The 142,472-nt window shown below is 51.8% G+C and overlaps 3 protein-coding genes across 3 annotated transcripts; all 3 read right to left on the minus strand.

The window, feature by feature from the left end:
* Nucleotides 1–67,701: 67,701 nt before the first annotated feature.
* On the minus strand, nt 67,702–93,842 carry NDUFA10 (NADH:ubiquinone oxidoreductase subunit A10). The gene is made up of 10 exons (XM_081095359.1): nt 93,392–93,842; nt 91,999–92,167; nt 91,089–91,304; nt 88,411–88,497; nt 85,350–85,471; nt 84,232–84,311; nt 82,483–82,537; nt 80,581–80,666; nt 76,501–76,609; nt 67,702–68,104 (listed from the first exon to the last, which is right to left on the minus strand). The coding sequence occupies exons 1-10, from the start codon at nt 93,470–93,472 to the stop codon at nt 68,036–68,038; spliced, it is 1,074 nt and encodes a 357-aa protein (XP_080951485.1). The 5' UTR covers nt 93,473–93,842; the 3' UTR covers nt 67,702–68,035.
* Nucleotides 93,843–103,967: 10,125 nt separating this feature from the next.
* On the minus strand, nt 103,968–108,751 carry COPS9 (COP9 signalosome subunit 9). Its single transcript, XM_081095360.1, has 3 exons — nt 108,618–108,751; nt 106,829–106,901; nt 103,968–104,221 (listed from the first exon to the last, which is right to left on the minus strand). The coding sequence occupies exons 1-3, from the start codon at nt 108,678–108,680 to the stop codon at nt 104,184–104,186; spliced, it is 174 nt and encodes a 57-aa protein (XP_080951486.1). The 5' UTR covers nt 108,681–108,751; the 3' UTR covers nt 103,968–104,183.
* Nucleotides 108,752–111,082: 2,331 nt separating this feature from the next.
* OTOS (otospiralin) lies at nt 111,083–112,472 on the minus strand. Its single transcript, XM_081096316.1, has 4 exons — nt 112,446–112,472; nt 112,083–112,192; nt 111,950–111,976; nt 111,083–111,287 (listed from the first exon to the last, which is right to left on the minus strand). The coding sequence occupies exons 2-4, from the start codon at nt 112,153–112,155 to the stop codon at nt 111,103–111,105; spliced, it is 285 nt and encodes a 94-aa protein (XP_080952442.1). The 5' UTR covers nt 112,156–112,192; nt 112,446–112,472; the 3' UTR covers nt 111,083–111,102.
* Nucleotides 112,473–142,472: the final 30,000 nt, after the last annotated feature.

Consider the following 142,472-nt stretch of genomic DNA (forward strand, 5'->3'; position numbering starts at 1 on the left):
TTTTTGAGAGCGCCGAATCCTAACCACTAGACCACCAGGGACTGTCGGTGAATACTTTTTGTAAAGTTCATTTTAGGTTTCAAATACATTGTTTTGTAAACGTCACTATTACCCATCAATATCCAGCCCTGGTGCCTGGCCCTGGGGTGCAGAGATGAATGAAACCGGTTCCTGGACACCTGGGAAAGCAGGACACAGCCAGGAAGCCTCTGCAACATCCCCAGGGCAGACAAGGAAGCCTTGGCTGGGGGTGACCCCACCTCCTGGAGGACCTGTGACTGAGTCATCCAGACCAGCTTTGTATCCCAGGGAACCCTCCTGGGTGCCCTCTGCCCTCTATTCTCCGGAGGACAGGGGTACCTACTCCAGCCACCATGAGGCCATTAGCCTTGGGGTGCTGCCACCCACCTGGCCAATCTCCGATCTCCAGAATCCCAGACTAACAGAACCGAGCCCTGGGCCTCCCCTGGACAGAATCCGTCTCTGCTTGTGTGTCCCGAGGTTCACGGGCCCACACGTAGTCTGCTTGGCGCACAGTCTGCACACTGCAGCTGAGACACTTGGGAAGACGGAGCCCATTGTTGAGAGTGATTGGGCTTCACATTGTTTTGCCAACTCCCGAACGAATGGGCAGCTCCCCTCAGAACTTGCTTTTCTCTGTTGTTCTTTAATAAAGCCGCAATCATATACCATGTGAGATAATGGGATGGTTGAATGCAGGCTTGAATTATTTTATTTTATGGAGTCTTAATTAGATTTGTAATGCGGAGCTCCAAAGTACCAAATGTTTGCTTAGATTTAATGAGACCTGTTATGGAGAGTTAGAGAATTGTAATCCTCCCATTAACTCCGCGGTGATGCATGTTGCAAAGCCGAGCATATATCGTTGCAAAAGACGCTCTTGACACAGCGGGGATCCAGCCCTTCTCTCTCCTCATCTGCTGCACTGTTTCCGCGCGGTTTTCTTGGCTTGATTTCCCGGGAAGAACCTTTCACCTTGGAAAGTTTACTCATTAAAGTGTCAGTAGTTATGGTCACACTTGAGCGATAGCTTTGGTGGCACAGCCGGCAGCTCGGGGGGTGCTCAGCTCAAAGTCCATGTCTTCAGATGTCACCAGTGCACAGGGGGCAGTGAGGATGGACGGCAGTGTCTGGTGTAACCCAGACCAATCCATTCTGGTTCAAAGGGTTCTCGTGCCTGTCACTTGAGGCGGTGAGCACACCCCTCTCCCACCAGCTGCTCAGCTCCTGCCTCAGGTCCCCTTGTCACCTCTGCTCCTGGGCTCCAACATGCCTGTGCTGGGGAGGGGGCAGGTCTTGGTTGGGCACCCTGGAAGCAGAGCCCACTGAGAACTATGCATGTAGCTCACCTGGGGGTGCAGGCACATGGCAGGGCATGGGGAGTGATGCGGAGAAAGCATAGTCACCCAAGGGCCATGGGCCCCCATCCTGTGGGGCAAGTCCTGGAAACTGGAATGCACTGGCCAAGTGGTGAGGGGCCCACACCTTGCAGGCCCTTCCACGCAGCCCAACCTGGACCAAGCCAGTGCCAGCAGCCTGCAGGTAGCCCACCTTCCCTAGCTCGGCCTCCAGCACACAGCAGCCCTGGCCTGCAGCTCACTGCAGCCTTGTGAGAGCCAAAGCTAGGCCGGGACACCTGACCCGCAGGAACGGGGACATGACAAACGTATGGAGTTAACCTGCTAAATGCGTGGTAACCCGTGCACCGACCGGTAACGGGAACAATGCCTTATCCACACCACAGAGAGGCCGTGAGCCCACTGTCCGGCAGCCTCCTCCTGTGTCCCCTCCGCTCCAGGGTCAGTCAGTCACCGTCATGACGGGTGAGTCTGGCTCTGACAACATGAGCTCGGGTTCTGGGCACAGGGACACAGGTGGCCCTGCCTCTCTCTGCAGCAGTCTCTGAGCCTCTGTTTCCCCATCTGCATATGTGCACAGACACGCTGCCCCTCTGAGGTGGGATGATCTGGGCTGGAACTCTGCCTGCAGAATAGTAGTGACTCCTGGGGTCTGTCCAGGGCCCACGTGCCTCCGTGCCTCATCCTCCAGCCTCTGAGGAGTGAGGGCTCTGAGCCGGCCCTTTCTTCACTGTAAGAAATAAGCCCGAGACTCCTCAGGGTGGCTCAGAGGGAAGTGGAGGGTGGGGAGGGAGGCAGCTGTTACCAGGGTCAAGGGCAACCAAGGTCAGGATGCTCCTGGTTTTGCTTCACTCCCCTCTCGGGCTGGATGGATCCCTCCTTCCTTGCAGCTGGTGCCAGGAAGTCCAAATGCCAAGGACCACAGATGACAAAAGAATACGGCTCTGTCCTCTCTGAGTTCCCACGTCCTCTTTCCTGGAAACCAAGTGCCCAGCACACTCGGTGGAGGAGCCACGGCCGCCAGATGAAGCAATTACGTTTCTTGAGCAATGGAAGTCACTGAATTGCCTGTAAATGTTAGAGACAAGCTTCTATGAAAGTTTGTACCAGAGCTATAATCAAAATGATTACATGGTATAACAAGAGACAGAGAGGAGAGCAGAAATTGAAGACATTAAACAAAGCAGCGAGCAGCTAACCAGTGAGTGCACACGGCACGGTTCAGAGCCCGTCTCCACAGCGTGGGCCTGGGAAAAATTGCTGGGTGTCTGGTGGGAAAGGCTTGTCGCTAAGACGCACTTTACCCAAAGGAAACAGAAATGTTCTCCGCACCGAGCGGGGGCGGGACGGCAAGTGAGGAGTTGTTTATCTGCCGCTGTGCTGGCCAAGCCGCTCAGATGCTACGGAACATACACAGCACAGGTTGGCGGGTCACAACACGTAGCCTGTGGGCACCAGGGAAGGGGGTGTTGGTGCCCTTACCCTGCTGTCCTTATTAATAGGCGGGGGACCCCAGCCCTCATAGGGACAATGGCTCAGTGCCCAGCCCCCACCCCTCCAGGAAGGATGCTACCCCTGGCGCAGGGGCAAACACAGCCCAGCATGCAGAAGGGTTAGGGGTCCCAGGTTCCAGCTCAGATTCTAACCCCACGCATGGCATCTTGGTCAAGTGGTCGCCTGTTGAGGCCTTGGTGTCTTTGTCTACGAGCTGAGGGGCTGTCTTCATCAGCTTCATTCCTGCCCCTCGGTCCCTGAGCCTGGCAACCAGGGGCACCACCCACACCTCACTATCCTCTTCACGGTTCATCTGAGCGCCATTGTTTGTTTCCAGAACTCTCCACACCTCCCTTGATGGAACGGAAGTGACTTTGGCTCCGATGAAAACCCGTTTTCTCTGCCTGCCAGACTGCAGACCTGATGGTACTGCCTGAGTCACACTGTCAAATGGTCTCATCCTTGTCACCGGATATGTCGTGGTTATTTTAAAGGCCTTTTGTTATTTTAACTGCCTCATGGCAACCCTGTGGGTCAGGGCGAGTAGAGAGAGGAGTGTGAGGAGCAGATGAGGATCATGAGGTTGGTGATATCACAGAACCAGGGGGATAGAGGGAAGAGCAAGGAAGGGAGGTCGCACTGCAGACACAGGGCCGGGCTGGGAGCCGGTGGCACAGCCGTGGGTTTGCATTCACAGTGTGCCTTCAGCTGCCCAGGCACCCTCTGCAAGGAGCCAGCCTCCCTCTCTGGCCGTGGCTCTGGCTCCGTGCCCACTCCTGGAGCCGTCCCCGCAGGCCACTGCAGGCCTTGGCCTGCGAAGCTGAGGCAGACCTTGCGCAGCAGCATCCGGACTCAGGTACGGGTAAGGGGTGCAGGGCAGCCGTGGGAGCCAGCAGGGGTGGAGGCCCAGCTTGAGGCCCATCATGCGGGGAGCTCTGGAGCGTGACAGCACCGAATGTGTCCTTGAGGTCAGGTGCTGGCTCTCTACCCCTCCACCAGGTGGTCCGACTGCGGTGCAGGCTCCTAGACAGGCACCTCCTGGAGCCCACAGCAGCCTCTGAGAAGCTTGCAGGTGAAAAAACACTGGAAGCAAAGCACCCAAAGCTGGGCAGGTGCCCAAACTGACAGGTGGGAAACGGGGCATCATGGGAACAAACGAACAGCATCTGCCACCCAGGATTTCGCTCTGGGCTTTGCCCTCGGTCGCTCTTCCTCCCACATGCTCTTCACCTGCTTTATAAACATTCTTAACCTAACGCTCCCAAAGGCCCTCAGCAGCAATTAAAGAAGGAATCCTAACTGAGAAGTGGGGAAGAATGAGCTGGTCATGGTAAAATGCTCCGGAAGGCACATAATCAAACTGTTTTTATTCCCATCCACACAATAGCTGAATGTCAGCCCATCCCCAGCACAGCCCTGGCAAGTAGATGTCCCTGCATTTGCCAGTCTCGCAAAACTATTCATCTTAAAAACAAAAAACAAACAAACAAGAAAAACTATTCATCTTGCTGACTCTGACATGACCGTGGAGCATGGAGCGTATTTCACGAACAAATTCTGGTGTGACGGTAGCTGGGAGCCTTGTCTGAGAGCCAACCACGAGCCAGAGGAAGCAGGAGCTGAGCACAGCCCTTCTTTGCCAAAAAGCCCTTTACAGGATGGGGCTGGAGATAGACATCCAGACCCGACAGAATTTTGACCTAGAACTTAATGGAGCTTTTCTCAGACTTGCCACTTGCATCACCCTGATGCTCTCCTCTAGACCTCCAGGTATATGGGGTCAAAGCAGCCTTGTTCTGACTCTTCTCTATTGTATGAACCACAATGTAGAAGTCCTGGAGGGCTTCCTGCAGGAGGAGGCATTTGAACTCTGCCATGAAATGTAGCATTAACTGAAGAATGAAGGGAAGTGGGTTCTAGGCCAAGGAAAAGTGCATGGCATGTCACCTGCAGGCTGGAGTGGGACCCTGGGGACACTGCGGACAGCAGGCTCTATTCTGTAGGAAGTAGGAAGTCACGTGGTTTTCACGGAACAGAACAAAGCAATGAGGCCAGTCAGGGAAAGGATGGATTAGGAATGCAACTTCAGCTGTAGGAACAGAATACTGCACCAGGAAACGCTGACAGTCATTATGCTAATGACATCACAGGCTGCAGAACAGCTCCCAAATGTGCCGGGAGAAATTACACACCCAGCCGGGGTCAGGCCCGGGAGAGTCCATTATAGCAGATCCAGACCCTCAATGCAGGGCCTGCCCATGTTTAGGGAGGGCAGTGGCAAGCTCAGAAAGATTTTTAATCTCACATATACCCATCCTTCAAATTCTGCCACCTCAGCGGTATAGCAGTTCCCACAGTAAACAGTTTTGAGGTTAATTACTCCCCAGTGAAGAGTCAATTAGAAAAGGAAGCTCGCTCATCTCCCTGTTCGAAACCAGCAGATTAAAACAAACATTTCAGACCCCAGTCAGTACTAGGTTCGCAGAGTAAAATACTCGTCTATTGTGTTTTTTGGTTAAAAAAAAAAAAGAAAAAAAGAAAAAAAAAGAAATCATTTGGAAAACGAAACGCCACGTGGAGCTGAACTGCAGAATGAGTGGGGCTTTCTGAGCACAGGCAGCCGGCTGGGCCCTCCATCCTATAGCCCGACACGTCCCACTCAGGCCTGTCCCCTGCCCCGCCCCACCTCACTCGCCACATCTGTGGCTTTCTTTCCTTGAGTGACTGGGTGTTCTGCTGCTCCCTTTACCCTCCTGTGTTTTCTCATCGTTCATTCCCTCCACAATCTCTCGGCCAATTTCCTAACCTTGTTGGGTTGTGGACATTCTGCACGAGGCCTGCATGGGCCCGTGTGCGGGAGCTGACGCCCACCTGCTCCTGTGGGGCATCCCGGGACACCCCTGCTGTTGGCTGCACACCCTTGACCCACATCCATGTGCACAGGAAGTCTCTCTAGCTGTGGGATCTTCCTGGACTTTGTTCAGAAGGAAACAGGAAGTCTTTGCATTCGAGGAAAGAGTGAGGCCAGTGGACAATGCAGGCCAACGACACAGAACTCTGTCGGCTACAGGAAGAATTTATAATAACATAGGAAGGTCAAAAGTGAAAGGCTGGAAAAGCCATGCCATGCAAACATTAATAAAGAAAAAAGCAGGGGTGGGTCTATTCATATTAGACAAAAGGCTTTCAATTAAAAAAGGTACTAAAGACAAAGAAATGTTACACAATGACAAAAGGATTCATCCACCAAAATACATAACAATTCTAAAAGTGTGTGACCGAATACAGAGCCTTAAAATACATGAACCAACAACTGATACACTTAACAGAGAAATAGAGACATCCACTTACCATTGGACTCTTCAGCATACCACTTTTAGCTATTGACAGACCTCTCAGAAGCCAGCAAGGATACAGAAAACTCAAACACAATCAACCAATATCTAATTGATATACAGAGGAAACCCTGCAAGTAAAAGCAAAATCTACATTTTTTTTTTCAAGCAACCATGGAACAGTCACCATGATAGATTAATATCCTGGGCCATAAAACAACGTTCAACAAGTTTAAAAGATTTAAATCATTTGTGATATTTTCTCTGACCATAATGGAATCCAGTTAGAAATCAATACAGAAAGACAACAGGGAAATCTTTAAACACTCAGAAATTAAACAAGACACTTCTAAATAATCCATGTGTCAAAGAGGACATTTCAAGCAAATAAAATACACAGAACAAATGAAAATAAAAACACAAACTAAAACATGTGGAATTCAGCTGAAAGAGGATGTTATAAATGCTTACGTTAAAAAAGAGGAAATCTCTCAAATCAATATTCTGAGTTTCTACCTCAGGAAACTAGAAAAAGAAGAGTAAAGTGAACCCAAAGCAACCAGAATAAAGGAAAGAGTAAAGAGAAGAAATCAGTGACATTGCAAATGGGAAATCAATTGAGAAAGTCAATGAAACAAAAGGTTAGTTCTTTGAAAAAAAAAATCAATAAAATTGATAAACCTCTAACAAGACTGATTAAGATAAAAAGAGAAAAGACAACTTACCCATGCCAGGAATGACATCTTAGGAACGCTACCCTGAGCAACACTGTGGACCTGCAGACACTGCAAGGAAGGGAAAGGAAAACTACAAGTAACCTTCTGCTCATAGATTTGACAACTTAGAAAAAATGGGCCAACTTCTCAAAACCCACAAATTACCAAAACTCAAGTAAGATGCAATAGACAGCCTAGTCAATCCTGAAACCATTAAAGGAATTGAATTTGTAATTTAAAAAGCTCACAAGTGTCCTAGCCGGTTCAGCTCCGTGGATAGAGCATTGGCCTGCAGACCGAAGGGTCCCGGGTTCGATTTCCGTCAAGAGCATGTACCTCGGCTACAGGCTCCTCCTCAGCCCAGGCCTTGGTCAGGGCATGTGCAGGAGGCAACCAATCGATATATTTCTCTCGCATCGATATTTCTCTCTGCCTTTCCCTCTCTCTTCCACTCTCTCTGAAAATCAATGGAAAAATATCCTCGGGTGAGGATTAAAAAAAAAAAAAAAAAAAAAAAAGCTCACAAGTGATTGTTGACAAAGATACAAAAGCAGTTGGATGGAAAAAGTCTTTTCAGCAAATGGTTCTGGAGCCGCTGGACATCGCAGGTAAAACCCAACACAAACCAAACAAAACCCACCCCCTAAATCTCAGCCCTTATATAAATACCAACTCAAATTGGATCATGGACTTAGATATAAAATTACAAAATACTTAGAAGAAAACAAGATAAAATCTTGGGGACCTAGAGCTAGGTGAAGAGTTCTTAGATTTGACACGAAAATTAAAAAAAGGGAAAATCTGATATATTGAATATTATCCAAAGTAAAAACTTTTGCTCTGTGAAGAGGATGAAAAGATGAGCTACTGTGTGGGAGAAAATATGAGCAAGCACATATCTGACAACAGACTTGTGTCTGGAGTATATTAAACTCAGAGGTAAAGAAAAGCAAACACTTAAATTAGAACACAGGCAAAGACAACATGTGATCCGATGCTCAGTATCATCAGCCATCAGGGAAATGCAAACTGCAGCACGATACTCAGACGCAGGAATCAGAATGGCTAAAATAAAAGAAATAACCCCAAATGCTGGCAGAGACACAGAGAAACTGGCTCACACATGCATGTTGCCAGGTTGTCCCCACCCCCCGTCAGCAGGGTCGCTGTGCGGAGGGGCTGCCTTCCTGGGTCACTGACCGCCACGCCAGGCTGGGGTTTGTGTGTGTGTTTCCGATGAAGACGATGGGCCCATCCCCAGCCTTGGGGCAGCTCTGGAACCCAGGCCCCCTGCTGCCATCAAAGGGGGTGGGTCTGGGGGTTCGCTGCCAGCACGCCCTGCACAGCTGTCACTTCGCCCTTCACAACTGCAGCCCTCGGGCCCGGAGGAGCCCACACCTTGGGTGCTTTCCAGCCCTCGGTGTCTGCGGAGTGGAAGTCTTCTCACCAGGATGAGGCCCCAGACCAAGTCCTGGGAAGGAGATGGTTTCCTAGGAAAAACCTGGTCGTCAGGGTGTCGGCGAGCACGTTGGAACAGGGATGAGCTGACACAGGCCGTTTGCTTAAGCAATTTCCTTGAACCCTGGAGTTGGGAGGACAAGATGGGACAGTGCTGCTGAGGTTGGGCCTCTCACACGCCCACACGAGGCACCCCACTCACACCCACGCATGCTTTCTCACACTCACGTGCACACATGTGTGCACACAGTCACACACATGCCTCAGACACAGAGAGAATCTTGCTAAGCACGCAGCTCAGAAAAGGCTCATCTCCTCACTAACTGGCAGGTGCAGAGCAGCGCCCTCGGCTCCCCGTCAGTGGCACCCAGGCTTCTTGCTTCGTGGGCCAGGGCTTCTCTGCAGGGACTGAACACTGGAGGAGAGACAGTGCTTGGTGGGGAGGGGCAGTCCCTGACTGTCCAATGGCCACAGACAGGAGGTAGCAAAGTCATGTGCAACACCCAGCACCTTCCCTGTCTGATACCACAGCCGTGGAGCCCTGGGGGCAGCATTTGTCTGTGAGGACAGGGCCACCCTTAACACTTCCCTGGAGACGGTTGTTCCAACCCCAGCCTCTCCTCTGTCCTGGAATGCCAGCTCCCAGACTTGGCACGGGCAACATCCTTTGAAATGCATTTCCTGACATGGATGCCACCTACTAAGGGCCTCTGCCTGAGGAGACCCATCCAGGAAGTGGCCTCTCTCCCCAGTCACCTCTCCAGCAACTCACAGGTGACCCCAAGTTCAAAAGGTCAGCCTGAGCATGGATGCAGCAGGCTCCGTGTCCCAGTGGGAGCACTCAGCAGAGGAGTGGATTTGCCAGGAGGGGAAGAAAGGAGGTCTGGGGACTGTGGGCCTTGCCTGGGGCAGCAACAGGGAGGGGAGCCACCGAGGGGTGACAGAGGGCCGCAGAGGTGGGAAGCTGGCAGCCTGGAAAACTCTCCCTTGTTCAGTCTCTGGGGGGCTGTTGGTGAGGATCATGTGGTCAGGTGGGTGCAGGAAACTCAGGTGTGGCAGACAGTGACCAGACCCCACAAATGCCAGGTGGCAACTCAAGGCCTTTGTCAAAGGAAGAGTGGGATGGGGAGAGACCCTGGGAAGCAACGGTGGGGCCATCATGGGGATGCAGAGCCAGAGCTGTGGCCATGCAGAGGGACCCACAGGGACTGAGCCTGTTACCAGGAAGACGCCACCTCCATCCCCTGCCCGCCCACCATTCTGGGACAAAGAAGACTGCCCATTCTGAAGTCAACAGCTCTTTAAAAACCTCCTTTCTTGGCACTCCCTGAGTGGAAAGGTCTTAGGGGGTCTGGTCACTGTCTGCCACACCAGTTTCCTGCACCGCACACGGCCTCCAGCTGACGGGCGGGGTGAGTCTCCTCATCCCTGTCCCACCAGCCCAGCTGTCTCATCCCCTGCTGGCCCCAGTCAGTGACCCAGCAAGCCCCCTCAGAGCACACTCCCCTCTGGCCCAGGACCCAGCTCTCCTGCCCAGCATGTGTGACCCCAGGACAGATGTGGGTTGAATGCACTTTGTGGGTCAATGTCTCCAGTCTCCCAGGCCCTGCTGGACCCTAAGTCCTGGGCCAGTCCAGTTGGCACACCCATTTTCTGCCTGGCCTCATGGGCACCTCAGGCTGACACTTCTGTGAATCCTGAGGGAAAAAAAAGACATCCCATACCCCACATCAGGAGGGGCAGTCCCTGACTCTTCAATGGCCACTAAGAAGAAGGGCTCCTGTGGTTAATTGGGCTCAAATAAAAAAGCAGAACCTAGCAGCCGTTTCTGCATAGGAGCCTCTCATGCAAACTGGACTTCAAAGAGCAGCCTGCACTGAACTGGCTGCCTCTGTGCTGAACCTCCTACCTGCACTGTCTCTGCTGGCCGAGCCAGCCCTTCTAAAGCCGTTCCTGGAATCCTATTTCAACCAGTAGGACTGAGGCTTTCCCCATCCAATCAGAGTTTCACATCTCCGACCAACCAGAGCAGCTCTATTCTGACCAATCAGAACAGTACCTTTGGACCAATCATACTGCACAAATTTGGAGGCCTCATTTGCATGTGGATGGACCAATCAGGGACCAGGGGCAGGGACTTCTGTCTATATAAACCAGTTCCCCTTGGGCTCTGGTTTCCATGGAAAATTGCAGGTGAGGGAGCAGAGCTGCCTAGTTGACGAGGGGCCTGACCCCAGGGCTGCCTCACAGTAGCACTGCAGCGCAAGTGGTGCCATTTTCAGCCATGCTGTAGCGCTATTGAGTTGGTTGTACTGAATAAAGTTTCCTTCTTCACTGCACCCCAAATTGAGGATTCCTGTTAGGGTTTTAATTAGGGTAGAGGGCCATGGGTTGACACTTCTGATCTAAAGAGCTGGCAGATCTTCCGGTCCAGCACGTCAGAGGCCCTCTGGAACACTGCCTGCTGCAGTCCCAGTTACCACTTTGGGACACGTAGGCATACCCCTGAAGACTCTGCCCTCCAGAGCCTGCTCTGGGACAGGGGTGCCACTTAGCAAGAGCACCGGGCTACTAAGCATGAGATATTCACTCAATTATTTGCCTAGCAAATTAACTTAGCTCATCATGGAAAATGAAATTAATTTTATTTTGTAAGGCGCACGAAAGCCAAAGCAAGCCCACTTTTAAAATGTGTATATTATGTACAGTGACTATTTCTAGCACAATCAACCAATTATTTTTTAAAAATAAAATCTAGTACTGGTAAGATCATATCTATAGCAACAGTTGGGTAGTTATTCTTGTCTAGTTTTGAGCAATGAAAAGTCAAAGCTTGCAAATGGCTCTCAGTGCACTTTTATAATAAAATGTTAAGTACTTCCAAGCTTAACTGTGCCAGCTGTCTCTATCAATGCCTGCAGTCCAGTTCTCACACAGGGACCAGGTCCCCCTGTCCCACAAAGGCTGTACACAACCCTCTTCTTGGGGCTGCCAGAGATTGTGCTCCCTGGGATATTCTCTATCTTTGCTGGAAATGGTACCTGAAGAGGATAAAGCACAAACAGGAACGGGGGCTGCTGCTGAAGAGCTGGGGTGGAGGGCAGGCATATCTCACGGTGAGGACCCCCGGATCTACACACTGCTTCTCTAGGCACTGGCCTCACTCAGGGCCTGCCCCTGTGGAGGAGAGTGAAGAGAGAAGGGGATGCTCACTGCTTGGACCATCTGGAAGAACCTGTTTTGAACTGGTGTCCATCCCAAGAGTTTATAGAGCCCTGAATTTATCCCACCATCCCAGCTAGCCCTGGGATGGCTGCTCTCCTCTCACACACTGAATGGGGCTTCACTAAGCTTCTTGAATCAGTAGATTAAAATAGGACATCAGTTTTGGAAAATCTCAGCCATGATCTCTTCTCTCTGCTTCATCCTCTCCCCAAACCTCCTCTCCTTCTGGGACTCCACACTCCACATATAAGTGGATGAGTCCACTTGACTTGAATTCATACATCTGTTCTTTCTAGTTTTTTCTTTTCTCGGAGCTTTGGTCTTTCAGTCCACCAATCCTGTCTTCTGCTGCACCCTGTCTTGCTGTTAAATTTATTCAATGAGTTTTTAATTTATGATGCTGTATTTCTTATTACAATGTCTATTTGATACTTTTGGTAGATTCCAATCTTTTTTTGAAATCTCCGTCTTTTCAGCCACTCAGAGTATCCCTGCTCTACTGCCTTTGACATATTTACAGTGGTCAAGTCCTTGTGTGCTAGCTCCAGTATGTGGAGCCTGGGATATGTACATCCACTTCTATTGACTACCTTTCCAAACACCAGTCATATTTTCCTGTTTCATATTCATGTAAGTTTTGGATGTCGGCCAGCCATTGTACATACAAAAACAGAAGAGACAAAGTTGATGTTACTGTTTCACTACGAATTCCACCCCCCATTTTTCTTTGGCAGAAAGAGGTAATCATCTAAACCCAATTAGGAGCTGAGCTGGTTCAAGCCTGCGCTGCAGCATTAGAACTGGTCCATCATGTTTTCCACATCTGAAGGATGTTGACTGTACTCGTGTGGGCTCGCCAGAGAAACAGAATCAATATGAATAAAAGAAGATTTAAGATGAGGAATTGACTTCTGTGAGATGTCCCAGCTCAAGCAGTGAAACCAAAAGAAAAGAGGCCAATTCCTCCTCCTGCTGCCTTTTGTTTTATTCAAGCCCTCAAAGTGGGTGGGGAGGACCATCCACTCTACTGAGTACAGTGCAAAGGCTAATCTCACCCAGAAACACCCAAAACAATGTTTAATCGTCGACCTGGGCATCCCCAGATCCAATCATGATGACACATAAAATTAACCATCAGGACGCCTGACACTGGGCGTCCCTGGTATCCTCACTGGGTCCTCGGCCTTTGCAGCCTGGCAACTCCATCTCTGCCCCTGCCCTCAGCCTGGCCCGTGGGAGAAAACAGCGACACATTGGGTCTCCTCTAGATTCTCATCTCTCATGCCAACCCACATAATCTTCAAAATATCCATGAACTGACCCTTTCCCCAGGAAAGCCCCTCTGCCTGGGACTGTCCCCAGCGTTAGCCTCTGCTCTGGCTCAGAAGAGCCCCAGGGAAGAAATGGTTGGTGATAGCAGCTCACTTAGAGGGGATCTTCCTGCTCTAGGATTGCAGTTCGCTGGTTCTTCTTACCTCCACGCTGCCCACAGTCTTTACAACTGTAATTCTTCTCTAGCTGCCAGTGCGGGAGCAACGGTCTGCTGAGTCCTACCCAAAACGACCCTGGAGCTGAAGACCCTCTGGGTGGTTCGGGACAGAGAATTTTCCCTGGGTGAATGGGCAGGGGCACACTCCGGTTTCCCACCGCCAGGATCTGCCCCCTTCCCAATCTAGGCCCACACTCCTCCCTCCACTCCCCACACCAGGAGCCCAAGAACCCAGAGGGTCTGCAGGTTTTAGTTATGTATTTATGTTGATGGATCCACCACTGCCCCTGTGCTCTTTGGTATATCACTGAGATTGAACTTGGTGCAGCAACTAGTAGTAACCTATGCTGGTTACCACCATATCATGGACCAGAATTCCAGCAAAGACCCAGCGGTGCCATATATCGTCTATTTCGCCCTCAGCAAACCACCGCAACTACAAAATACTGGTGATCTAGATCACACAACATTCATAGGAAAAAATATGCAAAAAATCTTGTAAGCTTTACATGTTATAACTATGTAGGCTATTATCAATATTTCTTGCTCATTGCAAAGTAATACCCTTGTAGATTTTATCCATAGTATTACTTCACAAGAGTTGTACAAAAATTTCTATATCCCTTTACCCAGATTCCTCAGTTGTAAACATTTCTCCCATTGGATTTATCATTTGACAGATACTTAGATACATGGATAGATGTATATATACATATTCATAAATATACATTTCTCCCCCAAACTGTTTGAGAGTAAACAGCCAACACTGTGTCCTTTCCCCTAAAATACACAGGTACTTTGTGCATTTTCTAAGAATAGAGGTATGCTTAACAGTAAATTAAACAATAATACAATACTCATAAGTAAGTAACCCAGACTCCATCTTCCTATTTTGCCAGTTATCCCAACCAATATTTCCCTCTGTGGCTACTTTGCCAGGCCCGGGTCCAACCGGAGTCACAGACGCGGTGAACATGCCCCTTCAGGCTCATTTTCCTGGAGCGGTTCCTGTCTTCCCCAGACCTGACAGCCCCAGACACTGCAGGGCACTTATTATGCAGGATGGCCCAGGGTTAGATCCAGGTGACACATCTGGGGCAGGGCCACCCAGAGGTGAGGACGTGGGCGTCTGCACCACACCAGGAGGCTCACGGCCGCTGCTCCGTCACTTGGTGAGCCGGTGCCCCGGCTTCCCATCAAGTCAATTCCCCAATTGGCATTTGTGAGGCCACAGTCTGACTCCGACTGATGTCCCACCAGTCACATCAGCACCTCCCGAGATCCAGTCACAACCTGTGAGCTGTGTGTCTAACTCCATCGTCCTGTCTATGCCTTTTAGTTCAATTTCACTGCAGAGAGGAGCTCCCTCGCCCCCCCCCCCCCATTCATTTATTCCTCTACTTTCATATCAGCATGAACTCGTGGTTCTTGCATTATTCTATGGGTTATAATCTGTTCCTGTTGTTATTGATGATGACACTCAAACTGTCCCATGTTTGGCCATCAAGGGACTGTCTGAGGAGTACCTCCCGGGTGACAGCTGTATGGGGCCACATATGCCCTAGGAATTGGATGGCTGGTAGTGGCTGAGCAATCAGCTGTCCTGATAAAATCCCAGTGGCTCAGATGTACACCAGGAGCCTGGCCTCTGGCTCAACCTGTTTCTGTATGTGTCTCCTCCAGGCTCCGTGGGCCCCCTCCTCCAGCCAGCCTAGAGGACAAGCCAGGTTAGATTAGACATGTGCCTCCCCACTCCCACCCAGTTCGATTTCTCCAAAGACCTGCTGAGCCGCCCGCTCCCTCCTCCACCGTCTCCTGTACCCCTCGGCCAGGCGTGGCCCCGCGCCGAGCAGCCAGGCAACGCCCTACCTGCCCACCCGCATTCCCGGGCGCTGTGAACGAGACAGGCCGTGTGGAAAAACGTTTGGCAGGACATAACAAGAATCATAAAATTGTTTGTTCCATCTGACCTCGTGGTAACGTTTCTGGGAAATCATCCTAAAAGAAAATTCCAAAAATGGACAAAAGCTATGCATGAAGAGGTTTACTGCAGAATTATACAACTCCCAGGGTAAATTGGATGCCTGTCAGTCGGGGAACGGGTAGGTAATTTATGGTACACTGAATGGATTCAATATTCTATTGCCTCTAAAAAATTCTCAAGATAATGAAGTAACAAGAAAATGATGTATTAGGGAGTAGGAAAATGCAGAGTATAAAACCTCATGTACCCCTCGAATAGGTGGTGCCTAATATTGTCCACAATGATGAGAATTAAAAGCTCTCCTTTCCTAAGTAGCTCCTCCTGGAGAGAAACTGTCTTGGTCTGAGTTCTTTGTGCACACGGCCGAGGCTCTGGGGTGGGGGTCCTCACCTAGCACGACCCTGACCTAAGTGAAAGTGTGGGGGTCACACAGATGAGCGTGGCCAAGCGCTGGGGATGTCAGGAGCACCTGCTTCCTCAGACCACACCCAGGCCCAGCACACCTGTATGTAACAGCCAGGAAGGGACTATGGAGACTAAGGAGGCACAAAATGGTCAGGAAACTAACAAAAAACACCCAAGTCATTCCAGTGGGTTAGGGCTTCCAGCCTCCATTGCATCTGCATTAACCTGCATGACCACCCTCCCACTGCGGCCTCTTGTAATTGTTAAAGATTTTAGCCTGGTATTTTCCCAGGCCTTTCATTTTTTTTAATATTATTTTTCTTTAGCAGAAAAAAAATTTGATATCACTTTTCCCCAAAAAATTTGCAGACGAAAAGAATCCGCTTTCCACAATGCAGTGTGACTGCTGGATGCCAGGAAGGTTGGCCTGTGAGTCCGTGGATTCGTGGATCTGTGGATCCGTGGGTCCCAAGGCTGCAGGCTGGACTTGGAGGCCTGGGTCCCAGGCTTTCTAATGATGCCGGTCACTGACGCTCTCTGACCCCTTGGGAATGGGACAATCTGGGGTGACCAGTGTGACAGCCCCTGGACACCTCCCCTGTCCCTGTCCCAGAGAGGAATTCTGTCCTCACTTGCTCAGATGCTCCTGTCAATGCGGGGCCAGCCACTCGGCCTGTAAGGATCGAGACAAACTTCCTTTCTCTTGGGGCTGCCTGCTGGGACAATGGGCCTGGCATCTGTGGCTGTGGGGGTGGCGGTGGGGGCGAGGGACTGAGGAGGGAGGTCTCGATGAGCAGATAGCGCTCTGCCGGAGCAGCGAGCAGAGGCCCACGGGTGTTATCTGAGCTGGCCATCAGCAGCGGATCCAATGCACCTCCAGCTCCTCTGCAAAGGCAGTGACCTGCAATGACCTGCAGCAGGCTGGGCCGGGAGAAGCCTGGAGGAGGGCACACTTGGGAGGATGAAGCTGCCAGAGAAACCTGAGCTGCAGGAACACGGAGCCCGGCCTGAGGCTACTCTAGGTCTGGACCTGGCTCGGGACTCAGGACTCTAGGGCCTCACAGTGACAGGCTGGATGGGCAGAGCAGGTAGGCAGGGGAGGGAGGGCTGGGGCCACGCGTAGCAGAGCCTTAGGGCTGAAGACGCCCCTGCTCCTGTTCACAGGCATTATCAGGTCTCCTGGGCTGGGCTCTCTCTCCTCTGATGAGAGAAGGGGCTCAGAGAGGACAAGTGGCCCTTAAGGTGGCCCAGCCGTGGGCACCCGGCCATGCGGGCACACTGAGTCCTCACCTTCCGCTCCCCAGCACAGGCGTCCTGCCTCTGGCTTGGGACCTGCCCCAGTCACTGCGGTGGCCCCGGCTGGGACCGTCCCTGTGCACCTGCAGCACACCCACCGCGGATCCTTCAGGAGCTGGGGGTCCAGTTCACCCAGTGCCTCGAGGCCCAACCAGGGCCGTGGTCGGCAAACCGTGGCTCGCAGCCACATGCGGCTGTTTGGCCCCTTGAGTGTGGCTCTTCCTAAGCCTTCGGAGTACCCTAATTAAGTTAATAACAATGTACCTACCTATATAGTTTAAGTTTAAAAAATTTGGCTCTCAAAAGACATTTCAATCGTACTGTTGATATTTGGCTCTGTTGACTAATGAGTTTGCCGACCACTGACCCAGGGGAGACCTTCCAGCATCTGACTCCGACTCCTTCTGGGACACGGAGCCAGACCCAGAGCTTGGGAGGCCGAGTTATCACAGGATATCTGCAGCCCAAGCCAGGTTTCTTATCACGTCTGTCGTCTGTCCTGATTCTGGAGGCTCACGTGCTCTGGTGTTCCCTTCATCTCTGGGGAGAGACCCAAGGGGACAACTCCCTTCAGCTGCCCAACTTTCTGCCCTACGACATATCCCACCCATTGCTTTACACCCAGGTAACCATGTCCCTCACCTCCATGAATGCAGAAGGCCCAAGGCCAAGTTCTGGAGAAGGGGCATATGTCCATCCTACCCTGTACAGTCTCTGCCAGGAGGAGGGGCTGCCTCCCAAGCACACAGCTCTGCCTGGAGTGAAGTATGCCATTAGGGAACGTGTCATCACACCAGTGAGCATCTGCCCTGTGCTAAGGACACTCCCCTGTCCCCATCAGGGCAGTTCTATTCTCTCAGGCTATGGGGCCGAGCAAAGAACAGAGACCACAAAATCCGAGGAGAGAACTCCCTTGGCATCCACGGTCCAGGACCTCTGGGAAGAACCAGAACCTCTAGCAAGACCTCAGCTGTGCCTGGGACTTAAGGGGGCCAGTGAGCATCTAACCCAGGTATAGAGTTTTCTTTTGTTTTTGTTAACAGCTTTATTGAGCTACTAGAGGCCCGATGCACAAAATTCATGAGAGAGTAGGCCTTCCTTCCCCCAGCTGCCGGCACCAGCTTCCCTCCGGCACCTGGAACCCGGGCTTCCCTCACAGCCCCGGCTTCATCCAGACGGTTGTCCAGAAGGTCGTCCAGTCTAATTAGCATATTACGCTTTTATTATTATAGATAACACAACAAATTCACCCATTTACCATTCACAATTCAATGGCCTTTATTTTTTTTTCTTGTAGCTTTCTTTTTTTAAAAAAATGTCTTTATTAAGTTATTACATATGTGTCCTTGTCCCCACATTAGCCCCATCCCCCCCACTCATGCCCTCACCCCCCTGTTGTCTGTGTCCATTGGTTAGGCCTATATGCTTGCATATAAGTCCTTTGGTTGATCTCTCCCCCTTACCCCCACCCTCCCCTACCTTTCCTCTGAGGTTTCACGGTCTGATTAATGCTTCTCTGTCTCTGGATCTATTTTTGTTCACCAGTTTATGTTGTTCATTATATTCCATTAATGAGTGACATCATGTGGTATTTATCTTTCTCTGACTGGCTTATTTCACTTAGCATAATGCTCTCCAGTTCCATCCATGCTGTTGCAAATGGTAAGAACTCCTTCTTTTTTTACCGCAGTGTAGTATTCCATTGTGTAGATGTACCACAGTTTTCTAATCCATTCATCTGCTGATGGGCACTTAGGCTGTTTCCAAATCTTAGCTATGGTGAATTGTGCTGCTATGAACATAGGGGTGCATATATCCTTTTTAATTGGTGTTTCTGGTTTCTTGGGATATATTCCTAGAAATGGGATCACTGGGTCAAATGGGAGTTCCATTTTTAGTTTTTTGAGGAAACTCCATACTGTTCTCCACAGTGGCTGCACCAGTCTGCCCTCCCACCAGCAGTGCACGAGGGTTCCCTTTTTCTCCACATCCTCACCAGCACTTGTCGTTTGTTGATTTGTTGATGATAGTCAATGACCTTTAGTACATTTACAGAGTTGTGCAACCATTACTGCCGTCTGTTCAGAACATTCTCACACCTCCGAAGGAAACCCTGCACCCTAGCCATCACCCCAAACTCCCATGGTCTCCCCAAGTCCCAGGCAGACACCAGTCCTCTTTCTGTCTATGGATTTGCCTGTTCTGTACACTTCTCGTAAATGGAATTGTACACCGTGTGGCCTTTGTTATTTTCAATGAACTGTTTTCAAGGTTCATCCACATTATATCAAGAATCAATACTTTACAGCAAGTCCTCAAATAATGTCACTTTGTTCACCGACATCTCATTATAATGCTAATAAGAAAAAAAAACAACAATTCCCGAGGGGCCACTGTCTATGTAGAGGGTACACGGTCTCCCATGTCCACCTAGGTTTCCTCTAGGGTCTCTGGGATCCTTTCACATCACAAGGATGTCACGTGAGGGGAAGTCCTATCTACACTGTCTCCATCTTCAGGGGCGTGGGTGCTCCTGGGGGTCCCACCTTTATGCCTTGAGCTGAAGTGAATGGGTAGGAAAATCATTATCTTACTCATTGTTGTTGTTGTTTTTCATATATTTTTATTGATTTCAGAGAGGAAGAGAGAGGGAGAGATAGAAACAACAATGATGAGAGAGAATCATCGACCGACTGCCTCTTGCATGCCCCCCACTAGGGATAGAGCTCATAATCCAGGCAAGTGCCCTAACAGGGAATCAACTGTGACCTCTGATTCATAGGTCAACGCTCAACCATTGAGCCACATCGGCTGGGCTATCTTCCTTATTAAACTTTCTCAAATGTACGTGTAGCTCACATTGATTTCAATGTTTAACATTAGAAGTGTTTGGGGCCTTTATTTAGAAGTTTAATGATGTATTTTTGACCAGAAATATGTCGTAGGAACTTAACTCTGTTTCTATCAATTAACCTCTAGTACAATTGGCTTTGAATACTTTGTTTCACTCACTGTCACAGTGTTTAGGAGCCTATTGACCACATTAAGTGCGGACCTGCTGTAGTCCTTCCTATGGGTGAACAATACCCACGTGGACAGACCACTCTGTTCATCAGCAGCCACGGAGGGACGCTGGGCCGTTCCATCTTTTGGCGATTGCAGATTGTGCTGCTCTGACCATCCGTGTACAGGTGTCTGCGTGGACACATTTTCTGTCCCTCTGGGCACATATCCGGGAGCGGAATTGCTGGGTCACGTGGTGGGTTTGTGGTTGACCTTGAGGAACCGCCGCATGTTTTCCACAGCAGCTGCCCCCCTTGTCACCCCCACCAGCAGCATGAGGCGGCAGGTTCTCCACATCCTCCCCAGCTGCTGATGTCCAGCGGTCCCCTGCCTGTGCAGTGGCCTCTCGCCGTGATTGGCATTTTCCCGAGGGCCTCTCTACATGTGCTCCTTGCCATCTGCATGCCTCCCGCGGTGGTGCCACAGGAACTTCCTGTCTGGCATGTCGACGCATCCCTGTTTACTTTTCCCTTGGCAGTCCTTCCTTCTGGGAATTGTGTTCCCTGCCTGTTGGGAAACAGCCCGCCCTTCTCTCTGCCCTTCCCTCATATGTGGTGCCAGAGGGCGCCCTCCCTCCTCACCCACTTCCACAGCTGTGGGACTGGCCAAGGAGTGACCATCCAGGAAGTTGGCCAGAAGTGAGCCAGAAGCATGGAGCCTCGAGGTGGCTGTCAGGGCTGCAGGGCAGCGGGGCCATGAGGCCAATAGCCGCACAGCGAGAAGCAGCTGTGAGCGAGAGCGGAGGGCAGCGCCTGGCCCAGGGGAACCCTTCCGGAACCCGCAGACCCATGCGACTTTGAGTGGGTTTGCCACATATGTGACAGAAGAGTCAGAAAGACACAAACCCCATCCTGTCCTTCGGCGTCTGGCCAGTGACATTGTAGGACCGGCACCCGTCCGAGGTCCGGCATCGTCCCTTTGTCATGTGGAGCCACCTACTTTGGCATCACCCACGTGGGCCACTCGGGCGGCGTGTGACCAGCCCGCCGTGGAGCGGGCATCGCAGGCAGCTCGGCCTGGGCTTGTCCCAGTGGCTGCCATTCCCAGGCCCCTGGTAAGCGCAGCAGCGGGTGCTCATAAAGCGCAGTGCCACCGAAAGGAGACAAGCGCGTGGGGTTCCACGTCAGTGCGTGAGCAACTTCTCAGTGGAAATTCACACACGGACCCCCAGGGGCCCCAGGGGAGCTGTCGTTCTCTGCGAACCCACTATGCACCAGGCCTGGAGCTGGCACCTCCCCTCTGCTGCAGACGGGGAAACCAAGGCCTGGATGCCCTCCAGAGTAGGGTGGCGGCCTCCCAGCGTCCTGAGGCAGGTCCTGGGGGCCGCTCCCTCGGGGGCAGGCAAGGGCTGTCTCCAGGCCCTCGGGCTCACCCTGCCTTGCTGACTGGACACATGATACCCACGGAAGGAGGAAATAGGTCAGAAAGCCCCTTCACACGTGGTATGACTTTATGTGAATTTAATAGAAATCAACTCTTCCATGGAATTTAGGGGTTTGGCAAAGGTCTAAAATTGGCTCTTAAGAGCTTGTGGCTTGGCCAACCCATATGCACTGGGAGGTTCCCTCAACTCCTAAACCCAGAAGGAAAGATGGTATCAACATTGCTGGGTGACTCCGTTACAATTTCAGTCTTTGCAAACCAAGGAAGACAGTGGGTTTGAGCTCCCCCTTGGCACCCTGCACAGGACAATGTGGAGACGGCCCTAGACCATGTTTGTCAAGTAGAAGGAAGCTTGGTTCTCAGGTAGAGCTGGGCCTTCAGGTGCAGGCTGGGTGGTGCTGACGGGGTGTGGGGAGGACCGCTGGGCTGTGGAGGGCAGGTCCTGAGTCACCGTCCCCTCTCCCCGGCCCTCCCCAGCCCCAGCTCACATGATCTTGTCCAGGCTAAGCCTTGAGTGTTGGGTGACAGTGTTGTCATACTCCACCAGGTGCAGCCACAGGCCCAGGGCCCTACCCAAGAGATGGGGCACCTTCAGTATCGTGAGCCCTGGCTCAGCTCAAGCTTCCAGCCACTGAGTGAAGTCCTGGGCCACTGGGTGATCTAGAATATTCCTTCAGTCCTGCTCACCGCTGCTTTCCTGTGGCCCTGATGGCTCTCCCTGGAGACAATGTGAAATCCACTGATGTGTCGCCGTCTTAAAAAACAGACCAAATTTTTTATTTGAGATAATCACAGATTCCCATGCAGTTGTAAGAAACAGTCCCCTTCACCCATGTTCCCCAAAGGTAGCATCGGCAGGAAATGAGCACAGAATCATGGCCACGAAATTGATGGCAATACAACGCACCCCCCTGATTCAGCTGTCATCAGTTTCACGTGCCCTCACCTGTGTGCGTGCTTAGTCCTGTACCATTTAATCACATGTGTAGGCTCCCAAATCCACCGCCGCAGTGACTACAGCTGCACACAGGAGCCCTCTGCTGCCTTTTGTAGCCAGCCACCCCTCCGCTCCCTGACCCTGTCAGAGGCAGGGGACAGGTGCTAGAGTGGTTGGTCAGCATGTCCCTCTTTTTCTGTTAACCTCCGTCCAGCAGGTCCCGGGCTGAGCGTCAAATGGAAAGGCTGCCGTGTGGGCCGGAGGGAACAAGGCTCACCAAGGACAGGGCTCCCGTCCTGAGACGCGGTGCCCCCGGGCGGGTCCCACCGGCCTGGCCTGAGACTGAGGGGCTGGATGTGTTCCCAGGGGACTCTGCTGATTCTGCTCTTTGTTCACCTTTCCCCACTGGCTTCCCTCAAGCTTGCCCAGCAAATAGCAAGGCTGCCCCCTCCTCGCCTTAGAGCCCCATGGAGGACGCCCCAGCCGCTGCCAGGCTGTCCCTTCGGCCCCGTCTCCTGGGTCAGCCCCACAACGGAGCTCACCTGGGCCTGTTTGCCTCTCGTCTATGTTTTGAACATGACAGTGTTCCGCTGGAAGCCCTGGCTGCCGGCCCCTCGTGGGAGGCAGCTGGAATCCCTCAGGCAGGCCCTGAGATAGATAACCCACCGCAGGACTTGCGGCGCCGGCTGTTGGGCAACGCTCCTCCATCCCCACTGGCTTCCTCCCTGGCACCCCCAGCACCCACACAGCCCTGCGGCCTCCTCGCTTCTTACGTGGGATTTCAAAGTGTGCCACTCACCTCGCCTGCCGGGAAGCCGTGCTCTTGTCTGTCCTCACTCGTGCCCATGCCAGCTCGTTCCATCATGGTGCCGGAATGGCTTGTCCTCTCCTGGGCCACTGCCATCCACAACAGCCAGTTGGCAAGAGGAGTGGCACTGTTTCATGATGTTCCCGCTGCAGACCAAGGCTGAGGTGGGGACGCCCGTGGGGGCGGGGCATGGTGGGGGAGGTGCGGGGGGCACGCTGGTGGGAGGTGTGGGGCTCCATCCCTGGCCCAGGCACACACAGCACCTCCTGGTTCTCCAGAAGTTGTCCTTCAGTGATAGGACCACGGTGTGTCCCGTGGGACCTGGGGCGAGGGGGCAAAGAGCATGCCATACAGGAGAGGGTGGCCTTGGGGTCTGGGGCTGGAGCCAAGGAGGAAGGAGGCTGGAGTCACGGGGTGGAGTCGGGGTTAGCATTGGGTCAGGAAGAGGTGGCAACCAGGGCAGGAGGGGCGGGTGCAGGTGGCTGAGTGCGGAAGAGCGAGAAGGGGAGAGCCTGCCCTTCAGCTGCTGGCAGGCCGGGTCTCAGGTCCTGGAGAGGCTTCTGCTGGGTGTAGGAGGCGACAGGAGAGGGGCAGCCAGTCTCCCAGAGCTGCGGTCCCTCGCCCACTGCGGGTGTCTCAGTGGGCACTGCGTGCCCGGGTCATCTCTGTGGGCAGCCAGGGGCCCCACATGGGGTCCCCTCCGTAAGCTCCTGCTCCCTCCCTCCTTGTGGGACTGTGAGCCACCTCTTTGGCTTGTGACCACCTTGCTCTAGTCCAGTGGTTCTCAACCTTGGCTGCACATTAGAATCACCTGGGAATATTTTTAAAATCCTGATTTCTGGGCTTCATCCTCCAGAAATTCTGTTTCTTTGTTATGGGGCGGGGCCACAACATTAGTAACAAAGAAACAGAATTTCCGGAGGATGAGGCCCAGAAATCAGGATATAAAAAAGATTCCCAGGTGATTCTAATGTGCAGCCAAGGTTGAGAACCACTGCTCTAGTCTCTGCATATGTGGTCACATTGCCTCCTCCTCCTCCTCCTCCGACCCCGCCTCCCTCCGGCAGGACCCTTGTGATGGCCCTGGGTCCAGCATGCCCTCCCTGTCGCAAGCCCATCAGCAAGGCCCCTTCTGCACAGGTTCCAGGGGCCATGATTCAGCCGGCCACCCCACCTCCACCCCAGGGCCTGGCAGTGCCCTGGAGCCAGCACTTCGCGGGCGGCTGGGTAAGGCCTTGAGTGGAGACTGCCATGGAGGTTAACTTACTGGCCTTGTGATTTGTGACTTACAGTATTGGACTTGGAGTCACGGAGCATGACTGGAATCCCATGGAGTCCTCATCCTGTGGCAGGGGAGGGGACAGAGAGGGACAAGGGAGCGGGTCTCCGGGTGAGCGGGCCATGGGCTCGACCGTTCAGTCTGGGCCTTGTACCCGCTGTTTGTCCCTCCAGTGACGGCCCAGTCCTTGGATGCACACACCAGTCTGTTTTCATTCACCATTGCCCCCCAGGCCTGGCACATGCAGGATGCTAGATAAATATTTGTACAAGAAGCACATTGCCTTCTCTCTAGAAATCAGAGCTGAAACTAACATGAAATTAGATTTCTGCAAAACTGCCAGAAATTATTGCTCAACTCTCCTTGTAAATATCTGATACCCTGAGGCCAGTACATTAAAAACAAGAAAAATCATGGAAGTCCGTTCTTGACCTTGTAACCCTTGCCTTATCAGGAGAATGCCACAAGAGTACTCTCCAAAGCACAGTCTAGCTCTTGAGGGCGTCGTGTAAGTGGATTTGATTAGTAAAAACATACCGAACACTAATAGATGTGCTGGGCGAAGAGTGTCTCCCAAAAGGTGTGCACCCCTGGGCCTCATAGCAGGACCTCGTCGGGAATAGGGGTCGTTGCAGATGTAACTGAGGTCAAGATCTGAGAGGAGGTCATGCTGGTTATCGGGTGGGTCCTGGGTCCAGTGACTGGTGTCCTCATGAGACGCAGGAGAGACTCGAGCCACTCAGAGCCGCCACCTGAAGACAGAGGCTGAGACTGGCCTGAAGCAGCCACAAGCCAAGAAACGTCTGGAGCCACAGGACGCCGGGAGAGCCGTGCAGGACTCTCCTTGAGCCTCGGAGGGAGCATGGCTCTGCCTTGATTTCAGACTTCCAGCCTCTGCTGTTTTAAGCCACCCTGTTTGCGGTCATTTGTTACAGCAGCTGCAGGAAACGCATACAGTCGGTGAAGACTAAGATTGTGCAAGGGGCATGGCCTCCGTGTGAATGCACAGAAGTGCTGCTCTCTCTGTGCCCGTGACGTAAGAGGCAGAAAGCCTCACCTGAGCCTCAGAGGGCAGGTTTGCTAAGACTGGGCGTTGGCAGTGGTGGCTGCACTCAGACGTTCTGACCTGGCAACTCATAAATCCTCACAGACATGAGGACAGGGAGTGACTTGTGACAGTGATGACCCCTTTGCTTCCAGCTGAACACCGGACAAGGTCCCAGTGAAATGTTCACATCACCCGTTCCCTGCGATTGACCTGTTCATCTTACCTGCTTTCTAAAGTTTGAAAGTATCAAACCTATTCAAGCAAGAGAACAAGTAATTAAAATAAACGTGAGTCCCAATGCTGAGTTGACAGTGGGGAAAGGGAGGGATGGGGAAGAGAAAGAGTGAAAGGGACAGTTGTGGAGGGGGAGCGGGGACGGAGGCTGGGAGAGGTGGTGGCATCCAGGACAGCTGGGAGCAATAGGAGGGAAGAGAGAGTGGCCCCGGGAGAGAAGGGACATGGAAGGGAGGCAGCGGAAGGGAAGAGGGGCTGCAGGGAGAGGGGTGCTTCCAGGCGAGCTGGATGCTGGAGGAAGGGGCAGCAGAAAGAAGGAGCTGGTGGTTAAAAGCAGAGGCCAGTAGGAGGACGGGGCCAAAGGAGAGGAGCTGAGAGGAGCCAGCACTGCCCACCCGGCCAGCCCTTCTCAGACCCGGCCCACCTACCTGCCTGAGGCCCCCATCCCCACCTACCTGGGAGCAGCACCCCATCCCTCCCTCCTGACCACCCAGGCCCCGGCTCCAGTTTCCCTCCCCCCGTCACTGCTCTCTATCTTTAGGTCCTGCTTGCTTCCAGGAAGCACACACATATTTGATCAGGGAGTAACCACTTTTAACTTTTTAAAAAATAAATCTTTTATTTTAGAATACTTTCAGCTTTACTGAGAATTTGCAAAGATAGTACAGATTCCCATACACCTAGTTTCCTCACAGTTCACACCGGCGGTGTGTGCACTTACCACCGTCAGCGAGCGGATGGTGGCGCTGTGAGAACAAAAGTCCGTCCGATTTCCTCAGTTTCCCCCTCAGGATCCCACCCACGATCCCCTTATATTTACTCAGCATGTGTCTTTAGGCTCCTCTTGGCTGTGAGTTCCTCAGACTTCCCTTATTTTTGGTAACCATGACAATTTTAGGGAGGACTGGCCAGAATTTTGTAGAAAGGCTCGATGTTTTTCTCCCAGTCAGGCTGGACCGTGTGTTCTGGTAGAAAAGAGTGCAGAGGTGAAGGGCCCTTCTGGTCATACCACAGCCGGCACCTCCTGTCAGCACGGCACCTCTCGCGGGTGGTGGCCTGTGGCCGGCTGCAGCAGCACGCTCAGGCTCCCGCTAGGAAGTGCTCTTTCTCCCACTTCACACTGTGCATGCTCAGCCCACAGCTTGTACTTCCTGCCCCGGAGCCAGAATCCGTCATTTCTCCAAGGAGCCGTGTTCTCCTTGCTGCCGGTGGTGGTAGAAAGCGAGATCGGGGTGCTGGTGTGCTCACTGCTCCTGCCATGTCACAGCTTCTGGGCCTCCCCAGCAGACAGAGCCAGGGAGCAGGGCGTCTGCTCCGTCATCACCGTCACTGTGGGGCGTCGGTGCTCATGGGAAGAGTCCCATTCACCCCAGTGTCACGGCACAATATAACACCCGCAGAGCCCCAGGCATGTCTTGGGGGTGACGGTCATAGGCTTATTGACACAAGCCTCGGGAACAAAGCCATTAAATGGTCGACTGCACACTCTGTCAGCCCAGAGAACTGAGTCACGGACTCTAAAAATATGCTGAGTGATCAATAATTAAGAAAGTGCTACATATTGTGTCCTGCCCCCCACCCCCTTCGTGGACTGGCCATATGTGTGTGCATGTGCGTGTGTGTGCATATGTCTGGGATGGCACCATTGGACCATTTCCTGTGCTAACCTGTCCGGACACTCTCCATGTCTTACACCCTTTCCGTGAGTGTGGTTGGCTTCACTCTGATGCACAGACTCTGATCAGCATGTTCCTATAACGGTCTCTTTGTAGGATGTCTGCACTCTTCCCAGTGTCCGCAGTGGTGCTGGCCTATTTGGCGACTGCCCCCTACACCCGGGGACCATGCGGGACTAAAGTTGCATCTGCCCCTTGGGTTCTTTTCTCAGCACATACTCCTAAAAATAGGAATCCCCGGGCCCAGAGCATGTTTTGTTTCACCCGATCGCTGCTGTGACGCGGTGCTGGCTGACATGTCGACACTGGGTTTTCACGCAGCATGGCCCCCACTCCCGTCATCCTGGCAAGCGGGAGGACTGTCCTCCAGTCACTCTGCCAATAGAATTGGGTTTTTAAAAAGGTATTATCCAATTCTTTTTGTTCTACTGTTTATTTATTTGGATTCTGGTGAATTACCATTGTTTTGCGTGTATTGCCATTTATTCACATCCTTTGCTCTTTTTCTATTGGGAACCTTTTTTTTTTTATTGCTTTATAAAAGGTAATCAACATATCCAAAGTAGTATAGAAAAATACGGAATTACCTGGGCTGAGTGGTCAAACGTATTAAAGGGGAAATGGGGTTTTTGAAACCCGGCAGGAAAGTCGCAGAGGGAACACAGCAGGCTGCTCCCCCCTGAACCAACCCCTGTTCATTTCCAAGTCTGACAGGAAGAAAATGAAATAAGGACAAATTAAACAGAAACCAAGCATCGTGGCAGCATTGACATCTGTCTCAGATGCAGCCGAGTTCAACGGTGACGAAACCCAGGTTGCTCATGCCCCTGTGGTGAGGGTCATGGTCAGAACCCTCCTGGAATCACTAAGCTGGGAAAGAGCCGCTGTGCTGTGCCCGTCTGCTCCGTCCTCTGCGTGCCCTTCCTGAGGGTCACGGAGCATCAACCCAGGGATCCTCCCACTCAGACTTTTCAACTGGCTTTCTAGCCTAGGAGACAGGCCCAGAAGCTGACAGGTGCCCTCGGAACCGGCCTCAAGGCCCCAGGGCCAAGCCCCAAGCCCCTGCGTGCTGGCTTTATAAGTGTTTAGTATTAAGTGCAGGGAGAATCTGGAGTACAGAGAACACGCTTGCTCACGTCTACAGTGCACCCCTGTTGGACCACCAGGAAGAGCATGGAGTCCACTGGCCATCCCTCTCTCCAGCAGTGACTGAGCCTGGGGCTGTTCTACACGCCCCCGAGATGGAGTGTGTGTGTGTGTGTGTGTGTGTGTGCGCGCGCACGCATATATTGTGTACATGTGTGTACTGTGTGCATGCATGTACAGATAAACATATGTACTATGTGTGTTGTGCAAGTATATGTGTTCGTGTGCACATGTGCATGTGTGGGCATGCACAAGTAATTGAGAAAACACTAGGAAAGTGGAGGGGATCTCACAGAGTAGAAATGTTCTCCCTAACTCGACCATATAAACATCAAAACCAGGAGACTACGCTCCAAGGGCCACTGGCCAGAGGAGACTCCCATCCATGCCTGCACCAGTCATGTTGACATGGGGATCTGGACTGGGTGGTCCGGGACCCTCGGTGCCCCTGCCCTCGTTACTACCCGCCCTAAAGGTTGGGCTTGATGCACAGGTTTCAGTGAGGGGCAAACAGCGGCCTCAGATATAAAACCGTCCTGGGTGGATGCCACCACAGGAAACTCAGAGGAGGAGGCTCCCAGAACCTCAAGGGCCCGAAAACACAGCTCCGGGTTTAGATCTGGCAAACCTCAGAGTTACCCCAAAGACCCAGAGCTGGGTTTCTTTAAAGCGTCATGGTTTCCTAAGCAGGTTGACATTCGCCAGCTGGGCACTCATTGTTGTCCTTGCCTGGAAATGTCAGGACCAGTTCTCTGGCCCAGCCCAGAGGAGGCTCGCCCAGGCCCGTGGCACCTGCGGAGCTGACCCCAGCCCGACGGGACGGACGCTGCACTTCCCGCAGACGTGTCCAGATCGAGTCCCACAGCCCCTTCCCTCTGGTAACTCTGTTTTCGTGGATCGTGTGTGACTTCCAGATGACTTTCATAATTGCTTTAAAAGGAGCACGTCTTGCCCCCGGCTATCCCCAGGCTGCACTGGAGTTATTCTCTCCGAAGCCACGGGTGTGTTTTGAATCAAGCTGCTGGCTTGGCTGCCAAGAAATGGGTTCAGAGAGGAGTATTGCTTTTTCTGGAGGCCGCGAAGGCAGGGCTGCTTCTCCTGGCACGGTAGGACTCGGCCCCGCGGGGACATACCGCAGTAGAGATGGCCACTTATGGACTGGACCTCGTTGGGCCCAGGTCCCGCTTCTGGACCCACTTTTCTTTAAGGGAGGGAGGAGACACAGGCATGGCCTGCGTCCCGATGGCCAAGTCCTCCATGCTGGACCCTGGGCTTGCCTGTGGGAAGTTCAACACACACCCCAGTGTCCTGCCTGAGCCAAAGGAGGGAATGGTGGCTAGTGGTCAGGGTCCAGTAGGGAGGGAGGGCTCTGGAGCCAGACCGCCTGAAACTCCTGCCTACCCCCTCCCACTCCCACTAGGCACTCCTGGACTGTCTGAACCTCCGTCTCTTCTTCTGGAGGGCCTCGAGGCAGAGGTCACCCCCAGGGGCAGGTGCCAGTGTCCCGTGGGTCGCAAGCTCCCCATATTAACCAATAATAATATTGATGATAACTGCAGTAACTGACGATTCAATGTGACTTGAGGTGGTGGAAACATTTTTTAAAAAATATATTTTATTGATTTTTTACAGAGAGGAAGGGAGAGGGATAGAGAGTCAGAAACATCGATGAGAGAGAAACATGGATCAGCTGCCTCCTGCACATCCCCCACTGGGGATGTGCCCGCAACCAAGGTACATGCCCTTGACCGGAATTGAACCTGGGACTCTTCAGTCCACAGGCCGACGCTCTAGCCATTGAGCCAAACTGGTCAGGGCGCGGTGGAAACATTTTTGCATCCATCACTTCTGATCATCACCACAGGTGCTGGAAGGAGTGGTGGTGGCGGGGGGGGGGGGGGGGGCGGGTCTGCTCCCCCAAGGAAACTGGGCTGGGCCAGGTTGGTGGCCCGAGGCCACAGGTGAGAGAGAGTGGGGATTCTTACAGGGTCTCCACCAGCCCATCTGGACTCAGCTTGCTGGCTTCAGGCTGCCTGCATGCATGAGCCTGAGGTGAGGTCCCAGGTGGGCTGTCTAAGGGGTGTGGGCCCAGGACACCAAGGGTTGGTGAGATGTGGCAGCATGACCAGGGTAGGGCGCCAAACAACATCATAAGCAAGACACATGGGGGCCAAGAAGGGGCTGTATCCTCGGGAATGATGGCTTTTCTCAATGACATTATGTTTTGCTTTTCACATAAATTAGCAGTGTTGATGGCAAGGGTGTTGAGCAAGATGAGATGGTTTGTGAGGTCACCGGCAGCACACAGCAGGGCCAGGATACAACCGCGATCTTTCCAGCCCTCGAGCACAATTCCAAGACTTTAACATGCTCTCAATTAAAGGACACACCCCTGAGGATTTTTCAGAAAATAAAGATGCCCAAACAGAAACATTACTGCATGAATTATGCACACTGGTTTTAGGGCACATTCAAATATTTGAAAACGGGAAGAAAGGAGACTGTGTCTTCGAAGCAGGACAATGGAATATGCCTGCCATCCCGACGTCTTCAGGGAACACGTTCCCTCTCCGGTCCTGACTCCGCCCGGGACAGTCGGGAACATGGGTTCTCAACTTGGGCAGTCACACTGATCAGAGGTGCTTCGGTGGGAGTGTGAAGAGCTGGAAGAAAGGCCATGAACTTGGAAAGCCAAGGAGTTGGGTGGTGACTCTGCTTGGAGCAGTCCTGGGCCTTCTTGCGCCTCCTCTGTAAACAGGACAAAAGAGTGCACTTTATATAGAGTGTCCTGAACCTGAAGTATCCAGCACAGGCCTGGCGCAGAGCAGTCCGGGGTAGACGCGCTCAATGTGGGTTAGGAAAAACAAGCAAAAACAAGACCGGCGCTGTGGAATCTCTCCTCAGGGGAGGCTGGGTGGAGGCAGGTCTGTAAAGTGGAAAGATTAACGAGGAGCCTTCAACCTGCGGCCACCAGCTCTCGCCCCACCCGGCCCCGCCCACAGCCCCACCCACAGGCCGGGCAGGCAGACTCTGCACAGCCTGGCCCCGCATCTCCTTTCCAACCTCGTTATAAGCACTTTAAAGTGGTTCCAGCGTTGGATTCCAGCTGGGAAATCAGGCTAACCCGATACCAGGCCTCCCCGACGCCAGCGTGTTCTAGACGGGAAAATGCACCGGCCCGTCAAGGTTTTCCATTCAGATTGGACCCCTGCCCTGGTCTCAGTCCCAATCCAGATCTGGGAGAGAACCTGACCCAGAGGACTGACTGCCAAGCAGACCCCAGGCCTGGCCGCCCACGACTGTACACGGGGAGGTTCCTCCGCGTGGAAGGGCCATCCAACCCCACAACAGCGCTGCCCTGGAGCTGCCCTGGGTTGGACTCCAGGAGCTCCGAGCATCCCAGGGCCGCGCAGGGACTCTGGCCTGGCCCAGCCTGGGAGAGAATTGTGTTTGGGGGGTGGGAGGGGACAGCCTGCAGGAGGCCTCCATCTGCCTGAGGGAAGTGAGGGAGGTGTTGACCTAGGCTTGTGGACTGAAGTCTCCTATGAGGCCTTCCCCTTTACGTGGAGACCAGGAAAAAGCAGACAATGGTGGGAACACTCCAGGAAAATCATTCATTCCAGTTCTTGCTACATGAGTTCTTCAGAGACGATTGCTCTCCAGCTAAATGCTATGTGCAGGGCCTGCACAGCCCCAGCGCCCAGGTCCGAGTCAGCCCGAAGATGCCCTGACAGAGAGAAAGGGCGCCAGGTCACCCCTTAGGGTGACCCCTGGGGATTGTCCTTGGCCAGGGAACCTTCCTTTCCTGAGGCCGTGTCCCCAGGAGCTGTCCTTGGTCAATGACTGACTGAGGCACAGCCCCTGGAGCCACACACTTCAATTGGGGACAACCCTGAAGAGCTATTCTAGCTACAGAGCTAAGGGTGGGGGGAGGGTGGGGAGGAGGGTTGGAACTCTTTTGCCACCACCCTGCAGCCCCCAAGTCTGAACAACCTCATCTTATTTATTTTTACATTAATTTCCAAAAAGGTAGAGTAATATTCTGAAGTGCCCATCATAAGCTGTAAGTTACTGTCACTTCAAGGAAAATGCTGCCATTCCATCAGCATTAGAGAGAGGTTTTAGAGCAGGGGTCTGCTCTCGCGGACAGGAATACCTGTGCCCAAGGACAGGGCTTTGCGGCCCAGCTGGGGGCCCAGTGAAGATGAGTGGGGCTGGGACCTGGGACGAGGCATCTCAGAGGGGTTTGAGGCTGAGACCTGCCTTCAGGGCCGGTTGCCCACCACACAGGGGCACGTCCTGATCACCCTGTTCTTTGCATCCTTTAGGAACACCCTGCCCAGAAACTGCTCTTGGGGGACAGTTTGGTGGAAGGGGACTGAAAGGGCTTAGGATGTGGCTTGTCACCCTGGTCCAGACCCTGGTCCCAGGACTCAGAAACTGCAGTGACGGCCCGGGGGTGCTGCTGCCAGACTCCCAGCAGGGCCGCTCCCTGGCCTCCCACGCCTTCAAGGCATGTCTCTGTTGCTTCTCTGAGCTGCCCCATCCGGCAAGGCCTCCTTGTCTCTCTGCTGCTGTGAGGCACCCCAGCGACTGTCCTGGGCTGGTCCCACGGTGGGTGTGGTCCAGCCTGGTACCCAGTGACAACTCGCACCTGGCAGCTTCCTGCCCTCCTGGCTTTGCTCTCCAACACTGGGGCTGCCAGCCGCTCTGACAGACCCGGCCATAAGGGCAGCCAAGGGGCCCTGAGGGGAGACTGTGCTCCTGCCTGTCCTTCAGTTCGGCTGAGCGGCACCCAGCACCTCCTTTTGGCCAGTTTAAACCAGAGAAAGGCTGCCCGCGCCTGGTTCCAGCTCTCCCAAGGCGACAGGAGGCTTGTAGCCCTGGGATCCGCAGCCCAGGCCTGGCTCCGCAGGGAATCCCCTCCCCGGGAGCCAGGTGGGCATTGCAGGTGTTTGCCTGGAGGAACTTGGATCAAAGGAGCCATTGAGAGGTGCGGCTAATTGGTGCCTCCCACACACCAGAGGAGTTTTCTGTTTCGGAAGCTCTGCAGGAGGTCATGGCATTGTCCTGGTTGGAGTGTGCCGTTGGCTTGGCTGCTGGTGGAATTCGGGAAACCACCGCAGAGGCTGGCCATTGTTTCTCAGCAGTTCCTGGGAAAGGCGGGGTCTATGCATTCCTGCCCTCCTGCTCAGGGCGTGGGCACCCTGCACCGTTTCCCCAGCAGAGGCTGAGGCAGATGGAGACCAGGGGAGACGTGAGGAGGCCCTGAGTTCATGGCATGTCCACAGGCCGTGGGGCAGTGACAGCCGGTTCAACCCCCAAGGGGGACTGCAGGACGCCTCCTAAGGGAAAAGATCTCACCCTGAAATGTCTCAAGCCCCAAATCAGATTGATTGGGGATTGTTGGGCAGCGGGCACCAGTGGGGCAATGTGCAGGTGGGGGCTACATTGTCTGTGCAGAGCCACCCATGCTGCCTCAGAATAAAACTGAGTGAGGATGGGCACCAGCGGGTGCACGGAGGTCATACGTTAGACTTATGGCCGCCCCACCAGCAGGGCCCTCTCAGGATCCGGGGCCTCTCCTGACACCAGTCACAAGGGTATTAGCCTCAGGGCTTTCCTGGATGGTTCATGGACATTGTCTGCATCCTGCAGAGAATCCCTGCTGAGTCCTGGCTATGGGCTCACCGGCCTGGGTCCTGGATAGTGTCAGCTACCTGAGTCCCGGATGGGGCCACCTGGCTTATGATTCATGGAGGACACAGCACAAAGCCTACACACAGCTGGTGAATGGCTCCCCTTCCCATCACACAGGTACAGTGTGAGTTCCCCCAAGCCATTCCTGCTTCATTTGATAAATAAAATATACCTTCAAGGACATAGTGCCACTGAAACAGGACGTGCCTCTCCCCCATTGCAGCTGGTAGTTTGTGAAATGCAGTCAGCTGGAATGGGAGGGTCCAGGAGGCCCTGCAGGTGCCACCCTGCCCCAGCGGAGCCCTGTGGGCAGCTGTTCCCAGAGGGTGGGCACCAAGGCCCCATGGTCACTCAGCATCATGTTGGACTTTGTTTCCTGGCTGCCCCATTAATGCCAGCACTGCCTCATGGAGACAGTCACCTCCTGACTGGTGGGAACAGATGGTTTGTTTAGAACTAACCACCTCTGCCAAGGCCAGCGTGGATCATCTCCAGAGAGAATGCAAAAGCTTGACCCCAGGGCAGCCTCAGCAAGGCCAGGTGGGAAAGGCAGAGCATCCCTGGACTGGTGGCCGAGCATGGCTTGCTGGGCATCACAAGGCAAGGAGGCAGAGAGCCCTGGGTGCTCAGTTTGGGTGAGTAGTGTGGGTCAGGATGCCCCACCTGGAGAACAGGACTGCATCTGGGCACCTCAGCGACCCTTCCCACTCTGATCTGAGGACCCCTGGCACCAGGGTCACTCTGGACTCTTATTTGGAGGTGGAAGAAGAGCAGGAGTGTGCCTGAAGGTGCAGCTGGGCAGTGGGAGCCCTCTCCCATTTGCTCTCCTTGGACTTGCACATGTGTGCCCTGAGGGTCAAGGTGAACCCCCAGCTGGTATGCAGATTCCAGAGCTAAGGGTGAAGACAGTCCAGGTGTGATGGTCAGTAGGCCTTGATCTCCATCCATGGTTTGCCTCTGGGTTCCCACTGGGCAGTGGAAGCAATGAGGCCACCGCCATTCACAGAGGCCTCTGGGAGAGCCTTGTCTCGGCTGTACCTGAGGCCTGCGCCATGCTCCTGGCTGCCTGGGGAGGCCACATCCAGGCAATAATGTCTGTGGATAGTTTAAGGTCCTGAGGTGGTCTTCTGGGAGACCAAGTGGTCTTTGCAGGAGACCTCTGATGAGGAAGGCTCTGGTGGCCTCTGACTTGGGGCAAGCATGGGAAGGCCTCTGGGCTCTCCTGGTTGTGGTGAGGCCATCTCTCCTTGGCCACAATACCTTTGGATTAATGTGTCCCTTATGCTAGGGCTTTAGATGGATGGATAGATGGATGGGTAGATGGATGGATGAATGGATATGTGGGGGATGGATCGATAAATGGGAGGATTGGTGGGCAAGTATATGGATGTATGGATGGATGGATGGATGGATGGGTAGAAGAATAAATGAATAGAAGAGTGGAGGCAAGGATGGGAGCCAGATATGCTTGAGTTTTTATGATTATGCTCTTTTGTCAATAATTTTTAAAAATGTATTGTTATTGTTGAAAGTATTACAAATGTCCCCCTTTTTCCCCATTTACCCCTTCTAACCTGCACTCGCTCCCCAGCCCAGGCATTCCCCACACTATTGTCTGTGTCCATGGGTTATGCATGTATGCATATAAGTTCTTCAGTTAATCTCTTGCACCCCCCACCCCCTCAATGATTTTTTGAGAAGTATTAGGAATCGAAGCACCTGTGAACATCCCCAGCTGCCATCATCAGAAAGTGGACCTTTCCCAGCTGTAGTCAGAGAGAGACATAACAATAGGTGAATGGACACAATGATGATAGACTTTAAGATTGAGAAAAAGGGCCACAAGCCAAGGAGTGTAGGAAGCTTCTGGAAGCTGGAAAAGACAAGGCAATGAAGTCACCCCTGGAGCCTCCAGAAGGAACTCAGCCCTCCCCATCTCTGAGTCAGTGGGTGGCTCCTGGAGAGGCTGCATGAGGCTCTGCCTGATGGTCTTCCTTTGTGGGGAGCACTAGGCTCGGGGGTAAGGCTGTGATGAACTCACAACCTTCATTGTGCGTTGTCAGCGTGTGGTGGGCAGGGTGCTGCTGTCTGTGGAGAGGCACCAGCAGAGGCCCCAGGTGTAGGATTGATCTGCCCAGGCACGAGGGGGATGGAGCTATGCCATCCCATCCTGCAGACAATGCTCACTTATGGTGCCCAGAGCAGGGACCCAGGACTGTGACCCTGCTCCCCAGCCTGGGCTCCTGGCCCTGCAGTAGCAGGGCTTCTGCCCTCACAGTCTCCATTCAGAGCTACCGGAGGCCTGGCCCTCAGCCCCAGACTCTCAGGGCCTCGAGGACAGTGCTCCTCACGCACGTTCCCTAGGGCTCAGGGGAAACCAGCATTTTCATCCTGGCCACGATGATCGCATCCTCAGTACTTTCCAAAGCAAAGTGTGCCCCTGTCCACAGGGCAACACAGAATGGAGCAGCCGCTATATTTAACAAAAAGCCACATCCTGTTGCCATGACAACCACATTCTAAAATTAGAGCCACCACATACCCTGAGATAATGCCAGGGAGAGAGTGGCTCCAATGGCCTTCATCCATTCTGGGGACGGAGCTGGGGTTCCCCCGGCTGCAGATATCATCACAGGCCGGGCCGTACCATGGCATCGTTCCCTCTGTCCGTAGGCGGCATCCGGCCCTACTGGGGACAGTCCCCTGGGCTGGCCCTGTGACTGCCCTTGGGGCTCCCTCACAGGGAGAATGACAAAGAGCCTGTGCTCTGGACGCCTGAACAGAAGTGCCTGCCACGGGGGCCCGTGTTTTAGGCGATCCACCCAGGAGCATCAACACGTGTGACCACTGTGCCCTCCTAAAGTCCTGGGGAAATCTGGTGGAATTATCAACAACAACGATAAATAATAATAATAACACAACCCTGGAGCTCACAGTGATGAAACATGTGGGTGTCCCGGCACCTGCGCGGAGCCACTGCGTCCTCACAGCCCCGAGCAGGTGGTATCAAGGCCTCACTTCTCCCGGGGCAGCTCTCCCAGCCACACACAGGTCCCTCCACGGGAAGATCCTGGGGAGAAAGGCGTAAATCCTGCCTCCCTAAAACCACGAAGAGCAAAGCGAGGCCACAGCACCGGCCGTTCAAAGAGCGTTTAGCAGCCTCCATCCAAGAAAATGTGCAACCCGGGGGCATTGAAAGCACACGCGGAGAAGAAATGTGATGGAAGCTTTCCTAAATTTGACAACACTGAAGTTTCTCTTGACATCACCAATAGCGATTGCAAAGTAAAATGTAAGCTTTCTAAACTTTTGACAATAAAAAAATGTCGGTCACCCCCGCCAGAGGAGATTGCCCCACAGAAGGTGACATCACGCACCTGCACAGAGAGGCCGTCAGGAAGCTCGCGGACGGGCAATTACTAGTATTAATGACCAATGATGCAACTCTCAGGCTTTCATGTTACTCAAGGTACCTGTCTGCTTTTCAAGTACTGTTATTAGATGCAATTTTTTTTCTCGTTTCAAATAAACATTCACTTTTATACCTACACTTAGCAATTTCTCTCTCTTGTTTATATGGCTCCCAAGGGTGTCAGTCTTCAGGTCCCCGCTCCTGGCGCAGCCCCCACCTTCCCGCACTGGCTCCGAGATCAAGGGCAGGGCAATATCAGATTCATCTGCTCGCCCGCCTATGACCCAGAGTGACGCAAGTTCTCAAAGGTTTTGTTCAGGAAGCCCTGCAGGGCACAGAGACAGGCCCAGCTCCAGCCACGCTTGGCAGTGACCTCAGTGAGCATTGTAGTCAGCTCAGCAACAGGCATATGTTGTGGTGGAAAGGGAGAATGTACCTTGTTCTCAGAGGCACTGACTGCTTCCTCGGGCAGGCCGTGCTCTGCGGTGGCCAAGTCCCGGCCTGCACACTGGACCCACCACCCTGCCTTCTTCTCTCCGTGTCCACCCAGGCCCCCTCGCTGAGGCAGGCGCTCCCAAAAGGTTCCCATCTGTCCCCACAGTCTCATCTGCTGGGGCAGCCAGTTCAGTCAAAAAGAGAGACAGACGCTATAGGTGACATTTTCTTGGCACTCTCTAGAGACGGGAATTTGGACTCACAGAAATGCTGTGTGCAAGGGGAGGAGCTCCGCACTCACTCGGGGTCAGAGCTGGGGGCTGAGAGGGTGCGCGTGCCACAGCCAGGGTTTGGGGAGGTAGCTGGCCCAGTCCCCCTCCAATCATCCCAGACGCGCACACCCACATTTTCACATTGGCTTGGTTTCAAATGTGGCCAAAAGAAAAACATATCAGATACTGTCTGTGGGGAGAGGGAGGTTTGAAAAGAATCAGAATCAATTATTTTAGCCTCACGCCTTTGTCCGTGAATATCCATGTTGCACGTGCGTGGTAGATGTACGATGTTCCCACCTCGCTCACATGCCGGGGATGTGACGCCTTTGCCCTTCACTCTGTGTGAGTCTTGCTCAAGCCCCAGTCGCCAGGCTGCAGTCTCATCCACCATTGTGATTAGATCGGTCTGGGAGGTAGCTGTTTGGTCTCTGAGTCTTCATCGCCCCTCCGCCCTCTCTAGATGGCACCTGAGCCTACGGCACTGGGGAGAGGGCCTCAGGAGACACTGTGGCGTGGATGAAGTCTGGAGCTTTGTGGGCCTCTGATGGGGCCCCTGGTTGGGATGTCCTGAGTGACCTCCCACCGCCCCCCGCACCCCTCCCCACCCCCCGGGCATTTCCCAGCATTTCTGCAGGAGCTCTCTCCCTCCCACTGGTTCTGGCCTGGTTCCCTTTGTGCCGGTGAGGACGGTGAGGACGGGTGATGGAGCTCCGGAGAGCCAGGTACACATGCCCAGGGCTCCCTGACCGCTCAGCTGCTCCGTCAACAGTGAACACTCAGTAATTACCCCAAATTACAAATCCCAACATACAGATGCACTCTGACGTGTTATCTCAACACACATTAGTTGTGGGCCTTACATCTAGGGCCCACCCCTAATAAAGGATGATTTCATCTCAAGATGTTCCACTAATTCCATCTACAAAAATCCTATTCTCAAATAAGGTCACATTCTGAGGTTCACCTCATCACAGGAGCCTGTGACCCTAAGAAGATCAGAGGTCGCCTCATGGGGCAGGCGATGAGAGCTCCGTGCTCTCCACCCTCCAGGTGTATTCGCTCCAGGAGGTGAGGGGACGAGTGTGTAACCCCGTGGAACTGGGGAGACAGGCTGCAATGCCGTCATTGGGTGTGGATGATGCTGGCTGACGTGGGGAGCCTGGGGCCCTGGGCAGCAGGGCTTTAGGTGCCCCAACAGAACTGGAGCACAGGCAACCTGGGGCCCGTTTGGGCTGTGACTTGGACCAACACTGCAGAACCGGGCAGGACTGCACTGGACGCCCTCCCCTTCCAGAGAAGGAGGAAAGTGTGGGCAGATGAACAGAGGGCACCCCTGGTCATAGACCAGGGGTGGGCAAACTTTTTGACTCGAGGGCCACAATGGGTTCTTAAACTGGACTGGAGGGCCGGAACAAAAGCATGGATGGAGTGTTTGTGTGAACTAATATAAATTCAAAGTAAACATCATTACATAAAAGGGTACGGTCTTTTTTTTTTTTTAGTTTTATTCATTTCAAACGGGCCAGATCCTGCCCTCGGGTCGTAGTTTGCCCACGGCTGTCCTAGACCCTGTTGCTCAGCCCTCCTGGCCTCAGTTTCTCAGTGTGGATGATGGTGTTCTCGGCTCCATGGCATCTGAACGCTCCTGTCCTCCTGGTGGCCCAGGAAAAACCATCAGTTTCCTCTGTGAGCAGAAGGTGGAGCCTGCCCTTGGGAGAAGCGGGGTCAGCGTTGCTCTGAAATGGTGTCACCCTGTGAGAGAGGAGAGCACCTCAGATAGCAGCTGGCCAGGGCAGCCGGGCCAAAGGCACCGGCTGGCCGGCTCCCCACAGGGCCTCCGGGCCAGCAGCAGGTGGAACAGATCCGCTTGTCTCTGAACTCAAAAGCACAAGCCCCATCTTGAACTAGGTACCCTGTCATTAACCCAGAAAGTCCGATTCCCAAGTCAGCAGTCATGTACTTCCCCTGGGGCCTCCACGGGGACACAGGGAGCCTGGTTACCGCCTCATAAAGAGCACCCGCCACAATTACCCTCTGATTGCCCATTAAAAGGCTGTGGGGAGGACTCTACATGCGGAGACTGGACTTTCCTCATGGAAACCATCCGCCTTGTTCATTCATCCGAGCTGCTCCGAGGCTGTAACGGCGGGCATGACGGTGACACTGTCGCTCTGTGGTCCTTCCCTCCTGACCACCCCGGCCCTGCCTCCCGCAAGAATCCTGTGGGATGGGGCTGTGCAACCGCAGCGGAGACGGGGCTCCACGCCACCCTGGGCTCCTGCACCGTTCGCCGGGCGTGCAGGCACCCCTCCGGGCCTGTTTCCTGAATTTTCAGGGAGGACACGGAGGCGAGGTGATACACTTAAAAGCCTTCTGTGGCCGCTGGCTCATGGTAGCTTCTGAACAAACACTTCCTGGATGAAGGAGTGAGGGAAGAAATGCTGCTGGTGCATTGAGCTAGCCTGGACCGTGCTCAGGGCGTTCCAGCGTTTCTGTAGATTTTGTAAATGGAGTAAGTTCAGAACCTTCCAGGGGCCCGACGTCTGTTACCTGGATAGTCAGTGGCCTGGCAAGGAGGCTCCTGCTTGGCTCCATAAACCAGAGCGTGATGGGCTGTAAACAAGGCATGTGGGGCGCGGTGCCACAGAGGGGCCACACCAGCCAGCAGGAGGCAAGGCCCAGGCCAAGGTGACAGGTGGTGGGGGGGGGGGGTGACAGCTGAGTGGGAATAAGGAAGAAGAGATCGTTGTGACAATGACTGACTCCCTTCACTCAGCACACACTTCAGAGAAGCTACCTGTGCCCCAAACGACTCCACATGCTGGACTAGATTGGTGCGGAGACCTGTGTGCGCTAATTCTCACCGTGACCCCGCCAGATAGGGACAGAGACCTACAGGCACAGCGACCACTGTCCTCCTAGCTACAAGGACTCTGAGGCTGGGAGGGGTCCTGTCTGTGGGAACCGGGAGGGAGTCTGGCAGGACAAGGATGCCTGCCCCACCTCCTCGGGGTCAGGCGGACGGGGCACTCCCCTAAGCATGCTGAGTGACCTATGGATACAGACAGAAAACCATGGGAGCCCGTTGTTCTGCTAACATTGGAAGGACATAATCGAGGAGTCGTCTTTTCAAGAAACAAACCTCAGATAACCTCCTACCTGCTGGGATTCCAGCAGCACCCTACTACAGAAATAGTCTATGAATATTACATAACACCTCAATCTCTCTCTGCGAAAAAAAGCCAGGCATGTGAAGAGCAGAGTTCTCAGAGACAGCAGCGAGGGGCGCCCCTCATGGTCAGCCACTTCATTCAAAGGACGAGGACCCAAGCAGGGTGCCGCGCAGCCGGGGAACGTCGCCTAATTAAAACCTCTGTTATAAACGGCACCATTAACACCACACGGCCACCGGCTGCAGGGTGTTTCCAACAGGGACACAATCTCAGGCCCAAGAAGCTCCTCTGAACTCACCTGAGCTCATAAACCCAGCAGGACTGCACTCCTGCCCCAGACAATTTGGAAGCTCTGAGAACACAGTCACACAGAGGCCGTGGATCAGGACTTGGCCTTGGCTCTTAGGTCGCCAGGGAATCAATTTGAGGGTGAGGTTCCTGGGATGCCGGGCCTCCAGCCCCCTGACATGCAGGGGGAGGACCATGCTCTGTGGCGGGTGCCCTAGTCCCCAGGACAAAGCCATCTCACTCTGCCTTGTCCATGTGGTTCCTCGGGAGGAGTCAACCCCCACAGGGACAGGTCAGACCCCACCTTACAGAGAGGGGGCAGCTGGATTGAACTGAGCGGGGGTGGGAATTGCCTTTGTCATCAGGTTCTCCACCAGATAAGTGACAGCGAGCCAGGCCTCACACGGGCAAACTCCTTTCCCTCTGGTGCTGCCTGCCCCCAGGAGGGAGTCCTGCCTCTCACTGTCCCTCCTGGTCTGAGGTGAGTCTGGGGCAGGAAACAGGGGTGCTCTGCTCAGCTCAGCCTCCCCTTCTCCCGAAGGAGCCCAGCCCTCCGCTGGGTCCACACCCCTGTCCCCGTGGGCCCTGGGCTGGGCTCCTCCGGGGGAGACGGTGAGCCTGAGACATAAAGCTGACCCAGGAGGTCACAGTTGGACTCTGGGTCAGGGCACATGCCAGGGCTTTGGGCTCCATCCCCAGTAGGGGGCGTGCAGGAGGCGGTCAGTCAATGATTCTCTCTCATCATTGAGGTTTCTGTCTCTCCATCTCCCTTCCTCTCTGAAATCAATAAAAATATATTTTTTAAAAAAGAAGAAGAAGAAAAGTGGGATGGAGCCGTGGGAAACGCCTCAGCGACCCAGTGGGATGGAAGGAGCTCAGAAAGGTGTGGGGCCAGGCTATCCCTGAGGCTGGCCGTCCACGCCAGGCCCAAGCCCAGCGCCCACGCCTCCTGGAGGCACTGCTGGCCTCTCTGAGCAAGGCCACATCTCGTGGCTGCCCGGCAGGCGCTGCGGCGGGTCCCGGGATGATAGTGGTGATAATGGCAGTAAGGATTCGTGAGGCTGTGAAAGCCAGAACGCAGGAGCAGATGGAGAGGCCCCTGATCCCAGGACCCGCGGCTCCAGGCGCTCTTTTCAAATCCCCCCGGGTGTGATAAATGTCTGGACTTCCTCAAAGGCACAGCCAAGGGAAGGAATGCTCAGCGACCACACCCAGCTCTGGCCTTATCTCTGAAAATGTATTCCTTGTTTCTGTAGAAACGAAACATGCCCAAGTGAACAAAATCAAACACTCCAGAGAATGAAGACAGCCAGACTCCTCCCAGCTCAGCCGCCAGGCAGAACCCCTCCGAGAGGATCAGAACCCAGAGAAGGAAGCGCCCCTCCCCCTTGGGAGACAAGTGAGCTAAGGAGGGGACACACATGGGGCGGGGGGAGGGGGAGGGGAGGACCCCAAACACACCTGGGGGAGACGATATTCGAGGTGAGAGGAAACCTATTCTCGTCCATAAAATGCAAGTTTAGGATTTTACATAAACTGGGTCACGATCGATCGCCATGTTGCTCTGAAATCATTGTGTTGTTGTTGTTAACAGTATATTATAGAAAGAGCGCAGTGTCAACGCAGAGCCACACACCACGGCTTTTCACGCTTTTCACTGTCCCATGACATTCCAACCCACTCACCAAAGCTCCCACGGCCAGACCCATTTGGGCCACTGACAGCATTTGTTTTTCTCTCTCTACTTTTGTTTTATAAGTAACATCCTAAGGGCATGTTTGTACATTCCTATTCTCACCTATGTGATTACCTCCTTCACAGCAATGACCAAGACTAGACACCTTCCACTGATCCCTATGTCCTCCTGTCTCCTGAGGATTCTAATCGCAGACACTTGCTAACCACGCAAGGACACGCTCCATCCCTTTGCCCCCCGCAGCGATTGCTAGTCTCACTGCTACATCCACATATAGCTCCCATTCTTCCTCTTCTCTGCATCTGTGTTGCCTGTGCACATCCTTTGCCACTTCTCTTCCTGGGACAACTGGTCTCCTAGCTGATCCATAAAAGCCCAGACACCTCAGGGTCTGCCAGACGGGTGTGTGAAAAGTCGGTCCCCAATTCTGACTGTTTTTGGTTCTCTCAGAGATGCGCTTCTCCCACGGCTGTTCCCATTCTCCTGTGGGCACAGGTATCCATACTTCCCCTTATGATCCTGGACTGGATCTACAGAAGAAGACCTTTTCAGCATCACTCCATCTAAAGCATTTGTATTTGGGGTTTGACTGTTTAATTCTTTGATGGGTGGATGGATGTACCTTTAAAGGCATAGGATTCAGACCTCTTTCTCCATGTGCCAAGCCACTTGGCCCAAAAGATTTTATTGAGAAATAAAATAAACCCCTCTCACTGGGTGTGGGAACCATGCCAGAGTATGCTGGATAGTCCCGGCCAATTTGAGCACAGAGCCTTGTTGAGAATACACCAGATGTCCAAGGCCACTCTGAGCATGGGAATCTTAATCAAAGTCCAGGACTATGTGCAGGTGCAATGGCACAGCAAGCAGAGTTTCAGATGGAACTTGCTCTCACAATTAGCGCTGTGAGCAGGATTTAGCAGTGAGTGACCCCACAATTGGCATAGGCATCAGGCAGGATTCAGGAGTATGTGCCTCCTCCCTGACTTGGTTTGAAAATCCACCTTTTGGTGGAGTGTGCAACTGTCCACTAACCGGCACCACGCACACGCAACTCCAATGACAGGAGCTGTGGTCACAGCTTCAGTCCTAACAGGGCTGCTCCTCGGACAAGGCTCTGTTTTAGGATTTTTCTTATTATTTGAGGCTTATGGGTTTTCTTTTTTCATTTTTGGGGGAAGGAATCTGAATTTTATAATGTGCTGATGCGCATTTTCCTTACTTGGTCATTAGGAAAATAAATAAATGGAAGTAGATGATGGGCAGCAGTGTCACCTGAAGGCTGCCTCCCTCCATGCAGCCACCCTGCACCCGGGTCCATGGACACTGGACACACTCTGAGGGCCCGCTCTGTTCTGCACCCATAAATGGAGACTTCACCGCTTACACCGTGACTTTTGTTTGTCCTTCTGGTATAAGGCATCTCCCTTCCGGTCAATCTCCTCTCCTCTCCCCACCAAGACGCACCCCACGTCCTTGAGCACCGGCCTGTGTCCCAGCCCTGGGCCCACATTTCTGCATCTCGGGTCAGTGTGGGGTCTCCTAGGGGTGCTGGCCCTCCCTCGGGTCTAGGAGGCCTCGGTGGCTGCTCAGCAGTGGTGTGGTGGAGGTGATTAAGGGGGATGCGTTTGGTCCCTCCTCCCAACGAGACGATGGCGCCTGCCACCTCTCCCCACTCCCGTGTGTCCTCAAGTAGCGTCAGTGTGGAGCTTTACTTCAGGGAGGCAGGGCGGCGTTTGCCTCCTCGCCCCACAGTCCAGGCAGCATCCCTCTCGGAGGTTCACCACCAAACGGAGCTCAGGCCTCATCGTCAGAGTTCTTGTGGCCACCCCCTCCCGAGGCCACAGCCCAGGTGCCCCATCACCCCACCCCAGCGTCTCATCCGGTGCCTTGTCTTGGGGCCCCTCTGGGGGACAGGGGGCCTGCGCTGGTCCCGGGGGTGGGAGGCTCCAACCCTGGTCCCCCAGCGGAAGAGACGCTGGCACGGGCAGGTCCCCCACTCCAGCGCAAGGCTGCAGTCCGGTGGTCTCCTCCCTCTGGAGCGCACTATCTGTACATGTTTACAGAGGCTCCTCCCCTGAGACACTTCCGTCCTGTTTGTTGAGGAGGCTCCGGCCCTTTTAAGAGCTTGAAGGATTCTGAAGTCCAAGTTAATCCCCATGAATGAGCCTGTGAAGCTTAAGCCCTCGCAGCAGAAAGAGAACATTTGGCAAACCAGTGTTAAAATTCTCAAAACAAACTTATTAGTGAACGCAGCCCGTCGCCATGACAACCAAACAGCACAAAAACAAGCCATCGGCACAGATTTATTATGTGGAAGGGTGAGCTAATACCATTGCAGAGGTGTATTATTTTCCACTTTCAGTTACAATAAAGAAAACTAATTTAAAATCCAGCATGAGAGTACGCGTGGCACAACCCCCCCCCCCTCGTGCCCCCCCTACACACACACAGAAGCAAAGCCCCCGCACGAGCAGGCACACGTGTCTCAGTGCACACGGCACCCGGACCCACCTCCCGTGGACACAGGCTCACGCGGGCTCCGGCTCACATGCAGCAGCCACAGCATGCGGTCAGCCCCACGGCAACAGCCATCTCGGTGCGTGTCGGGCACAGGTGTGTGTCGGGCACAGGTGTGCCCCCGGCAGTCGGCTGCCCCCTGACAAAAGTGACAGAAGGTATCAGTTGTGAGTCAAGTCCCAGACTAGGGTCACCATCTCAGTCTCGGGCCTTGTGTGAAACCCGTCCTCAACGAGGCCTGTCCCCCAGTTTACACTAGAAAAATGACGGATGTGGTCCAGCTAACAGTGTCGTCCAGCAGCCGCTACCCTGGACTTGGGAGAGGTGGTTGCTGCACTGGGGTCCTCCCCCGGCCTGCCCTCAGATTGCTTGAAAGGGGGCAGCAATAGAATTTGGGGAACCAGCTAATAATGTAAGAAATATGAATCATGCTCTGCTAACCATGACAGTTTTATTCTGACTAAAGAAGGCACTTCTACCCTGGCTGGAGCTGGAGACGCAGCCCTTCCTCCCGCTTTGGAGCTGCCTGTCATCATGGAAAGATGAACAATGGCGCTGCAGAAACCAGACTCGCCAGCCCTTTGAAGGTCCCCAACCCTTTTGCAGACCCCCAGCCTACTTGTACCTGTTCACTGCCCACCTGGCACTCCCTTTGGCTATTTCCCCTGTAACCCCAGCCCTTGCATGTCACTAAGCCCTTTGAAGACCCCTAGCCCTTCTGCATGTCTGTAAACTGCCCTTTGCCTACTTTTCCTTTGTGCTTGTGCTATATAAGCAACTGGCTTATGGTGGGTGCAGAGCAGATTTCTGTGGCTGACCTGCTGCTCTCCCATGCTGCGGCAGTCCTAGAAGGAACGCTCATAGGATCCAACCCTGTCTCTGCTTATTTGGCTCGAGTAGTGACAGGCAGCACAGACCCATTGTTGGTCCGGTTACATGCTGACCCTTTTTTTCAGGAATAGGAACCCCACCTCCCCCACCCCTGCAGAGCAGGTGCGACCGATTTCCTGGTGCCGGGCTAAAAGCAGGGGCCTTCTCTCTCCGGCCACCACCTGGCCTCCCTCACCCCCCTGACGGAGCCCTCTCCCGTGGTGCCATTCACTCGCTTTGCTCTTCCCCCCACACTCGGCTGGGGTGTCCCCTCTGACATTTCTCGTCCCGATGAGGCCCTGGCTGGCTGCTCACTGCACCTTTGCTCAGCCTCTGTCCTTGTGTTGAAACGACCATTTCTTTGTTTTCTCGATGACTTACACATTGAGCGTAGGAACTCTGGGCTTTAGCTCTGTCTCCATTGAGGGGCGAACGGGCCCGGACCTGTGGATAGATCATCAAACCAGGAAGAGGGGACATCGCGATGCCTCCCGGGCCACCCGGAGCCGGAGAAGTGCGGACAAAGCGTGTGTTACTCTAACCCACGGGGAGGCTGTGGCTGCCGGCAGATGTCCCGAAGAGCAAGGAGGGGTTTCAGGGACATGCGTGTAGGTTTCATTGTGACTCTGAGAGGAGTGAGGGTCAGGAGAGGGGTCTGCCTGTCCCAGGCCAGGCCGGCCGCACCCCTCGGGTTTGGATGGAGTCAGAGCGGACGTGGGCTGCTTCATGGCCTCCACCCTCTTTAATTTCAGGCCTGGGCTGTGAGGGTGTAAAACACACGCGGCCGCACACGTTCAGGAGGAGGAACACGTGTGTCGGCACCGTTACAAGCCTGGGTCTGACGGAGGACCAGGAAACGTGCATAATTACAGCAGACATGGTCGGGGCTTGGGCTGGCTTCTGCGTGAACTGTTTTAAGAGCAACAACTCATTCAACCCAGCTCAGGGGCGAGGCTACCATCACCCCAGCATAGGGCCCAGTGAAGGGCATCCTTGTCACAGGGCTGGTGAGTGGTGGCCTTTGACACGGAGCCCGAGCTCTGGCCTAGAAGGGTGGACATTGGACCAAAGTAGACGCCACAGATCTGCCCGCCTCTGGCTCTGCCTGAGCCTCATCCCAGGCACAGAGGCGGCGATTGAGCTTCACTCCCCCAAAAAGAAGATAAGCACAGGGTGAGATGTGGATGCAGGTAAGGCTCACGGTGAGATGACAGGACGGCTCCTGTCTGCCGAACCCTGTGAGGAGCCAAGGCAGGTGCTGACAGCGAGGGAGAAGCATTAGGTGCCTGAGCAGAGAGGGAAAGCCTTCCGCCCCTGCTGAGGGAGGGACCTGCCAGGAGCCTGCAGCCTGGGCCACAGCTGGGAGCGCAGCCTGCTCGGAGGCCCCAGGGCTGGCATTTGCATTGTCCTGCAGCCTGAGATGCAGGGAAGCGGGGAGTGGGGTAGGTCCTCCACTGGGCATCTGCCTTGCACCTGTATAACCCTGGGCATAAGCAGCCGAGGGGGCGGGGGGATAGGGAGGGTGCATCGGTGGACAGAGGGACGCTGTGTGTCACAAGCTGGATAAACCAACAGCGAAGCCGGAGGGAATGAGAGACCTCAAGAAGTGGATGGACGAGACCATGTAAGCTATCCCTTTGTCCCCAAGCTTTCTTTTTCATCGCTTTTCTTGTAGGAGCAACCCCCAGCTACTCAAGGGCCACCGCCCCAGGTGGCTCCAAGGGACCAAAGGATGGCTTTGACCTCGCTGCATTTATCTGGAGGCATTTTGACTCACAGTAAACACTGTTCTGTCAGAGTGGTTGCTTCTTCCATGGTTCATAGTAATTACCAGGTGTACCAGTTAATAATGCGGATTTTTTTTTCAATAAATGGAGTTATACGTATGTTGATATATATGCGATTTGATATGTACGCTATTTTGTTGTATTGACAGCAAGCTTCAAAACTTCATATGTCAAATTTTCTGAAGGTGTTAACATCATAGATATTTTTACGCTTAAAAATGTTGAATTTCATACAAAAAAAAAGAGAGCATTTGAGGGAAGTTTTAAATCAGAGGTTCTCAGCCTGTGGGTCACAACCCCTTTGGGGGTCGAACGACCCTTTCACAGGGGTTGCCTAAGACCATCGGAAAACACATATATAATTACATATTGTTTTTGTGATTAATCACTATGCTTTAATTATGTTCAATTTGTAATAATGAAATTGGGGGTCACCACAACATGAGGAACTGTATTAAAGGGTCACGGAATTAGGAAGGTTGAGGACCACTGTTTTAATTCATTACCTTATTTTGAAGAAAAGCGCTGCTGAAAATTATCATATATTTCAGAAAGCTTATGGTGAACATGCTCCATCTCAAGATGCTTGTGAACGCTGGTTTAAACGCTTTAAAAGTGATGATTTCGATGTGAAAGACAAAGAACATCCAGGTCAATTGAAAAAGTTTGAAGACCAACAATTACAAGCATTATTGGATAAAGATGTGTGTCAAACTCAAAAACAACTTGCAGAAAGATTAAACGTTGCTCAGCAAACAATTTCCGATTATTTACAAACAATGGGAAAGATTTTAAAGGAAGGAAAATGGGTGCCACATCAACTGAATGAAAGACAAACGAAAACCGAAAAGTCATCAGTATAATGTGGCTTCAATGGCACGAAAGAAAGTCTTTTTTGCATCGAATTGTGACTGACGATGAAAAGTGGATTTATTTTGAGAATCCCAAACGCACAAAAGCATGGGTTGATCCAGGTCAACCATCAACATCAACTGCAAGGCCAAATCGCTTTGGAAAGAAGACAATGAATGCTCTGCATTTGGTGGAATCAGGAAGGTGCAGTGTAGTACGAGCTTCCAAAACCAGGTGAAACCGTTAATCTGACCACTAACAACAATGAATAATCAATTTGAACCACACTTTAATCGTAAAACAACCAGAATGGTCCAGAAGACACTGCAAAGTAATTTTGCTTCATGATAACGCACCATCACACACTTCAAAACCAGTTAAAGACACGTTAAAATATTTTGCCTGGGAAGTATGAACCCACCCACCGTATTCACCAGACCTTGCTCCTTCCGATTACCACTTGTTCCGATCGATGGCACACGCACTTTCTGAGCAGCACTTCAAGACGTACGAAGAAGTGGAAAACTGCGTCTCTGATTGGTTTGCCTCAAAACAAGAAAAGTTCTATTGGGACAGTATCCACAAATTACCTGAAAGATGGGGGCAATGTGTAGCTAGCGATGGACATTACTTTGAATAAAGCAATTTTGATGTTTCTTGAAATTATCGTATTTTCTTTGATTACAAAATCCTCGGTATTAACCGGTACACCTGGTATACACTTATGAAAGATGGAATTAGCCATGAAATGGAGAGGCCAAGCGCAATTCTCTAGCAGCCATCGCTCACCATTGTCCAGGACTAGCTAAAAAATGAGAATGATTGAAATACAGATTGTTGATTTGTATTCGACATTAATACGACCAAGATAAATAACACCAAATAAAACCAACACAAATTGAAGCTGCACACAGTAAAAGTTGTTACAGATGAAAAATGGAATGAAAAGTCACTGTTAACATTGAAAACTATGAACCTGAACCAGGAAAAGGGAGAGTTAGTGGAAATAATCAACAGAAAATGAAACTGGGAGTATCTTAAAATACAGGTCAACTTTGTTAACATTCAGATTGGCAGAAGAATTTAAAATTCTTACCAAAATTTACATCTGTGCAAATTTTCCAAGAAATGCGGCTGTGTAGAATAACCAGAAAAGAAGGCTCATTAGTGTAGAAGATAGAGTTGTTGACATTAGGCACGGATGAAAAACTAAAGCCAGAAATCCTACAAAAATGGATGAGTCAAATTGTCACTGAAAATAAAAATGGAAACACTTTGGTTGATTGTACGTGTAGAAAATTGATCCAAGAACTAAACTGGCTTAGAGGGATTAGCGTCAGAAATGCTTCCTTGACAAACGTCAACAGCTGTTGGCATAAGTCTGATTAATACGATGGTTCATGTGCTTGGAGTCAAACACTCTCTCAGGGTAAAACCAACTGCTGGGTCAAAAAGGTGGACCCAAACCGCCCAGCTCCAGAGGGGCCTTTAGGGATGGGGATGGGCCAGCGACCTGTCCTGTGCTCATATGAGTCAGGCACAGCCTCTCCGAGCTCTTCCATGAGATTCACTGAAAGTCCTCTTTCTTTCTTCCAGATCACAGGCCATAAGAATCCAGGCCTGCGGCACCTTGACAGTGGCTGGAGACACCTATTTGAAAAACAAAGTCAATTCAAATTGAGAAAGAGAGTGAAAGAAGTGGGGAGAGAAGGGGAAATATAGAAAGATCTGATGGCCTCCCAGGCTCCTGACTCCTGCTGTGCCTCAAACCATCAGTTCCTGGATTTGCCTGCTGGGTGAGCCAGTCATTTAAGTTGGGTTCTATTACTTGTAACCCAAAGAGCCTGAATAGTGTAAGAGTTGACCTCTCAACCAGGTGATAGAACAGGTCTCAGCGGTCACAGAGAAAGCGAGCTGAGAGGTTGGAGGCTGTGGTTCAGACCATAGAACTGGTGCAGCTCTGGAAAATACCAGGTTAGTGCTCAGGGTCACGGCCATGTGTGTGGTTGAATAACCATAAAGGTCAGTATGCTTGAGGAAGTTGAGGGATCTGGAGCTAAATGGTGGGTATGTGGCCCATTGAGACTGGAGACACCTAGAATGTATCTGTGCTGAGAGATGAGGAGCCAGCTTCTACTGGTAAAGCTCCCGGGACAGTGGGGGAGGGAGCTGGTCTGGAGGGCCGCAGAGGACAGCGAGGGAGGGTGAAGGGTGGCAAACTTGGATGTCCTGAGCCACAAAACAAGGAAGGCCACTTCGTGAGGACTGAGGTCACAGATTTATAAAGTTCACATTCGCCTACTCAGTTTTTGTGGGTGGAGTAGTGGTCCCACCTCCCCAAATTCATGCTGTGAAGCCCTAATCCCAGAACTAGAATGGGGCCTTATTGGGAAATAGGGTCTTCGAAGCTGTGATTGGTTAAGACGAGGTCATCTTGGACTAGGGTGGGTCTCTAATCCTATGTGACTGATGTCCTTAGAAAAGGGGAGATTGGGGCACAGGCACACAGGGAGGGCTCCCCGTGCAGGTAAAGCAGAGACCCACCGGCAAGGAGTGAGGGTCTGTCAGCAAACCAGCAGCTGGGGAGAGGCCTGGGCAGACTCTCCCACGGCCTCAAGGAAACGCCCCACTGACACCCTGATCTGGACTCGCGGCCTCCAGATGGTGAGAAGGCAACCTGCTGGGGTGGAGGCACCCAGGTCGCGGCATTTTGTTATGGCACTTGGAAAACTCAGCACTTAGAACCCGAAATTTCAGGCCAAGGCATTTTCCCAGGAGAGATGAGTGCGAATGTCCGTATTAACCTCAGACCTTCAACGAATGAGTGGATGAACAAACACAGTACATTCCACAAGGGACTACGACTCAGCAATGAAAAGGAACAGATCCTGGTACACGTGACATGGAAGAATCTGAGCAAGTCTTATGCTGAGCAAGCGGGCCGGCCACAAAGAGGAGGCTGCTACAGGGTTCCGATTCCACAAAGGTCTGCACAGCAAAACTGGGCCCTCGAGACAGCGGCCTGGCCAGCGTGCTTGTGCATGAGGGATGGCAAAGGGGCAGATAGCACTGCGACCTGGTTCTCAGTTCCCATGGCCTCTCCCTGCCCCACAGCGACCACTCAGCACCCACCCTGATTCGGGTTCCTTGGGTGGCCTGGGATGGGGGAGGCCGATTCAGGGAATGAAGCAGGGACAGGTTGGGGAGAAGTTGGGGGGCGGGATATTCGGGGGGATGAATGAGCCCTGGCCTCGGTAGTCAGGACACAGATGGGTGATCTCCGCATCCACTGGCCACATCCCTTCTGTCATGTGCCACCTTGGGAGACCCTATCACTGTCCCATCCTAGTGAAGTCCTCAAAACCATGGGACCATGTGCCCCAGTCCATACCTCCACTGGGCACACCCCCATTTACAGGATCAAACCCAAATCCCACCCACCCTTTGGTCGGTAACACCCAGCCTGTCTCATGCCTCCTCCTTGGGGCCTCACCATCTAGCCCCTTGGCCCTCACAGTCGTGAAGGCTGCCTCGCAGGCTCCGGCAGAGCAGAGAGGGCTCCAGCTCCAGGCTCTGTGGCATTGGACAGACTGCTTCCGGCTCTGAAATGATGTCTTCATGGGTGAGGCAGAGAGCTGGGGACTCAGCAAGGTCACGTCCACTCCCCCACAGCCCTGCCCCTATCCGACTGTGGTCCTGCAAGCAGGGACAGTCCCCCCTGTCTCGTCCTTGGGCCTGGAGGAGCTGGCGAGGTTTGCTGCCTGTGGCCAAGCTGCAGGATCTGGGCAGGGGCAGGGCCCAGCCTGGGAACCCAGGAATTCATTCAGCTCTCTCCTTTCCTCACAGGAAATCAACATCCCAGCCTGGCACAGCCCCGGGGGCTCTCCAGTGGCTCTAAGCTCTGTGCCCTCCATGTGGACTCTCCAGGAGGCTGGGTTCTTTGTCCTCATCCCCGCCTGCCCAGGAGAGGCAGGCCAGCTCAGAAACTGGGCCCTCGCGGACAGCCCACGCTCAAGGACACCTGTGCATTTTGTTTTGAACCTGAGCATACTTCATTTCTGGCAGGGTTGTCTAGATAATGCATCACGCAAGACAATTCTCATTTTCACTTAATGGGAAATGAAGCCTCTAGATCACCGGCCATAAAATGGGGCTGATGTGCTGTGAGGTGAAGGGAGATGGGGAGGCTGCGTTACTTTGCTTTTCTGCACCGGCAGGCTGCTGGCGACCTTCCTTTTCATGCAGGACAAACCCAACAATGGGAAATGTGTTCTTTTAGAAAAAAGTGGTGCATGGAGCGAACAGTGTTTACTGAGAGCCTGAGACTGAACTGCGGACGCTGTCACCCGGTCTCCCGGAGCCACAGCCTATGTGGTTGCTGCTCAGGCCTTCAGCTGGTTCGACAGTAATTTTAATCTCTCCTCGGGCACACCGCAGCTGCGCCAGTCTCAGGGAACACAGCTGTTGCTGCAGCACGGCCTGTTCTGGGGACAACTCCTGGCCCTGCCAGACCTGCTCACAGCAACTCCGGGAGCGGCTCCAGGGTGAGGAGCAGGTCCATCCACAGTCAGCAGTGCCACAAGGACACCAGGGCAGGATGGCACCAGAGGGGCCTTCGTTGGGGTGAGGTGAAGTTGACAACACCCTGGGAACAGACATGGAGGTCTTGGCAGATGGGGGACAAAACTTCTGGCTTTCTGCCACCTACTGGTTATGGGACCATGTCTGCGGCAGAGACAGGCTGTGATAACCTAGCCCCAGGCCTGGGACGCACTGTCCCAGGAAAGCTTAGTTCTTGCTCCAGGTTTGGGCAGGGAGGGGTCTAGCTTGGAGGGTCTGCCCTCTGGAGCAGGCAGCTTCCAAGAGCACCCTGGGGACTCCATCTCAGGAAGGGAGGAAGGCTATGGGAGCTTCCAGAGCCAGCTGTGCAGGGAACCCAAACTGCTCCCCGACTTTCCAATGGCCAGAACTCATGGCACAGCAGTCCCTAATAGCACCAGACACAGTATAGTACCTAACAGCAGAGGATGCTGGGAATTGTAATCCCTAATAGCACAGGATGCTGGGGAGTGTAGTCCAGTTGTGAGTTGGGGCTGCAGGGCTGCCACTGTGACTCCCCAGAGCTGAGCACCTGGGATGGAGCAGGGAGGAGGTTCGGAGGCTCTGCCAGAGGCAGGAACTGAGGACACTAATTCTAAAGAAGGAACTCAGGTGCATGGGCATCTTCAAGTATTTGAACATCTGAAACAACTTGACTGTGAGAGGGTATGTGGCAAACAGCTGTAAGCAACAACAGTCAACCGCCAAGTCTCACAGAGGAAGCAGTACCTCCTTGTGTGGACAGAAGCCAAGGGTCACAAAGAACCCTGGGCCAGAACTGCAGAGCAGGAGCCGCTGTTGCTGCTCCCTGTACAAGAGGGGCTGCAGGCCTCTGATGGCCTGAGAGCCAGGGCCGTGCCCACTGTGTCTCTGCTCAGGCCAGCCCTTAGCATCTGCTTCTTAGTTCCTCCCCGGAACCAACAATGTAACTGGGGAGGGGAGATTACTGAAGGCCACCTACCTCCCTGCAGAATGGACAAGAAATATTACAGAGCAGTATTTGCAAGCCACTGTGAGCTTTAAAAGAAGTGCCACATATTATTGGCAAATATTTCCCCACGATGTTCATGGGTATGAATTGGGAAGGCAGGTGGTGAAGGGTCTGAGTGAGCGGCGGCACCTGAGGCTGCCAGGTGGGCTGACTTGGTTGAGAGCAGGCTGAGGGGCAAGACCTGTTGTAGCACCCTAACAAGAAAGGAGCCCAAAACTGTTGGCAAAGGCTTCTACTTGGGTGAGAATCGGCTGACACTGGAATTTGATTTGAAAGTTGGGGGTGGGGGGGTGGGAAGGGGCAGGTGTGCTCAGACCATAGGTTCAGACTAACAAGATGCCCCTTGAGCTCATCAGCCTGGTATTCACTACACAGCAGAGGTGGCCAATGATGAAAGGAACCCTAGAAGCAAGACCCATGGGAACCCACCCGGTTCCCACAGGAGCCCAGCCTTAGGGGTCTGAGCTCCCTGAGCAGCACCCCCACCCTAACCCTGGACCTACATCCCTGTAGGCTGCAATGCTGGTCCCTATCATGTGGGGCTGACTGAAGGGTCAAATATGATGGTGGGGGCAAAGCTTGCAGGATGAGTATTGAATATATTGCTAACTTGGGGTCACCTTCAGCTCCAGTTGTGCAGGCCATCCTAAATTTCACTGCAGAAGAGCTAATGGGCTGATTCCTTGTGTAAGTTGATCTTTAACACCAACTCAAAAATTCCCTAATCCTACAGAAAATCACAGAAGCTCTGTCCAAAGACCAACCCTTCTCCCCCAGCAAGTCCTGGAGCCTGCCTGCAAATAGATCCTAGAAGCAGACAGGCCATGACACACACACCCTCGGCAGCAGGTCACGATGGGCATGGACCACAGGCCACCTGGCAGGGCCCCTGGACAGCAGCACACCTGTCAGAGGGCGGGTGGCACTGCTGAGGCCGCAGGATGAGCCCTGGCGTTCGGGAGCAGCTGTGTGTGTATGGGGGGAGCAGGGGGTGGGGGAAGCTCCCTCTGCCAGCAGCCAGGCGCCCCCTGCGTCAACCAGCCAGGCTTGCCAGGCAGAAGTGCTGGCCTAGTTGTTTTGAGGTTGTTTATCTCTCGGCTCAGAGCACATTCCTGAGTGTGTTTAAATCCTAGATTCCAAAGGGCGACCAGGACTGTTTATCCAAAGCTGGGTCTCCTTAAACCATTGTTCTACGTCGCCCTGTTTTCCAAGCCATTTCCTATTTTCCTGCTGATACCATGAAAATATAATTTTTTTTCCAAAGGCTGTGAGCACCCGTAATGGCAGACAGCTGGCCTGAAGCTGGGGAAGGCCATTAGAGGATCAATGGTCCACAGGAAGCGGGCGATTAGGCTCCTCAGACGGGCGGCTCTGCTGATAACACGGACCCCTCCCTGCCGCACATCCTCCCCACTGACATGGTCCTCAAGGGGCCACTGACCCAGGAAAGGAAGGTGGGGGAGGGTCAGACCCTGGCCAGAACTGGTTCCCCGGGAGACCTCTCCTGGCCAGCCCCTGCAGAGCGACCCCCAGGACTCCTGTGCTGGAGAGGGAGGGCTCCTCACTGGGCCGGGCACACGGTCCCCTGGCCACAGAGCTACATGCAGACAGCAGATGCTGACATGCAGCCTGTGGTGGGTGACGGATGAGGCTGGTTGGCACAGGGGCACAGGCTACGTGTCAGTGCCGTTAACATCCTAGTGAGAACATTAACAGGCATGAAGCTCTTTCACATACAAATTCACCCTCATCCCATGAGGGAGGCTCCCTACCACAACTTGAGAAAGTGAACACAAAAATAATTGCTAAAACTCACACCTGGGTCACTAATTTAATCAACAAACACCTACGATAGGCCAGGTGCTGAGATTCAGAGCTGAGCAAAGTCAGGCCTGGTTTAGGGCTCAGAGAGGAAGGCAGGAGGTCTCACCACATGCAGGCTGACAGCAGTGAACAGTAAGAACCAGAAAGGCTTGGGACAGCCCACATGGAGTGAGGGGCCACCTGAGCATAGAAACAGCATGTCCCAGGCTCTCCCATGAGCATATGGGCCCTGGCTGACCACTGAGCTTCTCACTCAGCCAGTCTAGAAAGGGGCCCAGGAATCTGTTTTTTAAGGGAAACGCCAGGGAATTTTCATCAGCAGGGAGATTTGGGAAATGTTGGGGCTGTAGTTCCCGACACCCCAGAGATCAGCTGTTTCCCCAGAGAACCATTAAGTGGGTGCTCCTGGGCATGAGGCTTCTGAAAGCCCCAGGTTCCAGGGTGCACACAGCTGAGGGTGTGGCCAGTCTGGATGGGCAGAGAAGGTGTCCCCAGGAAGTGATCCATTGGCTCTGAGGCCAGTGATCACCACAAGCAACCTTTCTGACACATGTGCCTTCAGATCCTCAAACCAGCCTCCCTCCGTCCTCTGTGACCCACACACAGCCGGACCTCACGGCCCTATCTGACAGATTGGCAACTGGGGATAAGAAGGGGGAGCTCTGGCCAGCATGTGGCAACAAGGGGCCTGGAGGGGTTGGCCCTCGACTCCTGTGCTCTCACAGCTCTTAGGAAAACCCTTTGCTTTTCTAAAAATTGTTTGCAATGTACACTTCCACTCAGATCTGAGCATCACTGTTGGGCCGGTGTGGCTCAGTGGTTGAACATCAACCAATGAACCAGGAGGTCACAGTTCGATTCCTGGTCAGGGCACATGCCCGGGTTGTGCCTTGATCCCCAGTGACAGGCATGTAGGAGACAGACAATTAATGATTTTCTCTCATCATTGATGTTTCTATCCCTCTCTCCCTCTCCTTCCTCTCTGAAATAAAAAAATATATATATTTTATAAAAAAACATTCAACAATAAAGATAAAAAAAACACATAAAAATCAAATCTGAGCATTGCTGTTAAGTTGCATGAGGAATCTTTTCCTGCTGTGCGTGTGGGGTTGCAGCTAGACTTGCGTTGACTTGATGAGTTAATGGTGTGAGCGCCCGTTTGCCAGAATGTCATTCTCAATGTCCTCAGGTCCTCACTTCTGTTAGCCACGTCCTGTGACGTTCCCCATAAAGCTATTCTTAGGCCTGTTTCTTCGTACAGGTTTATGCAGGGATTCTGAATGCAGCCTGTTTTTCTGTTATCATCTTTAACTGGTTTCTGCCAGTGCACAGAATGCTGTGGGTTTTGCGTGGACACTTCCTGTTGTCTGTGCTGGTGAACTCTGCTTCTACATTTGTCAAACCATTAGCTCAAACACTACTGAAAATAAAACCTTACTGAGAATCCTAATAAAACTGAGAAAAGCATTAGTAGGTGTTTCATGCCACTTGACGATTCACTGTTTTGCTGAAGAGCAGGCCATTCCTGGTGGGTGGGGCTCCCTCCAGCTGGGTGGGGGTCAGTGTGCTGGGCCAGTCCCCACCCCAGTTCTCACTGGTCAGCACCTAGCAGAGACCAGGAACATTTTATCAGAGAGTCTCTTCCTCTTTTTTCTTTTTCTGTTCTCACAGTCCATGTGGTCTCCTCGCTGATTTCACCTGGGCTTCTGGTCTACCTCGTATGTCACACGCAGATTCATGGCTGCCAGTCTAGGGTGATCTCCCCCTTGCAGATGAGAGGTGCCTTTGCACATGCCTCCCTTCCAGTTCAGATCATTGTACCCTCACCCACGACTGTCCCTGTTCCCAATGCTCTGGGTGGCAAAGGGACCTTCCAGATCTTTACCACCTAAACCACCACAAAGCCAATCAGATTGGACCGAAGCGGGATTGGTGGAGTGGCATCTCCTGCTGCGTGAGACTCACAGCTGGCCTTTCTTGCCTCAAAAAAAAGAATCGGCAAAGGGACCAAGATAGCCTGCTTTTCTCCCCTGTCAGGGATTGAGTGTACTGCCAATCAGCCTCTGCCATTGTTAGGTCACTGTCTCATGAGGCCATTTCTCCTGCCCTGCTGACAGCCTGGGCGTGGCCTCACCCCAGGGATAGAGCGCCAGTGCCGGCAACTTGCTGGGAGGCCTTACTTCAGATCCACCAGCTCCAGGGCTCAGATTCCACAGCCTCTAAAGCCCAGGGTCAGAGGAAGAGACCAGCTCTGGGCCAGGGGCTCCATGGCCTTGGCAGGTGAGCTCCAGCCTTGGGAGGGTGTGTGGGCAGGTGGGCAGAGGCGAGCAGGACGCCAGCTGCAGGAGATCTGCACTGGGGGGTGGGCTGCCAGGGTCACGCAGCCAGGTTGTCCTGTGGGGCACCCAGAAGCAGCGCTTCCATCCAGAGGGCACAGTCCTGGGCTTGCTCCGGAGTGGATGAAGGCCTCACCTCCAGGGGCCACCACCTCAGAGGGACATGACCTCCAGGGGATATCACCTCCAAGGCCTCCCTGGGTGGTGCCACAGGCACAGACCACATTCTGCATTTTGACAAAATGAGTCTTTGTCTTCAGTCATCAGTGACTTTCTTTTGCCCCCACAGTTTTCTTAAAGTGGGCCCTGACTTGGGACAGAACTGTGCTGCTGCTCTCAGCCCTGAGTCTGATTCTTCTCTCTCCTCATAGGAAGCTCCGTGCTCTCTGTGGCAGTAGTATGTGTTCAGAGCTGGGTGGTGAGGAGATGAACGGCCTCTGTGGCCTCCCCCTTCAGCCACCCCACCCTCTCCAGATGCTCTCACCTCCTCCCCCCGCCAGCATCTCTGTGTCACTCTTCTTGCTGTCAGCTGCTCGTTTCCCATTTGTTTCCTCTGCCTCACGTGTCCTTCCTTCCTCTGACCCAGCTGACAAGGAGAACAGCCCCCTTCAACATCAGCAGCTAGAGTGGAGATGGTGCCTCTGTCTGCCTCTCGCTGAGTCCTGATCGTGGAGACATCTGGACGCAGCTGGAGAAGACAATGATGGATGCCCTTGTCAGGCTGATGGGGACACGAATGAGGGGGGATGTGGTGGATCCAGTCCTCCCATCTCCTCCTCACACCTGGGCTCATGCACACTGACATGGAGTCGTGCACCTCTGACTGACTCGAGAGGAATGTCAGGATGAATTGTGGGAGGGAGGGTGTGTCTGCAGCCGTCCTGCATCCAGGTGAACCTGCTGGGGACCAGTAATGAAGACATTCAATAAACCCAAGATCCCTACAGGGACTCAAATTCCGGGACTGCAAATCACCTGAGCCCCCTTTGTACTCCCTACCCATATTCCCTTCCCCTGATTTCTTTGTTCTCCCTTCTTATAAAAATCCCAGTGTGCACTGGGAGGGGGAGATGGGTTTTTGAAGACAAGAAAAGTCTCCCACCTCCCCAGTTGCCGGCAGTTGGAATAAACTTCTTTTCTTCACCTTAGCCCAGTGGTTCTCAACCTGTGGGTCGCGACCCCTTTGGGGGTCGAATGACCCTTTCACAGGGGTCACCTAAGACCATCGGAAAACACATATATAATTACATATTGTTTACAGTAGCAAAATTACAGTTATGAAGTAGCAACAAAAATAATTTTATGGTTAGAGGTCACCACAACACGAGGAACTGTGTTAAAGGGTCGCGGCATTAGGAAGGTTGAGAACCACTGCCTTAGCCCCTGTCTTGTGAGTTTGGCTTTCAGGCATTCCAGACCTGGTGACAGGTTATTTTCCTGGTTTCACTCTCAGGAGCTTGGGTCCTTTCTCTGGGTGGCCCAGCCCATCAAGGACCCAAAAGTCTTCCTGGGGGAGGGGAGAGGAAATGGTCACTGGTCACTCCAGTGGATTATGTGAATGCAACTATTACTACTAAACTGTGATACCCATCCCTCCCCTGCTCCTGGTCACACACCCTCAGGTTATTGCTTAGATGTCTTCCCTCTGCCCCTGTCCCACAGGCAGAGGCAGCTCCCAGGAAGAGGACTGTCCTTCTCCAGACTGTAGACACCAGGAAAACACTGCCTAGGACTCCTGCCCACCGAAGGCACCCTCACCCACACCTCCCCTCTGAGCTACAGGTGAGTCTACACTGAGCTGTCCACACAGCCTGAGGCAGAAGTGGGTTGCCTCCGAGTTGCCCCACCATCCAGTGAGCTTCTGAAGGGCCAGGTCCATAGCAAGACGCTTCTCTATGGAATAATTCTGATTTTTCTCTTAGTTTTATTGCCATGGGGTGATTAATCAATGGCCCGAATGGAAACCACTCGGTTGATAATTCTTAGACAATGTTCTGCAACTGCAGCACATTTAGACAACTCTGATGTTAGTTGCTTAGGTTCGATCCTATCTGTAAGTAGTGTAATCACAGTATCTTGGCTATTGCTAACAAATTCACTGAAGTAACCCAGAAACACAGCCAGAGTTCGGTCTTCTAAAGTAACTTTGACATTTTTCTTTTGGTTGTATTGCTATTGTGTAAGTGACTTCACAATATCTCACAGGGAGGCTTACTAAGATTACAACTTTTAGGGTAGTGTTCCATAAAATGTGGATTATATAAGTGTAACCATTACTACTAAATTGCCACTTATTATTAGATTTCCAGACAGTGCAAGTGGAATATCTTTGTCATTGTGGTCTAAAGAGTGGCTCCTGCTGATCCGGAAACACCAATTTTTGTCTTTTGTATGAGGTAACCAAGCCTTGTCCCGCCTGTGGTCTCACTGTGTGGCTGAGTGATGATACCCCCCTGGGGCCTTGTCCCGCCTGTGGTCCCACTGTGTGGCTGAGTGATGACTCCATCGCACACACATGACTATGATTCCATGGCTGAGGTTCCCCAGTGGAGCTCGTGTGGAAGGGGACTCCCAGGTGCAGTCCTTCCCCAGCCCTGGACCAAGAGTCTGAACGACACCCCTGTCCTGTCATCAGGGCCGCGTTTTTTATCACGTTTCTCCTGCAGTCTCTCATTTTTCAGTCTCTAGACCCAGCAGAGCAAACACCCAGGGGCTTGAGATTGTATCTCTGTTTGTTTTGGTTGATTGAACACTTTCCTTCCTTGTTTAACATTTTTCAGATTTCTGGGGACTGTTCTCCAGCACTGATGTTACCTGGGCCCTGGCCAACAGAAACACACCGTCTGCCTGTGGCTGGGGTGCCATGAGGAAGCCAAGGGCCAAAACTTCTGTTAAATTTAGCTTCTCATAGGCAGATGTATCTCCATTATTCACAACCAAGGAGTCTGACTCCCTAAACTAGCCCCTGCATGAGTAAGAGCATCCACCCCAGAGCAAACTTCCTGGAGCGGATGCCAACACTCTCCCTAAACACCAGCAGCCGCAGCAAACCAGCAAGGCCAAAGGGAGAGGCCGTGTGCTCCTGGTTCTCCCTGAAGCCTGGGGCCGGGGGGCGGCAGCACACAGATTCCCATGACCCAAGACAGTGACTGTGTCCAGCTTTAGGAAAGTGGAGGTCCTGCCCCATGTCCCACCCAACACCTGGCCTTGGAGGTCACACTCCATGGGAGGGGACATGTGAGCGTTCACCCCAACACGAGTTGCCCCGTTACCCCAAGAAAGCTGACGCCTCCCTTGAGCCTGGCTAACCTGGGCAGTGGGGCACACAAGGGTCGAGGTACCATGGAGTGTGTGCTGACGCCGTCGTTGACCAAAGCACGGGGACTGTGGAACACGCTTCGGACGGCAGGTACACACGGCTACAGGATGCCGGATTTCCTTATAAGACATGAAACACTCTGAAGTTGACTGTTCTGATGGTTGCATTTTCCCGTGACTATATGTACAGCATCAAATGCATTTTAACTCACAACGGGCTTATCGGGATGTAGCCCAACATGAGTAAAGGAACCCCTGTATTTCAGAAACAGGAGGCCCTTTGTATTTTCATATACTTCTATGTTTTCAAACAAATCAAAGAGCATATGAACTCCATGAACCATAAGAGCAAAGAAGAGAAGACAAATAAGACACAAAATAGAGGCTGGAAGAGACAAGAAAACAAGAACGGCAGCCAGCTCCGCTCAGGAACTGCCCAGTGATCTCATGGTGAACCCTCCCATCTGCTGGCCCTCCCTGCAGCCCCAGGCCGTCCTCTCCTGAAGGCACAGATGCCTCCCTGATGGGGACACACATGCCCACTCCTGGGGACAGCGAAAGGCTACGGTGGTCCCCTGGGTGCTTCCTCTCTGGCGAGATGGGAGAGCTGGCGTGATGGCCAGGAGGCTGGCGCTTGAGTTTAAATGCGCCCTGCTGTCCCCATCCCTAGGGAGCTGCGACAGTGGGAGTCTTGTTTCCAAACACATTCTCCGCCCCGTGACCTCATCCAGGAGCCTGGCTGAAATATCTATTATCTGTGATCCCCAAATTCTACCCGCAGCCCAGACCTCACCTGCTCCAGGTGCACCCATCCAACCACTGCGTCTCCTCTTCAGATCGGTCTACCGCAGGGATATTCCGACCCTTCTGAACAACCTCGCTCTAGTCTCGGGAAATGGCACTGCCATTCCTGGTCACTCAGGTCCCCCCTCAGAATCAGTGTGACTGCTTTTTGTCCTCACGCCCCACATGAGTGGGTTCTGCCAGGCACACCCCCAGAATGCTGTGTTCCCACCCATCCCCCGCCACCTCCTGGACCGAAGCCACTGCATCCCTTCCCTGGACATCAGGGCCACTGACCATCCACCCAAGTCCACACTGTCCAGTTGCTTGGTGAGCTTTAAAGATGAAGTCAAACCCTGCTGCTAATCTGCTCAAATCTCTGTGCCCACCCCCTGCTCTTCATAAAGGTAGAGCCAGTGTTGCATGTGGTTGATAAAATGAATGCCCCGAAGCTCTGCGCGAGAGGGAGACACAGTGAGGACAGGGGCCCTGCGTGCAGCTGCACAGAGGCCCCAGCACAGGTCCCTGCCTTGGAGGCAGGAGATGATGCCATACAATGACTGCGTCCCCTATGCTGGAGGCATGGGAGATGGAGGGGCGGGGGGGGGGGGGGGGGGCGGCGGCAGACACGACTTCAAATAAGTGAGAATGTGAGAAGGAAGGAACGTGGTGCAGGGGTGGGACCCTGAGGGTGGACTTGCTTGCAAATATTAGGGCGCCTGAGTGAGAACACAAAAGTGAGTGAGAGGCACTCCTCCCGGGAGCCCTCTTTAGCAATGCGTGTTTTCTGTTCTCACAGTGACCGAACCGGCAGTGAACTTCCGTCAGTTACGCAGGCATCTCACACTGGGCACCTGGGACTTGATGATACACAGGGACGTACAGGCTCCTCAGTCCTGGACCTGCACCACTTCTTGCCCTCCACCTGCATGTTCTTCCTGCACCTTCTTAGCTCACGCCGTCTTCCGGGACATTCCCAAGGCATCTCCCTAGCCCCCCGCCCGCATCTGTCCTGACTGCGCCTTTGCTGTGGAGACATAGCCAGGTCGTACGCAGCAGGATGGTTTTCCGGAGAAAAGGAATTCTGCCTTAAGACTGGCATCAAGTCCTGCTCGAAGTCTCCACCCACGGACTTCAGACCTGCCAGCCTCACAACCCTGTAAGCCAATTCCTTAGGAACCTAAAACTCTCTCCTATTGGTTCTGTTTCTCTGGGGAATTCCAGATTGATTAGACAGGTACAGCCTGAGCAGCTGCACAGGCTCTGTACCGGGTTCCGGGAGCACAGCAGAGACAGTCCAAACCCTGCCCCAGTGCCACGGAGGAGAAAGTGGGAGGGGACGTGGCTGGGGATAGGGAATACTGCAGCCCCCTCCAAGGTGCCTGTGTAGAGGGAGGGATGGGTGGGCAGGGCCCACCAGCTTGAGCAGCTCCACAAAGCGCAGGGCTCCTGGGTGTGGGCTAAACAGACCAGACACCTCGCTCTGTTCCACTACGCAGGACCTTGGGCATGCCACCCTGGGGGGCAGATGGGGGCAGGTGGGGACTGCAGGCCAGGGCGGATTCTGCATCAGGGGATCACCTCACGAGCTCTGCCAGGCTGTTCATAAGCCCAACTCCCAGGCTGGTCTGGGCCCTTTGGTAATATCTCGTCCCCGAGTGCGTGTTGCACCCACTTTGTGGACAGCCCCTCTGAGGTCAGGGCTGGGGGACAATGTCAGCCCCACAGGTGTGGAGTGCCCACACAGATGTCACATTTGCAACAGAAACAGAGATGAGGTGCAATTACCTGCCGAAGACCAGCAATTACGCTTTGCACCTTCAGTCTGGGTGCATTGGCAGGTGGGTCTAAGTGCCCTATGGGGGCCTGCTCCCTGAGCCTGGCTATTTGCTACCTCCCACAGTAATTCCATGTTCTGTACGGACGGCTCCTCGCATAAGGACCAGATGCTTACGCAGGGACAAGGAGATCAAGTTCCATGAAGCGCTTATCGCCAGTGTCCAGCAGCTGCTTAGCTGGGCCTGGACCTGGTGGTCTCGCTGGGGCTTGAGCCCAGACACCACAGTCCTGCCCAGTCCATCCGCACAGGTCTGGATCCTGCTGCTCCTGTCAGCGGCAGGACGCAGAGGGTCACACGGGGTCTGTCTTCCCCACACCTGGAGGCAGCAGCACTGTCACCCACGAGAGTTCTCAGGTGGCCTTGTACCCACGGCCGTTAGTGTGATGGCACACCATGATTAGGGACCTCAGTCAGAGCTGTCTGAACCCCTCCTTTTCCATCTGCAATACAGCGGTACTGCCAATCAGGGCAGTTGGGGCATAAAAGTTGAAACACCAGAGCGCAGGTAGTTCAGGAACCTTCACAAGGCCCTACCAGCTACAGAACTTCAAGGGGCAGCCAGCCAGTTCATGTTGCTGTCACAGGGCCATTTCTGTGGGATGCACAGCATGGGGAGCTGTACCCTCACCCCCAAAACAGGGGCAGGAGGTCTTGGACCCCAGTGAAGGCACGCAGGATGCAGGAAGAGGGAGCAGGTGTCATGTGAGGGTCTGGGTTGGTTCCATCTTACAGAATCCAACACTTAAGATTCGTGAAAACCACATAACCAGAGCTTTCTGGACAACTGCTCTTTGACCACACACCTTGTCCGCAGGAGGCTAACAGCCAGCAGCAGGTGAGGCTGGGCAAGCCACTGGTTGCCCACCTAGGTGACCCTGCTTTGCTGACGTGGACATAACTAACTGTCCATAATTCCCTCTAAGAAGCTGAGTGTTCTTACACTTCTGGTTACAAAATCTGATGGAACAGAAAGACACTTTAGAAAAAATGAGTGCTTTCTCCTTAATACAAAATTCTCGTGACTGTGAACAAGTGGCTGGAAGACATAAAACTACATGTTACAACAAGCTCAGTTCCTGACCCTCAAAGCACTGAATATTCCAACATGAGATATTCAAAAAGGCAGGTTGCCCTGGCCAGTGTGGCTGTTGGTTGAGCATCATCCCGTACACCGAAAGGTTGCCAGTTTGATTCCCCGTCAGGGCACATGCCCAGATTGTGGATTCAGTCCTCGGTCAGAGTATGTGCCAGAGGCAGCCAATTGATGTTTCACTCTCTCTCCCTCTCCCTTCCTACGAAAATAAAAAAAAACCAACATTTTTTAAAATGAAGTTTTATTTCAACCCTGGGTTTCTTTTAAGGGTTGTAAGCATTCCTGGGAACTAAGTCACGTCCTGCTCTGAACCAAAAAGGTGGGGCCGCCGCCTCAGCTCTCAGGGCTTCTGTTTGGAGACTTGGACACTATTTGCTTTCTCTGCCCAGTGCTCTCAGAAAACACCATGAAATGAAAGAGACGTGCTCCCTCAGCACAAATGACAAACTGCCCACACCACCAGGGGCGGTGCACCAGGTACAGTTAGAAGGTGGTTCCTGGACCAGGATCTGCACTGTGTCTGACAAGCTGACGCACAGCAGACCCTCACATACTGTGAGGAGCTCTCGGTGCGCAGCACGGAGCCTGCTCACCACACAGGACATGAGAGCAGCCCAGATAATTGGATGCTTTTCTCCTTCCTTCCTCCTCCTTAATGGCTCTGGGAGGCATTCAGACCAAGACACTCCCTTGGCTGGCCCGGAGCCTAGCTGCTCTCTCAATCACTGAAGCTGCTTGTTCTTAGTAAAATGCAAAACTTCGGCCACTTAGATCTGAACTCCAACTAACACTGCTGGGAAACTTTATTTCCAATTCTTAAAACCCAGAGAGAGAAAGGGATGGGGGGACGCAGGCACGCTCCATGGTGGGAACCTTCCTCGTGATGTGTGCAACACGGAACCGAGGGCCACGTGGCCACTGAGCATCTGAACTGTGGCCAGTGTGAACTGAGGAACTGAATTAGCTGCATTTAATTCTAATTCATTAAATGTAATGGTCACACGTGGCTAGGAGCCACATTCAACACAGTGGGACTCGATAGAAAAACTCACTGGATAGAATTCACAATGTATAGCTTAACCCCTGAACTAAAATGCCAAACTCTACAATGAGCTGCGAGGCATGTCACCTAGTTTCCTGTTTTAGAGGTGGAGGAGGAAATGGGATTTTCTCCCTCTCCTCTCTTCCACTGACAAAGGACTCTCAGAGAACGAAGAGCATGTTATTTTGCTTTTGTTTTATCCTACCGACACTGTGAGCTCGGATCTTCCTTCAGAGGAAGGACTTATGAGCCCAGGGGTGATGCTCATCACACAAGACTCCCAAACATCTGCTCTATAGTCTATGCTAATTCCTTCCATTTTTTGGTATTCCCTCTTTACTTTTTTTACTTTTCTCTAATTGTTAGAATAAACAGAGTAAATGGTTAAATCTCAGTATGTTTCTGAATTAAAGCAAACCACATCACAGTAAGCGGCGAGTAGAATGGCAAATGAGCGTAGGCACATGCGCGACATGCCCGTGTGCAAGCAGAGTCTAATGGAGACAGTGCCACAGAAGCAGTTTATTTCTCGAGTCTGAAGAAGCCACATACCAGCCTGCACAACACGGACACAGGTGGGAGAAGAAACCCTTCTAGTGGAGCCTGGCCCCCAGCGGACTCCCTTTGCCCCGTGGTCATTACGAATCGCTGCCACATAAAGCCGCAGGCTCCGATGGTCCTGTCCACCCCGACTACACTGCAGGGACGACTGCCATTGCCTCCACGGTGCGATGTTCAGACTGTTTACTTCCGCCCAAATTTTAAAGCTACGAGGAGGCCACAAGAGTGCAGACTGGAAGCTTCTTCTTCACTGCCAATACAGCTCTGGCAGAGGGTGGTCCGTCACTTCAGCCAGATCCACTTGTCGCCCACGTCCGCATTATACCCGGGGCAGTACTTGCGGCCCGGCAGCTGTGGGAGGAAGCAGGCAAGGTCACCATGGGTTTACAAGCAGGTCGGTCCCCCAGCCCACTGCCCTGTGTTCTCCACGCCCTGCTGTGAGTGACGAGCTCCACAGGCACCGGGCACAGCATAGCTCTGCCTGAAAGAGCTTCCGTCCTGGCAGGGGGCCTATAAATGCAAACCAACCCAGTGTCCCATCCTGTCAGGAGAGTGACGAGGCCATGGAGGGGACAGCTGGGTGAGAACTGGACGGGGGGTGACCCAGCAGACAACAGGGCGACAGCATGTTCCTTCTTAATGCTCTGCCCAGCGCCATGTGAAAACCCACTGATGAAGTCCCAGCTGAGTGGTCACTGTCCAGCAGGAAGCACAGGAGGAGCACCGGCTACAATTAACACAAGGCCGTAGTCAGTGCGGGTGGGTGAAGGAGCCAACAAAGGAGGAGCCACGGTGGGAGCCGTTAGCTGCCCAGGACCCAGAGCTGCCACTGCAGGAGGGCAGGAGTGGCTATCACGGCAGCAATGATGTTGGAGGACAGATGGCTCAATGCCCGTTCCTCCTAGTGGCAGTTGGGGAGCAGGGGCCCTGTGACACAGTCCACAGAGTCTGGCCTCCCAGGACACAGGCAGGTGGGCCTGGAACAGCAGCTACCAGGCATTCCCATGGGCAAAAGAGCAGGCATGAGAGCACAGTGACCATGGCTGTGACGGTGGCCAGCTAGGCAGGGCCCGCTCTTTGTGCAGGGAAGGCTCGTACTGGGTGCTGGGGCTACAGAAGGGGCAGGAAGACATCAGGGAGCCGCATTTCAGCTCTCTGATTCCAACAAGTACTTTGGCTACCACAGGTGGTCACTGGGCCAGAAGGGCTGCTCCCTGTGGGTCCATGTTACTGACACCTGCATCTGGCTTCCATGGGCCTCAAGGGTTCAGGAAGTCCTGGAGACACAGAGGGGCAGGAACAGTGTGGGAGGAAGGTCAGGTGGTTCCCCAGTGACATAAATAAATAGATGGCGCAGCAGGGAGAAGAGAAAGCAGGTCCTCACAGCAGAATGCTAACTAACGATGCAGGACTCACAGAATCAGGAAAAGTGTAATTTGGCAACCATTCTATTCATAATTTAGCCAAGAAAATCAATAAATGGTAGAATGAACGCTTGAGGAGGAAATGGACATTGACAGTTTCAAAGTATGCCCCTCAAACATTTACTAATTACAAAGAGTGAAGACACAATCTTAGTCAAGGGACCAAAGTCAATACAACCCATGACAGGACAGACAGGAACCAGGTGCCACCTGACAAGATGCAAGCAGTTCTGTGACAGGCCCACAGAAACAAAACGCAGCCTCAATCTGATCATGGGAAGCAGCGAGTGAACAGTCAGGTGGAGGGACACTAAAAAATACCTGTCCTGTGATCTTCAAAAGTGTCAAGGTCTTAAATGTCACGGAAAGCTTGAGGAACTATCAGATTCAAAGAGACTACAGAGACAAGACAATCAGATGCAATCCATTATCCAGGGTGGGCCCTTTTGTTCTAGAGAACATTACTGGGTGACTGATCACCCTGGAACTAGGTCTGGGATTAGCAGCAGCAACATATGAACACCAATCCCCTAACTGCAGAAGGTCCTTGACCTTAAGAGTCACACATCATGGCAGGGGATACCTGGCCCACCCAAGAGGACCTGACCCTGGGACCTGAGAGCCGGCTTTCCCAAGGAGTGCCCAGGAGATGCTGTGCAGGAACCACACCTGAGACCTGGGTGCCCAGAAGGTGCTGTGCAGGAGCCACACCTGAGACCTGGGTGCCCAGGAGGTGCTGTACAGGAGCCACACCTGAGACCTGGGTGCCCAGGAGATGCTGTGCAGGAGCCACACCTGAGACCTGGGTGCCCAGAAGATGCTGTGCAGGAGCCACACCTGAGACCTGGGTGCCCAGGAGATGCTGTGCAGGAGCCACACCTGAGACCTGGGTGCCCAGGAGATGCTGTACAGGAGCCACACCTGAGACCTGAGTGCCCAGGAGATACTGTACAGGAGCCACATCTGAGACCTGGGTGCCCAGGAGGTGGCTGTACAGGAGCCACACCTGAGAAAAGTATTTGAAGCTAATTGGCACCATTTGATCACAAAGGTTCAGAGAAGTTATTTTCCTATTCTTGTTATTTTTGTAAATTTGAAACATTCTAAAATAAAACATCAATAGAATGAAGACATGAAGACCACTGAAAACATAGTGTGAGACTGTCAGCAGGCACCCTCTGGCCAAGGACCGATCCTAAGGGCAAGCCTGAGCCCAGGGAGGGAAGAGCACCAGCCGCATCAAACAGGGGCTACGTCTCCAGGCTTCAAACATACGGAGAATTCGATGTGACAAAACAGCACAAGTGACAAGAGCTGGGTAAATGGAGTACAAGTCTCCTGAGATCCCACCACTGTTATGGAATGAGGGAACTACTAACTAGTGCTAGACTTTAATAAATCAAGGATGACTATTCTAATCACTAGGTTAGCCACTAAAAACCATTTAAAAAGAACGTTAATTAGTAAACAAATAGAGGGGGAAATAGGATTTAAAATTTTCATCCAAAAGAAGACAGGGAAAAAAATACATAAAACATGTAAGAACAATATAAAATATACAGTAAGGTAAGCTATTTATTTATTTTTTAAAAATATTTTTTTTATTGATTTAGAGAGGAAGGGAGAGGGAGATAGAAACATCAATGATAAGAGAGAATCATTGATCGGCTGCCTCCTGCACATCCCCTACTGGGGATCGAGCCTGCAACCCAGGCATGTGCCCTTGACCAGAATCGAACCTGGGACCCTTCAGTCTGCAGGCTGACATCTATCCACTGAGCCAAACCGGCCAGGGCTAAGGTAAGCTATTTAAACATAAATGTATCTGTAATTGCATTAAATGTGAACAGATAAATATTCCCAACTTTCAGACTGAACAGAACTAAAAACACAACTGTTTTCAGGTTACAAGGTGCCCACTGGACATATGAAGATACAAAAAGGTTGAAATTCAAAGATGCAGAAAAACAACTCTACCATGCAAATACTAAGCAAAAGACTACAGATGCTGCCTAAGCACTGAATGAAGTCACCTTTAAGGTAAGAACCAAAGATAGTGAGAAAAAGTTCAGAACCTATAAAACGGTAACTCCACTGAGAATTTATAGCAATTTAAATCTGTCTTCCTCTAATGACACAGCCTCTAAATCTACACAGAGCAGAATTGGACAGACGGAGAAGGGCACATCCACACAGAGGCAGATCTCCACATCTCTGACCACAAGCTGACGGGAGAGAAAAGACCAGTGAGAATGAGGACAGTGTGGAGAATGTGGCGAACAGAATTCACCCGGATGAGACCAACTGAACTGCACACAGTGTGGGAAGGAGACCCTCTCCCTGAGGACCAGGGAACGTTACCAAAATCAACCAAATGCAGAACCGAAGGTCAGCCTCAATCACACTGCAAGGGCTGAAATTGTAACAAGTGTGCTCTGACTAGAGTGGAATTAAGCCAGAAAATCAGTAACAGAAAAATAATTAGAAAGATCCCCACTGCTTTTAAGTTATCCAGAATAATTCAAATTAGCATACTGGTCAAAAAGGAAATGAGGTTATAATGAGAAAATACTTTAAACTGAATGATTATGCAACGATGACATTATGAAATCTAACTAAGCTAAGTTTGGAGGACAATGTGTCCAGCTTCAAATGCATATATCGAACAGTAAGACAAGCCAGAAATCAACGACCCACCTTTTGCCTTAAGAAGTTAGAAAAGGATTTTCCCCCTAAAACCTTCCTGGAAACCCCAGCCCAGTCTTCAAATTTCTGTACTACACTAACTGTTTCCAACCCTCTCCTGGAAAGCCTCCCTCCCCACCCCCCCCCAAAAAAGAAAAAAAAAGTTAGAAAAGTAGTAAATGAAAGAGGAAAAAGAGCAGTGATCAGTGAATTGGATGTACAGCAGATAACACCAAGCAAGAAGCTGGCTCCCTGGGCAACAGGCTCCCTCCAAGGGGGAGGGAGTGCAGGGCAGTGGCTATTCGCAGGTGTGACCAAGTTAAAAACATAAAAAAAGACAACTTCATGCCAAGAAATCAGAAAATTTAAACAAAATGGGGGCAAATGCCTCAAAAAATATAACTTGAACATTATTCTGTCTATTAAAGAAAATAAATTAATAACTTAAAATATTCCAACAGAGCCCACTAGTGAATCTTTGCAAACACGGCAGGAAGAAGCAACTCCCATCTTACACAACTTTCCAGAGAAAAAAAGTGACAGCTTAGTGTCTGATGCCAGCAGGATAATGATAGTAAATCTGACAAGGATACTGTGAGAAAGGAAAATTACCATCCAGCCTCTCAGGAACATAGATGCAAAACCCTACATTAAATGTGTGCATTAGATCCAGCTATACACAAAGAGGGAGATGTGCCCACAGGTGGGATCTACCCAGGATTCAAGGTGTGGCCTTACATGGAAAATCAGTCACTATAACTGACCATATTTACAGAAAGAGGAGAAAGATCATCCAGGGCAGTCAAGGGGTGGTAAACTCAGTACCAGACCTGAAGAAAGTCTTTGGAAAGTAGTATTAAGATGGAACTGCCTCGCCGAAACCAGTTTGGCTCAGTGGATAGAGCGTCGGCCTGCGGACTGAGGGGTCCCAGGTTCAATTCCGGTCAGGGGCATGTACCTGGGTTGCGGGCATATCCCCAGTGGGGGGATGTGCGGGAGGCAGCTGATCGATGTTTCTCTCTCATCGATGTTTCTAGCTCTCTGTCTCTCTCCCTTCCTCTCTGTAGAAAATCAATAAAATATATTTAAAAAAAAAAAAAAGATGGAACTGCCTCACCTGAGAAAGAGTATCTAAAACTAACTTACAGCAAACATGACACTGATTGGTGGGCCATGAGATCAGAAACAGGACAGGACGGCACTGTGACAACCTCCACTCAGTATGAACTAGACATCTATCCAGGGTAGTCAGGCAAGAAAAGTAAAAGGGGGGGATAAGATTAGAGAGATAAAACTGTTATTTGCTGGCTTGTATTTTTTTTTTGCTTTTTATATCATGGGACTTTTGAATGTTCATGTTCCATACAGAGTTAGCATTTGAAACATCCTGTGTTTGCCACAGTTGTCAGATGATGGCTCGGCTGCTGGTTCACTGGAACTTTCCTGACTATGAGCAGCGCCGTTACAACTATGTGCAGGGTCACCTAGAAATGTCACACATAAAGGGCATCATCTATATAATCGGCTCTTGTTCAGCTCTTCAGTCTGTTGCATCTCCTGGGAGCAGACCCACACGATTACCACGCCAGATGGAGTCTCCCCTGCTCTGGATACCAGGCCTACTTTCCCAGGGGTAATCAGGCTCACTCTTTCTTGCTAAACAGAGAGAAATAAATACAATCTATACTTTATAAATAGGCACATATTAACAGAAGAAATGAAAACTCCTACAGGCATGAGCTGTTCCCAGTTATAATCAATGAAATACACACACTGAAACATAAGCTCCGTGAAGACATGACTAATCTGGTTCGCTGGGTCTCCTCAACTTCTCGACCTTAGGCTTTCCACTCCCTCTGTGCTTACTGAGATCACCGGCACCGTGACTTCAAATGTCAACCACATGCTGACGACTTCTAAATTCAGTTACAACCCTCACTTACTGCCAGACTCCAAACCCAATAGACCTGTTACTCAATATCTCCTCATGGGGATACTAAGTGTCTTGAACGTGCCATGTCCAACAGTGAATTCTTGATTTTTCCCTAAAGCCTGTAGCTCTGTGCTGTCCAGTATCAGCCAATTCCCACCCCAGAGTTCCAGTTTCTGAGCCCTAATGCAGCAGTCAGCTCACTTCTCTCTCCCACTTTCCAACACCAAATCTCAACAGATCCTGGAGGTTCTACCCACAATATGACTTTTCCAAAGTTGTATGATGATGCTGCCCTCTGACATGTACTCTGCAAACTGCCTTCTGGTGCTCCCCCTGCTTTGCCCACACCTTTGGCCAATCTGCTTCAGGTTAGAGGCAGAATATTCCCAAGACATAGTGTGTCACACACGTCCTCCTTCTTGCCATGTCCTACCCAGGTAAGCCATCTCTTCCTTACTGCCTGTCCCCTCCCTCCCTCTGCTCCAGCACAGTCCTCCTTCCTGTGTCTTGATTGTGCAGGAAAAGCCTTCCCTCACATCTGGGGCTCCCCTCTCAGTGCCCCAGCCACTCCCGCCTCCTGCATCTCTGCCCACACTCCTTCTTGTGAGGCCTTCCTGGACCACAACCAAGATCTTTAAGTTTAGCTCCCCTCGCAGGGGTTCTGTCCTAACCTCTGCTGGGAATTTAATTTTTGCCCACAGCACTGGTCACCACTGTTCAACCAATTCTGTTTTACTTTTTGTTTTGTTTCCTTCCACTGTGATGTAAGCTCTGTAAGGGCCAAGATCCTGCCCATCTTAGGCACTGCTGCCCCGTGTCTAGGACAGTCTGACACTAGCACACACTCACTAAGCATGCAGTGGAACAAGTAACTGAGCTAATGAACAAATGGCACCAATGCGTGACAGAACAAGACGGAGAGCCTGGCGCCACAGAGCCTGACATGAGGAGAGTGTGGCTGCTGACATCAACCAAGGCTACCTCCCCACTGGGGCCAAGGCTCCATACCCGTGTGCCACTGCCTTTTTATTTTATTTTAAAAGGACACTTCACACCAGTAATACAAGTAGAAAGCCAGTACCCTCATCATGAACAATAGAGCATGAAAAAAACGTATAAAAATGAAGCCAAGTTATTACTTCCACATACATATCAATGACTACAAAATTCCTGAGCTTGCCTTGTTTCTTTGTACAAAAGTGAGGCTATCAGAAGTGAGCCAGATGCTAAAGATGTAATCAGAATAACTTTTTTAATTTAAAGGGCAAAACTTTCTCACTAGTAATTTATGTATGTTTTTAAATCCTCTCTCCACCCAGCACATTAAGTCCCCAGGCCCCACTGGTCTGGACTAACAGACAGCACTGAGCGACCATGGATGCCTCCGGGCTGTGATGACAGCAGACTCTGCAGGAGCCAGATGAGCACGTTACAGGATCTGAACTCGGTCCTAGTCCGGGAAGGGCTGTGTGGTCAGCTGCCTCTGCATATTATGAAGAGGGGCTATAGGGTCAGGCTGGGCACAGAGGACGCCAGGCAGGAAGCTGCGGGACAAACTGAAGTAAGATCATAGAGGCTGCACAGAGGCATAGCTGTGACGCCAGAAGAAAATGAAGCCATTTGTAAGATGGACTCCACAGGGCCTGGTGAGCCATTAAATGCAGAGTGAGCGGAACATCACCAAGCAGGTTTCCTGGCCTTTGCAAGTGGCAGAGGTGGCACAGCTAAGCCTTGCCACAACCAAACTGTGGACCTGCACAGTTCCACTAAAACAGACGCAGACTGCAAGTACTCACACCCAGAGGCCAGCATGAAACATACCCACTGAGGTAACTCAGAGTTTCCTAAAATTTCTACACTGAATAAAATCACTTTCAAAACAACTAGAACTTACTTAAAAGAAAATGCCAAGGACCTCAAGTAAGAAAGGAAGCAGTGAGACATATTGCGACACCCAATCACTTCAAGCATTTTGCAAGCCTCAAATCTGAGAATTACAGTTGTGCGAAAGTATTTAACTTTCAATTTACCCAAATGCTGCCTGCTTAGCTTGTCTAATTTAAATACAATCATTTCACATGTTTGGCATTAATAACCCCAACCACAGCTGATGGAGAAATGGCTCATGTTCCGACTATTCCACTGGCACCAGCATTCCAGAGAAGACTCTCTCTCCAGTCACCCACTGGGTTCCAAACCAGAACCGATGCATGTTCTCCAAGTTCATGGAATCTTGCCTGAAATGACTCCACAAACCATTGTGAAAATAATTCACTAAAAAGGTATGGAAATCAGATAAGACCAATAAAGCAGGTGACCCTCCTGACCTCTGCCCCCATTGCTGTCCAACTGGGCCACCCCTCCACTATTTATGAGCCATGAAGAGCAGAAGTTAAAGCTGATAATAATGACATGGAGATAAAGCTAAGGAACCCAGAACATTTTTACACCAAGATAACATGCTGATGAGGAATGTCGCTGGCACACACGCTGCCCAGAACATCTTCCTCTTCATGGCCTGGCCGTCTGAGGGCCATGTCAGCTTTAAGACCAGGATAAAGGGAGAAAAGGAGAATCATTTCAACTAAACAAAAGCTCTTTCACTGAAAAGAAATAATGACCAGAACCATTTTTCAGAGAAGCAATGTTGTCCCCAGTTGTTTGAGACCCACAGCAGGTCAGCTCTCTGGCTTCAAAGGTCTCACCTCTGAGAATTCACGGAAGACTCGGTCACTCTGGTGCGCTCCAATCGTGACTTCTGGGAGATAGATTGGAATGGTTGTGTAATTCAGCACCTTCAACTTATCCTGAACCCTAGGAAATAAGACAAACATGGGTCACGCTAAACCACCAACATAAATAATGAAATAAGCTGTAAGGCTGGTTTTTAAACACTTCTATATTAAAACATTAATACATTCAAATAAATGCCATTCATTCCCAAGCAGTCATCTTGAAGCACAACTTTCACCTCAAAGACCATCTGCTCTTTGTGTCGCTGCTATTGGAATGACTTTCACAGCCTGAGTGGAGTCTTTCAAAAGCCTCAGTGCCCGGATGACTACCTTTGGGAATGGATACAAAATGGAAACATAAAAAAAGAGCCACAGTGTGCTTTATTTATTTTTTTAAAAATATTTTTCTTTATTGATTTCAGAGAGGAAGGGAGAGGGAGAGAGAGAGATAGAAACATCAATGATGAGAGAGAATCATTGATTGGCTGCCACCTGCACACCCCCTACTGGGGAGCAAGCCCACAACCCAGGCATGTGCCGTTGGCCAGAATCGAATCTGGGACCCTTCAGTCCACAGTGTGCTTTAAATATAGGCATAGCAGGAATAAAAAGGAACAACAAACACCATATATTTCAATGTCATGTACATAATGTCCTCATTAAAAACTTGCAAAATGAATGAGTCTTGAGGAAAGAGACTTGAGTCAGGTGGGTCTGGCAGCATCGTGCCTGCCACTCCCCCAAAGGCCGACACCATCTGCAGGGTCTGCAGGATCAGGGCTCTGGGACTCAGGGCGTGGGGAATGGGGTGAGTTTCCACACAGGATGGGCTGTTGTGCCAGTGCTTATAACAGGTCTAGCTCTCTGCCTTTCTTGGCACCGATAAATACAAATCATAGGGTCCTCTCCTTGTTTCTCCATTTTGTTTTGCTGGATGCTAAAATATTTATACTTCTGTAATTTGCTTAAATTAAATTTAGTCTGAATATAAACACTATACTTGAAGATGAAAAGCATTTTTGGGGCTTTTAGAAAGAAACATTAAAATAAAGTCTCCTTTCTTAAGGGCTCAAAACAAAGAAAATAATTATTTTAAATGGCCACTTTCCCATTAAGGAGTTATAATGGCAGATGTTTCTGCTTGTAATGGCCCAAATGGAAGTTTTTTAAATGTCTCTGGCTCTCAGCCACTTGGTGAGAGCAAGTCCAGACCTACCAGGCAAACCCAAGCCTGTTCCCACACCACAGGCAGGCCCCACTGCATTCGAAATAGCCCGATCTGAATCCAGGGCTCAGTGATCCTCTGTCCCTCTCCCACAGAGGGACACAGAGCACCAGAACTCATGGTAGGTGCGTGGACAGCAGGTAAAGGCATACCCAGGCGTCACAGTTAAGAGTCACATCACTGACTGAATAATCCCCCAACCAGACATCACTCCAGAAATTCTGCCAGGATAACTGACTGCTTGCCTAGGATCCTGATGTGGACTTCACCTACCATGCACGTGGCTGTAGTGCACACAACTCAGACCAGAATTTTTCTCTTCTAACAGTAATTGGTTTTAGAATATATTTCATAAGCATGTATCAATAATGCATAAATACACATCTTTTTATTTTTAACACAAATAGAATTATTTCATTCTTATTATACAAGGACAATTTTTAAAGTGATCTCACAATAAACATTTTCAAGTAAAAATGAAGTTCGTATGTTTAAATGTTAACAAATATCAAGGTACATAAGGTCTGGTTTTCTCTACAGCTTGAAAATCCTAAAAAAATTGTGGAAAATTTGAAAGGCCTTACTGGCGTGGCCTGAGAACTTGAGAGGAATACACAGAGCAACAGCGCCATCTATGTTTGACTTGGCAGAACTATATTTTCACATAACCTCCCCAGAAGGATGGATCTGGACAAACATGCTTCAAACTGTTTTTGAAGATTACAAAATTATCTGTGACTGTTCAGACTTCTTTAAACTGGCTATACTGCTCCTCCAGTGCCTCACTATGAGCCTGAATTGTGACCTCAGAAGAGCCTGTGTACCTATCACCAGTAAAGCCACATCTTTATCTCTAATCATCTAGGCAGATTGAAGATAAAGAATGAGGACAACAGGAAGCCATAATTTTATGACCCAGGAAGCAAAAGCAATGAAACAAAACATTCTGTTCACAGAGCACTCAATCTGATTAAGGAGAACTCAAACTGGCTGAGAGTAATATAGGCTCTTAACATCATGACCCAAAGTACATTTAAATGAGATTAAATGTACTCAAGTTTGGTTTATAATATGAGGTGCTAGACCACATATTTTAAAACAAAATGTGAGGCAGGAAAAGACAAAACAACAACAACAGTAAATTATGTTTTGTGACTTAACTGTTCCCCAATTAACAGAATGTCTATAGTTCCTCCTAAAACATGTCCAAAGCATCTTTTTAGTCTTTCCTGAAGTGTAAAGGTCTGTGTGAAGCACTACATTTCTGATTCCACACTCACAACTCAGTTCTACAGCACTGGGCATGCACATCAGAAAGATGATCTCCAGGAGCCACGGAACACAGGACTCAAAGAGGGAGGGCTTTGGGAGAGCAGCGGGAAGGCAGAGGCCGGGCTGCTAACCAGTTAGCACAGGAGTGAAGCCGACAGCGCGGGCACCAGTCAGGTATGGATCACAGCTATGAGATCAGAGCGCTCTCAAGGTTGAAAACCAGTTACCATTCAGCATCAGCACACACAAACATAATTACACACTGACACACGTAACTGAGACGGTACAACATTGCTCTTAACTAGTAATTTGGTCAAGTTCTGGATAAATAAGTATAACTAGCAAATGGCATGTTTACAGTAACTATCTCAGAAAATTGATCATAATTTTCACTTGAGTCCCCCAAATTAAGAAGTAGTACTGGAAAACAAACACCATTACGACTATACACTGTTATGAAATATCTTTGGGGAAAGGGCAGAGGAGCACAAACTGGGAGAAGGATAGGACAAGAGCGTTTGCAATAAATGAATTGAAACAATTGAATGTTATAATTGTGAGCTTTGCAGAAATTATAGGATCTTTCTCTATGCTCTGATAACCACACAACTAAATAACTACTAAAATTATGATTATAAGACAGGAATTTTGGACACAGTCTAGAATGATTCCAGGTTGTGTTCAGAAAATGACACTGTATTACCAATGGAAGGACTCAAAAAGTGATTGCACATGGCCCAGTCTCCATAGAATGTCAGGAGAGTCACCTCCTATTTGATATTTCACATATTTTGCCCAACAGAAGCTGATATTAACAAGAATCATATATAAATCCATATACAATAATAGCCTAGAAAAGTTCAGGGGAGGTTTCCAGGAAAAACAAAGGTGACTATAGTCTTATCAGATCACTCAGATTCCTCGATCTGCCTTCTTTTCAGTGTCCCTCACCCTCCTTACCAGGTTAAACCGCTCACTCCTTCACTCTCCTCTGCTCCAGCCACTGGCTGGGCTGCTGGGCACACTCTCCCACCAAGCTCCTGCCCAGGCCCTGTCCGTGACCTGGCCTCCGTGTCCCATGCTCACCCCCAAATACCACAGGCCCACTCCCTGCGTCACTCAGGCCTCTTCAGAAAACAGGCCTTTCTCGCACCACCCCCAACAGCATTTTCAGTCACTTGCTGTCCCGTTACCCAGGGTTGCCTTCCTTCAGCCTTTAGCACCGACACAGTTCTACTGATGTGGGTACTCTATCTCCCCAACAAAACATACATTTGATTTCATGAGGTTTTACTTGATACTAAATCCTTAACATCTGAAACAGTGCCTGGCACGTGGTGAACGTAAAGTGGCTGCTGAATTAATAACACAATCAATTCAATATAAGACCACCATTTAGAAAGAAAGAGGAAATCTGCCTCAGTACAGGTTGGCCTGTTAACACCGAACTTGAAATATAATTCCTTCACAAATCCGTGTCTGCAGCAGGCAACATATCCAACTGAAACACCAGCCCTCCCCGTTCCAGCCGTTCTCAATGTTCCCATACTCACAGCATCCGCAGATGGTAGAAGAAAGTGTCACTCTTGTCGAGCCACGGCCCCTTGTCAAACTTGAGGTATTCGATGTCCTCCACCACCTGGACAGTGGGAATTCCAATTTTAATGGAAAGTCTCATTTTAAATGACACGACATTTTAATACACCATAAACTACAAATATCTGGCAGGAAGAATCACACTATAAAAGTGAAAAAGGAAGTCCAAACAGATGGCCTTTAGTGAAGCGGGGGACGGAGTGATGACTCCTCAATGTGGGCGTCTTGCCCAGCTAACACAGGAGACATTACCTGACAGTCTGGGAGAAAAGGGGCAGGTAAGAGTCAGACTGGGGAGGAGACCTGAGTTTGTGACAGACCCTCATTTCCTCCCAAGCAACTTCATTCCAGGAACAACAGAATAATAAGAAAGTAAATGCGTTTCTTTGGGAAGTTCCATGACCCATGTTCTCAGCCCAAAGCCTGCGGCCAGGACAGCCTGGCCTCCCAGAGCACCTTTAGGATGCACTCTCTCCTGAAACACACCCAACTGGGAGAAGTCATCTAAGTTTCAAGAATTTGGATGTATTCAATAAGAACTCAAATAATGAGTCTTAGAGCTAAAATGCATCACTCTTCTCAAACACATGCCATCTATTCTCTCAAAGATTTCACAATAACCTAAAACAAGTCAGCACTACAAACACAGAAGGCTGAGAAGGAATGAAATGTGGCGAATCAGTGGAAGAGCAAAATAAATCAAACCTAAAAGGAACTCTGAAGCCGGCCCAGAGCCAGCTGAACGCAGGCCTCCCATAGGAGAGCCCTGCTCTCTCTCCTCCAAGCCAGGAGGCAGCTCAGGGTGTTTCATAGGGAAGCAGGCAGCTCTGTGATCTTCTGCTATGTCACCACCTGCAGCTCAACCCCAGATCACAAAATGTTTTTTTTTCTAAAATTCTTATTTTTTTAAGTAATTTATGCTTTTTTTTCTTTATGTTCTTATTGATTTTTTTAGAGAGAAAGGAAGGGAGAGGGTTAGAGAGACAGAAACATTAATAATGAGAAACATCATCAATCGGCTGCCTCCTGCACACCCCTACCAGGGATCAAGCCCACAACCTAGGCATGTGCCCTGACCAGAAATTGAACTGGTGACTTCTTGGTTCCTGAGCCACACTGGCTGGGCTGTGCTTAATATATAAGATGTGAGATAGTACTTTTCTTTTTTAGCAAATGAATGGTCAACTGCCTCAATACCTTTCAAGAAATAAGCTGTTTTCCTCTACTTCCTTATTAGCCTTTAAAATACTGTCTTTACCAAATCAAGTCTCACACATGTGCAGGTGCACACACATACACACAAGCACACACACACGTGAGCACGCACATGCACCTGTTTCTGGACTCTGTACTGTTCCCTTCATCTATTCATTTATTCTAGTATTACTACCACAGTGCTTTCATTGCCATAATTTTGTAATATGCTTTTGTATTTGGGAGGGCAAATGTTCTTATATTACTTTTTTTCAAAAATTTTGGCTATTACTCATTAATTATACTGAGATTCACTTGAATTTTTACAAAATGCACCTACTAATTTGGGGGAAGCTGGTATCTTGACATACTAAATCTTTCTTGTTAACTAAGTCAAGTTTCAGTGTTACCTTCTATATCATACATTCTGAAACAGGTAACTCGCGGTTCTTTGTATCCACCACTACCATCCTTTTAAGATCACAGAAGCAGAATTATTTGTAAGAAAATAATGTGCAGAGAGTGTGATGGGTGTGGAACTTCCCTTTGATTGTAAAACACAGCTGTTTCCCAGACCATTGGGAACTGAGCTCATAATCTGATTCGCAAGAAGCTTATACATGAATTGGATTTAATAATCACAAACTTTTCCGTCATTTTCTTACCTTTTCTGCATCTTGAGCTTCCTTTACACTATACTGTAAAACTTCACATTTTTCACTGTAGATAAAGAGGAAAGCCAGTGTAAATTTTCCAAGCTGTACAAATGAGCACTTAACCTTGAAGTTGCCACTACAAACAGGCACAGGTCACATTCTTGAACTGGGCGCTGGGCTGGGCCTGCACTGGCCACCATGGCCTGACTAGGTCAGGAGGACAAGTTACAAGCAAGAATGTGCCCATGACGGACAGTGACAACAGCAGGTCTGCTCCTGCCTTCCCTGCTGCTTCCATCCCACACGCGTGAGAAACCAGAGCCACCTGTGTCTACAGAAGGCAGGGCACACAAGGCACCTGCACTGCTATGCAGACTGTCTCCAGAGGCTGCACTCATTTAAAAAAAAAATACAAAGGAGGCCAGGGCCTCAGTGAGACTCGTGCACTGACAGCAGCCCAGTGGTCATGGTGGACACACACAGATTACCTGAGCTGCTAGAATCTAGAATTTCAGAGGCAAATGAACCATCAAAATAAGCTCTTTCAATCAAACTATGCAACAGGACAGCAACTCCCTTCCCTTTGTCTTGGCACTGAAAAACCATGGTTGGATCCCAGAGAAAAGGGGACAACAGAGTGCCATTTACTCTGCCACTTCCTCTTGACACGGCCATTAGAGACCTGCTCACCCAGCAGGAGATGACTGAAAGCTGCAGGCTGGTAAGACTATACCTTACCAGTGAAGGAGGCTGCCTGCTTCCATCTCCAGACCAACTAGACGGAAACCCTAGGCCACACCTGGCCAGAGGCCAGCAAGGCCACCCATTAGAGCCCACTCCTGAAGGGGACAGCAGAATGCCGAAGATGGACTATGCTTCCCACAGATTGTCCACAGAGCAGACACAGGGACATTTTCTCATTTAGGTGACCCTACACCAGCGCACCGTCCTATTCATGGGATGTAACCTATAGAATAAATACCTTAAGAATTCACAAGCTGAAATCCACATGAGACCCACTACTATGGTGCCAAACATCACCACCTCTGCAGACCATGGTCAACAGGCTGCTGTTTCATTCACAGTTTTACTTCTGTGGTGTAAGAACTAGCTGTAGGCATACGTGTGTGTTTGTGTGATCTAACTTTTCCAGATGAACACCACACTATACCAGATTTTACAATGTTGCTCATGCTCCCTCCTGTCCACACTTGCCTCCTGCATGCATTTCTCACTCCTGACCCTGTTGTTTGAACAGACAGTCTGCACATGGATGAAGTTGATTCCACCCAGCAGCTCGTGGTATATGGATTTACAGGAGCCACTTAACCCAAACACTGATTAGATTCCATTTAAGTATCCACAGACACAGCTTATCTTCACGCCTGTACCAGTTCCCTGAGCACCACCAAGCAACCCTTCTAGGTCAGTGTGAATGTGTAGTTGCCACCTAAAGTAAAAATATGTGAGTTTTCTCATGCTGAAACCCATGATGAAATAGAGCTTCAGTTTACTTAAAGCATAAAAAAAATTTAAAACTATAAGACAAGAAATGTTTTGACAAAATAAGCAAACCAAAAAACAAACCAACCAACCAAAAACCCTGCCAACTCACACAGAAAAGTATGCTGTCATTCCTGCTTAACAGCAGATTAAACACTCAGACAACATCCCTGAACACACAGAGAGCTCCCCGGGCGGCGGGGCATCAGGACCTGTGTGTGAAAGACTGCTCTCATAGTCATGCCCTTGGCTCACCTCATTTCAGGAAGGAAGGTCTTCTTATAGGCGTTCTCGATATCCTGAAGATAGGCAGAGGTGATCTTCATCTCATGTGGCTAAACAAACAGAAGTACAGGTGTGAAGGCTCAGCCTTCTCTGCTTTTACCTGTGCGTGTATGAACTGTGGACACAATCAGTGGACAGTGTTTTCTTAGAACTCGTGATGGGCGCTGCAGGGACTCTGGGTGATAGGAAGCGGCCTTGGGACGACTTAGGATTACTCTCATCTTCATCTCAGTGTCAAAAAGAAGGTCCTGCCCTGGCTGGTTTGGCTCAGTGGATAGAGCGTCGGCCTGCAGACTGAAGGGTCCTGAGTTCAGTTCCAGTCAAAGGCACAGGCACACGCCCGGGTTGTGGGCTCGATCCCCAGTAGGAGGTGTGCAGGAGGCAGCCAATCAATGATTCTCTCTCATCATCTCCCTCTCCCTCTCTGAAATCAATAAAAATACATTTTTTTAAAAAAATGTCCTTCTTCCCCAGGAAAATGTTCCCTGTGGGAGTGACATTTCCAAACAGGAAGCAGTCCCAGGGCGAGTGGTCCTTATCAGTTACCCTTGTCCCCATTATGCTGCAGAGCCAGCGCCTCTAACCCAGTCCCAACCAAGGCCACAGAGTGTAAACGGATATGTGTGAGATGACCGTTCTACTCTTCAGTAAGCAGGAAAAGAGTTAAACAGACAGTAGTGGGATTCAGAGATCAGTTTTGATTCATAGGAAAATAAGAGGCATGAAATCCCCATTAGAGAGCAAAAGGAACATGGCCAAGGGAAGTCCTGTTAGCACACCTGTCTTACAGAATGGTTTAGAACAGTGGTCGCCAACCTTTCGGACCTCATGGACCACCGGTTGGCGATGGCTGGTTTAGAAGACGCAGGCAAAGGGGACAAGAGTGGGCTGGCACTAGGGACTGGAGGGCGCTGGTGGAGAGCAGCAACTGGCCAGGGGCCTTCAGTCCTTGTAAAAGTGCCTGCTCTCTCGGGGCCACGTGTGCCCCACCTTGTGAGCCTCAGCAGTCATTTCTGCCTCCTGCAGATGTCCCTGTGAGAGGCAAGGAGGGTGCAGAAGAGACAGGCCTCAATGAAAAGCTGACTTACATCTCCCTTCTTCTGAATCTGAGCTTGGACCTCTGGAACGGGCATGTCGATGTAGATCACCACGTGAGGAGGTAGGTACTCGCAGATGGTCACTTTCTTCACCTCATTGTAGTGGTCCACACCTGGCACACACAAGAGAGGCGCCATCTGTCATCTAATAGTCCAACGTAGGTGTTTCTAAAACATACCCTTATTCAAATACAAGGACAAAGGCATATGCACTTCTCGGAGCCAGTCGGCTGTCAGTGCAGCTGCACACCAGCCGTGGGATGGCTCTGCAGGTGCCAGTGGCCCTAGCACAGCAACCCTGCAGTTCCACAGTCCTAGAGTACCAGGCCCAGAGAGATCATGCTGGGATGCAAACCCTGACTTTAACAGCCTTAGGATTTTTAAATGCATCTTGGACACACTTAATACATTGTGGACAGATCACAAGAATGCTCGCTTCATATTACACAGTGTTTTACAAAGCATCATATTTTAAAAAAATATTAGCTTGTAAGAACATGTAATAAATAACTTCAAAATGCAAGGGGTATTTAATTTTAAAGCGTGCCTTTAACATTTATGTAAAACGTTTTTTGTACTAGTTCAATAGAAACTTACCTGGCCATTGGGTAAAGCTAGCACTAAAACTACTTACTTCCTAGACACCAGGAATGGGTCATATACATCTCTTATATGTGTATTTATTTCTTCATCATAACAGATCTTCTCTAAGGAGTAAAAGACACCACCCTTGCCCACACAGGAACACTATCAAGAAAGCATGGTCTGCACATTGTTACAAGGTGGAAACTTCCAGAAGTGACAAACTTTGTGATCACACTAAGATGCATGGAAAGAAAACTATCTTGCTCTAAAGCAAACACTCAGGTGACCACTCCTGGCAGCTCTGGTTTTCAAGGCAATTCAGGACAGGCCGCTGGTCCAAGGCAGCTGGGAAACGCGAGAGGCCAGTGAGGAGGTAGAATCATAGAGTGAATGGCCAAGGCTCACCGTGGATGCTGCTCCCCTGACCATAATCACCTAAAATCTGTCCATGCAGAGAACACGCGGCCTTGAGTTTGCTTCCCATCCATTCACCCTGGAACCAGGCCCATCACTCCCACATCAGGTTGGAGCTCCCTTCAGCTGCTTCCTCTATATTCCTGTTCCTGCTCCCATTTCTTAGGCAATCTCACCTCCTTGTACGCCACCCACATGCAAGTGGTCTCTTTCCCCCAACCCAGCACTGCAATGACTCTTGCTGTGGCACCGATGACTGTCCCCACTACCCTACGACTGTCCACCACTACCCTACTGGTCCTGTGTGTATTTCTGACCATTCAGGCGCAATTCTGCACTGGCCTTCCTTCCTGGAACCTGGAAGCCCCCCAGGATTCCAGTCTCAGGCCTCACCTCTCACTCTGTGGGCTCTGCAGTGCTGACCCCCCCACACTCATCTCCAGCCCAGACCACTGCTCGGGACTTTAGCTCAGACACGCAGCTGCCTTAAGGACATCACCACAGCTCTCTCACAAGAATCTGACTCGGCATGCCCAGCTGCTGCCCTTGAGGGTCCTCCTCCCTTGGTGACCCCGTCAGTCCAGGTAGGTCCACTTTTACTCTCCCACAGAGCTGACCCCAAGCTTGCCATGTGCACCTGCTCTGTCTCAGATCCACCCACCTCAGCAGGCTGCCCCACTGCCCCGTGTGGCCCTCACCCTATGATGCACTCGTCCTCCTCCAATTTCCTCTCACCAGACATCCCTCCAGATACATGAACTCAAATCGCACCACATCCCTCACATGCCTACAACACTACAGGGGCTCCTCAGTCCTTTCAGGAAAAGTCCTAGCGACCAAGCTGAGGGGCAGCCCCTCCGCGCGCACCGTCCTCACTCACCCTGCTGCACGGTGCATGGCTCGCCAGGGTTCACTCTCTAAGGCCACCACACACCATGTCCCAGCTGGTTAGACGTCCTGTATGCTTCCACAGCACCCCAACAATGCCAAGGACCCACACGCATTTTACTGCAACTAGCCACCTGTGCTGCTTTAACACTGCCTCCCCACTGCAGGACAGGGGAGCCTCTGATACATCTTCTTCTCCCTGGCACCTGAGACAGAGCCTGCACACAGCCTGCCCTCCAGAAGGCTGCTGGCCGACTCTGCCACTCAGTATGTCCAGCAGGGGTTGGTACCGTGGTCAGAGGCCAGGGCTCTGGCTGCTCCTTGTACAGGCATGCAGTGGACATCCTCAACAGCAGGGCAGACAGGCACACAGGAGCAGACAGCCTGGCCTCACTCATCACTGGCGTGCCTCCGCCCTCCCCCATTCACTAACCAACAATGCTTACTCTGCCCTCCAGAGATGAGCCACCCCCACCTCCCCTCCAGCAGGCAGAGCACACAGGAAAAGGTCCATGGGCAGACTGACATGGCCCTTCCCCAGCCCCACCCCTCCCTGCCCCCCCCCCGCCCAGCACACTCCTGGGTACAATAACCTGGCCTGGCAGGGCAGGCTTCTATCACCTCTTGCGGTCAGATGACCTTTACCCAGGTCTTTATTCCTGTCCACATGCCACTTGTCAGACTCTGACCAATGCCCCACAAAGAGCTACTGTCCCTAAAAGCCTCAGTGCAGCACCCTGTTGGAGAGAAAGGGTGATGATAATACCAGCTGTCACCAGGTATAGGCATGAGAGATGAAAGACACCTAATTACAAAATACACTAGAAAGTGCAGTTCAGGGAAATTAAATCTATTGACCAAAGAAAAATAGCTTAGGTAGCAGCTAGGCAGAGCAGAGAGCCGGGGGGGGGGGGGGGGGGAGGGGGGGTTCTTGGGGAAGGCCGTGTAGGAGTTGTGGGTTCAGCTGTGTTCAGCTCACGGCCCAGGACACCAGGACACCACTCCGCTTTCACAGCAGATGTAGCCCTAGGGGAGAGAGGGTGGAGGAGCCATTTGTTTCCTGTGGAGTTACTAAATAATGGCAGACGTTCCCAGAATGCACACCAGCTAAAGGTGGTGTATCACAGCCCTGACGACCCAGGAGCTGGCTCGAGAAGGGACTCACACTGCCTCCGGATGTAGCCCTGCTTGTACATCGCATCCAGGAACACAAAGTCGCTGTAGATGGAGCGCTCCAACACGACACCCTGCCCTGTTTCAAGGAGGGAAACAGACACCAAAAATCAGACATGATGACTACAGCACTGGAAACGTGTAATTTCATTTTAGAAAGGGGGGAAAAGTTATTTACAAGTCCAAATATTTTCAAAAGAACATAGATACACTTCTAAGTGGGAATTGATTTTCAAACAATATTTTTTTGGTTTGGGCAAGAGACCATACTGCTTCATTGTGTCAGCTGCAACAAAAGCATCTGATTACTAGAAAGTGTTTCCGCTTTAAACCACAGATTTCCCCACCCACCATGCCCATCACAATCCTGCACCTGCCCCAACCTTGGTGAGACCAGGCTCCTCCTCAGGTCCCCTCTGGCCAACACCCCACTCACAGCTAACTGCCAGCTTTCTCCCAAAGGCATTCCTATCTAACTACTTAGCACCACTCCTGCAGCGACCCTCCCAGTGCAAGCCTCCTCACCTCTGACCGGGCCAGGCTCCAGCTCAGTTCCCGCCCACCTGCCCCCCAGCCTCAGGCTGCTCTCACTCACCCACAGAGGCATTTCCAAACTGCAGCCAGATCCTGTCACCCCTCCACTCAAACTCTCAATAGCTTCCTCTCCTTCGGGGGAAAAACCAACAACTGACCATCTCGCCCAGGCTATTTCTCTGGCCTCCTGCCCCTCAACTCCCAGCCTCGTTCACTGCGCTCCCATGTGATGGCCTCCTGAATGTCACTCAGCACACAGCGGCTCTCCATGCTCAGAGTGCTGGTCCCCAGGGGCTCCCGGCCCATTTCCCTGCACTCAGTCCTGCAGTGCTGGGCAAAGGCCTCCCCTGACCTTCCCATCTGGAAGAGCAGCCTCCAGCCCTGCTCCAAACCCCTTCCTCCCTGCACCCACCACTCAGTACGACATGGCATCAATTTTTGCCTTTTACTCCGTGTCTCACCTACTAAAATGTAAGCCCCAGGGGTGGGGACTGACTTCCTGTGGTAGCCCCTAGTTCCTAGAACACAGCTGGCACTCACTAAATATTTAATGAATACATTAGTATAGCACAAAAGGAAACAAGTTTTCATTTAAAAGGTTTCTTTTTAAGAAATGGGGAGTCCTGAGGCAGGACTGAAGTATGCTTCAGGAAGAACCTGGCGTGAATGGAGTGTCACTAATGCCTGCAGGCTGCACGTGGCTCCTGTGGCTGGTCCTGGCACAGAGCATCAAGGCCACATTGTTTAATCAGGAGCAGAGCTGACCAAAATTAGGGCTTATGTTCATAGAAGAAAAAGTATCACTAATAACATGTTAGAAAAGTAAGATAATAACTAGGCCCTCTGAAACCAATTAAAGAGCATTATCCTGCATCTCGTTGTGCAATCTATGTATGTGGGACCTGCCAGAACATAGACAGGGTCTCTCAAATGCAGGCTTCTGAACCAGCATCATCTGTGACCTGTGTTCACGCTCAGACCCCATGAAGCAGAACCTCTAGGTCAGCGGTTCTCAACCTGTGGGTCGCGACCCCTTTGGCGGTCGAACGACGCTTTCACAGGGGTCGTCTAAGACCATCCTGCATATCAGATATTTACATTACGATTCAGAACAGTAGTAACATTACAGTTATGAAGTACCAACGAAAATAATTTTATGGTTGGGTCACAACATGAGAAACTGTATTTAGAGGGCCAGAAGGTTGAGAACCACTGCTCTAGGTGGCAGCTGGGCTCTTCGTAAATAAGCTCACCAGATAACTGATAGTCGATTGTTGTGGCAACCATGTACTAGTACAGTGGCTGGTACAAACCACCCATCTCCCACATAGCATTTGTTTCTGTGCGAGAACGCAGGACTGCTTGGGCTTGTGACTGTGGCCGTGTACCAGTGCTGCATCCGTCTTCTGAGTCTCAGGGTGTTCTGGGGACCAAGTCTCACCCATGTGCAAGTTACCAGGAGGATGTAGCAGCCCGGCCTGAATTCCAACCTTATTCTGCATTCCCAACAACTGTGGTCTTGCCCCATTTGTCCCGAGTCCCTCCATCTCCTGTGTCCTTATCCCTGGTACTTGCCCCCAATACTCTGGGCCTTGCCTACCCCAGTACATAGCCCTTGTCCACTTCATACCTGCTTCATGTAACTTCCAGGGGCACCCCCCCTTGCTGTGTATGCCATCTCCTCCACCACTGCCATCATCCAGATGGTTAACTTCCACCCTCTGGAGTGATGGTGAATTCCAGCCCATCTCTGAGCTTCAGTGACAAACCTATTTTGTTGCAACCCTACCTCTGTCTGGCACATGGCCCCATTCCCACGACTGTGACTCCACTTCCTCCCAGTCATTTGGAGGTCCTTTTTTCCCCTCCTTTGTTTTGACAAATGTGCCAGACAAATTCCATATAATCCATAAATCTCACTCCAATACACAAAAGTTAAATAATATGAAGTGAATTTATTCTAAAACGACGATCACATGGGTCTTGGGAAATTTATGATCTTATGGAAAGAGAGAAGTTGCTTCATCAGATGCCCTTAAGGAAAAACTCACTAGTGGCAATCTAAAGTGGCTGAGTTCCAGAACAGGGTTCAAGTGCAGAACACGCTCACCAGCTACCTGGCCATGGATACTGCACCTGTGCTCAGCAAGTGTTCCAAGGCGTCTGCATACTGCAGGAGACGACTGGCATACAGCCAGGACTGCAGACGGTAACTGTTGCCGTCGTTACTTTTGGGGTCATCGTAGAACTTCTCCAAACTGCAGTTGCCACTATACTGTACGTCCAGGGGCTTTCCATCCCCCGTGGTGCTGTCCACATAGTGTATTCCTGCTTCAGGAAAGTGCTTCAAGCCTGAGGAGAGACGGACCACATGAAAAGAGAGGTGGGTGCTTCACGCCCTATCAGCAAGCAGCATGCACTAACAGGAACCCCCATCTGAACGCCAGCACTGAGGTCACTGGTGAGGACCTGGGGACAGTAACCTGCACACCAAAGACACAGGTGTGCTCAAGGGAGCACTAAAGACACTGAAGACATGCCTGAAACAGGCGTGAGAGAAGCATGTCGGCTCAGAGGTTTCACTGCAACAAGCCTCCCTGCACCCCCACCCCATGTGAACTCAACCCACAACTATGGGAGTCCCGTGTGCAAGCAAGCAGGTGCTCGTTAAGGATCACAGGAAGGTATGGGAGTAGGAAAGGGGGCTGGCACCTGGCTTTGCTCTAAAGAGCTGCGTGCAGTCAGCTTCATACTGAGTTACCCGTCTGTGATGACTGCCTTTATATGCCCCATTTCAGAGGCTATTATAAAGCTCAAGTAAGACAGCTCGTGTCAAAGTGCACCATTCCCATCAAACTGAGAATGGCAAGGATTTTTTAATTTTCCAAATATGAAAGTTAAAAACAGCTTTTTTATAAATATTTTTAAATGCAAAATACCTACCTTAGCCCAATTCTACCTAGCCAATATTAAAGTAAAATCAACCTCAGAGAAGCAACCATACATCGGAGAAAATATTGTCATTCTGCATGGCACAGATTCATACCTAGTTTCTCTGCTATTGCTTTTGCAAGCTTGCTTTTTCCAGAACATATATTGCCATCGACGGTTATCACTTTGCTGAATTTTGTCAGTTTTTTTGATGTTTTGTCGCCAAATATGAATGCCAAAGGGCCAAACTGTCTCTGGCCCTGTACACTCGTATGGATTCCTCCCTGAAAAACACAACAACACATGTGGGCATGCTGGCTGCTGCAGGCACGAGCAGCTATTAGGTAAAAGGCCAAGAAGGCCATTGGTTATAAAAATGCCAATATCTACAACTTTACTACCTATTTATTTAATTACAGGTCTCCCCGTCCCACCCCCAAGGTAAATTCTTAAGGACAGGGAATTATGTTTAATAAAAATTGGATAGATGAAAGTAAGGCAGAGTGTAGGGAGAGTAGGGGAGAGGGGGGGAGAAAAGTAGGAAGGACATAAAGAACATTTCTCCAGTCTAGTTGTCCCGATTGCCTCACTGTCTTCAAACAGCTCCACTAGGTGTCCTGATAATTCCTGAAAGATAACAGGCCTAAAACTGAGACGTGGCATCCACACCCTGCACCCAACTCGGATCCCTCAGAAAGCTCTCTTTGCCACTACCAACCAAGGGGAACAGCGCAGGTATGGAGTCATCTTTCACATGCTCCTCCTTCCTCCAACTCCACAATCACTCACAAAATCCTACGGATCCTGCGTCACCTTCCTATCCCACGGATCCACAGATGTCCTCACCTCTCTCACCCACAATGCAAACACCTGCCTCATCTCCTGTCTTCAATACCCCCAATCTATTTTTTGCACTAAAACCATAGCAATCCCTCCAACGCGCGCGGGCACACACGCACACAGAGAAATACAATCGAAGGGCAAAGTGACTAGCAAGCCACAGCCACCCAGCGATGTATTCCCAAGTTTCCAGCCACAGTTGTGCTTCTCCGGACCCTCCGCGTGCAATGCCAGCCGTCCCTGTTGGCGACCACGGGGGTCCCCTCGTCCTCCCAAATCCAGCCCAAACGCCTTCTGCTCCGCGTCAGGCCCCGCCCGGGCTGGGTGTCAGAGCCGCTACGCGACACAGTGCAGCGGGGAGTGCGCGCCGGGCTCCTTCGCGCTCACAGCACCTGCTGTGCGTCCGCGCACCGCACACCGGCCCGGGGTACGGGGCCTGCAGACCGGCCTCCCACACCAGGGCAGCGGGCGGCCGGCTCGCCTCGGGCCCCTGGGATAAAGAGGCCGGGGAAGTTCGCGGCCCCTGAGGTCTGTCCGCGAATCGGCACCGGGGGCAGAGGCGTCGCCCCGAGACAGAGACACTGAGAGCCGCCGCCCAGAGGCCCGGGGACAGGGGAAGGGGTGGCACCGGGAGGGCAGGCCGGACCCCCCGCCCGCCGCCGCCTCACCGAGCGCTGGGCCACCGCCGCGAGGCCCCGCGCGGACGCGGACGCGGACACGGGAGCCAGTCTCAACAGGGTCAAGGCCATAGCTCCGTCGTCAGCACCAGCTCAAGGACCAGAGGGGACGCGGTCGCGCGGGGTCTTCTTTCGGGGCCGGCGCGCCGCCGTGACGTCACGACAAGGTGCCCTCGCGCTGCCTGTTGGGAACATCACGCAGGGCGCAGGCGCGGAGAGCGTTCCCGGGGGATGGGGCAGTCGCCTGCCCCTCGCGACCGGATACCCTTAGTCTCTGCCTCGTCCCGCTCTCGCAGGCCCCTCCGAGCCGGCGTCCGCGTCTCCTCTTTGAAAATGTCTGCAGCTCGGAGACCACCGAGGCTGGGCAGGCGGCCGGGCCTGGCCGGGGCGGGAGCCAGGGCGCCTGAGCCGCCGGAGCCAGGGGCGGTGGGCGGGCCTTCCCGCCCAGTCACGTGCGGTGCTATCGATGGATGTTTCTCTGATGTGAGAATTCCTGCTTGTCTCAAACAGGGTTACAGCCCGGTAAATGTCAAAAATGCACTTAGTACCCCCAACCCCCTGAACATTATAGCTTCGCCTAAATCACCTTAAAGGTGCTCAGAACACAGAGCACAGTCCAGTGTTCGTTGTTGACCCTCCCGATCGCATGGCTGGCGAAGCTGCCTCTGCCCGCATCACGACACTGGGCCGTCTATCACCAGCTGGGGAAAGACCCACACTCCAAGTACGGCTTCTGCTGGATGCGCAGCGCTTCCGCACTTGGCCGGTCAGGGCCCGGGTACAGATTCCCAGTTCCCAATGCCAGAGGAGTCGCCGTGGTATTGGAACTGTTCAGTATCTTGGTGGTGATGGACTTAGGCGTCCTAAATGAATAGAGCAGCGGTTCTAACCTGTGGGTCATGACCCCTTTGGCGGTCGAATGACCCTTTCACAGGGGTCGCCTAAGACCATCTGCATATCAGATATTTACATTACAATTCATAACAGTAGCAACATCACAGTTATGAAGTAGCAACGAAAATAATTTTATGGTTGGTTCACAACATGAGGAACTGTATTTAAAGGGCCAGAAGGTTGAGAACCACTGGAATAGAGGGATCTATGCCTTGTCCTCAGAATTGTAAAGACAACAAAGAAGGTCTATAGATTCAGCACAATCTCAATAAATATCCAGCTAATTTTTTCTTTTGTTTAAATGGACAAGCTGATTCTAAAATGCATACTCCCATGTTTACTTAGGAAGTGCTAAAATAACCAAGCCTGATGGTGAAGAAAAAGAACAATGACAGAGGACTTACTTCCAGATACCAAGATATATGAAAAGCTATAGTAATTGCGACAGCATAGCATTGTTGCAGAAATAGACAGAGAGACAAATGGACAGAATAAGAAGTCCAAAAGAGATGAGGATGGATGGATGGGTAGGCATTTGGTTATGAAGAGTGACATTTCAGAGAGATTTCCGTAGGGCCATGCCCCATCTCGGCATCCCTTTAAGAGTTCAGTTTTCTATTGCCCACCTCTCTGGTCACAGAGCCGGGTTATCGGCCACTGCCCAAGAGTGAGTGAACACTCCCACACAGGACACCCACTGTTGTTTAATTCTTCCATCACGGCAAGGAAACCAGCATGCAATTCAGCCCCACTGAGCTAGCTGGTTTCTACCTTCTTCAATCAGGGTTCTCCATCAGTTGGTCATAGGGTAGCTACACTTGCTGTCCTTCCACTTCAAACCCTCATCTCGTTGGTCAATCAAGAGCTGATCATAGGACACTGCCCGTGCAGAACCTGGCAGCCCCTCAAGTGGTTCTGAAGTCAGGCGGAGAGAACCTCCTCACATGCCTCCTGGGCACTGCTCTCCTTATCATAGTGTCTCTAACATCACCCAAGACATGATGGTTATTTTGAGTTTCAAGATTTCTTTCTGTCCTCAGTCCTAGGGACACTTTCAGTCAATGCCTAATAGCAAGCTAGTAATTGTCTCTCATATAGTGATCAGTGATCACCCTATCCCTGCACCTGGAAATGTTTTGGTCCAAAATCCCAGTGGTTGCCACTGGGTGGCACTCATGGGCTTTATTTAGCTCTGAGCAAGTCTGCAGGAGTGTGAGTTGCTGGTTCCTCCAGATCACATCCGTTGGGGATCATCAGGGACAAGGGCATCCATAGAGATATTTGGACAACCTACTGTTCAGGCCACCACTCGAATTTGGCCTTCTCTTGGGGAGGGGTAGGTGCTGGCAACATTCCCAGATGTGAAACATGCAACCTCCAAAATCAAGACAACCCAGCCACACACTGTTTCTTCCTTATTCCAGGGAGAGGCGATGGATGAAGTTATTTTCCGTTGCCTGTGGGATGTTGAGGGTGGCTTCTGCTTGTGTTATTTCTAAGAATTTCGGCCAGTGGGAGGGCCCTTGGATCTTTGCTGGTTTATCAAGCAGACTCTGTTAGTCACCTGTATCAGCATTAACTTAAGTCAGTCCCACCTGCTCTTCAATTTCTGATATTGTCATATCAACGTAGTGTTTTATTACACTCAGACCCTGCATCAAGTCCAAATCCCTTCTAACCAACTTACGACAGTAAGCTGGTGAGTTCTGAGAGCTATGTGGCTGTTGGATAAATGTGAATTGGGATCCTCCCCACATGCAGGCAAGCTGCGGCTGGCTCCTTCCTGAGACTGAGCAAAAGCATTTGCGAAAGCCGCCCGTGATACAAGTCCCCTTTAGCGTGCTGTAAGTTTTGCACTATTGAAGCCACAGTGATAACTGCTGATGCTAACAGGAGAACTGCTGATCCAAATCTGGAGTCTGCCGTCAGTCTCCACAAGCCTCTGCCTTTCCCACAGGCCACATGGCACTGTTACACAGAGAATCTGATTCCACGCATTCCAGCTTCTAACATGTTGCTTATTAAAGTGCTAATCTCCTTTTGTCCACTAGGTAGGTGTTCTATGCTGTTTCACATTAACAACCTGTGCAGGCTCAGGCAAGTCTATGTACTCCCGTGTAGTATGTCAAATTAATACTGACGAAAGGGTGAACATCCATGCCTGCTGTTTTATAATACTAGGTAAGGGACGTGCTCCCTGGTCAGACATAATATCTGTCTCAACAATACATCCATGCAGAGGAGATGCAGCCACTCAATGAAGTGCATTCAAACATTCCAGTTCTTATAACTTCCACCTTAATCCCAGCCTTCCAGTCCAGCTCCGTGTCTCTCCATCCAACTGTATCTCCCATTTTGACGTTACCAATGGGATATGGAACCACAGCATTGGGCTTTCACATCAAGAAGCACCAGAAAAGATTTTTCTCCACCCGCTGGCCATTATCCCACACATGCATATGCCTTCGGTTGAGCTAGAAGACGCTGGCCCTTTGCAGGCCTCATCCTGAAGACTGAAAAATACTGAAAAGAGAAACACTAAGTAATATAACACATTGTTAAAAGAAAATAACAAAGGCCTACAATTAAATGGAAAGATATACCATGTTCATGGATTAAATTTTTCAATGTTGTCAAGAGGCTAATTCTCTCCAAATTTATTTATAAATTTCAAACATTCACAATCAAAATCCCAGCAGGCTTTAGAAATTTAAAATCTTACTCTAAGATTTTAATAGAAAGAAAAGGTCCTAGGAGAGTCAAAATCATTTTTGAAAAAGAAACTAAATTTGAAGGGTATCTACTACCTAATTCAAGAACTACTGTAAATTCACAGTCATCAAGTTACCATGAGATTGGCATATAGATATATAGTATATACTACAAACAGAATAAACTATATATAAACAGAATGTACTATAACCTAGAAATTGTCCATGCATAAATGGTAAATTAATCTTTGAGAAAAGTGTCAAGGTGGAGAAAGGGTAGTCTTTTTGACAAATAATCCTGGAACAATGGAAGTTTTAAAAAATTAATTTAGAGTAAATACGTGTGTTTGGGGGCTTTTAATATCTTACCAAATACCATGTTTACTGTAGATTTTTCTTAATTGGAATGTTCCTTCTGATACAACTTTATGGAGTTATAATTTATTTATAAATGTAAAGTTCTATGAGCTTTGTCAAATGAATATAGTTGGGCAGTATGACCACAACAAAGATCAAACATTCGATCATCCATTCAGATTCCTTATTGGCCATCTGTGTTTCACCAAACCCAAAGATCCTGCTGCAGATGAAAGCAATGCCGTCTCGATTGTGAGCTAGAACTTCTGTATTACGTGGGAAAGGCAGATTCCGCTCTAAGTGGGATACCTGGAAGCTCCTCGGAGAAGTCACTTCTGGTGGAGATACCCTTGTGGTGGCTTGGTCATTTGTTGGACGTGTTGTGGGCTCAGGCTGATCTCTCCCTCCAGATGGTCTTTGTCTATACAGCGGAGAAAGCTGCCAACACCGTCCATACTTCACATCTCCCAGTTCACCTCTTCCAGGGGCTGTGAGTTGCTCTTCTGGTCAGCTTTCAAAAACTGGGGGGAGACCTTTAATTGTCCCTCCTTCTGTGGGGTGCCTTCTCCCAACTAGACAAGGATGGCCATGATTCTGACTGAGCAAGAGGATGGCAGCATCCACATTTTGGGTTGGTTTTTTTTTTTAGAAGGTATAGTTAACCATAACCAGTTTGTTTTATTTTTTAAATCCTCACCTGAGGGTATTTTTTAAATTGATTTTTCAGGAAGAGACAGAGAGAAAATATTGATCAGTTGCCTTCCGCACACTCTCTGACCAGGGATCAAACCCCCCCTTTTGGTGTACAGGTTGACACTCCAACCAACTGAGCCACCTGGCCAGGGCCAGATGGAGAGGTTTCTTACTACAAAAGAGAGAACACTTGGGTTTGGAGTGATGGAAATGCCCTGTGTCTTCCATGTGCCGGAAGTTAGATGGATGCCAACATTTGCCAAAACACTGCCTGACACTTAAAATGGGTGCATTTTACTGCATGTAAACTGCATCTCAATAAAGTTAGTGACAAGGAAGTAACCTCTTTTTAAATACGTATATATTTATTGATTTCAGAGAGCCAGGGAGAGGAAGAGAGAAATAAAAACAGAAATATAAAGATGAAAGATAATCATTATCTGTCTCCTGCATGTCCCGCCCTCCCTCCCTCCTACCCTCTCCCCCCCTCCCCCCAGGGTATGTGTCCTTACCAGGAGTCAAACTGTGATCTTCTGGTTCATAGGTCAATGCTCAACTACTGAGCCATGCCAATTGGGCAGGAAATAACCTCTTGAAAATTGTTGTTTTCTGCCTTGTGAACAGAGCAGGAGTAGTATCTTTTCTCTTTTAGGTTCTGACTATGGACACCTAGAGCAGGGTGAAATTATAAACCTACTAGAGGCCCAGTGCACGAAATTCAAGCACGGGTAGGGTCCCTAGGCCTGGCCGGTGATCAGGGACGATCTGTGGGGCAACAGGTGGGGGGATCAAAGGGCCCCCGCTGGCACCCACCTTGGCAGGCCTGGTGCTGCCCGTTCGCTGGCCCTGTCCTCCATCGCCGCCGCCAATTGCCTCCCTCTGCGGGGCGACCGGCAGGGCAATCGGAGGGCCCCCACTGGCACCCACCTTGGCTGGCCTGGGGCCTGCAGGCTGGGGGCAGTTCCTGAGTTGAGTGTCTGCCCCTGGTGGTCAGTGCACATCATAGCGACTGGTTGTTCCACCAGTCGTTCTGCAGTTTGGTAGATTTGCATATTAGGCTTTTATTATATTTGTTTTATTTTTCCTAAAATCCCCAACTTTCTCCATGAAATCAATAAAAATAGATTTAATTAATTAACCCCTAGAATGCCAGGGAGCGCGATCGCGCTTCTCCTGTCTTTCGCCAAAAGTGCCGGGAGCGCTATCAAAGCTTCAAAATGGCGTCCAGTTCTAAATCTGCTTTTATTAGTGATGCTGATATTGCTAAATATGTCAATGTAGTAAAGGTTTCCTTAAATTTTTGAATATGTAACTTCATTTACTTGCGATTCATAGTTTTTTTCCTAAACTGCTGTAAAATCAGCAAAAATGCCTTGGCAATTTTAGCATAGTTCCTAGGATATTGGTTGGCACTCAAAGGGTTAATTAAGACAATAAGTCTTTTTGTTATGGAATCATGTTCCCCCCAAATTGATATGTTGAAACCCCAACCCCCAATGGGACTGTGTTTCAGAGAAGGGGCCTTTAAGAGGGAATTACAGCTAAATGATGTCATTCAGGTAGGCTCCTCATCCAAGGGGGCTGGTGTCCTTATTAAAAGAAGAGACACCAGGAGCCCACCTGCACAGAGAAAAGGCTATGAGAGGACACAGGACAAAGGTGGCCATCCGTAAGCCAAGGAGAAAGGTCTTACCAGAATCCAACCCTGCCCCGACCTTGAACTTGGACTTTCAGCCCCCAGAACATTGAAGAGATAAATTTCCATTGTTTAGGCCACACTGTCTGTGGTACTTCATGATGGCAGCCAGAGCTGACTGATACGCTTTTCTTTTAAAAAAAATTATTGATGTACAATGTGCACATATGCAAATGCTCAGAACTCAAGCATTTGGTTTGATGAGTGTTGACAGTTAAATACAACCATGTAATCCCCCCACATTTCCAGTGTTTCCTCCCCTGCCACCTCCATTAACTCAAGGCAGCCACTCCCTGACCTGCATCCCCAGGGTGAACTTTGTCTGCACTGGGATGTCATACAAGCGGGAGAGGACCTGGACTCATCTGGCTACTGCCCTCAGTACACAGGGCAAGATGCACCCATGGGTACTGTCCTCCTCAGTCTGTGGCTGGACGACTCCTCCACAGCTTTTTTTTTATTATTATTATTTAATCCTCACCCAAGGATACTTTTCCATGGATCTTTAGAGAGAGTGGAAGGGAGGAAGAAAGGAGAGGGGAGAGGGAGAGAAACATCTATTCAAGAGAGACACATGGACTAGTTGCCTCCCACAAGCACCCTACTGTGCCGGGGATTGAGTCTGCAACTGAAGTACATGCCCTTGATCCAGAATTGAACTCTCGACCCTTCAGTCCATGGGCCGACGATCTAACTACTGAGCTAAACTGGCCAGGGCTCCATGACACTTTTTGCTGACCAGAAATTTTTATTTTCTTGAGCTAAGTGTAACCTTCATTTGTGTAGATAGAAAACAGAGGCAGGGAAGTTATGTAACTTCCTTCAGGTCTCACGTCTTGGAGGGTGGAACCATGGCCTGGGCCTGAGTGTCCTGCTCTGCCCGGTCCTCGGTGAGGTCGTTGGTTCATCTGCAACCTGAGTGCACTATCCACCCACCCCCTCCCCTGGAACGTGCTGAGGACACAGTGCTGGACTCAAAGTTGGCCTTCAGTGAGCGGATCTTTGGGGATTATTACAATCGTCAGCAAGATGTTAAGGAAAAAATACAGCTCACTCTCTAAATGTTGTTATCATGGCAGGCTCAGTGGTTCTCCTGTTTCAGCAAAAGTTCCAGCAGGTTATTTCAACACTGACTTAATTGCACTGGGCACAGTTGGGGATGGAGTGAGCTTTCCAAGTGACAGGATAAATTAAGTCTCAGCAAAATAATGTTTAAAGTTGATTCAAAAGGAAAAAGAGAACAAACAAACAAAACAAAACCAACTCCACCGTCCAAGGACAGTGGTGGGAACAAATCACCCTGGGTCCGCACGCAGATCCCTTCCTGTAGGGCGCTTCCATCTATCGACTCACAAAGGACTCTCAAATTGTGCAAATTCATCTCTAGTGCCACAGCGCAGGTGAATTCTAGCTGCACAGAAATCACTGCCCTGCAGGGCTGATTCCAGCTGAAGAGAGGCACCATCTCTGGAAGAGCCCAGCTCATCTTCTTCAGGGAAACCGGATCTTCAATCTGTGGGTCTGCCAGACCCTGGCTAACAATCTCTCCAAGCTTGGGGACTCGGCTGTGCAACCAGTCCCTGCTTTGGAGCTCTGTGAGTTAGTGGCCCTTGACCTTGGAAGATAGGCCTTCCTTCTCTGCTTCAGCTGCAAACTTGGGCAGACCCAGAAGACAGGAAGAAAGGCCATCCCTCCACCCCAGCACCCCTCACCACTGCTGGGGACCCCCTCACCCACTCTCACGGCCACCCCACTGGCCACCTGCCCTTGCTCCTGAACATTGCACACAGTTGGGCTTCTCTCCTAATTCTCCCTCTCCTCCTCCTGCCATCTGGAGCTCACCTCCAAGGGCATCCTCTGGGTGGGGCCCGTCCTTGCCCCCTGCTCACAACTCTCACACTGCGATTGCACAGGCTATTCATTGCACAGGCTATCCTGCCCATGGGACTATGAGCCCGAACTTTTGTGAAACCACACACGTGATCACATACACACATGTATCATCACGGTCTGTGGGCTAAGGTGGGATCTAGGAGAAGGCGAGTGGAATGGTACATACATGTGCACATGCCATATGTAAGGATTGGGCAAAGTAGGTCTACAGTTGTTCACGTGGCAATAAATAATAACATAAGAATAAACTCTGTTTTTTGTACTCACAAGTGTAAACCTAGCCCCCACCCTGTAGTTACTGGCCTTTGGGATTGGTTCTCTGTAAACTGTCTTTTCAGTGTCCTGTGCCCATTCATTTCTCACATGTCACTTGGTTCATGCCATTCTAAGTTCTTCACATCGGTAACTATGAACACCCCAGCCCTTTGTCTGTGAGCCAGGTGTCCTGTGTTCCTTCCAAGTCTGCCATTCGTCTCCTGGCACTATGATCTCCGGGGACAGGGAATGCAGCTTTTCACCAAGGATCAGGAAGCACATCAAGGACCCGTCAGGCTCCCTGTCCCCTGGGTGGTGGCAGGCGTCACGTGTGTGTGCGGCAGCCCCAGCAGAAGGGTATGTTTGCACAATGCTGTGATCCCAGGTAGACTCTAGGAGGTCAAGTGGGGCTGATGTGAGAATGATGAGCGCTCAGAGTCTGGGATAGGAAACACAGGGCCTTGATCACTCCTTCCTGCTGTAGACCAGAGACCCGGGAACTAGAAGGGACCTCCCAGACCAAGAGCTTCACTTACCAATGAGGAAACTGAGGCCCAAGCAGGAAGGGAGTTGATCCCCAGGACCCCACAGGGACAAATGGGGGGCCACTGAAAGGTCTGAGCTGTATCCACAGTGCAGTGTAAGACCCTCAGACTCTTGTATATTTCCCAACGATGACCGTAGAGCAGCAATTTTCAACCAGTGTGCCGCAAAAATTTTTACAACATGCAATACCTGACTGTTTAGTCAGGGCACTGACCTCTTTTACTTTCCAAGTTAAAAAAAAAAAAAAAAAGACAACAGCGAACACAATCAATAGCCATCCAGTGTGAATGAATCAAAACTATACCTATTTTTTTTGTCAGATCAGCAAAGAACATTTTTGATGTGCAACAGAGTTTGTCATTAGTTTATGTGCCATGAGATGAAAAAGGTTGAAAATTGCTGCCATAGGGTAATCATTGGTCACTAAAGAATTTACCCAAATACCTACTTGCTCTCCTACCGAATCTCCTAGGCCTGTTTTGGAAGCCCAGTTAGGAAACTGTAAAACTGCTCATGAAGTAACCTCAAGAACATGGCTGAGAATCGCCGCGCTCTGAAACCAGGCTGCACACTAGCCTGAGGTCTGAACGGTGAGACCCAACGCAGAGGAGCAGTCTCCATTGCGACCCAGGGCAAAGTGAGCTTCAGGTGAAGGGTTTTCAGACACAACAGTCCGCACTTCTCCAGGGACACTGGACAACTATTCTCGGGGCTTGGGGCTGCTACGCCCTCTCGGGACAGGTGCACTGTCACAGTGACAGACTGAAGCCCACTCGGCACTCACAACTGAGGCCGAGGTGACGCTTCCCTGTGCAAAACCTCCCCTGGTCTCCAGTGAGCATGACTCTCATCAAGAGGCCATCAGGGCGATGCCGTCAGCAAGTTCTCACAGAAGAGGTTGGCGTATCTGGCTCACCTACTAAGTGGCTCTGCTTAACTCTGGGGACTACGAAGTCCTGTGGCAGGGGCATTTCCTAGCCAAGAAATGTCTTTACTTTGAGATTGATTTGAAATAGTAATCTTAATTTTTACAGTCATTATGAATTGCTGAGCTGGACCAATAAGAAACTTTAAAAAACCTAATCCCCTTAGATGTTACATTCTCCTTAGTAATGGACCAATGCACACATTTCTCATGTAGAAGGTGTTTCCTTATGTCACTAGCTAGTTGTCCTGATTTTTCGGACCTCAGTTTTGGGGACAGCAGCTGCTCTAATGTGAAGGTGGGAAAACACGAAGTCCAGCGCCGGTGGGGGACTGTGCAGCAGGGAGGGGATCAGAGCCTGTCCCCACAGTGCAACTAGGACCCCTGCATGCCCTAAATTGCTGACGGGTCTCACACCAACTCCCTCTTCATGAACCATCCAAATTACTCAGCACTGCACACGGAAGCAGTGCACTGATTTCTGTGCCACCACCGCATTCTTCTCAGCACGCTAACACACACGTGCACGCATATGCACAAAGGGAGCTTTAGGGATTGCAACATTCACTCAGAAATGCAAGAATGAAAATCACCATGTAGTGATGACATCGCTTTTTTAATTGAAGTGAGGACAACGGTCACATTCAGAGATGGAATCACCTCACTCAGATGGGTGAAACAGTCCTTTCTCAGTTAACCATCTCCTCATTTCAGGTGTTCCCACCCATTCTGCAGAACCATGGGACTGTCCTGAGGGCTCCACCACACGCTCACGCAGCAAAGGCTTGACCACATGCAGCATGAGACAGCACCTCACTGGATGTCATCATCATCAAAGAGATCTTCAAAATCTACATAAATAAACAGAACCACGCATCAGTTGGGCACACAAGGTAAACGACTGAGAGATGACTTCACAATGAATTATGTGGTCATTCAAAACACAGAAAACACTGGACAATCTAATTATATGAAGGCCTTCTCCTAGGACAGACTTGATTCTACCCACCAGGCTCAGATGGGCAGCCCAAGGGCAGTGCTGTCTAGAATGCAACCTGTCGTGTTTCTACTCAGATGACAAGCTGAAGAAATGCATCAGGGCGTGTTCCCGACCACATGGTGACCATCTCCCAGCCATGACTGAGCACCAGGACATGTCAGCACCCATTTGTGAGCACCTTGGCCAAGGCCCCACCCTGGTGACATGGAGGTAAGGCCAGGCAGCTGAAGGGCACAAGCCCCTCACCACTCTCCATGAGAAGGAAAATGGGGTAGGGGGAGGTGGTGGAAGGACTGAGCCATGTGAGAATGACTCTCTTTAAAGGAGTCAGACCGACAGACAAGCTCGAGAAACAGAGTCTAAGCCCCGTTCCTACAGGCAGAAAAGCCACCCTTGCACAGCACTCTACTCACTGCGATGGGTGGACAGTCACGATCATTTTCCCCTTTCATTTACTTTTATATATATTTTCTTCTAAATTCCCTAACACGGACATGTATCCTTTTGCAACGGGAAAATTTTGTACAAAGCCCATTCATGTGGCCTATGCACTGAGAAGATGCAGTGGTGACGAGCTAGAGAGGGTGGGCGGGGGTGCCAGGAGACAGCAGCCCCACTCGCATCCCCTCACCCTGCGTTCATGCCTCTCCAGCCACACTGACAGTCAGTCCCACCAACGCCTGCATCCTCTCACTGCCTGGCCTGGCGAGCGATCCTGTAGCTGTGAGCACTCACATCCTCAACCCTACCTAATCCTCACAGCCTCTGAACCTCTGCTCAGGTGTCAGCTCCTAGAAACAATGCTGCCCACCTTTGTCAGGGCTCTTGCCATGGAACTGTCCCTACCTGCGCCCTGTCTGGTGCTGCTGTTTTGTGAAGCAGTCAGTGAAGAGGATGAGCCTCGGCCATGGTTAGAGCTGCCCGTGGGACACAGGCCATCGGAACCTCAGTCAATGAGCAGAAAGGACTCAGGAGCCCCATCTAAAGCCCGCATGGCCCTCTTACAGTGATGGCTTCTGAACACGGATGCTCACAAGCTGACAGGCAGTGTGCACCTGTGAACAGTCGGTGGGCCTCTGACGTGGCACAAGCTCTTCTGTGTCCTCTGGCCTGACTCAAGGAGGTAAGGGCCCTAAACTGCTGTTGATAAATGCTCGCTGGGCCCCTCTCACAGATGCTTTCTTGTCGGAGCTATGTCTGGAAATCACATGAACACTGGAACATCATTGTGTTTAAAGCTATGGGCTGGTGGAGGGTGAGTCCGGCGTTGAAGGAGATCATCAGAATGTGTGGTGTTAGGAGTGAGAGGTCACACTTCTGCGGGGCCAGGGTAAGGGGCCTCCGAAGCTGTGCTATGTGAGCTGGCATTTTTGCACAGGCTGCTCAGGAAAGGCCTCGCCCCTTTCACAATTTGTTTCCCACACCCCCTTGCTTAGAGAATTGAGACAAATGCTATTCTGTTCTCAAGGCTTGGCTCAAGTGTCACTTCCCCCAGTTCTGACAGGAGTTGGTGGCAGCCGGGACGTTGCTTCAGGGGAACAGACAGGCTCCCTGGGAAGTCTGTACCTACCTAGGCAGACTAGTTCTCCTTTTAGGCAACGACTGGCTGAAATGGAGCCAAAAAAATCGCCTGGACTCAGGCTTTGGAGGGTCTTTGATACGCTGAAAACCAATGTGACGGACAAGATAACATCGCAGCTGCCACTAACGAGTGACAAAAGTTCTTTGTAGTGGCAGGCTCCTTGGGATAAAGGATGACAAAGGGAGAAACCACCACTCAACCCCCCTAAGGAAACTATCTGTTTCTACTGACGACTTGAACCCTCAGTAAGAGTTAACATAATCTAGGACAAGGTCTTAGGAACACTCTGTGAGACCATGAAAAACAGCTCCTCTAACGTGCATGAAGATCTCATATAAAGTCTTCACTGTGTTTTGTTAAAACTGTACACATGCTCGTGTACTTGGCAACGAAGGTCTAAATACCAATGCCTCTGTTCTTGGGGGTGGGGTGGGTGAGGTTGGAGAGTGGCTGCTTCTCTGTGAAGGCAGCGCAGGGATGGGACCAGTGGCAGACAGAAAGGCGAGAAAACCAGCCATCCAGAGACAGTGCGATGAGGAAGCCAGACAGGTCCTCGTGCTTTGCAACTCAGGTCACTGTCCAAACCCAGCTGCCGTCGCGTGTCCAAAAGCGTGTCTACGGCTCAAACTCAATGCCTGGAATGTAAGACTGGGAGCAATTTTATGCTATTTTTTTTCTTCTTCTGAGAAACAGGGCTGGCTGCCAGTGGTAACAGCCACACTTATTTTAAATAAACTGTGCTGTGTTATGAGAATGGCACAGGATCTGGGTTTTACTGTTCCATGATCTAAATCACTTGTGTCACCAAGTCGCTCCACTGCACAGCTTGCAGAAGAAATGTCCTGATTAAAACTGGCACCCAGCCCTGCACCTTACCATTAAAGAAGTCCGAGTGAACTGCCTTTTCATTGGCTGCCAAGTCCATCAGAAGCCCGGTGCTGCCTCCGGCCTGCAGAAAGGAGAGGTCAGGTGTGCCAGCAGCATTTCCAGAGAGAACAGCCTCACAGGGCCCGCGCCACTCCACACAGGGGGAAGGTGAGGGACAGAGAAGTGCCCAGGTCCGAGTCCAAATTTCGTTCCAGGTGAAGGAGTGGATGTGGACGGAGGTGTGAATGTTTTTGGTCTTCTGGGGTCCTACATTCCTAAAGCCCTCCTTGCCCTTCAGAGAGCCCTGCCATTGTCCTGAGCACCACTTCTCCCGAAACCTCCGGCAGGGATTCTGAAATCCTACTGGGCGTTGCCACAGAGGCCACAAACCCACAACACTGAGTGTGAGCCCTGCTCCGCTCTGGACTGCTCCCTGCTCCTTCGGAGAACGAAACCATTTCCCCGGGAACCGACCTGCTGACCGGGGTTCAGAGCCTCTCGCGCCAGAACTCTGTGGTAGCAGTAAAACCAAGCCACAACCAGAGCTGGGCAACCTGATGAGCGCAGGATCAGCATCTCCTTCAGCATCCAGGGTGAGGGCTGGAGAGAGCTCCGAGGCAGCATTCTGTACCTTGGCCCCCAGTCCCTGCTGCGCCTGGATTCCCAACATTCCCAGGGCTTCTGCTGCACCTTTCCTGGCTCCCAGTAGGCAAGCATCTCATGTGTCCCCGCACCCTGCTCTCAGTAGCAGGGAGACATTTCCAGGGTTCTCCACCTCCTCCCTTCCCCATCACCACAGCCTTGTGAACTCTCCTCCTAATGTGCTGTGTGGGGCTTGTCCCTACCTCCATCTATAGGTATGACCTTCATTCAGACCCCCTTCAAGCCTCCTGTTCCCTAAACTCTGGGGATGGGAGCCTATCAATACCCCCGGTGGTTCCAGGCTGCCCAGGGCGGTGACTTGAACACAGGCCTGAGCAGCCCACGCTGGTGGAAGTGCCTTGAGTGGGTGCAGGGAACCCTCCCCATGACGGCCAGGCACCTTCCCCAGCTCCCTTCGCGCCCAGCTCTCTCCGGCACCCGAAGATGCTAAACTACACTTGGACCTTGCGGGACCCCTCCAGCGAGGCCTCCTTTCTGAACCCTCCTCCACTTGGCCGTCGCCAGCACGGGCCAGGGTTTGGCTGCGGTCGGCTCTCCTAAGCCTTCACTGGGCCGCCCAGAGGGCAGAGGGCGCTGCGGTCGGGGCACCTCCAACTTCCCACCACACCGGTCTCTGCAACCGGCGCTCTACCACCACGACCTGCGGGCGCGCGTTCCCCTGCACTTTCAGAACGCGAGGCTCTGACCTCGGGCGGCGGGCCGGGCCTGGGAGCTGCGCCGGGCAGGAGACTGGATTCCCGCCATGGGGTGACGCGCGCGCAAGGCCGCTTCGCACCCCCGGATACTAGTAATCGCAGGAGAGGCTCACGCAGCAGACCGTCCCATCAAAGTGCAGAGTCACTGAACGCCAAACGGCCCGCCCCCAGCTCCCGTGCGCTACCGGCCTCGCTCCGGTCTCCCGTCCCGCAGCGAGACGCTACCGTCCTCCGTTACCCCGACGCCCCTCGCGTGCCCCGCGGCCCCGGACGTGCGGCCTCCGTAGTCACACAGGGCGATCCGACATCTGGCCGCAGGCACCGGCGGTCCTCGGCATGGAGGGCACTGTCGGGTCCGGGGACGCCGGCCCCCACACACGCACGGCCCTCGCCTCTCACTGGACCGTCGCCTTCTCTCGCCCCGCAGCCACCCGCCTCACCTCATCCAGGTCCACGTAGGGCCCGGCGCCCTCGGGGAACATCTCGTCCACCGCCGGCTTCATCTCCCCCAAGGCGTTCCGGGTGTCCCTGGCCCACTTCCGGCCATCTGCCCGCCTCTTCCGGTACGCATCCTGCCGCGGCACGTCTAGACGCCGATGGATCGCCGACTCTATGGTATTCCCCTTCCCTTCCCTCCTCTTTACCTGGTGTTTCTAGACGTCGGAGGACCCCCGACTCTATGTTTCCCTATGGACCCACAGGACTGGCCCCGAGTCCCCGCTGAAGTGGTGGGCTTTCCCGCCTGCCTGTCAGGGCACAAGGGGAGCTGCTCAGTGGCGTCCAGGTGGCCCACGGCCACAGACAGGTCAGCCCAAAGGGTCTGGCACAGAGAGTGCCCAAGAAATACTCATTAAAGAATGTGGATGGTCAATAGAGTCAAAAGGCAGCCCAGAATGGGAGAAAAGATTTGCCAATCATATACCTGATATTAGAATTAATATCCAGATGTACAGAGGACTGAAACTCAACAACAACAACAAATAACTCCCTTCGACAATGGGTAAAGGACCTGAATAGACCTTTCTCCGAAGAAGGTACAAGAATGGCCAAAAGCCCATGAAAAGATGCTCAACAGCTCTGATCACCAGGAATGCAAATCAAACCACAGTGATACCTCCTCAGCCATCAGGATGGCTGCTATCAAAACCCCAGAAAATAACAGAGTCAGGAGGATGTGGGGAAACTGGAGCCCTGAGCACTGTTGGTGGGAACCTACATGGCGCAGCAGTGGTGGAAAACAGTATGGCGGTTCTCCTCCGAAATGAAACACAGAGTTACCATGAGATCCAGCAATTCCACTTCTGAGTATAGACTCAAAAGTAATGAAAGCAGAGTTCTGAGATAATTTGCACACCCATATTCACAGCAGCATCAGTCACAATAGCTTAAAATAGAAGCAGCTCAGGTAACCATCGCCATGGATTGTGGTCCCCATGGCCATCAGGTACCAGGGATGATGGCAGTGGCTAATGCTTTTTGTGTGTGTTGAGGGGTGAAGGGGGCTGAGGACATGGACCAGGAGTTGGATCTGACTGAAAGGGGAAACCGAGAGAGGGTTGCATAGAAGCGAACTGAACCTGTTATGTGAACTAGGGTGAGGGGGAGTCACAGCCAAATCTGAGTCCTAAACACCAGAATGAGGTATCCCAGGGGGCTGTGAGGTAGGCAGTCTGCTATTTATTGGCTGGGGTGGGGTGGGGGGAGGTAGGGATCTGCTGAGGGTGACCTGGGGATAGAGGTTCTTCCTCTGGGAAAAGAAGGAAGGTCTGCTAGGCTTTTCACGACCCATAAATGCAGCCCAGCTGTGTGTTCCTGGGCACCTGGGATGCTGCTGACACCCCAGAGGGGACATAGTTCTGGCCAGGGAGCCATGGAGTCTGCCTAGAAAGGCACCCGGCCTTTAGGGCAGCCTATGGAGAGGCAGCTGGGGACTCCATTCCGTAATGCTTGTCCTAACTGGGGATACAAGAATTTGAGTGGAACGTAAATGTTCACACACATACACACACACACACACACACACACACACACACGCACGAATTGACAGGCAAGTCATTGTTATGGAGATACTCCTGTCAGGGTGTCTTTTTTCTGATATGTTTGGTTGAGGCCCAGTTGTCCCCAGTAGGAATTTAAGACCAATTCTCATGTCCAGCTATTGTAGGAATCAGGACTTTAAAAAAATTCACAGAAACCAAATTCAAACTAGCTCAAGGGAGGAAAAGAGAGACAAAGAATGTATTAGCTTTGCCCAACAGGATCAGCTCGGCCAACAGAGTCTTCCTCTTGAGAATTTAACCTGGGCCATGGGGAGAGAAGTCACAGGTGAAGGTGAGAGGGCAGGAAGCCTCGTGGAGGTATGGAGTCAGTGGGGTGGCCACAGGAGGCACCAGGCCTGCACTCTGGGCCCCAATGCCACCTCCCCCTTTCCAGGTCCCTCACCGCATATGCCTGGGTCCTGGGAGAGTCCCCTCCCACCCCCGCCCTTTGTGGCTGTGAGAACCAGCACAGTAATCTCCTTGCTTCTTGAGATAACTTGTGTGAGGCTCCGAGCAGCAGCTGCAGCAGTGATCTTAAAGGACCACCTGCCACGCCTCTCGGAGCATGAAATCACGTTCCATCACCCATCCCACCCAAACGTAACACATAGCACACACGTTTCACAAAGCCCTACGTTTCTGATCAGGTGTAACAATTTCTGTAGTTAGATGCTGGTCCAAATACTAGTATCTACAGTTCAATAGATAGTCCTTTCTATTATTTTATTTCAATGGAAAAGCTAGTTGCAGCTTGTTGGTTTCTGATGGGGTGAGAAGGCAAACAGGTCCTGAGTGCAGCTGTGTCTTGAAAAAAAGCCACAGCATGTGTTGTGCATTTTAAGTCAGGAGTTTATTGATGAGGCCAGGGCGCCAGGCTGGGGACCCCTCAGTCCTCCTGATAGGGGACGTGGAAGCCCAGGGTGGTTCCCAGGGGGAAGTGAGCAAAGAAGGTGCGGGCCATGTCCTCGATCTGGGGGTAGGCCCCCATTGTCTGGAAGAACTGCACGTAGTTCCAGAAGTCAGAGGTGGAGAAGGGCCAGTAGGGCATGGCCGGCAGCTCGGCATACGGGTCTGAAAGACACATGACAGCCTGGCTCAGGGGCTGTGCCACTGGTCCTGCCCAGGTTGCCCCCCCAGTGGGGACTCAGGCAGGTGGGGGTGCCCAGCAGGGCCAGTGCAGTGAAGGGACCCTCCCAGTTGAGAGCACAGCCTGGGTCATCCCAGGGCCTCCTGGAAGCTCCCTGGAGCCTGGTCATCCAAGGAGCAGTGGGGGATGAGCTAGTCCTGCCCTGACTCCTGGTGAGGGCGACAGAGGAGGGTAGGGGAAAGGGGGAAATCTAGCCCCTGTCCTGGACATACTGAACAGGGAGGGGTCGCTGTGGTGGGATCGTGGGGGACTCCTGGTGGGATATCAAAGGAGACCACTCCCCACCTCCCCACCCCCACCCCCAGAGTCTGTATGCTACTGTACTGAGGGTGAAATGTGCATCCTCCGGGGCTTGGAGGGTTGAACACCATGCAGAGTCTGGCTCCCTCCTGCCTGGTGTGTCCCCAGAGGCCTGGAGGGCACAGTCTGGGGAAGGGGCTCCAGTCCCTCTGGGGACAGGGCTTTACCTCCAGCTGACTCAGGGCTCCCCTCCATCTTCTCGGAATAAGAAGCAGTGCCCACCCAACCCTTCTTCTGCCCCCGCCCCCACCAACAGGAGAAAAGAAACTGGAGGCAGATGCAATACCTCCCTCATCCTGTACAGGCTTGGCCCCTGCAAAGAAAGAGGAGAGCGGTCAGCCAGGAGAGCCTCAGAGCAGGGTCCTTGTCGAGCACCAGCTGCCCTGAGGGGCACGAAGAGGAACAAAGCAGCCACTCACCCACCAGAGGCACCAGCAAGAGGCAGAGGGCCACCCCGGGCAGCAGGCAGGTCTTCATCTTCCCCAGGCACATCCCCCTGCGACTGACCGACCGACTGGGTCAGGTCCACCTGCAGCAGGAGGAACCAGAAAGGTGGGGCCACCCACCCCCGGGGGCCCCAGCTCTTCCCGCCACCCCCAAAGTGGCAGCTCCTGGAAGAAGCTCCAGTGGAAAGACAAGTTCCCAGTGTTTTCACAGCAATTTCAGTATCAGTGGCTTCCAGCCATTATTCTGAGGCTAACCATGTTTCATTGGCCTTAATTTTAACAATTTAAGAAACTGCACCCCTTCCCCTGCCCCATCAGCTGCCTGTCCGAGGTTACCTGGCTGCTCCTGTCCCTCAGTCTCACTCCACAGCCCGATGGGCGTCAGCCACCAGCACACAGGCTCCTCTTTATAAAAGGCCGGACAAGGACGGAGACGTCACCTACGGGAACCGTCAAACTGAATGTATTTCATCTCCTGCCAGAGGACTGAGGGCGCCGGTGGCCCTGCTGGCAGTGGAATCCCACGGGGGCACTTTTGCAATCTCATCCAAAGATGAAATTGGGAGAAAAACATGCTTGGACAGGCCCCTTTGGAGGGTTTTAGAATGAATTCAACACTGGCACTCCCTCTGCGCCAAGAGAGAAAGATGTTCTGAGTTTGACATTGGGGCTGACATTCCCCCCCCCTCCCCCTCACAGGAGCAGGGTAATCACAGCTGCCCTGGGGACCCCCAGAGAGCCCTGGATCAGGGGCCCCCACCGCAGAACAGGCTGAGCAGAGTCGCAGGCAGGAAGTGGGGGTGTCCAGCCCAACTTTGCATCTGCAGACCAGCGCCTCCTGCTTATGTAAGCACAGTGATTGAATCTGTGTCGGGAAGGGAGCTGTCCCAGGGTCTCTGTGGGTCAGGCTGCGCTGATTAAACCCACGATGGTAGCCACGCCTCCTGGCCCTGCCCGAGGGGTCCCATCGCCCACTGAGTCCAGGAGCATGTCCAGGGCAGCAGTCCCCAGCGTCAGTGCGAGTCACCACAGAGGGCCTCCTCGCCCACGCGTTCCTCACAGCCACAGAGCACGGCATGTCGCTGGGGGAGGTGGGGAAGGGTGGCAAGCAGGTCCTAGGTGATCGATCCGCCCAGCACACACCTGGGCTCCCCAAGCCTTTGGGCACCTGCCCTTTCCAGGGACAAGCAATCTGGCCTCTCAGCCTCCTTCTGCATCGGCCCCCTTGTCAACGAGCCACTCCCTGTCACCAGGGAATCCAGAATCTCTGCCGAGTGGACCCAAGCCAGCCCTCGGGTCAATGCAGTCTTATATCACCTCCATCCCGGCCCCCATATCTGTTCCCTGGGTTTCTGTTGACATAAATGGTCACATGTGGTGACTCCTGGGTCCCTCATCTTCTAGGTCACATCTAACCCTCAGGATCTGGTCTTAGATCTACAAGCAGAGACACGGTGGGCTTGACCCGAGGGGAACCAGCAGCCCCTTGCAAGACAAGTACTTCAGGGGAGACTATGCAGGTTCTTCAGGTGAGGGGGGACTGACCCCCCAGATGGATAGGAAGGATGGCTTCTCCGGACAAGGGAGGTTCAGCAGAATATAGAGGGTTCAGGTCCCCAGCGTCATCAGAGTCTGCCCACACGTCCCCATTCAAGTGAAAAATGAAAATAAAATTACATGTACTGCATCTTTATAACTATTCAGTGGAAAACTATACCTAGAAAAATGAGCAATGATGGTGTGTGGGAGGGCAGAGCTAGGGTTATACCTGTTGTTTCCTCTTTCTGGGTATATATATTATCCTTAATTTATTACTTTTATGTAGGGAAAACACTTTTACAAAACCACCACCACCAGCTCCCTTAGCATTCTGACCTCCCATCCTGGGTTGACCTCCTAGGTCTTCCACCGCCACTGCCACTCATGCCCCCCCCCCCCCCCCCCCGCCTTTTCTCTCTTCCTGAGTCCATCAAGCCACTCTCCCTTACTGGCCTGACTGCAGACCTTCCCTTGCCCCACCTGCAGAACTGGCCTGGAGGGTCTTACCTGGAGGGCCCCACCTGGAGAACCTCATCTGGAGGGCCCACCTGGAGGCCTGCTTTTCCGCCCGCCCCGGGAGGACAACCCCTTTGCCCCCTCACTCAGCAGCCACTCCCCAACACTCCCTGCTGGGCTCACACACCAGCCTTGTATTGTTCTTGTTCAATGGGGAACTTAGAGCCACACATTGTCCAGGGGTCCCGTTAAAATGCTGCTTCTGATTCAACAAGTTGGACTCTACATTCCTAACAAGATCCCAGCCCAGGAGATGCCTCTGCTGCTGGCCCCAGAGCAGCCAGGATAACGAGGCCTGGGCAGGTTCTCAACCTGGGCAGGGTCAGAATCGCGTAGGGGACACCTTAGAATGCGGAGCGCTGGGCCCCCATCTCTCAGAGCCCTGATTCAAGGGCTCAGTGGTGGGCCTGGGACTCTGCGTTTCTATCGGGTTACCAGGGTGCTGAGCAGATCCAGGGCCGGGCTTTCAAAGCAGAGGTTCTCAACCGGGCTACCCATTCAGGACCACCTGCCGATCTTTTAGACAGTGGGGTTTCCAGCCCCCAGTCTCCTAAGGTGGGATTTGACTGTAACTGTCTGGGCAGGGCCCAGGTTAGTGTTTATAAAATCTCCAGGTGACTCTGCTCTGAAGCTTGGGTGACTACCACTGCCTGGGGGGGTCAGTTCCCCTGCTCCCCCAGCCCCTGCCCCCACCTGCACAGGATGCACCAGAGCCTCCGAAGGTCCCACCTGCCTGGGTGAGAAGAAGCTCTGGTCTTGGTGGACGGAGAGGACAAAGGCCACCCTGTCTGATTCCCTCCCAAGTTCACTGGGCCGACCGACCGGAGGGCAGGCTGCAGAGCCCAGCAGCGGTGCGGGAAGGGATCCAGCCAGGGCACCTGCCTGGGGACCCTTACCTTCTCTGCTGCTTCACCTACACCAGGGGCCTGTCCTCCTCAATCAGCGCTGCAATGCTCCCATTAGGTCAGCGGTTCTCAACCTGTGGGCCGCGACCCCTTTGGCGGTCGAACGACCCTTTCACAGGGGTCGCCTAAGACCATCCTGCATATCAGATATTTAAATGACGATTCATAACAGTAGCAACATTACAGTTATGAAGTAGCAACGACAATAATTTTATGGTTGGGTCACAACATGAGGAACTGTATTGAAAGGGCCAGAAGGTTGAGAACCACTGCATTAGGTGGTCTGGGGCGCCCCCTGCTGCCTGGTTCAGGAGCACCCAGCACGACCTCTTGTTGAGGTCACTGAGAACCTGAGGTCACTGAGAACCAGATGGACTGAACCCAGGGATGAGGTCACCGGATTCACCCAGTCAGTGTGAGAGCCGAGTCCCCAGGCCGCCCACGCAGCTGTCCCTGTGCATCGGGCAGGGGCCTCTGCTCCCTCCACAAAGCCTGGGTCCCACCTCGGCCTGCCCCTGTGCTCCCACCAGGTGAGGGGACGCCTCTCACAGTCGCCTATTTTTTTTTTCCCCAAAGCCACAACTTCCGACAGTACTTGTCATTTTAAGAAAAGGATTTAATTAAATGTCATGAAATCTAATGAACTTGAAGAGTTTTTGGATGAAAACCTCGTTGCCTTGGAGAGGCCCACTCAGGGTGAACGTTGCTAGGAACTACTGCCGCATTTGGTGCAGGTATGACAGCTCTGAAGGGCTGGGACCCAAGCCGTAGGAATCTGGACCTCAGAGCCTTCAGATCCAGGCTTTGAAACCCAAACCTGAAAGCAGGACTGTGCATCCCAGGAGTGGGCTCCAGGGGGCGCCATTCCCCCAGAATCCCTGAAGCTGGGCTCCAAAGGTGGAGTGTGGGAAGAATAGATGGTCCAAGCCCAGACAGTGAAGGTACAATACAGGACAGGTTTCACAGCCAACGTGTCTGCAGCCCATATGATGCTTCTTAAAAATCTCCCCTTTCTTCATCTGACTTGTGGGAATTTCTGATCAGGTCCCGGTTCAGCTGAGATGGACTGCAGCTGGAAAAGGACAGCAGCTACTGGACAGTTACTCAAGTTTAATCTGTCCAACCATGGGTTCCAGGCCACAGAGGAGGCAGCCTGCGCCAGGTCCTCCTCACCCTGGAGGAGAGGGGCCAGTGAGGTCCTGGGTCAGATGGGAAGCGCTCTCCTCCTGCCCAGCTCCGATGCCCCTGCCCAGCTCTGATGCCCCTGCCCAGCTCTGATGCCCCTGCCCATCTCTGATGCCCCTGCCCATCTCCAATGCCCCTGCCCAGCTCCGATGCCCCTGCCCAGCCTGATGCCCCTGCCCAGCTCCCAGCATCTCTCTCTCCAGGCAGCAAAGCCAGAGCAGAGGCTCACCGGCAGCCCTCAGGGTGGGTCCGTGTGGGATGTTTAGTCCTCAAAGGCGTGTGTTTTCATTGCATTTGGAAGCTCTGTGTGGGCAAGCTTCTCCACAGGCCCCTCTGTGCTGCCATCCTGCTCTCCCAGGCTCCCGGTGTGGATGGCCTGCCTGGTCTCTGAGCGTCCCTGTTGGACCCCTCTCTTCTGCAGCAGTGGCTGGGGCATGGGGTCTGGTCTCTGCAAGGCTGGAGGGAAAAGGTCTTTCCTGGGAATTCAGTCTCGGGGCTGACTTGGAGCAGATACACTGAAGGATGGCCAGGAGAGGGGGTTGGCAGGGTGGGTGGGGAAGACGGTGGTCTGAGGCAGGCTTGGGAGACTGTGTGTGAAGTTGGGGAAAGTGGGGGGGGGGGGCGGTGGATAAAGCAAGATGGCCCCAAGGGCCACTTCAGAGGCTGCTCATCACAAAGTGTGTATTAGTCAAGGTTCTCCAGAGAAACAGAACCAATAGGATGTATGTGTACAGAGAGAGAGAGAGAGAGAGAGAGAGAGAGAGAGAGAGAGAGAGAGAGAGAGAAAGGGGGGGGATGGAGAGAGAGAGAGAGAGAGAGAGAGAGAGAGAGAGAGAGAGAGAGGATTTTAAGGATTTAAGGAATTGGTCCATGTGGTTGAGGGGGCTGGCAAGTCCAAAATCTACAGAGCAGGTTGACGTCAACCTAGGGTAGAGCTGATGGTACCGTCTTGAGTCCAAAGACAGCCTGGAGGCAGAATTCTTTCTTCTTTGGGAAACCTCAGTCTTTTCTCTTAAAGACTTCAACTGATTAGACAAGGCCCACCCACATAATGCTAGGCCATCTACATTCATCTAAAAAAATACCTTCATAGTGACATCTAGACTGGTGTTTCACCAAACAACTGGTTACATGGCCTGGCCAAGGTGACACATACAGTTAACCATCACAGAGTATAAACCTATTCTTTGGAAATGTGTAGGAGCAGACCAGCTGTAGAAGTGAGAGCGGCTGCTTGGGGGGTGAGGCTGGGAGCTGGGGATTAGGCTGGCAGCATTTCTCCCCGTGGGTGTTTGGTGCAAATAAACCAGTGAGGCCCTGAGCTGAGCGAAGGCAGTGGGTGCTAAGGTCCCTCTGCCGTCCTCACCTGGGGGAGGGCTGGGGCCATGGTGATGACAGTCCGGAGAACATGAACTTTACAGGGACACTTATCTGGGGGAGGGTATCTGTGCCCTTTGGACCATGGTGTGTGTTGCAGGGCGTGCTGCCCAGGAGAAGTGGCTGACTGGCTCCCCCTGCACCCAGCACACTGTGTCCACTCAGGGGTATGGGAGGGCTGAGGGCCACAGCAGAGTGAGGCAGCGGTGGTGGCTGGTGGAGCAGATGCAGCTTGTGAGAGTCTGCAGGGAGCAGAGTCTGTGAAGAGGCTGGCGCCGTGTGGGAGGGGTCAGTGGAGGGGTTCCCATCCTGGGGAAAGTTGGGAGATACCACCCAAGGCCAAGGGCCAATCCATGCCCACCACAATGGGACGAAGGGGCCAGTAGGCAGCAGGCCCCGCCAAACCACTTCCTCCTGTGGTTGGGGAGGAGGCCGGGCCACCACAGACCCCCGGTGACCAGGACTGTCCTCGCTGACTCCCAAGCAGGCGTCTGTCTTCATGAGGCTTACAGGCCCTGAGACCACAGGACCCACCCTGTTGAGGCTCCTGCGGTGGGGGGGAGACCCAGGCGGGGCCTGCTCTCTGCGGCCTGAGGCAGATCCATTGTTCAGCTCATTCATCGCCGCATAAAAGCCGGATTTATGGGAACCAGGGCTCTGCGTGTTTCTCAGCCTGGCCGAGCATCCAGGCTACAGGGCCTGTCCCGCCACCCTGGGGGCTCCTGTGCTCTCCTGCCTGAGGGCCCTGCTGGGAGTCGGGCACCACCACCTGCTTCCCGGGTGGCCGCCCGCCTCCTCTCTCTGACTTTCTGGTTCTTCCTTCCCTGATGTTGATCAAGAGCGGGTTGCCTGTCCCACTTCCAGCTGGTTGTCCTAGATTCGTGATTCATCCAAGATCAGGTATTGTGAGCCCAGAAAGGAACTGGGAAGCCGGGAGGCTGGCAGCCGGCAGGGGCCGGGTGGCCGAGAATGGCATTTTGGAATTAAAGGCTGGAAATGCCTTTTGAAACACGCGCTAAATCTGTCTCCTTGGATGTCTAGAGGCAGCCGCCGCCTTCAGAGCAGAAGCTCAGCTCCGGCTCCTCCCAGGGAGACGCCGGCCTCTCTCCCCATGAGCAGGCCAAAGAATGGGCACGCGTCACAAGTAAAGAAAGATGTTTAAAGTAAAAAGAAGAAAGAAGATGACACCCCTGCCTGCTGCTCTGTCTCCTTCTCCGAGGGAGTCCTCAATGTCAGTGCCGGTGTGGACAGCCCTCGCAGTTTCCTGCTGTGCCAGCACGGAAGGGTGAGGGGTGGGGGTGGAGGGGGGTGCAGTGACTGTTACACGTGCTACAGAGACAGGCCCAGACCCCACATGTTCACCCACAACTGCAGCTTCTCGTCGGATGCTGCATTTCAGACATCTGCCAGGTCTATGTTAGAGTCACTGTTCTTTCCAACAGCTGGCAAGACTGCAGCTTGGAGTGTTTCAACCTCGGCACTGCGGACATGGGGTGAGGAGTTGGTGGTGGGGCCGCCCGGGCATGGCGGGAAGGTCAGCAGCAGTCCTGGCCTCCACCCTCTAGATGCCAGTAGCACCCCAACTTAAGACAACCCCAAATGTCACATGCCCCTGGGGATGTTTGTTTGTGTGCACAAGGCCACACCTGCTGGGCACTCGCAGCCTGTGAACACCGGTTGTTTCCAGGACCTGTCTCTCTGAGCAGCGGTGCAGCTCGCATTCTGAACTGTCTCCTACACTCATGGTCAGACTCCACTGGATCGGCTCCCCAGACAGGTGTCCCCCGAAAGGCAAGCAACACACATCCAGCACGTGTGAGAACCTGCTCCTAAGCCCCGGAAAGCCCAGGGCTGTGTTCCTACAGTCACAGAGCTTTGCAGTATTTGCCAAATACAAAAACGAAACCCTGCTCTTTTACTGGCAACCAGCTGAGCCCCTTGTCTTTGCTCTGCTGCCCGTGCCCAGCGCCATGGGCACCTGCGGTCTCTTGGGACGAATTTATGAGGTCAACCGTCACTTCTGGGAGGAGCTCAGTTGTCATCAGCAGCCCTGGGAACAAGGATGAGCTTGAAGCAGTGGGCCTGCCAGCCCCGTGTTGTGCTCTTGGGAAAGGGGCGGGGACAGAGGCCACACCACCTCACGAAGGTGCCCTCCAGCGCCTGGCACCTGAACTAAGTGTGGGTAGACGAGGAAGGCAAGGCTTGACATGCACACAGCCAGAAGTTAACTCAGAAGATCGTTTGAAGTGGAGGGCTCAGTTCTCAGCGAGGCATTGGCAAGTCTTCTCCTGCCACAGGCCGGGCTAACTGATCTGTCAACTTGACTGGGCTGACGGAAGCCCAGGGGCTGGCAGAAGACTGTTTCGGGGTGTCTATGAGGGTGCGTCCCGAAGAGGGTGGCACTGGAACCAGGAGTCTGCGTGAAGAAGATGGCCCTCGCCCTGCCAGGCAGCAGGCCCAGGGGAACCTGTGGCTGAGGCAGCAGGGCCCGCATATCAGGCAATGTGTTGGGCACAGACCACACCAGTCCCAGGCTTACGGCCCACTTGTTCTCTGCCCATTCTGGGATCGATTTCTGAGAAGCCGCTGATCCGGTTCCTCCGTAGGCCCCTCCCCTGTACCAGCTGTCTCCCGGCTCTGGGCACCGGGACCAGCAGGAGCACGTCTGCACTCATCGTCTCTGGTCCTGGGCCGCTGCCTTAGCTGCTCTCTCTCTGCATCATGGATCCTCCAGCGCCCTCTGATCAGCAGGACCTTGGCCTCAAAAACAGGGGAGACACTACTTATACACTCAAGACAATGCAGGGGACCGTTTCTTCCTCTTTTGCAGGAAAGATGAGCTCCTAGCAGCCACACTGATGGAGACCAGCACCTGGATGGGCCCTGGAGGATGAGAGGAGGACCACACACTAATTACCAACCTGTGTCCTCACATGATGGAATCTTCCGGAGCAGGGCTCCCATGGCAGGAAGAGGAAGGGTCCTCACTGGACGTTTCTGCTGCAGGGGGTCAGCCTGCCCCCACCCCCCAGTGGCCTTGCGTGGAGTGTTCCTGTGCACTTGTGCGCTCTCTCTCTCTCTCTCTCTCTCTCTCTCTCTCTCTCTCACACACACACACACAAGTACACACACACAGAAACACACAGAAACACAGACATACACACCCATACACATGCATGCACATGCACACACATATACACACACACAATACACATACACACTCCCCCATCCAGTCCCTCAAGAAGAGCTGAGCAGCCCTAGCTGGTGATTCCCAGTGTTAAAGTGTTGGCCCGGGCACCGAAGGGTCTCAGGTTTAATTCCTGGTCAAGGGCATGTGCCTGGGTTGCAGGTTTGATACCCAACTCCGGTTGGGGGGGAGTGCAGGAGGCAGCCAGTTGATGTGTTTCTCCCACATCAATGTTTCTCTCTCTTTCCCTCCCTCTCTCCCTTCCACACTCTCTAAAAAAAAAATCAATGGAAAAAATATATCTTTGAGAGAGGATTAACAAAACAACAACAACAAAAGAAGAGCTGAACATTTTCCTGCACCTATTGATTTATTGCTCTTTTTTAAAAAAAATTAAATGTATTAGAGTAACATTGGTTAATAAGATTATACAAGTTTTGCCCTAACTGGTTTGGCTCAGTGGATAGAGTGTCAGCCTGCGGACTGGAAGGTCCCGGGTTCGGTTCCAGTCAGGGGCATGTACCTTGGTTGCAGGCACATCCCCAGTGGGAGGTGTGCAGGAGGCAGCTGATGGATGTTTCTCTCCCATAGATGTTTCTGACTCTCTATTCCTCTCTGTAAAAAATCAATAAAATATTTTTTTAAAAAAATTAAGATTATACAAGTTCTGGGTGTACAAATCTATAACACATCATCTGAATATCGTACTGTGTGCTCATCACCCATAGGCCAGTCTCCTTCCATCACCATGTATCTGACCCCTTTACCCTCTTCATCCCCCACGCCCTCTGGTGAGTACCATACTGCTATCTGGGTCTATGAGTTGGTTTAGTTTGGTTCGTTTGTTGCTTTCTGATATCCCACATATGAGTGAAACTATATTGTTTTTGTCCTTTCCCATCTCACTTATTTCACTTAGCATGATACGTTCAAGATTCATCCATGTTGTCACAAATGGCAATATTTCATCCTTTTTATGGCTGAGTAGTATTTCAACGCACCACATCTTCTTTACCTATCATTGGTCAATGGACATTTAGGTTATTTCCATCTCTTGGTCACTATGAATAATGCTGCAATGAATATAGGGGTTCATATATCTTTACAAAAAAGTGTTTTCACATTTTTAAAACATATTTTTATTGATTTCAGAGAGGAAGGGAGAGGGAGAGAAAGAGAGAAAGATCAATGATGACAGGGAACCATTGATTGGCTGCCTCCTGCATGCCCCACACTGGGGATCAAGCCCGAAACCGGGCATGTGCCCTGACCGGGAATTGAACTGTGACCTCCTGTTTCATAGGTCGATGCTCAACCACTGAGCCACACTGGCCAGGCTGTTTTGACATTTTTTGAGTAGATACTCAGAAGTGGGATTACTGAATCATACGGTAGCTCAATTCTTAACTTTTTACCTATAATAATTAGGGGCTAATATCCAAAATGTATCAAGTACTCATTTAACTCAACAACAACAGCAAAAAACAAACAACTCAATTAACAAATGAGCAAAGGACCTAAAGAGACACTTCTTCCAAGAAGACAAACAAATGGCCAACAGATACATGAAAAGATATTCAACTTGACTAGTGATTAGGGAAATGCAAATCAAAACCACAATGAGATACCACCTCAGACCTTTTAGAATGGCTATCATCAACAAGACAGGTTATAACAAGTGTAGGAGAAGGTGTAGAGAAGAAGGAGCCCTCATTCACTGCTGGTGGGCATGCAGACTGGTGCAGCCACTATGGAAACAGCGTGGCCGGTCCCCTTCATTGCCTTTCCCAGCTCCAGGAAGACTGCATTCCTCCATTGTGGCCCACCCCTTCCTCCATCTTCAAAGGCCACGGCGTTGGGTCCAGAACTTCCCACAGTGCCTCCCTCTGACCTGCCTGCCCCATCACAGCCCCTTCCCTGACTCGACTCCAGCCCTATACGTTTCAGGACCCTGCGAGGACAATGCACGGCCTGGACAACCCAGGTTACCTCCACCCTCAGGGTCTTAATGTAATGAACTGTAGCTATGAAGTCCCCTTTGCCGTGTGACATACGAAGACGTCTCAGGCTCTGGAACTGGCAGTGGGCATCTTTGGGGCTGTACATTCTTCCCGCACAGGCTCATCCCTGCCTGGTGGCTGCCAGCCCAAGCTATCGGATTTAGTCTGGAAAGCGGCCTGCTTGTGAGTGGAGACCCTGAGGTCTCAACACTGAAGGAGGCTGCCTCAATATGTCAAGGATTTCGGAGAGGGCCCTGCCTGGGGTGCCCAGATGGCACTGGCTCTGACTGCAGGGCCTAAGGGTAAAGTGGGACTGCCAGGCCACCCAGGGGCTAGGCCTGCCCAGAACTGCTGCCTGCCCACAGCTCCCGCCCCTGGCTGGTGGCTGAGGCTGCAGGTGGGGCCTGTTCCAAGATCACAGAATCCTCCCGTGCCCACCACGGTGCCCAGGGCCTGCTGGGCAGCCTTTGCACCCTCAGCAGCTCTCCCAAAAGCTGGCTCCCAACCCTCTCGAGGCTCTGTGCTTCCCAAGTGCAAGCCCACCCGCGCACACAGCGGCCCCATCTCCTGCAGGCTGCGAGGCTCTCAGCTCTCTGACATGTGCCCCTCCCGTGGGAGGCCTGGTGGCTCCCAGCAATCGATCACTCACTTGGCCATCAGCAAATTGGCTTTCAGGGAATTGATTTCTGGCAAATCTGCCTAGAGTGGCCAGGTGGCATGGTGACAGATAGCCTCATTTCTTGATGAAACTGGAGCCTGGCCTTTCTCCAGGAGTGATCGGCAGGACTGGAGAAGGGGCCTAGGGCTGGGGTGTCCATGGATGGAGGTGCACTGCCCTGCTGCCACCAGCACCCCGGCCCAGCCCTCCTAGGATTCTGTGCTGCTGAGTCAGAGACCGTCAACCTTGGAATCCAGGCGGGGGGATGGAGCCAAAGGGGTCTACTTGGGGCCAGGGCTGGGTGAGGAGCCGCAGAGTGGGAGGGAGTGCTGGAGGTGGGGGGAGGAAGGGGGTTTGCGGAGAGGGCCACTGGGGTTGAAGGCATTGGAGACAGAACCTCTGGGCATGGCTGTGAGAAGGGGCAGCAGAGGGAAGGGCCTGGGAGGAGTCTCAGGGTTTGTAAGGCAGTGGCCAGCCTAGGAGGGAGAGGGGCCAGGCAGACCCTGGTGGAAGACAGGGGTGCACATGGGGACCTGCCTGACCCTGTTGGGTAACTGCTTCCAGAGACCCTGAGATCCCAGGTAACAACCCAGCAGCTCCCAGTGCGGGGTGGATTCGGTGGAGAAGGCTGGGGCACAGAGCACAGCCTTAGAGATGGCAGCAGTCCTGGTGACGGGCCCGCTGTTACAAGAAAGAGAAACCCTTTCAAAAGAGCGTGGGCACAAAGGGCAAATGCCGAAGAAGCCCAGTTCTGAGGGGTCCCATGATGGATCCTGCAGCAGGACTCTCAGGGGACCCGTGGGAACCAGGGAGTCACCAGGCAGCTGCCCCTCCCTCCCCTTCCCTTTCTCTGGATGGCTGGTCTCCTCCCCCCTGCCCCCGCCCCATGACTGCTGCCCCTGCCCCAACCCCAACCGTGTCTCTGCTCTCCGGCCACTGGGTTTGGACATGGCTGTGACCAGCCCTCGTGGAGGTGACTCTGTATGACTCCCAGCTCCAGGTGCAAACACAGCTGACCCGCTGGGTCACTGCACGTCCTGGAGAGACTTCGATGCTTTCCTATGTCAGGAGCCCACCCAGCTTCAATGGGCTGTGGCCACAGGCTGTTATTCAGTCTGTGGGGAGGGCCACCTGTGCCCTCCAGGGGCCTTAGGCACACTCATCAGGTGCCTGTGTGTCCTGGGATTCTCACCTGTGAACAGGAGGTGGGCACAGTGACCTGGAAATATGGAGCTCTGTCCTGCTGGCACAGTAGCACCAGGGCTGGGCCCTGGGCCTGGGGAGTCCTGTGTATGCCACAGGCTGACCACCAGGGGCCTCCTTGAACACCCTGCTCCTCCGTCCCTCTGCCCTGGCCCTGAGACAGTCCCTGCCAGGTGCTGGACGATCACACGACTGGGACAGGGGGTCAGGGGACAGGAACCAGCCAGAGAGGGCAGGTGGATATGGACCTCCCAGGTGGCTTGAGAAGGGTGACCGGACATCCTGGCTTCTCGGAGGCAGCCTGTGCGTGTCAATCGTCCTGGCAGGATTGTGAATGGTTCCCCTTTCACTTTCAAAAGTGCCCTGGCCGGCGAGGAACTACGTGTTGTCCCAAGGCCGTGGGCACCTGGGATGTGAATGTCAACTTGGTGACCAGGTGGGAACCTGTTGTGAGAGGCCAGGAGAGTCAGCACAGCCACCTCCCCTTCGCGCACACCCCACCCTTCTGCCCTCATCCCAGGATTCGAGACCTGCTGTCCTCGGAACCCGGCTCTGACCTCTCAGAGGCGCTGGGCTGGGCACCCAATGTGTCGGCCCAGAGGACTCGTGTCTTTCTGCTCCGAGCAGAAATGCCGGGAGATTACGGAGCTTTTCTGAAGAGACAGAATGCTTAGTTTTCTTTAGCCTTAAGTGGCATGCGGTTACAAATGTGATTACAGGGTTGTTTATTAAATTGAGACTTATTTTGCTACTTTATTCAGTCAACATTATTGAGTCAGTGCAGCATTTGATTTTCAGGGCTGATGTAGAAGCTTGGTAATGTAACTAAGTTTACCGTGAGAAAGGTGAATCGGTTATTCACATATCTTCATTCACTTGGCTCTGGTTAAAAGATTAATAATTCAACTATGATCACATTATGTTTTGGTTGCTGTGTTAGTTTTTGGTAGTAGTTCCTTTAATCATTTCATGTTATATCAAATACTGGGGCTTCATTTGGGTTATTAAGAGAAAATTGTGCTATCAATTGTGCGTGAAATAGTAAATTCGTTTTTATTAAGCAGAGGGCGACTGCTGCAGGGCCTGTCCTGTGCAAACCAAGTTGGCTTTGTGGAGACTCAGGTGGGTGTCAGGGGTCTGACTGCCGGAGAATCAGGTATGAGGCCTCTTTCAGGTGGAAAGCTTTCATAAAAGGGCGCTCAGGGCCAGTCTCCAGTTGCAGGCACTAACCATCTTTTTGCATCTTAAATACAGAAATTGTGTCCCTTCCTATGGAACACCCGCCTGTAAAGGAGTCTGTTTTATACAGTCCACCAGCTGATCAAAGTTGCTGAGGTTCCCTGTGCGCCGTGCACTGGAGACATTGATGGGTCGGGGGAGTGTGTGCTCATCTGGGTTACTGAGAAAATTATGCTATTAATTGTGCATGAAATAATAAGTTAGTTCTTCTAGGGCAACTTGCACACTAACAGCCTGATGAGTAGATGGCAGTAAGAATTAGTTTTCTATGCTGTGTACCACCAGCACAGCAGCTCAAACAACCCCATATATTATCCCACAGTTTCTGTAGGTCCAAAGCCCAGGCCCAGTTCAGCTGGGTTCTTCACTCAGGGTCTCACCAGGTTGTAACTGAGGTGTTGGTGGGGCTGAGGTCTCATCTGAAGGCTTGTCTGGGGAAGGGTTTCTTCCAACACATGCAGGTTGTTGCAGAACTGGTTTCCGTGAGACAGAAGGATTTACAGTAGCTGCTTCTTCAAGGCCAGGAGAGTCTCCACTCCAGGCTGCAAAGATCACAGTTACAGGAGTGACAATCTCACCACTTTTGCTCCAATGCATTCCTAGAAGCAAGTCATAGCATCAGCCACACTCAAGGGGGCAGATCTGCAAGTGTGTGGCCCACTGGGGGTCACGTTAGGTTCTGTGACACACAGTAAAGGAGGCAGGTTGAGTAAAGGGGTAGTTCCAGCCAGGAGGGCCAGGTTTGAGGGCAGAGGTTTGAGGGCCAGGTTTGAGGGCGGGGGCGGGGGGTGGGGGTGGGGGGAGGTCAATGGTAAGTAAGGCTGAGAACTTGAGTGTGCTGGGCTGAGAAACTTTACTTTATGAACAGTGGGAGCCAATCATGGTTTTGGAACCTCTTTTTGAACATTAACATAAATTTAGGTAGACAATAGGGTTGGGCCAGAAACCAGACTTTGCTCAGGTTATGGAACCTTGAGTGGATGAGCCCACCCCACCCCACCTCCACTCACACCCCTGGAGTCCAGCTGCTGAGGGCTGCTGAGCTCCCACCAGTGTCCTGAACCAGCCTCTTGCAGCAGCCGTGCTGGGGCAGTGCCCATGGCTTCCAGTGACTTCCCGGGCCATCCAGACCTCAGGGGAATGAGTGAATCAGACTCTGGCAGCTGGGCATTCTACCCTTTAGGGTAGTTTCTGGTGTTTACCTGAGTGAGGCCTCCAGGTAGACTCTGAGCATCCCGCCGTGGAAGTGTCGGTTCACGTGGGACACGTGTCACACCGTGGCCCTCTGCCTGTGCGCTCTGCTCACTAGGGACAGGCTTGGCTGACGAGGACAACGTCCACTAAGCAGAACATTCCTGCAGCAGGGAGGGGCCCTGCGAGGAGAGCTCTGCATGTGCCCTCTTTCCTCCAGGGCTCCCACGCTTATCTTTGACAGACATGTGTCCCCTGGCCAGCTAAGTGCAAACGAGCATTTGCCAAGAGGAAAAGAATGTGTACCAAATGAGACATTTCGGGGAACTGAGATGATTTCAGTACTGATTTTTCAAGCATTCTTGAAATAACAAAGAGGTTTTAGGGGCAAAAATAAGAGTCTTCTTATTTTTAATTGATTTGTATAAACGGCCTATTTGGAATATTTAGAAGGTCCAGAAAAGTTTGCAAACTTTTTGTTTATTTTCCCACCAAAATGGAAACACTGTTATTATTCTGAGATGACAAGTATAATGCAAGCTTAACAAAGAGTTTAAACTTTATAGAACTGTGTAATGTAAAAAAGTGCACGTCCCCCACAATGCCACCCTCATCTAGTTAACTGCAACCAACAATCGTTGACATATTTTTTGTGTACACAAAGTTCATTATGTAACGGAAATCCTCTCTGTGTTTGTTCTGTATTTTCTTACTAGTTTTTGGATGCCTTTCTATGTACAGAGACAGCATGTTAACCCAATGTGGACTTGAAATAAAAATTAGGGAAGTGGATTTTTATCTAATTATAGAATTTTGTTTTGTTTTGTTTTGTTAATTCTCACCAGAGGATATTTTTCCATTGATTTTTAGAGAGAGGGGAAGGGAGGGGGAGTGACACAGAGAGAGAAACATTGATGTGAGAGAGACACACCAACTGGTTGCCCGAACCCTGACCAGGGCTGGGATCGAGCCTGAAACCGAGGAATCAAACCCAGGACCCCTCAGTCTGTGGGTTGATGCTCTATCCACTGAAGCAAACTGGCTAGGGCTAATTGTGGGAATTTTTTATTTAGATTTTTTTCTTCTTGCTAATGTTCAGAATTAGAGAGAGACTATAGTTTGACTCAAACTGCATCACAAGTAAACCAGAACAATTTTCTGATTTGTTAAACTTTTCTGTTTAAATTTTTAAAAAATCAGTTGAGCCAGAAATAATGCTAAGTTTGCCCCTTCTCACTCTGGACGGCTCCCCTGTTTCTGATCTAACGGCTCTGGGAGAGTGGAAGGCAAGATGGGACGAGGACAGTGTGAGGGTCCGTCTGCTTCGGGTCCAGCGCTGAGGAAGTGTCAGGGCTCAGGGCCCCAGCACAGACCTGGCTGCTGCAGGTGGAGGGGGTCTCAGCTGTTGGCAGGAGGGCCTGTGACTGCGCCCTGAGGCTTTCTTGGGACGGGACCACTGGGAATCTCTGCAGCAGAGCCCGGAGAAGCTCTTCAAATAAAGGCTTCTGTGAGCCCATTCCCAAGGAGGGGAAGGTCAATATAAGTAAACCCATTTTGTCTGTTTTTAAATAGTTGTGTGATATGCCACTGTGTAAAACTGTATCTCTGGGGACCCTGGCTGAGGGGCACTGAGTTGGTTAATTTGTTCACTTTTGTAGCCCCTGCGTACTGAGTGTCTGAAAGTGACCAGCCCTGTTCTGAGATTTTCTAACACAGCAGGAAGCAGAAGGGACAAAACGTGCCTGCCCTTGTGAAACTCATACATGAGCATGTGTGTGGGGGGTGGGGGTGGGGGGCTGAGGGTGAGTGGGAGGGGGAGGATGCAGGGGAGTAACAGCAAAGGAACAGATATAACATTTAGGATGTTAGTGGGTGATACAGGTAAGAGAGTAAAGCAGCAAAGTGCATGAGGAGTGTGTGTGTGTGTGTGTGTGTGTGTGTGTGTGTGTGTGTGTTGGGGCAGGTGGAGAGTGTTGATTGTAAATAAGCCTCTGACAGGTCACATTAGAGACAAGGACTAAGGAAGTTATGGTGATGAGAGAGAGAGAGAGAGATGAGCCCTAGGAGAAAGGCATCCCAGGCATTGAGAATAGCATGTGCAAAGGCCCTGAGGTGAGGGCATGGCCAAAAACCAGCAGAGTCCTCTGTGGTCAGTGTGGACTGAGCAAGGGACAGAGTCATAGGAGTTTAGGTCAGAGAGTAAATGGAGGACAGATCACATAGAGTTTTTTTGTTTGTTTGTTTGTTTTTAATTGTTTTATATATTTTATTGATTTTTTACAGTGAGAAAAGGAGAGGATAGAGAGTTAGAAACATCGATGAGAGAGAAACATGGATCAGCTGCCTCCTGCACACCCCCTACTGGGGATGTGCCTGCAACCAAGGTACATGCCCTTGACCGGAATCGAACCTGGGGCCCTTCAGTCTGCAAGCCGACACTCTATCCACTGAGCCAAACCGGTTAGGGCTCACATAGAGTTTTAAAGGCAACTTCTAACATATGATAAACTGCACCTAGTTAGAGAGTACAATTGGTCATTGTTGACACTTATAAAATCATCACCACAATCCTGATAATGGACAGAACTTCGCCAATGAAAGTCTCCTGGGCCCTGAGCAACCCTGGCCCCACCCTCCTGCCTGGTGTGGTTTCCTTTTTTCAGATGGACACCCAGTTGTTCCAGGATTGGTTCTGAACCCCTCCTTTCACCACTGAACTGTACTTGCCCCTTTGTCACCGGCAAGTTGTCCATACATTTGGGCCTATCTCTGGACACCCTCTTCTGTTTCCTCGGTCTATCTATCCTTATGCCAATACCACGCTGCCTTGCTTACTGCAGCTTTATAAGTCTGGAAACCAATAGTCTTAGTCCTCGGACTTCCTTCCTCTTTTTAAAGTTGTTTTGGCTATTCTAGGTCCTTTACATTCCCATACAAATTTTAGAATTGGTTCATCATTTTCTTCAAAGGACCCCGCTGGGATTTCTGAGAGGGATTGCGTTGACAGTGTACATCAAAACGAGGAGTGTTATGTATCTGGACCACGTTGAATATTCCTGTCCATGAACACAGAATACTACTTCGTCTCCAGTTCTTCAATTTCCCTCGGCAATATTTTATGATTTTCAGAGAACAGGTTTTGTCAGTTTGTCCCTAAATATTTCATACTAGAGGCCCAGTGCATGAAATCGTGCATGGGTGTGGTCCCTAGGCCTAGCCTGCGATCAGGGCCATCTTGCTGCCACCCACCCCAGTTCCCTGTTCACCATCCAGCGATGGGAGCCTGACAGCTGGGGGAGGGAATGAGAGGTTGGCCATTGTTGCCTGCTTGCCGGCCCCACCCCTGCTGCGGGTTGTCCTCTGTGTGTGGGGTGACTGGTGGGGTGGGGGCGTTGGCCTGGCACTGCCCGCATCCCCCACCACCCACCCCAGTTCCTGTTCTCCATCGCCATCGGTGATCAGAGCCTGCAGGCCAGGGGGAGGGACCAAGAGGTCTGCCATTCTGCCCACTCACCAGTCCCGCCCCCCGCCACCACCCACCCTGTTCCCAGTTCTGCCAGCCAGAAAAAGGGACCAAGAGGTGGTCAGTGCACCAGTGACTGGTCGAGTGGTCGTTCTGGTTGTTCTGCTGTTATGGTCGCTGGGCTTTTATTATATAGGATTGTTGATGCTATTGTAAATGCTCTTTACATTTCAAATTCCAATTGTTTGTTTCCATGATATGGAAAACAATTTTAAATATATACGTATTTTTATTGATTTCGGGGGATTAAGTCTGCAACCCAGTCATGTGCCCTGACTGGGAATGGAACCATGACCTCCTGGTTCATAGGTTAAGGCTCAACCACTGAGCCACACCAGCCGGGCAGGATATAGAATTTTGATGTTTATTTTAATGTGTTGATCTTGTACCCTGCAACTTTGCTCCACTCAATTGTTAGTTCTCATAACTTTTGTGCAAATCCTGGTGGGTTTTTCTCCATAGGTGATCAGGTTATCTAAAGACAGTTCAACTTCTTTTCCAGTCGGAACCCTTTAATTTCTCTTTTGTAACTTACTACACTGACTAGCCCTTTCACATCATGTTGAAGAGGGGGTGAGAGCAGGCACCCGCCTTGTTTCTGATCCTGGAGAGAAAGTATCCAGTTTCCATGGAGAATGACGTTAGCAGCGATGTTCATAGACGCCTTTGTTAGGTTGGTGATGCTGTGTTTTATTACAAGTTTGAGCAGTTTTTCACAGAAATGGAGGCTGGGTTTTGTCAAATGCATTTTTATTGTCTACGGAGATGATTTTTAATTTCCCAACAGGCTTAGGATAGCGGATCTAATTGGCTAACATTTAGTTACGGATAGGAATATCTCTATTCATGAGATACTCATCTGCTGTTTTCTTATAAAGTCTCTGTCTGGTTTGGGTAGCGAAGGAATGTTGGTTCATAGAATGAGCTGGGACATGTGTTCTTGTCTCCAATTTTCTGGAAGAGTTTGTGGAGAGGCTATTATTTCTTCTTGTTTGGTCGAAGGCATCAGTGAGTCCTCCTGGGCCTGGAGTTTTGTTGGTGGGAGGGCTTTTAACTACAAATTCAATTTGTTTGATAGATACAAGGTTATGAATGCAGATGTGTGTTTCTACTCCAGCAAGCTTTGCTGATTTCAAGGAATTTGAATCATTTCATTTAAGCTGTCAGCTTAGCATAAAGTTGTTCATAATATTCCCTTATTATTCTTTCACTATCTATAGAATCTGTCACCTCCTCATTCCTGATATTGGTTATTTGTCTTCTCCCCTTTATCCCTGGCCGGTCCAACCAGAGGTTTACCGCTTTTATTGATCTGCTCTAAGATCCGGCCTTGGCTACATGGATTTCCTCTATTTACTTTTCTTCTATGCCATTGATTTTCACTGCAGTCTTGATTCTTCCCCATCTGTTTACACAGGGTGAGCTTACTCTTCTTTTCCTGGTTTTTAAGGAGGAAGCTGAGGCCATCATGTGAGGCCCTGCTGCTTTTCTAAGACAAGCACGTAGGGCTATGTAAGTACTGCTTTCGTGGCATCCTATCCAGTTTCGACAGGCTTCACTTTCATTGTCATTTAGTTCAACATTTTTCCTTACTTCCTTTTTTTATTTCTTCTTTGAACCATGGGGTGTTTAGAAGTGTGTTATTTAGTTCCCAAATATTTGTGAACTTTCTAGTATCCTTCTGCTATTGATTTCTATTTTAATTCCTCTTTTGTTAGGCAACATGCTTTTGTATTCCCTGAATCTTTAAAAATGTATTGAGCTCATTTCACAGTCCAGAGTGAGGTCTGTCTTGATTCAAACGTGCTTGTGAGGAGAATGCCTATTCCGGTGTTTTTGCGTGGATGTTCCCTGAATGTTAGTTAAGTCAACTAACATTGTTGCTTATAGTGGTGTTCAAGCCTGCTGGGTCCTTGCTGATTCTCTGCTTACGTGTTTTCTTTCCCCCTTATTGAGAGAGGAAAGCATGAGATGCCTGTTAGATAGTCCCACTTTCTCAGTATTACAAATGACACTGCCTTGGATATCTTCACACAGTTGTCTGTGTCCCGGTGTCTGTCTGGTCCCCCAGGTGCACTGCTGGAGGCCTTTCCGTTTTGTGATGGAGGTGTCTTTCAGAAAGCATGTCATCATGTTTCTGCCAACACCTGTGAGCATGCCCGTCCCCCAGGCTCTCTTGACTCTCAGGTCCCATGGGGAAGGCTCCTGTCCCCAGACTGCGAGGTCCCTGAACACCACCTCTGGATTGGAGCTGCCAAAACACTGGGCTGAGCACCCTGGTCTTGGCATCTTTAGGGATCGCCTCAGCTGGAGAGAGGGTCTCTCTGGTCTAGTGACGCACCGCACCCCCTAAGTCTGCCTCTGAAGCTCGGCCTCATCCTGGCCCTGGGGCAGAGCGGCTACTGGGCATTGAGGCCGGCCTTCTGTTACCCCGTTCCTGCCTGGCTCACGGTTCTTACCCTCACTCTGCCCTTTCCTCCTTCCTCACGTCCCCCTGTGATGGCAAAGGGTCCTCCTCATCTTCACTGAGTCGCGTACTCAAGGCACTTCTCCAGTGTCTGCCTGTGTCTGGGACACTCTGTGGAGAAGCCACTAGAAAGGACCCCAGCGGGGACTTGCAACCCCATCTCCGCTTCCACGCCTGAGCGGATGGGGCCTGTCCACCAGCACGTCCACTCAGAATGGTGAAATCTGCTTCCAGGAGCAGGAAGAATGCACTTTCACCACACTTTCTGCTGGACAGTCACGGTCAGTCACTCAGGAGCGCAGGTCTAATTACGATGGGCTCGCTCCCTGGAAGCCATGTTAGTATTCAGTGTTCTGCCTCCGGAAACTGAGCATTGCAGTCAGAATTTAGGGGATTTGAAGTGACGTTTTTGTGGGCTAGGCTTTCACATCCCCTCTGATTGTCTGCTTTATAATGTCTGATGGAGGAGGGACCTCCCACTGCACTGTGCTGTTGACAGGTTAGTGGCCGAGAGCCTGGGGACCAGGCTGTCCCCTTAGCCAGCCCTGCTTGCTGGGTCGGCTGGGCCCGGGGCTCCTGGGCCTCTGCTACGTGCGCTACAGCCTTGAGGCTCAGCCCACTCCACCCGAGCCCTGCCCAGCACTGGCTATGGCTGACCACTGAGTGGGAGGCACAGTGGCCCCTCATAAGCTTGCTGTCCCCGCAGGTCTCATTGACTGTAAGCGAGGAAGGTTGTAACACTTCCACTCCACATCAAGGATGTTGAGCCCCTGTTCCAGGCGGGGAGTTTTCCTGGTCACAGCCTTTGGCTGTTTGGGGAACATGGCCAGGAGCTCACCTCTGCGTCAAATTGTAAAGAGTGGATGGTGCCCGACTCACCTCTCTCGGGCTGTCACGGCTGGGGAGGGTGTTTGGCATCTGCTGGGCAGGGGCCAGCGGTATACAGGACAGCCCCGGGGCAAAGAGCCACCTGGCCCAGAGAGCCAAAGGGGCCTGCTCAGGGCATTCCCAGCCACCCTGAGCCCGGGCACCACCCTTGGCCCTTCCGTCCCCCTAGTCTCACAGCCACAGGCCCCTTGAAGTGTTCCTGAGACCGGAGGGCTGCTCTGTGTTTCTTCCCCTCCTCACCCTAGACTCGGAATCGACTGATAAGAAGGATCCACGCACGGACTCATGGGACGGCAAAGCTGGATGAACAATGTGACTTGAATCTAGGGGGTCCTGCCGCACCCCATCCTCGACCTTGGGACCCGGGTGCAGAGGGCTGGCCGCTGGTGCCAAGCATGTGGTGTGCCTAGAGGGTCCTCACCTACACAGCGGGGACCCTGAGGGGCCAGGCATCCCCCAGAGTGAAGACAGGTTTTTCCCTTCGGGGGGAGGAGGTCCGCCCTCCTCCTTTCATTGTCACATCCACGTGTGACCGCAGTAGCCATGCCGTCTAAGCAATGGCTTTAATTAAGTTCCGTGAGTCCCCCAGGGCCTGTCTTCAATACCATCATAACCCATTCTGTGCGTCGCCGTTTCGTGCCGCACGTGCTGCTGGTGTAATAACGTAATGTGTAACGCGTGTGAGATTGGGAAAGCCTCTCCGTTCCCTCCTCCTCACAGAAGCCTCCCACCTAAGCCGTCGGGTGGCTGTGAAACGATGCCGCACATCCTGGGCCTCCTGTCCTCTCCTGGCCCCTGTGCGGCCCCGTGGGGAGTGCCTCACACGGGTACAGCAGAGGGGAGGGATGTCCCTGCCCGTTAGGCTGTGAAAGGAGGCAGCTGCCATCTGTGTCCACGTGAGGAGCGGAGGGGGCCACTGGCCAACAGCCTGCAAGGCCGCAAGCAGCCAGTGAGTAACCAGCGATGTGGGTCCTTCCCGATCGACCCTGCAGATGCAGCTGCAGTGACCAGCACCTGATGGCAGCCTTGTGAGACTTCGAGGCAGAGGCACCTGCCAGCTGTGCCCAGATTCCCAACCACAGACACTGTGAGATCATGGATGTCAATTGTTTTCAGCTGCTAAGTTTGGGGGAGATTTGTTACACAGCTGCTGATAACTCATACAGCTGCCAGAATCACCACCTGTTAAAATACCACGTCTGTCGTTATGCTATTAATGTAATGGAGTGCTGCCTCAATGCTCCGAGACGGAAAGCTCTTCTGTCGTGGCTAAGCTTTGTGTCTAAGGATCACTTCTGCCTCCTTCTCTCTATGCATGTTGTCTCCTGCCTGGCCATGTGGGTCCTGGCTGGCTCCAGCAGTGGGAAGGGGACAGGCAGCGGGGCCCACACTGTGGTCTAACTGCCAAGCCTCATGGGCAAGTCAGCCACAGGCTGCTCTGAGCTGCACGGGGCACTGGGGCGGGCAGGCTTGCCGGTGCTGAGGAAGAAGGGGGCACTGAGGGACAGAGGCTGTGATGAAACCGCGGCCCTCAGCCTGCTCCCAGTGCCCACCTCTAAGCCATCACACTGGCGACATGGTAGCACAGTCGAGTTTCCAACGGCAGACGTTATCCACTGCCTCTTCATTCTAGGAGCTAAAGGGTTGTTCACCTGGTGCCACCCGCCTCCCCACCGCCCCGTGGAGTTGTACCCCACTTGCACCAACGCCACGTTCCCTGCCGGCGTTACATGACCATGCAGATCCACCTCACCACAGGGCTGCGGGCTGAGTGATGGCAGCGCTGCTTCTCTGACGTTTGCCTCGCTTCTCTGCACCTGAGACCGATGCTCCCCCAGCTTGGACACACCCCTGCACCCCCTCCAGGAACACGTCGCCATGCCTGGTTCTCCGTGTCCTTTTCCAGGAGCCATTGTCCCCCGTTCCAGAGCAGCCGCCCGGGGACCACAGCCATCCCTGGAGCCCCTCCCCCACATCCATCCAGGAAGTTCCGAGCCCTCGTGGCCACGGTGCTGTCCTCTGAGGTCCTCTGTTTGGTGATGACTGTCATCCCAGGGACTCCAGAGAAGTCCGCATATTCTCGTGGATTGCGAATACTTTTCCTTCCCAAACTGTCACTTTATATCCGTTTGTGTTTTATTTTAGAACCATTGTTCCATTTTGTTGTTTCTTTTTCAACTTTGGTATGATGGCTTTTACCCTTACCTTAAAATGTAATCAAGTTTGTGTCTTTAAAAAGCTTTCTGATCTTGTTACACTAAGAAAAGACTTCCCCTCCTGTGTCACACAATGTTACTTTTATTAGTTTTACAAATATGTAAATCTTTTATCCGTTTGAAATTTATTTCTGTGAGGTAGCAAACATTTTCTTTACTTCTTTGGCCATAAAATATAGTCAATAGGCATATGAAGACATTTTCATCACACTAATAATGTTAAGAACTCAAATGGAAGTAATCAGCAGGCTTTTCCCGCCTCGCAGATTGGCCTGTGTGACAGACTGGTGTCATCAGTGCTGACAAGGTGAGAGGCCCCACCATCTGGGAGCTGCTGATGGAAATGCTGCCGGCTGCCTGGCCAGGCCCGTCGAACGCTAATCTATGCACGCGTCTGACCCCGCAATGCCACACTCCCCCGCAAGAATACGAAGATGCTCACTGATGCATCATTTTCTATTCTAAATAAGCAGAACCGAGCCACGTGTCCATCAAGATGAAGTTGGTTCAGTAAACCACTGCACATCGTAACTGAGCGCAGCCCTAAAATGGGTGGGGCTACATGAGGCGTGTGGGTGTGTTTGCATACATGTAATGTCCAGTGTGCAGATGCAAACACACAAGGCATATATGTGACATAAATTGTGTATTTTATATATTGCATAAACATATGAGTTGCATCTGTATTTATCAATGTTGAAAATTATCCAAGATAATTTCTGTGCACAAGTGCAAGTATTAGTGCTAACAATGTAACCCTGGTCCTAAAAAAGTGATCTCCATGCAGTCAGTGCAGAGTTTGGAAGGAAATACACCAAACTCTCCTCTCTGGCTGGTGAGATTCCCAGGGTTTCTTTTCCTTTTATTCTTACACTTTCTGAATTTGTGACTTTTAAAAGCAGCAACGAACAACTATTTCTTTTTAAATAAAAGCAATACAATGTTTCTCAGAGGAGCTATTTGGTTGTACACTGGAGTGAGGAAACGTGATGGACACCAAGTCAGAAAGATTTTCCCACCACAGACAAGTTTGGTCCTGGTGGCGAGAGAGACACCAGCCAGGGCTGGAGCTGCCCGTCCAGCCATGCTGGGTCCCTCGCCCTCCAGAGGGAGTAGCCTCCATCTGCCTGTCCCTCAGGGGTTCTGGGTGGTCCTAGACGTCTGAGGACAGAAGGATGGAGGTGAAGCTACCAGTGTTCACCGTGGCCACATCCATCCAGAAAGGCTTCCTGGAGGAGGAGTGATGGAGAAAGGCAGGGGTGACGCAGGTGGGCAGGATCAGGGCAGAGGTCACCCTGAGAATTGCCGGGGGCCTCCTGCTCACCCTCAGTGTGAGACACCTACCAAGCCCCCAGTCTGTGCAGGCTCATATGAACACCAGGGGTGCAGGACTCCCCCCTCATTGGGCCATGTGTCCTGAGGGCAATGGGGCCCGGGCATCAAGCACCTTGGAGACTTCTGTGAGCCACCACTGGTGAGGAATATCTGCCCTGGGTCTGAGGGGCCCTGGAGTGGGGGCACCTCCATGCCTGGCAGGTGTGGGCACGTCCTCTGTCATGTGCTGAAGGCCCAGGACAGCGTAAGCTTCTGCCAAAGCATGCTGTCACAGGAGGACAGGAGGACGGGCAGGTGAAAGGAAATGTTAGGGGGGGTGAGGAGAGGCTTGGAGCACTGGGGGAAATGTGTCAGGGAAGCTTATTAATCACACGGAGTAAATTGGCGGCCACTCAAGCAGAAACCTTCTCTGACACTGTTGCTCCTTCCCCTTGAGGACCCGCCTTGGTCTGGATCAGCACAGGCGCTTCCTGTCCTCCGTCCTTCCTGTCCCAGCTCAGAAGCCCCGCCTATATCTCAGCACCCCACCCTGGGAGCCCCCAGGCTTTCATTTGTAAAAGTGAGGTCGGAAACCTGCCTCTTCAAAGTCCAGCCAAGCTCAGGAATCCCAGAACATCAAAGGGGACATCTGAGCTGTGGACAGACAGAAGGCTGCCTTTGCTGGGGTGATGGCTGGGGATGGCCCCGGGGAAATGGAAATTCCTGTCTTTTGAGGCTGGATCCTAGAAATTGGCTTGCACACTGGGGTCCATGTGACTTCCGGAACATTCTCCATGCTGTGTGCCAGTAGAATCTCACCTGCCAACCTGTCTCCCAGGGGTGTCTGGTGGCATAAAGGGCCATGCTCTCTGTGCAGCTGGAATCAGGAGGACCCTGAGCCCTAGACCCCGAGGGCTGCACCTGCCTTCCTCCTGCCTGTGCAGCCACTCACCATCTGCTCCAGCACCTTCTGTTGCCCTCGGGGTAGGAAATGGCAGGGCCTTGCTCAGAGCTCTCTCTCTCCCCCATCATACTCTGAGCATCAGGGTGGTTCTTGTTCCCTGTCTTTTCAGTTTGATGTTTAGAAGACAAAGCTGCCCTTATACCTGTTCGGCTCCTCTTCTCTTGGTAGAAGGTTATTTGATTAGCATTAATGGAACTTGCCTTGAATAATTGAGTGGCAGCTGGAGCCAGGCCGTGGAAATTTTGATGGCCTTCAGTCTTCTAGGTTGGGTGTGGCCAGGGCTCTCTCATGCCCGCAACTGAGGAGGACTCTTGGCCTCTGGTCTGGGTGGAAGGCTGAGGGTTCTGCCCCACAGCAGAGTCAATCAGAAACCCTCCAGGCCTCTGGGCATGGCCCCTATCCTGAATCCCCCCCCCCCACCCCACCCCCAGCAAGCTCACCTAAACTGTGCCCTGGGGCACCTGTATGGTGTCTACAGACTTTTGGTATCAACATCTTAAACAAAATATTAAGAAGCGTAATTTATTAGTACATAGAAAAACACGGGGCCCTGCCTTATTGCCATATTCCCTACAAGAATGCAAGGATGGTTCAATACTCAGAAATCTACTAATTTCACACATTAACAATAAAAGAAGAGAAGCATCTATTCACCGCAGCACTGTGTGCACCAGTGAAAACTGGACATGAACCAAATCCCCGTCAAAGATGAAGGGAATGAATAAATCATAGGCCATCCTCCCGATGTCCGGCTACGCAGCCCTCAGAAAGATTCAGACAGGCCTATATGTCCTGTAGGGAAAGAACTGCAACATAAATTATTAAGTGAAAATAGAAAGCAGAAAAGCAGTATATTAATATATAAATAGATGAAATATAAATATGGACAAAACACTTTTTATATTTATATATAAATAGGATGTATAATTTATGTATAAATTGTGTATGTATAACTCACAACCAATTGATACATAATATGAGATGTAATTTATATGCATAATTTATATAAACATATATATGTGTATGTCCCAGGCCTCAACAGCCTAGGAATACGAAAGAAAGCTACCTTTATTTTTATGCTCAAAGTACAACCCGACGCCTGGCCCCAGGCAGGATGAGCTCCCCGTCCTCTGAGCCTTCCCCAGGCCGCCTGGTGAGTGCTGTGGATGAAGCACCCCCACTGCCTGTGAGCCCAGCCCTCTCCTGTCCAGCTCGGGAGGACCATCTCTGGCCTCCCATGGCACCTGGCTCCAGCTGGCAAACCCAGAAACACTGTGAAACTTGTTTGCACTGGGCATTTCCATGGCAGGCAGAAGAGGGAAGCTCCATGGGCCCCTGGGCCACCCTCACCAACCACCTCAGCCCCAGACGGAAGCTGAAAGAAAGGGCCGCAGGACCCTGCTGGGCAGAGCTGTGGTCCTGAGAGGGTGGCGGGAGGGAGCCTGACCAGGACCGGGACCAGTCGCCAGCACGGGTAGGCAGGCCCTGCCCCGGCCAGCAGTTGTAACACGCCACTTAAATTCTTAGTCATCAGTATGCACACCTGAAAGCCAGACTCCACCCCTGGGCCTGTCCTCCCAGAAGCTGGAGGAATTGAGCTCAGAACATGGCTCCCTTTTGTCTCCATGGCTCCCTGACAAGCACAGGATCACAAACAGCTTCCAGGGACAGGAGAGCTGTTTGACAGGGGACCTTGGCCTCCGGTGATCCCTCCCCACCTCAGGGTCCCCTGGTCCCAGGCTGGCTGCCCCAACCACAACTCCATGTCAGAGCATGTGTGAGCAATGGCTTCTGCTTCGTGTGATTCCAACTGCAAGGATTTCTAGTTTCTATTTCATGAAATACGAGTGTTTTCATTGTCCTTTCTTTCTTATTTCATTGATTTCTTTTTAATTCCAGAAAGTAAAACAGTACAGAAGTGTATGAAGGAAAGTCAGCATCCTCCCCACCTCCATCCTTCTCTCCGGGAGAACCCAGTTTCTTTGCTGCTGCTGCTTCTCCCCGTTCTCTGGCTCATAAGCAAGGCTCACACAGTCTCCCTGGTAGGTTTTCCTTTGGCCTCTCCGAGAAGGCGAGTGGCCATTCCTGGGCTTCCTGCCTCATTTCTAGGCAGCACAGAGCCCACCGGGCAAAGGGGCCCATCACACATGCCCAGTGGGTGTGGGTTCCTCTCTGCAGGGCTGTTAGCAACGCTGCTTTGAACAGAGGCCAATGAGGGTGTGGCAAGGGCCTGTGGAGAAGCCCAGCCCTGGAGAACCCCTGGCCCCCAGCTCCTGCACAGCATCCCACCCCTAGGTGGTGTCGGTCCAGGGAGGTGGGCAGCATGGGCAGGCCTGGGGGAGCACCTGCTCCTGAAGTGGCCCTATTTCCTATCTGGGAGGACAGAGACCAGGTCACAGCAGGGCAAAGTGCTGTGTGGTGGGGGGACAGATGGAGGCCTGGGAGGTGTCACAAACACCTTGGGAGGGTATCAGCAGACAGAAGCAGGCCACCCCTGGGCCACAAAGCCTGGGGCTGTGAGGCTGAGTGGCAGGCCTGACCCTGAGTGGCCACCTCTGGTCCCTGAGACCCACAGCACAGGGAGTTGGGTGGGAGTGCGGCCGGCGGGGCCAGCACACCTGGCCCGCACAGCAGCACCTGGGTGGGCTATGAGCAGACAGCACAGAAGCAGCACCTCTGAGCCCTGGGCCAGCTGGGCAGCCGGGTGCCTGGGATGTGCTGCTGACAGCTGGTGTGGCGGTCACTGGAGCTGTGAGAGTGCAGACAGAGCCCAGGACTGCTGGCAGGGCAGAAGGACATGCGGGACCCTCAGCCTTGCTCCTCCCTGACGCCTGGCAGGGAGCTGCAGTCAGACAGAGGCTGCTGGGCCCAGGCCTCCCGCCAGATCCCCATGATGGGGCACCGAGCCAGAGAGGAGCATCTCAGAACCTACAGGTGGGGGTGAGGGCCGGGCTGCAGGTGGGGATTAGGGCTGGGCTGCAGGTGGTGGTGAGGGCAGGACTGCAGGTGGGGGTGAGGGCAGGACTGCAGGTGGGGATAAGGGCTGGGCTGCAGGTGGTGGTGAGGGCAGGACTGCAGTTGGGGGTGAGGACAGGGTTACAGGTGGGGGTGAGGACAGGGTTGCAGGTAGGGGTGAGGACAGGGCTGCAGGTGGGGGTGAGGGCTGGATTGCAGGTGAGGGTGAGGGCAGGACTGCAGGAGGGGGTGAGGATGGGACTGCAGGTGGGGGTGAGGACAGGACTGCAGGAGGGGCTGAGGATGGGACTGCAGGTGGGGGTGAGGGCAGGACTGCAGGTGGGGGTGAGGGCAGGACTTCAGGAGGGGGTGAGGATGGGACTGCAGGTGGGGGTGAGGGCAGGACTACAGGTGGGGGTGAGGGCAGGACTGCAGGTGGGGGTGAGGGCAGGACGGCAGGTGGGGGTGAGGGCTGGGGGGAGGTTTAGGTGGGAGGGGCAGGTGAATAAGCTGCTTCATCAGGGAGGCTGCAGCCCTTTAGTGAGGGACAGACCCCCGTCTGAGGTCAGCGTTAAGTTCACACCGATAGTGATGCCCAGGCTGCACACCCCAGGAAAGGTGAGGGACAGGGAAGGGCCACAAGAAGGAGCAGTGAGCCAGTGAGGTGTTTGCTAAGAGAGGATGACGGAAGGGGAAACAGCAGGTGGGCAGCTGGGTGTCTGCAGCCCCTTCTCTAAGCCGTGTCCACCTGCCCCTCTGGATAAAGTGTCCCGCTGGATAAAGACACAGAGAACAATAAGAAGGACTCATTCTGAGGGTCTGGTGGTGTGAAGCAGGGTGACACCGAGAACTGGAAGAGATGGGGTGCTCACCGTCGGCTGGGTGCTACACTGGACAGCAGAGAGTGACAGCACCCAGACCAGCACGTCTTCCGTCCTCCGAGGTGGCTGCTCCCGGCTTCACAGGGGAGGCTCTGGCCCCTGGAGCTCATCTGCTCCTCTCCTGGCACCACATCTCGGGGGGCGGGCGCCATGAG

This window comes from Myotis nattereri (genome assembly GCF_964212035.1).
Source record: "Myotis nattereri genome assembly, chromosome: 7".
NCBI classification, from domain to species: domain Eukaryota; kingdom Metazoa; phylum Chordata; class Mammalia; order Chiroptera; family Vespertilionidae; genus Myotis; species Myotis nattereri.

What these genes read in the sequence shown, in the direction of transcription:
- COPS9 (XM_081095360.1), bottom strand. Translation starts at nt 108,680, where the DNA reads ATGAAGCCGGCGGTGGACGAGATGTTCCCCGAGGGCGCCGGGCCCTAC. An exon ending in CCTACGTGGACCTGGATGAG is followed by an intron (nt 106,902 to 108,617) that starts GTGAGGCGGGTG and finishes TCCTTTCTGCAG; the next exon opens with GCCGGAGGCAGCACCGGGCT. An exon ending in TCACTCGGACTTCTTTAATG is followed by an intron (nt 104,222 to 106,828) that starts GTAAGGTGCAGG and finishes TTATTTATGTAG; the next exon opens with ATTTTGAAGATCTCTTTGAT.
- NDUFA10 (XM_081095359.1), bottom strand. Translation starts at nt 93,472, where the DNA reads ATGGCCTTGACCCTGTTGAGACTGGCTCCCGTGTCCGCGTCCGCGTCC. An exon ending in AGATTCAGAAGAAGGGAGAT is followed by an intron (nt 84,312 to 85,349) that starts GTAAGTCAGCTT and finishes CTGTTTGTTTAG; the next exon opens with CCACATGAGATGAAGATCAC. An exon ending in TTCTACCATCTGCGGATGCT is followed by an intron (nt 76,610 to 80,580) that starts GTGAGTATGGGA and finishes CTTATTTCCTAG; the next exon opens with GGTTCAGGATAAGTTGAAGG.
- OTOS (XM_081096316.1), bottom strand. Translation starts at nt 112,155, where the DNA reads ATGTGCCTGGGGAAGATGAAGACCTGCCTGCTGCCCGGGGTGGCCCTC. An exon ending in CTTGCTGGTGCCTCTGGTGG is followed by an intron (nt 111,977 to 112,082) that starts GTGAGTGGCTGC and finishes CTTTCTTTGCAG; the next exon opens with GGGCCAAGCCTGTACAGGAT. An exon ending in GCCTGTACAGGATGAGGGAG is followed by an intron (nt 111,288 to 111,949) that starts GTATTGCATCTG and finishes TGTGTCTTTCAG; the next exon opens with ACCCGTATGCCGAGCTGCCG.